This window comes from Crassostrea angulata, chromosome 8, assembly GCF_025612915.1.
Source record: "Crassostrea angulata isolate pt1a10 chromosome 8, ASM2561291v2, whole genome shotgun sequence".
NCBI lineage: Eukaryota > Metazoa > Mollusca > Bivalvia > Ostreida > Ostreidae > Magallana > Magallana angulata.
Window position 1 is genome coordinate 21,052,606 of NC_069118.1, and position 144,179 is coordinate 21,196,784.

Genomic DNA, 144,179 nt, shown 5'->3' on the forward strand with positions numbered 1-144,179 from the left:
AGGAACGCGAGTAACACGTTAAAAAACTTTTGTATTTCGCAGAACAAGCGCCAAATGCTTTTTATGAAATGTTTGCATCTAACAGTAACTTTCAGTTATAAACTATAGGGAACATCAACCGTCACGTCCTAAATGGAAGCAAAGATTTTAATAATAAATTTAAGAATAGCTGAATTTTTAACTTTTTTTTTAAAAGATTGAATTTAAATGAAATGATAAATTCATTATAACTGGTCAATTTCATATGCATTACAATTATGAATTGTTTAAATTAGACATACTGGACCACTGTTTAAAAAAGTGATACTTTTAAGCTGGACATTATTTAACAAGAATCATTTTTCGTAATGTTTAATGCTGAAAGTTAGCGAGGTCAAAGTGCAATGTTTGCATAAAAAATAAAAAAAAAAAAATTACTTGCAAAAAACCCTCTACTTAAAAACAAACTAATTTGACAAATTATTTGACTTTGTCGTGAGATGATAAAGAACTAAAACACTATTTTAATATCGAATTATAATTTCAATTTCGTTTGCAATTTGATACTTATATTTAAATTGAAATCCAATGCTCGTTGCTATATCTGATTTTATAATTGAAAATATTATATAATATTATCATCGGTATCTTTATAGGTTTCCTAGAACATAACTCTGTCGTCATGTGGATGCATATATTAGTTAGGAATCATACTTGTCGAGGAAAATATACATTCGTTGAAACAATGCAATAGCCCAGCAATGTTTTATTAGTTTCATGTAAACCACTTTTTTGTTTGAATGAACCGAGTTTATCTAAGCTTTTCTGATAACCTTTTGCCCGTTATTCAACAATAACAATTTTTCTTCACTTTTATAAAGTCCTTAACGGTTTAATTGTTTAGGTAAACAATTACCCGGATAGTTTTTTTAATGTGTCATTTTTTTTCAACTGCTTTAATAATATATCTTAAGACATAAGCGACTCAAAATGACTTTGAAATGAAGTTCACATCATGTTTGGATTGCATTTGCATAAACATGTAAAAGTAAGAAAAATGCGATCAATGTACCTCTTTAAAAAAAACCCAATCAAATTTGATAAATGCTATGATTTTGTCTTGAGATGATAAGAAACTAATAATTTCATTTTGAAAATTCCATTATATATTTCACATTCATTAGTGATTTGCTAATTAATACAAAACAGTACTGGTTGGTTGAGTAATACCGGTATATTATTTAATTCTGGTTGTAACGCGCTTTTTGATTGGCTAAAAAATTATTTTATATCGTATAAAGAATGTTGCCTACGTCCTAGTACATGTAAGACTTACGTCAAAAACGTATCAATACGCCTGACGTTACGTTTACAATTTAACGTCATTTTAATAGTCAAATGACCGTTTTAATCAACAATGAAGAGTAAAAAAAAATATAAACACTGAATTCAATATTTATTACGATATAAAATCGTTTGAAACAGTTTACGCTTTTAAATAATATAAAGCGTTAACTGCCCCAGACCATTTTATATCGCATAAAACAAATAAATATTGAATTCATTTTGAAGGTCAAATGACCGTTTTTATCAACAATGAAAAGTAAAAAAAAAAATAATAAGCACTGAATTCAATATTTATTAATTTTATACGATATAAAATCGTTTCAAACAGTTTATGCTTTTAAATAATATAAAGCGTAAACTGCCACAGACCATTTTATATCGTATAAAACAAATAAATATTGAATTCATTCCTTAAGTGAATAGATATAAACAAAGATTTGAAGCGATTAAAAACAGCTAGACGCAAATATAAGTCGATTTTTCGCAGACAACCTAATGTATAGAGTTTTAAGGATGATTGCAGTTAAGGACGTGCATTATTTTTGAGGATATATACTTTTAAAACAAGCCATTTTTCTCTCAAATGCAGGAATGCTCGGCATCCAAAGTGCAACTCTATCTAACCAAATTCAATAAAAGTATGTAGTTACATGTACCAAGTAAGACTCGGTTTTAATAGGCGGGGATGAATCGTGATTTCTTGAACGTCCATACGATAATGTGGACGCCCACTTTTGTACTGACTTCATCCATAGCGCATTTTTGTCTATTGTTCTCAGTTAAGCATTAGTTGTATATTTGTAATATCTAAGTCATGTAAAAAAAACACGTGATTTCTCACCTCAGGTAATTTTGTGAATACAAAATTTCATCACGTAACGTGTAAGCCAGCATGTTATGTGCTAACTAGGATAATGTTTCTCGAAGTTGTCAAGCATTGATTTAAAGTCTTCTGTAGTGACATTGTTGTGGTAAATAATAAATTTGTGCGGTATAAAATAAATGGTGAAAGTAATTACGTTACAGTTTTTTATACATGAAATTGTTATTCATGTAAAAACCAAATTTTAGTACCATTTTCATAATGTCAGTTCCACCTGTTATGCATATCAATATCAATGCTATGTTCAATCAAGGTCAGAAAAACGAACATTTTCTTCTTTTGGAATGGTATAAGAAAGAAAAAAATGTTGCTTTGGATATCAATATTGTACACTGTATACATGTCAAATTGAGCTACCAAAACATCATTTCATCATTTTTCATCGAATCTAATTGTAACACATATCATAATTGTGATTTTTCCGCTTCTTTAAAACTTGTCTGCTAAAACAGCATCTTGAAATATCATAAATGTTAGACTTTTCCACAATAAAAACAGGTAATAAAATAAATACAAGTACTAACAACTATTTATTTGATCATAGGTAGGTAATGTTCAACTAACGATCATTCATATTTATCGACTTGCAAACCAAAGTTAATACAATCAGACTCCGCAGATGACATGTTATAATAAATCTCATTCGAAGATTTTTCTATGACGGCATTGTGTACAGCTAAATTAGAATCGACATTATAAGTTCTGGTACTCTCGAATTGAAGTTGAGAATAGTCTGCCGACTGATTGGTGGGGTTACATGTAGGTTGCTGAAGTTCACAATAATCGTTGTCGGTTCGAGTTTCAACATTGCAATAATCAGCTGAGTCATTTAAAGGTGGTTGTTCTGTTTGTTCTGAATCTTTACCTTTCTTCTTTCTAAAAATAAATAGCATATCATTTCTAAACTTAAATAAGCGATACTAACATATATAAAAGGTTTTCAAAATTGCAAAACAAGTTATTTTTCATTTCAATCTTAATAAAACATTTTTATACGGGTTAATATTACTGTAAATATGGTTTTTACATGTATCGATACCAATGTTTTATGCATCAGATTGTGGTAATTTCGTTGTTAAGCAGGGATTAATCAGAAAAGAAGATTAGACAATAATTAGTATAATTATGTAAACAATTATCAAGTTAATTACATTTTTCCGTTTTACAAAATCCACGCAAACAATGCTAATGAACATTTATGCAATTGCAGTTTGTTGCAAATAAAAATAGTTGTATTGCATGCAATTCTCTTTAAAAAATAAAAAAAAGTTTACAAAAAATGAGATTACCTGATAATAAATAGGAGTACTAGTGCACCAATCAACAAAAGCAGCAGACAAAGACACACTGGGACTGCAAAAAGACTTGATGAACTATCTGAAGAAAAAATGTTGTTTATGTATTGTATATTTATATTATATTTCGTTCTCATTTGAACATAAAGAAATGTATTATTAAGATTTCCTTGGTTTCAAAAAAATACGTACGTATTTATTTATATTGTTTCAAAAAGAAAGTTTTTTTTTTAAATGAATCATCATAAATCATGTGATTAAGTCTCAAATCAAGATTTTTTTAAAAGAAATATTTTACTATCCAAAGAATTAATTAAGAACATCCCCTTAAAAAATATACGATTATAGAAGAGATAGCTTTTCCCGGGTTTCCCGAGTTTCCCGAGTTTCCCGAGATTGCTTGCTACATGTAGAAGTATAATAAAGAAACTACTGTTTTGTAAATTACATTTTTTTGTTCAATATAAACCAATAATTTTCTGATTCTCGATAATATCGTAATAAACAATTAAAAATTGAACATCTATTGATTATCGAGATGTTGAAAATTTAAATAAAGCTTTAATTGAGCTCCATAAATGGATAAATTCATCTCTTTGCTGTACCAATATTGGTTTCATTTTCTTCCCGGAATTATTTTTTATGCACAACGGAACCAGTGCTTTTCTCATACTGATATTTTACCAGTTAAAAGCTTCGACCAGTTATCGGCAAAACTTAAAGTTCGGGTTAATAGCTCGTAACTATACAAGATGCTTTTCATTCAGTATTTTGGTTCAAACGAAAAAAAGAAAGTTTGCATTGAAACTTTCTTTTATATGTTTTAAACATTATTTTAAGCGTTTATAACTGATTTACAAATTTGGACTTTCAGCAGTTGGAAAAATGACGTATTAGGTTTAAAGTAGATTGTTACCTCTTTGTAACACGTTATCATATTCTTCCTTTAATTTGACATTTATTATCAATGCATTTAAAGGAATTTACTTCCAAGAAATTCATAGCACAGTTGAACACCTGAATGCACAATTATGTATTGAATTATGTACGATTTGTGTATTACTGTATCATAAGAAACGAATAATTTAATGAGTTTTGCTTGTGCATCTTAAGTCTTGCCACACAACAGGAATAATTTAAATTACATTTTGCAGAGTATCAAATCAACATACACAGGGAATTAATTATGTAATTATCACGAAGCCGATGACTGGTACAATAAATTGTAAAAATTCTGCAAATTCGGGGCGAGCTAAAAACAATATGTTCTGGATTCTAATTAATAACTTTAACCTAACAGATGCATAAACAAGAAGTTTATTTAAAAAAAACCATGTCATATTTCATCTAAAAATGAAAGAATAAGTAAATACAGAACACTTTTTACATACTAGTATTCTTTTTCTAGACTAAATGCTGGAATACAAATATTATTACTTGTTTTTTTTTTTTACCTGTGCTCCTTTTTATTTTAGACGTTACTGTCAGATTGATTTGATAGTCTGTATCATAGCTACTTGACGAGGTTTCGGTTAATCTTTCATCTGTATTTTCCTGTGAAATCATTTGAGTTCCTTTCTACAAAAATACACTATTTTATTGTATTAAAGACCTTAAATTATAATTCAATAATCAATTAATTGTTTCATTAGGCATTAACCGGTGCATACTCCTAAAGAAAAACCCCCCAAAAGAATTCGGTAAATGTATATACAAATGTACGAGCATTAAATGTAATTTCCTAAGTCTTATGCATCACATTAAATTTGTTTTGCAATCCTAGATTTGCATCGTTATAAGCACTGCAAGTTAGTGCATCATTTCTGTTTAGAAATAGTCTAAAATATTTTTGTTTATTTGAAAGACATATCACAAAGGCATACCAAAGGTATATCAAAGGAATAAATGGCCAAACATTTCATAAAGGCATGTGTGCCAAAAATTAAACATCAAATACTTGTAACTTAATTCTTGATGATATAAAATTAATGAAGATATAATCATATGAAAATATATATTTGTTGTCCGTCCCAATAACACCTGAATTATATTCTAACATTTGGTAATTATAAAACTTTAAAGAGAACGTCGTATTTTAAAACAAATATAGTACTTTAATAAATACCTCAATGCACACGAAGTAGTTGTTTTCAAAGCAATTAGCAAACACACAGTTTTTGTTGTTGCATTTTAAGCATTCCTTGCTTATTCTTCCTTGATTACGGCTTTGTACATGTACAATTTTATCTTGTCCTCAAAAGGGAATAAAAAATAATAAGTCATAAATGGGTTAATATATTATGTGAAAAATCAACAATACATCTCTTTTTTTGTATAAAGCAAATAAAAAAAGTATTTTGCGTTTGGGTTTTTAAGGTTGTTTGGGTGTGAGCACACGAGGCTATAAACCTCGTTAATGGTTTCACACACACAATGAAGAACAATTTTTTCCTTTTTTTAAAGGAAGAAATTTTACTGCAGTATTTATATGAATTTTTGAAATATCATGCTTCTTGATGGACAAGCTTTTCGTTGTAAATAATTATTAAAATCAATACGTTCTAGCTTAACAATTCCCATATTTTTTTTTATTCTTCCTTATTTATTCAAAGATTTTTTCACGGTTTAAATGATCTTTTATGGCCAAGGTCATCCATAAAATATACAATCATTGTTATTTTTTAGAAAATAAGCGAGCGAACGAGTCAAAATGCCTCTCAATTTTAACAATTTTTTTAACAACAAGTGATGAGTCATGATCGGTTGGTTCTTCGCAAATATATATTTAAACAGTAAACATAAAGATGATATGAGAAACGATACGTAACATATGCGACTCAAATTCAATTACAAGTGTTCAATGACCAACAACAATGGTTTACCTTTATAAATCAAGTGACCTGAAATAAACGTTCGCTATATGACAATATTTGCCACACAATCCCAACCCCCCAAAAAACCCAAATCAACAATTCACAAGCAGTTATAATGAACATAATATCAATGCATTTTTTAAACTCTCCCTTCTTTCACATTATATGAGATGTTAGTTTTATACATTTCCCTATTTAGCTTAATTAGCCGTACCCAAAGACCTGAAGCCCCGATTTAGGGGTCATGAATTTCACAATTTAGGTAGAGAGCTTCATGAACATTTCAATTAAGCAGTTAGTTTATATCGCCCACTGTGAATGAATAAACAATTTTCTATTTCTCTTCTATATTTAAGTCGAATATGGCATGGACACTAAAGACAAGGCTTGGAAAAAACCCTAAAGGATTTTTACAACTCCGCAGAACTAAAAAAAACCCAGTTTCTGGTCTTATTGTAAGGCTCTATTGATCATATAAAAAATGCATTATTTCTTAAAAACATTTCCCTCTTTATAACTGATAGTTATTCAAGTAAATTGCACATACGGTTTGGAAGGAACATTTTTACTTGTTAAAGATTAGTTTTAACGAGGCCGAGTACAGTTCGAGTACGCACACTTTCGCACATCGTTTCATTTGCATTGTGAAGTTATCTTTTTGCTTGGTTGAGGCCATGACGTTATGGTATCAACTGCATATATGCAGCGAAATTGGTCGGAAAAAGGTCGTTTAAGGCGTAAAAATTATATTATATTGTAGAATAAACATAAATATCTTGAAGTACGAGGGTTATTCGGAAATTATTGAGACATTAACTCTTATTTCCTTAGGGAAAAAGATAAACCCTTCAAATTTTCCAAAAACGTAAACCAGGATAGGGTTCATCACTCTGAAAAGTTTCGTGTCCATAGCATGATTAGATCATTTCTGGTAAACTAACCAACTTGCCTTCGTCCAGTGGACCGGCGCAACCGCAAAATTACCGCAACGGCATTTTAACGCAGCTCATTGATCCTATGTTTTAAACACCTTACAAACAACATAAAATAGAATTAATTTGTCATTTCTCATCTTTTGTTTACATTTTAATAAGTCAACATTCGTATATTTTCTCCATTCTAGATTTTTGTGATAAAAAATCGGGTTATTTCTAACCAAAAGTCAAATTACTGTAAAATATCTCATACAGTCATTCTGTGTACATATTTTAGAACTGTTGACATTTGTTAGTGTGTAACAAGTACTTGATATTTAGTCACTTTGTCTGAATTCTAGCTAATCAATTAGTGAAAAAAGACAATAAACTGAAGCTCTTTATCCCTAGCCATCGTTTATTTTTGTGAAAGCAATTGGGTGCCCTGAAAAGGTTTTTTCCGAAATTTCCACCAATTTGATGACATTCGCTGCGCCCCATTGACGTCAACATTCAATATACCGTCGTTGTCAAATTTGTATTGCTTTGTAAATATATCTGTACAATATCCGTATTCAACTCGAACAGTAGTGAAACTTGATCAAAAGTTAGTCACAAAAATAGCAAAATGAAAATATATAATCTGATTTCATTAATTATAAACGGTAAGTTTGCGGACACTTAGATAGATGAAGTTTTAGTTTTATTATTCTTCGAGTTTATGATTGCGCCGGGTACCCCGACCTCAGATTTGTTAATCTGGAGTTAAAAACAAAATATTAAACAATTATTCAGTATTACTTTCTTTAATTATTTATTACGGTTTATTCAAAGTCCATGCCAATGTTCACCCTATTTCGTCACTTAGAAAGGGAAAAATCCGTGTTTTCTCAATAATTTCCGAACAACCCTCGTATAAGCTATATTTGGGTTCGGGTCGAAAAAGTGAAGAGGGTTCAGCAAGCCTTCTGTCACGTTTTCTTACCCCGCCTACATGTAAATATAGCTTAATAAATGTATTTCGAGACAGTATTTATGTATCTTATATTAATGACCCTTAATATGAGATATTATATATTTCTTTTTTAATTAGATATGTCTGAATGTTTTAATAATACTATTAAGTTCACCATTTCCGCCTTTGTCAAATAAAAAACAGACATTATCTGACAAATCTGGAAAATTTTGCATAACAAAATTGATAAGCCCGAGGAATAAACCATGGAATAATTTTTTTTTTACTTGACCATTTGATGCCTTTTAGCAATAACTTTCATATGTAGAACAGAAAAATAAATCCCTAGGGCAGAACTTTAAAAAAAAGAAAAAATGTGCACTATTGTTACAATTGAAGCAAAATTAGGGTTTTATGTTAAAAATCAATTAATTTTGAGATTATCCCGTAACAAACGATGTGGCAAATGTCTAATTTTTTCATCTCAAAATAATTATAATTTCAGGAAAAATTCATGTAAAAACTTTCATTAAAAAATCTAGGGCAGAACAAATTAAACCTGGCCTCGTTAAAAATTAAAACCTTCCTGGTTTTATGCTATTTTGAATTGAATCGTTATCTAATAGAAAGAATATAAGAAATTATAAGCATTTATTGTATTGAAACTTACCTCCATCAATACTAATGTATACTTCTTTGGCAATGCCTAGCCATGAAGTACCAAGAGGCTGTCCCTCAATGAAACTGCATGCTTGCGCAGGGTCAGTAAGATCTACGTCTCCAAGAAGATAAGAATTATGCCTTGATTTGCATTCTGATAACGATGATTGCCAACCACTGTATACTTTCAATACTGTTTTTAAAAAAAAAACTATTTGAATAAACACAATCAATCGATACATTAATTAAAGAAGCTATCTTTTTTTAAAAACTATGGTAAACATCATTGATAAAACAATACTCTGAAATTAAATCTTTAAAATTAAGCAAAATATAATGTAATATTTTATCTCCTCCATATAAATATACATGTATCCTGTACAAGCTCTTCTTACACGTTTTATTGCATATTAGAGCGTATGATAAACTACATTCCTGCTCTATGAAACTTTTGGCATTCTCGGGACACTGAATAGATAAACACTTTTTCTCTGTAAAGGCAAAATTCTCCTTTTCCGACCCTGAAAGAATGTAAAAAAGTACTTGTAAAAACTGAAACTTTCTTTGTTAAATCAATTTTTATAATATGCATAATATTATTCATTTTGTAATTAAACTTACTTTTAAATTAAAGTTATTTCTTAGAAAGTTTTTATTCTGGTTAACAAGGAACCTGCTTAAACTAAGAAAATAAAAACCCCCTCCAAAACTCAAAGGATTAAAATTGAAAAAACCAACCATCTTTATTAGACCCGGGGAACTTGTAATCCCAAGGCAGACGTTATATTATTTGTTAGAGACATTACAATATTTAGAGAATCAACCTTTTCTAAAGTCAGGAATCAAAATTTTCTAAAGTCAGGAATTTTTGATTTTGTCAGGAGTTTGTTGCTAAGTATTTCTTTCTTTCTGATTGGTCAAAAGAAGAGGTCACCAACGTTAAAAAATGTGTCATCTCGCTAGATGGAGCAATAGTTAACGCACATATGCATTGCCAGTTCGGTTAAAGAGTTATTTAGAGCGGAGCAGATCAAAAACCCTTGACTTGGGAAAATGGAAAATCAATCGCGTTATTTACAGTTGATTAAATAAATGTAGTATATTACTAAAATATGCTTTAGAATGTGTTATCAAATTTGAACATTCTATGATTTCTTCACTTAAAGTATTCTGAGTATCGCACTGTGTTATAATACGGATTTTACATATTGGTACGACTTTTACATAGCATTCTGTATATCCGGTATTTATTTTGCTCTACATCGCTCTTGTAAACAACTGCAATAAATAAGGAATAAGGAATCATTCTTTGAGTATTATGAGGTAATAATTTTGGTCGGGGCGTGATCAAATCCAATAAAGCCCTTCGGGCTTTATGATAGATTTGATCACGCCCCGACCGAAATTATCACCTCATAATATTCAAAGAATGATTTCTTATTACTTATATTTATATAATTTTAGGCCATCGTACGATTAAATATTTAAATATAAATAAGCAAACCCCGCTCGCGCCTCAACTTGGCGTCATTTGTATTATTGGTTATATAGTACAAAATCGAGACGTAGTGTTATCACAGGCAAAGACACTGGATAATGTAAATATTAAGCAATACAAACGGTAATGTGTATAATGTATGAGACACCCCTGCGAATGTGTTCGGAATGTTTTCTTTATGGTTGCTAAGTAAGTAATAAATTCAGAGGTGTTCGAATGAAAGTTCACAAGACTTCACCGATATTTGTTCACTTCCTGTGAAATTTCGAGCAGAAGTATAAGTGTTCGGATAATATTCTCAAAATACGTAAGTACTGGTCGTTTTTCATATCACATCCTACTGTGATTTATGTTAAAACAGGAAAAGCTTTCAAGATGTATGTCTTATTTTACCATCTAGCAGTTATTTATATTAAACGATAATATTCAGAAGAGAGTTATCGTTCGTGTTCAAACACGTGTAGAGTGGTTGAAAATATAACCATTGTGTTGCTTAATAAAATCATAGCCATGTTTGATGCTTGTGGTGTGCTATACCATGTTTTTAAAAAAAAAATTGGTGTCTGTTTTGCATTAAAACTTAGTATATCGAGCCATTTTCAAGGAACATTCTGCATAAAATGGTATAGTCTGTTTCACTATTGATGTTATTACTAGGTCAGGCGCGGATCGAAAATTAATCCTCAGGAGGGATCTCTTTTAAGCATGTTAGTTGTTGCAACAGCAGACAAAAACTAATTTTTGTATAGTCACATTTATTTCTAGAACACATTTTATTCACCAATTAATGAAGATAAAGTTTAAAATCAATAAACCTCTAGATTTTATATTTGACTACTATATAAAGAACCTAGATACATGTACTGTGAAATAGACTTTATACACGAGGTACGATTTTTACTGCTAAACTGACAGGGTCAAATAAAACCACGTGGTCTAAAATTTGAATGACAATAACATTCGCAGGGGTGTGAGAGATAGAAATGAATAATGCTGATTAACAAGCTTTTGTTAAAGTAGAAGGAGAAATGACAATTCTGAATGAACAGGATCTCAAATATGCTGATATCTAACAATGTAACTTTACGGAATTTTTCTCAAGGGTCTACTTGGTTTAGAGATTAAAGGGTGAAAAGTAATCCATCAACATATAATTTATTTTACCAAATCTTTATTCTTAGGTGTCGTGCTATAGAATAAACCATATAAGTTTGAGTCAATAAAATTGTAACCAATGACCAAACACGATACATGCATCACCTTTTTGTAAGCTTAACACATTTAGTGCCAAGTATAGGACTACCTGAACAAAAAGTTATGAATTCTATATGACTTAATGCCAATAATGCATGTACATATGAAAATGAGCTTTATGCATTCCGTAGGTAATTTATTGAAACATTTTCAGCAAACAAAATGTTGAAAAGCATTGTGTACACGTATATGATTAAACCTGTTTTGTATGCTTAAGAACAAAGTACATTTGTTTAGACGTATACTGCCTAGTATGGAATCCTTGAATAGATCAAAGATAATTTGTCCGAAGGCGGAAAGGGTCCGAGACCAAGACCAATTTCTGTAACTTTAATATTTAAATAAATCATAATTTGATCTTCCATACCATATCCCTAGATCCGCACATGCTGCATTAAAACAGGGTTGTTGCAAGCCCCCCCCCCCCTCCCCCACACACAAAAGAGCACAGCAGGAGCACCCATGTCCCAGTTTATCTCCTTTTAATTTATTTTACTGTTATTGAAGCAGCAGGAGGTGAAAACAGAATTATACTTTTTATGTGTCTTAGAGACACGTTTAGTTTTATGTATACGTAGATAAGCAAAACAAGTATGATAATGTCCTGTTTAAAAAAATACATTTTTTTAAAAATACATAATAAATAACGACGCAAATAAATAAATTTCAAAAGATAAAACAAAACGAGTTATTGTAATTAAAAGGTATTGCATACTGCGTATAATTTTTGACTGATTTGTGAATATAAACACCCGACCGCTATTAATTAAGTCAATTACATTTAATTTTTAAGTTAGAAAAAAAATGAATTCTTGTGTACATCAAAATTAAGTGTGTTTGACAGTTACATAATATTTTGGACAGTTAAAATAAAACTTTTTGATTTGCTGTTAATTCCATGGAAATTAAAAAGTAAGAGAGAACAAGTATTCCTTTTAAAGGAATGATCGGCAACAATGATATATTGATAGCTAGAAGCAATCAAAATGATCAGTTTGATGTAAAATACTTATAAAAGTACTGTATTTTTCATCTTCGCTAGCCAAGGGTTTTCGGTCCATTTTGCTCCCCATAAATCGGGAGCAATTAAAATGGACCGAAAACCCTTGGCTAGCGAAGATGTGTTTTTTTGGTTTTTTTTTTTTTTGTTTTTTTTTTTACAAAATATAGAATATTTTGAGTCTGTATACCATAATTTCATCACTATAAACCGTCAACAAATTAAATTTTGAAATAAATTTGGGAAAGCCGTTCGTTAACTCCTTGTCTAGTTTTATATTTTTAACATAATTACATGTATTAAATGTTAATGTATCTTCAGAATACTGAGTAGGGCTCTTAAAAGAGCATTAACACGTATACAAAGAAATAGTTGTATTAAAATAATTTAATGCGACTGAAAAACATTGAATGCCATCAGGACTTGCTATTGAGGTCGCATTATAACGTAATCTTGTTTATAAATCAAGCCGTCTTCCTAGCTACTATTATGCAACATCAATAGATCGAGGTCAGTCCATGGAGCTTGATGATAGAGGTGCATTTTTGAATTAACAGGTCGAACTGTATTTTATGTATGTTTGCATCTCTTAAGGTAAATGAATTGAAATAAAACTGAGTAAAATGTTATATAAATACTAAACCAAACTTCAAGTTTTTATAAGAACTACTTATGCAAGCGCAATGTGTGCGCACGTGGAAGCATTTGCCGGATGCCTCATATGGACACAACAGTGATCGGCCGTACATAAAGTTGTGTGTGTATATACACAACACAATAAGCGAGTCACTTTCTAAATCTTTTTGATCGTTCAAATCTTTTTTTATGCATACAATAATTGCCATGGTTTGTATATTTGCGCGTGTTAACTAATTTAATTTTGTTATAAAATTATTAAATCGCTAACAAAATTTAAATAAAGGGAGATAGGTATTTTATATTTTCACTTTTTATATTCTTAATTGCTCTTTGCAAAAAGTAATATAAATATATAACCCCCTTCTATCACAAATAAAAATTAAAATGTCTATTTATTATAGTTGTTTCAGTGTCACTTACATGTTGTTTACCTTAATAGGTATGTTTTTGAAATGCAGTTCAGAAAGATATTTTTGACAAAATCATTGAAACTCATTGCTAGTTTTTAAAAATTTTACACAGAACTAAATCACTGGAATTATTGCATTTTTCTCTCTTTCTAGCCTTGGGCCTGTCTTTAAGTTTTTAACTCTTAGTCTATTAAGTCTTAAGGCAAAGTTGAATTTTAAAATACGTCCATACCATCATGTAATCTAATTATTTTCACATTATGAAAAATTTCGACAACTCGGCACATAACTGTCCTTGTAAAATAGTAGAACTGGAATCTGTAGCTTACAGTAGAACAAATGATTTTAACAAAAACAGTCAACATGGTGAAAATCAAGCTGTTTGAAATTAGAATTTAAAAGCAATTATTTCAATAAGATTACTCCGCTATTATACAAGTTAACCCCGTAGGAAACACTAGCGCTCTTGCCTGTGTGTATATGCCTTTCTACACGAGGTTTTGAAATCTTTTACAACAAATATACTCTGAAAAGTAGCCATATATGCAAATGGAACATTTTTGTTTTATTTAATTCTAAAAAACAAAAATTGTACACGATTTGAAAATAGAAATAGAAACCCGGTAAGGAAGCACATGACGCAAGAGTACAGAGCTACTATGAATGGCATTCAGTGAACTTAAAACTTTATAAATCTATTTCATCACCTTCAGTTAAAAACATGCAGAAGTATATCATAAAAAATGTACCTGACTTAAATAGACTATACGTCTTGTCTCCTCCACAATCATTTTGAAACGTAAGATTGGCTTTGATTGAACATGACAATGAACAATCATGTGCTCTTCTGCTTCTTTGTTTAGGTATTTGTTCCAAGCAAACACATTTATTTAGCTGTCAAGAATTCAGAAAAATAAAGGCAACTTTTAAGAACATGCTTTAAAAATCTTCAAAAATATAATGTCGGTATTTTTTTTTCCACTTGTCTTTTCCCTGAAATGCCCCTTATGATTGCAAGTGCAATTTGTTTGTTTTCAAGCAGTAAGTCTAATGACATGCAACCAAAACTGTTGCGTAACCGGATGCTCTGTCAGAGCGCTTCTTATGAAGCATTAAAATAAATACTTCTGAAAGGAAGGCCACTTTGATGTTTATATGAAAAAAATGACAATAACAAACTGTCAACCATCTCAAAGATCCATGAAACGAAATACAAATTCAAAGCAGAGAAACATGGACCTCTAAAAAAAATTTCGGTAGGGTCAGGTGCCATGGAGGAGTGAGCATCCTTTGCTGACCGGTCACGCTAAAATCACAATTTAATTGTGAAAATTCACACATTCAATAAGTACTAGGTAAACTGATATACTGTTATTCTAAATGTAGCAAACATTCAGTTTTGACTCAGAATTAATACCATCAATCAAAATACCATATAAGATAACAACAATTTAACTCGATGATAATGTTGGAAAAAATTTTCTCTAGAAAAATTATTTTTGTGGTACATTGCGCGATACAAATACATCCTCCACGAATCTGTATGCATAATATGTCGGTTCGCAAAAAAGGAAATCATTGATTTTGTCCTCATCATTATTTCTATACTGCAGCTGGGCATTAAGTTACTTCTTACTCCACAAGCTTGGTTTTTAAAATAATTTTATAAAAACAACAAATGGAAGAAATTTGCAAATGTTGTTCTTTCACATCCACCACTCGGTACCCAATATGCAATCATAAGTTATTACAAATATTCTAAACAAGCTTGCTTATCGCTTTCATATACTTACAGTACTTGCTTCTATTTGTTGTTTTTTTGCACTCAGTGATACAAGCTTAATACCAAAATATTCAAATATATCCTATTTCTAAACTTTAGAATTTCCTTTCATGTCATGCATTATATTAACATATCGATATTGGTAATGCAGTTTGACAAACACAACGAGTAGTCCTGACTAAAAAAAAATACCTGCGTATGCAGAATGGTCGGTCAAAATACAATCATGCTAAGGTAAGATGCATCATATAAATGTAGCAATTTTATACGTTAATTATTCGCCAATATATACGTACGATTTCTTCCTCTTTCTTTAAATTTGAATACAAGATAACGTTTTAATTGTTATATACTGACACACCGATAACGTTACCTGTAAACCAAACACAAAGTAGTTCGATTCAAGGCATACTTCCTGACAAAGACCGGCCGATGGAAAATGCATCTCATAGGATATCTGTTCCAAAGTGTTTACTACAGTTTCTTCGAAACAACCTATCACAAATTTTAATTTTATATTTTCAGGTACTTACAATTAAAAAAACATAACTTTTTTTAAAAGCAATACCCTTTAATATTGATAAGATAAAAAATCATTATTGCCAAGCATCGTTACACGTAAGATTTCGTAAACTTTCAAAAATGTCGTGTTACAGTCTTTAATTTTTCTTTCACACTTTTTGTTTGACTGTTTAAAATTATGTTAAGGCTTAGTTCTTACCAATTATTTTTATCCATTCTGATAAGCGAGTATAATGTCCTGTCCAAAAATACGTTTCATTAAATAACGTATGTATACCCAGATTTGGTAACATTTTCCCTTCTTTCTTGCAGTGTATATGAGCATTTGTCCAATTTGTCTGTGCAATACTTGATATAGTTCCATAACATCCTGCGATTGAAATATAATGAAAGTTTTACTGAGAGAGAGAGAGAGAGAGAGAGAGAGAGAGAGAGAGAGAGAGTAATCCACAGCCGAGTTTGTTTTGATTTACTACGTTTTATTCACCTGTGAAAAGTTTTGTAATCGATACGATGATCAGAATAGTTTTTCTTGATTGGCCCATATAGCTATACATTGCCTAGAAACAAAAAAAGAAGAAAAACAATTGTGAAACTTAAAACTCAATTTAATAACTGATTATAAATGTTTTCAGATTAAAAAGAATTGTTAATAGAAACAGGAAAACAACATTAGGTTTTTAGAATTATTGTTCTATTCAATAAAAGGTATAATAAGCATTATCCTCTTCTTTGAGGTAAAATCCAATTAAATCGAATAAAAAAACCCCAGCAATCCACTTAAATGTGAGCAAGTGTAAAATATTTGAAAACAATTGCTGAGCTATGTCAATTTTCACTTATATAGTTATACTGTTATTAACTGATATGCATAATATATTACATATAGATCTCTAACATAATATATACAAAGAGTATGTAAAAAAAAGTCAGCATTCTACATCTAGACAATTTTTTGTGAACTTAAATCACCTGTATTTACCTCAGTGTACCTGTATAAATATTTAATTAAAACTTACCTTAAAATGGTCAAAATCATGAGATGTAAAAAGAAATAGCCAATTTTAAACAAAGCACCAAAAAACAGTAAAGAAATTACCTCCTGTTAACCACAGATATCGAATTCACAAGTACCGTCAAGTGCTTTTGTCCTGCCTATTTAACTTCCTTGTTTGTTTAAACCTCGCAATTACAATCCGAGGTTTCCAAGTTTTTCCGTTTGAAAGTTCAAATAAGCCATACTCCTTTCACAGATAAAACACGCCCTTAGCTAGACTGAAATTAATTGTGTTTGGATGCAAGATAAATCTTACAAAGTATATCGATGAAAAGTAAATTGACATATCATTTGAAAATTATCAATATAGTTTAGTCGCAATCAAGAGTCTTTGGGAAAAGAATAAACTTCACGTTCTTTAGTTAAAAAATAATGTTACATTATCAGTATCTGGTTTGGTTAGAATTGTGTTTAGAAGGAAATTTTTTGTACGTTTTTGGTTTTTTAAAAAATATTTATTAGTCATAACGACTATATTAGATATATAAAAAAAATTTGATGCGTTTATTTAAAACTATTTTCGTTTTAAATAAATGAATAAAAAGCTATCTTTGAAGAGATATCACACATCTAAAACATTATATCATATCAGATCAAATTCAAACGATGATTTAATGACTATGATATAATATGAATAAACATGCACAAACAATTTTGCTCATCGACCAAATTATGCTCTGATATCAAACTAAAATCTAAAATACCAGCAAATAAAAAAGTAAATAAATAAATTTATAAATAAATAAATATACAACTTGAATTGATATTGTAGAGTATTGTATAACAAACTGACTCGACATCATGTTGTGTGATATGAATAAGATACCTGTAATATTTTGAATAATATGAGACATTTTCAAAAGATTCTGTATCTGATTAAGTATTAAACAGTTTTGTTCTGAAAAAAGTATTCTCATAATCGTGTGTCCATACGTAATAAGTAACGCGAGTAACACGTTAAAAACTTTTTTGCACACATTGTAACTTTCTGAACAAGCGCCCAATGCTTTTTATCAAATGTTACATCTAACAGTAACTTTCAGATATAAACAATAAGAAACATCAACCGTCTTGTCCTAATTGTGAAGTAAAGATTTTAATTATACAGTTTAGAACAATTGCATTTTTATTATTTTTTTAAAGATTGAATTTGAATGAAATGATAAATTTATTATAACTGGTCAATTGCATTTGCATAATGAATAGTTTCAATTTGACATACTGGACCCCTGGTAAAAAAGTGATAAAATTCATGTGGGCATTATTTAACAAGAATCATTTTTCGTCATGTTTAATGCTGAAAGTAAACGTGTTCAAAGTTCAATGTAAGAATTTTTAAAAAAAAATTATTACTTACAACAAACCCTGTCCTTGAAAACAAACTAATTCGATAAATGATTTGACTTTGTCGTGAGATGATAAAGAACTAAGAATTATTTCAAAATCAAATTATAATTTCACTTTCGTTTGCAATTTGATATTTATATTTAAATTGATATCCAATGCTGGTTGCTATATTCGATTTTAAAGTTCAAATATTATATAATATCATCATCGGTATCTGTGTACTTTTCCTGGAACATAACTTTCTCGTCATGTGCATGCATACATTAGTAGGTAATCATACTAGTCAAGGAAAAGATACATTCTTTGAAACAATGCAATTGCACAACATTGTTTTATTAGCGTCATGTATACCACTTTTTTGTTTGAATGAACCGAGAGTTTATCTAAGCTTTTCTGATCACCTTTTGCCCGTTATTCAACAATGATAATTTTTCATCAAGTTTAATTAAGTTCAGAACGGTTTCATTTTAAGGTACAAAAAATGACCAGGGTTGTTTTTCTTAGGGGTCATTTTCTTTTTCACCTGCTTTAATTTAATGCATACATACATCTTAAAACATAAGCCACTCAAATGACTTAAAATGAAGTTCACAGATCATTTTCGGATGGCATTTGCATGAACATGTTAAAGTAATAAAAATACTATCAATGTACCCCTTTAAAAAATCCAAATTGATAAATGCTATGTTTTCTCCTGAGATGATAGGGAACTAAAACTTTCTTTTTCAAAATCCCATGATATATTTCACATTTATTAGTGATTTAATATCAAGTTTTATTTGGAACTCAATGTTGGAAGCTATATATGTTTATTTTATTGTTAAACATTTCAATCGTTTTTCGGTATCTGTTTAAGTTTCTTAGAACACAACTCCGTCGTCATGTGCATGCATGCATTGATAATTAATCATATTTGCCAAGGAAAAATTTCTTTCCTTGAAACATTACCTTATTCAAGTTTATTGTAGGTTAATTTTTTTTAATGATCGTGCAATGGTTTATATAGTTCAAATATTTGGCCCTTTAATTAAGGAGAAAAACTCTTCATTGACAATTAATAATGGTCAAGCGATTTCTGGCCGTCGCATTGAAGAAAACACAAACATATGCCGATCAGGAATAAAAACAAATATTAAATTATAATCAAACCAAACGTCATAAGAAAATAAATATGCTAATTCATATGAAACAGTTGGTTGAATAATATCGGTATGTGAAGAAAAATAAACAAAGATAAGAAGCGATTTAAAAATAGCTAGATGCGAACATAAATAAATTTTTCGTAGACAACCTAATATATAGAGTTTTAAGGATGATCACACTTAAGGACAGGCACTATTTATGAGGACATATAGTTTTAAAACAAGCAATTTTTCTCTCACTTGCAGGAATGCTCAACATCCAAACTGCAACTTAAGCTAATTAAATGTAATAAAAATATGTAGTTACATGTACCAAGTAGGAATCAGTCTTCATTGGCGGGGATTAATAGTGATTTCTTGAATGTCCATACGATAATGTATACGCTCACTTTTGTATTGATTTCATTCATAGCGCATGTTTGTCTATTGTTCTCAGCTGAACAGTAGTTTTATATTTCTAATACCTTAGTCATGTCAAAAAAGAGATAAATAGACAAACATACATTCCTGCTTTAAAACAGAAAATCTGCTTCGTCTCACTTTTCCTTTTTGTGTTGCAACCAAAGATTGATACGTGTTAAATTTTACAATTAACTACGTGATTTCTCACCTCAGGTATCTTTGTGAATACACAATTTTATCATGTGACGTGTAAGTTAGCATGTTATGTGCTAACTAGGAAACTGTTTTCGAACACGTTAAGTCGTCCAGCATTGATTTAAAGTTTTCTGTACTGACATTGCTGTAGTCTTATTGTTAAAACCTGGTAAATAATAAATTTTTGTCATATAAAATAGAGAGGGCTTGGGTGGAAGTAATTACATAACTTTTTTATACTTGGCACCGTAAGAAAGTTGATTGTTCACTGAGTTGACTGTTGAGTGTAATAATAAGATAAAAACCTGCTAATATTTGTTGTTGGGGTTCTATAGAGGAACAAGGAGTTACACTGATTATGTCATAAAGACACATTTAAATTCAGTTTTAATATATCTATCAAAATACTCGATGGTAGTTGCCATTTATAGATTGTACTGATCTCCTTTGGAATAAAAGCTCTATATAAAAATATAGGTAATATTTAAAACTAAAAAATTCATTTCTTCAAACTTCATGTTGTTCTGATCGATAATTTGTTGACCATAGAACCTCCTTAAGTAAGTTCAAGCGGATTGATATGTAAGAGATCAAGAAACGCAGGGTTAAATATTTAATTTTTAAACAAAAAAAAAGTTTTTTCAATCAGAAATTCGTTGGTTTTTGTGTCTGAAATACGCATGGTCTTTCAGAACCATTGGTGGGAAGTCAGAAAAATGGAAAATATGGCCTAACTAACGTAATGTTTGTCATCATACGCTGTTTGTTATTTTGCAACTTGATTATGAATAAGGAATTAAAAAGTTATGTTTTAGAAAACAGAAGCGGAATCAGCATTTCCCAAGAGTTTAAGACAATTTTCGTTATTCATAAACATATCCTGTTTAGTTTGATATTGTCTCATGACTTTCAAAACAGTAAAAACAAAGATGAAAATTGATCAATGAAATTAAAAAGTTTTCATTTGCAATGCTTTTACACAACACTTGATAAATTGCAAAAGACAGTAGTTAAGAGAAAGATATGATTTGTAAATACAAATGCATGTATTTGAAAACAGATTTAAAAAATTGGAGAACGATCCATAAAAAGTGCTCCAATTCCTCAACTCCAAAGTTGGAAAAATGGATTTCAAATGCGCATAGAAGAAATATTCTGTTGTTTGGCTTATACAATTTATATTTATGCCGTATTTCAGTGTGCAACTAATTTTATGATCTGCCTGTGCATTTTTCTATGAACGATAACGTTAACATTTTTTCTATTCCAAAATGACAAGTTTTGAATTTTAAAGCGCAGTTCATCTCTGTTTCTGGTCATCCTCAATAACTTCACAAGGGTTTCCCAAAACCATAAAACTGTTGCTTTGGATATCAATTTTATACACTATATATGTCAAATTGGGCTACCAAAACAGCATGTCATTATTTTTCATCGAATCTAATTGTAATACATATCTAATTGTGATTTTCTGCTTGTTCAAAATTGTTTGTCTACTAAAACAGCATTTTGAAATATCATTTACGTTAAACTTTCCCACAATAAAAACAGGTAATAAAATAAATACAAACACTGACAACTATTCTTTTGATCATAGGTAGGTAATGTTCAATTAACGATCATTCATTTTTATCGACTTGCAAACCAAAGTTTATACAAGCAGACTCTGCAGATGACATGTTATAATAAATTTCATTCGAAGGTCTTTCTATGACAGCATTGTGTACAGCTAAATCAAAATCGACATAATAAGTACTGGTACTCTCGAATTGAAGTTGAGAATAGTCTGCTGACTGATTGGTGGGGTTACATGTAGGTTGCTGTAGTTCACAATAGTCGTTGTCGGTTCGATTTTCAGCATTGCAATAATCAGCTGAGTCATTTAAAGGTGGTTGTTCTCTTTGATCTAAATCTTTACTTTTCTTCTTTCTAAAAATACATGTAATTAGGTTATCATTTCTTAACTCAAATAAGCGATACTAACATATAACAGGTTTAAAAAGTTGCAAACCAAGTTATTTTTCATTTTAATCTTAACATTACATTTTTATACTAGTTAATATCACGGCTTAATAGGGTTTTACATGATTGTATCAATGATTTTATGCATCAGATTTCGGTAATTTCGTTGTTAAGCAGGGAATAATCAGAAAAGAAGATTAAACAATAATTAGCATATATAAACAACTATCAAGTTAATTACATTTTTTCGTTTTACAAAATCCACGTAAACGATGCTAATGAACAATAATGAAATTGCAGTTTGTTGCACATTAAAATAGTTTTATTACATGCAATTCTTTTTTGATATATTTCATTAATCGATTCTTTTACTTTTAAAATATTACCTTTATAGATAAAAAATAAATAAAAGAAAAAGTTTAAAAACATGACTCTACCTGATAATAAATACGAGTGCTAGTGCACAAACCAACAAAAGCAGCAGACTAAGACACACTGGGACTGCAATAAGACTTGATGAACTATCTTAAGTAGAAATGTTGTTTATGTATTTTGTTGCACGTTTTCTAGTTTCTTGTCATTTGTGCATACAGAAATGCATTATTGAGTTTTCCTTGGTTTCAAAATATAAGTACATATTTATTTATATTGTTTCAAAAAGAAAGATTTTCTTTAAAATGAATCATCATAAATCATGTGATTAAGTCTCAAATCAAGATTTTTTAAAAAGAAATATTTTACTATCCAAAGAATGAATCAATAAGTTTAAGAACATCCCCTTTAAAAATATACCATTATAGAAACGATAGCTTTTCCCGGGTTTCCCGAGTTTCCCAAGTTTCCCGAGTTTGCTCACTACATGTAGATGTATAATAAAGAAACTACTGTTTTGTAAATTGCAATTTTTTAAAAAATATAAACCAATATTTTTTGATTCTCGATAATCTTGTAAAGAACAATTAAAAATTGAACATCTATTGATTATCGAGAGGTTGAAAATTTAAATAAAGCTCTAATTGAGCTCCATAAATGGATAGATTCATCTCTTGCTGTACCAATACTGGTTTTTTTTCTTCCCAGAATTATTTTTTATGCACAACGTAAACAGTGCTTTTCTCATACTGACATTTTACCACTTAACGGTTTAGACCAGTAATCGGCAAAACTTAAAATTCGTTTTAATAGGTCGTAACTATACAAGATTTTTTTTTAATTCAGTAGTTTGGTTCAAATAAAGAAAAGTAAGTTTGCATTGAAACTTTCTTTTATATGTTTTAAACATTTGGTTGAGCGTTTAATACTCATTTACAAATTTGGACTTTCAGCAGTTGGGAAAATGACGTATTAAGTTAAAAGTAGACTATTACCTCTTTGTAACACATTATCATATCCCTTCTTTGATTTGACTTATATTATCAATGCATTTAAAGGAATTTACTAACTTCTGAGAAATTCATAGCAGAGTTGAACACCTGGATGCACAATTATGTATTGAATTGTGTACGATTTTGTGTATTACCGTAACATAACAAACGAATAATTTAATAAGTTTTGCTTGTGCATTATAACAAGACAGTCTTAAGTCTTGCCCCACAAGAGGAATAATTTAAGTCACATTTTGCAGAGAATTAAATCAACATGCACAGGGGATTAAGTATGTAATTATCACGAAGCCGATGACTTGTACACTGAATTGTAAAAAATCTGCAAATTCGGGGCGAGCTAAAAAACTATATGTTTGGATTCTAATTAATAATTTAACCTAACAGATGCATAAACAAGAAGTTTATTTAAAAAAAAAATAATATCATATTTCATCTAAAAATGAAGAAATTAAGTAATACATAACACCTTTTACATACTAGTATTTTTTTCTAGACTAAATATTATTAACTTGTTTTTTACCCGAGCTCCTTTTTATTTGGAATGTAACTGTCTGAGTGGTTTCATAGTCTGTATTATAACTACTTGACGAGGTTTCGGTAAATCTTTCATCTATATTTTCCTGTGAAATAATTGGAGGTCCTTTCTACAAAAATACACTTTTTTTTATTGTATTAAAGACCTAAAACTATAATTCAATAAACACAAATCATCATTTTTTTTATATTAGTCATTAACCGGCGCATACTCTTATAGAAAAAAACTGATAAGAATTCGGTACATGTATATATGAGCATCAACTGTAATTTACAAAGTCTTATGAAAATAACCATTGCTCTCTAACCCTCACTTTAAATCTGTTTTACTTTCCTATGTTTGCATCGTTATAAGCATTTCAAGTTAGTTCATCATATCTGTTCAGAAATAATCTAAAATAGTATTTTTTTTTTTGATAGACATATCACAAAGGCATACCAAAGGAATATCAAAGGAATAATTGGCAAAAAACTTCATAAATGCTTTTGTGCCAAAAATTCAACATCAAATACATGTACATGTAACTAAATTCTTGATGAAATAAAATACATGAAGATGTAATCATATAGAAAATATTTTTTTTCTTTGTAGTCCGTCCCAATAACACCTGAATTATATCCTAACATTTGATAATTATATAACACTTCAAAGAGAACGTCGTATTTTAAAACACATATAGTATTTCAATGAATACCTCCATGCACACAAAGTAGTTGTTTTCAAAGCATTCAGCAAACACACAATTTTTATTGTTGCATTTTAAGCATCTTCTTGGATTAGGGCTCTGTACATGTACAATTTTATCTTGTCCTCAAAAGAGAATAGAAAATGATAATAAGTCATCAATTGGTAAATATACTATGCAAAATATCAACAATACATCTGTTTTCTTTGTGTAAAGCAAAAAAAAAACGTATTTTGCGTTTGGGTGTTTGATGTTGTTTGGGTGTGAGCACACGAGGCTATATACCTCGTGAATGTTTTCACATACAAAATGAAGAAAAAATATTTAATTCTTTAAAGGAAGAAATCATACTGCAGTATTTATATGAATTTTTGATACATCAAGCATCTTGATGAACAAACTTTTCGTTGTAAATCATTATTAAAATCAATACATTCTAGCTTAACAATTTCAATATTTTTATATTCTTCCTTATTTATTTAAAGATTTTTTCACGTTTAAATGATCTATTATGGACAAAGTCATCGACACAATATAAAAACATTGGCGAGCGAGCGAGTCGAAATGCCTCTTGATTTTGAACAAATATTTTAACAGCAAGTGATGAGTCATGAGCGATTTGTTCTTCGCAAATAAATATTTAAACAGTAAACATAAAGATGATATGAGAAACGATACGTGACATATGCGATTCAAATTCAAATACAAGTTTTTAATGACCAACGGCAATAGGTTACCTTTATGAATCAAGTGACCTAAAAAAAATGTTCGCTATATTTGCCACACAACCCCACCCACCCAAATAAAAATTCAAATCAACAATTCACAAGCAGTTATAATACATTTTTAACTAACCCTTCTTTGTCAGTACATGAAATGTTAGTTTTATACATTTCCGAATTTAGCCAAGTAAGCCCTACCCAAAGACCTGAAGCCCTGATTTAGAGATAATGAATTTCTCAATTTAGGTAGAAAGCTTCATTAACATTTTAATTATGCATTTAGTATATATCGCCCACAGTGAATATAGAAACGAATTTCTTTTTCTCTTCTACATTTTAGTCGAATATGTCAGGAACACTTAAGACAAAGTAACTGTTATGAAAAAACTGTAAAGAATATTTACAACTCTGCAGAACTGAATAAAAGTTTCTGGTCTTATTGTAAGGCTTTATTGATCATATAAAAATGCATTATTTCTTTAAAACATTTCCCTCCTTATAACTGATAGTAACTCAAGTAAACTGTATGTATTGTTGGGAAGAAAGATCTTTACATTTTAAAGACTAGCTTTAAAAAATAAAATCTTCCTGTTTTTTTATGTTATTGTGAATTGTATCGTTACCAAATAAAAAGAATGTAAGAAATTGGAAGCATTTTTGTTGATTGAAACTTACCACCATCAATACTAATGTAAAATTCTTTGGCAATGCCTATCCATGAAGGAACAAGAGATTGTTTTTGGATGAGATTGCATGCTTGCCTAGGGTCAGTAAGATTTACGTCTCCAAGAAGATAAGAATTATGCTTTGATTTACATTCTGCTAACGATGACTGCCAATCATGATATTTATGATAAACTGTAAAAGTTTAAAACAAACAGTTAAAGGAAGAAACATAACATTTCATGGCATATGCAATAGGTTATAACGTATTCGTTACTTGTTTTTTTTTTCTTTACAAAGTTATAGTTTTAATAATTCTAATAGCAAAAGTTAATGAAAGTACATGATTTAAAAAATTTATTAGACAAGTACACGTATTCTAAAGTTCAATTTTTCAATCTCCCCAAAAATCCCTAATATCTTCTTGATTTTTCAACTTATTAATTACGTTTATGGGCAGATGTTATTTATCTTCCTTATAAACAAACTAGTCTTTAAAACATGTTCACATAGGATATGATTAAAATGTTTCGTTTTGAACACGGATAATATTAATTTTGAGATCTCAAACTTGTATTCACAATACTTAATAGTATACAATATGCATATTTAAACTGCGTTAGTTTGGGGCCATCGTACGTGCAGTCATGTATAATACACGTAATAACTAAAACTAATAGTGTAAAAATAGACTAAGTGGATTTTCTTACTAAATTTTGTTGCAAAATTCTAACAGAAAAAGATATATTTCATTTGTGTTTATATCCAAATATAAGTTACAATTGATGAAAAATCTAATCAAAACTTAAATTTAAAGTTATCCTTTTTAAAAATCGTTATCAAAAGATGTTTATATTTAAGAATTTAAAAAACTATATTAATTCCGTTACCTTAATTTTTTATTTTGTTATTAGTCAAAGGAAAATTGCATTGCATATCTTTTTTGCTTGTACAATTATTTTTTTCTTTGTAAGATAAATGATGTTAATAGCACTAAATATATAATCAAACTCAAATTCTCTCCAATTGTTACTAAAGTTAAAGAGAACTCTAAATCTGTTTTAAAATTTCAAAGCTTGGTTTTTAACTGTATGAAATCATTTCTTTCATTATAATTCAAGAGCTGAAAATTATAAAATTTTATAAACATAATATACAGCCTACTCACAACCATTATATGGTTTAACCTAACACAGTATGACTATTTTGACCGCTACCGTGAGTCAAAACCACTTCCTAGAAGGACATTAAATTTACAATTTTGGTAGAACGCTACCTGGTCTACATAATTATGAATTCATTTTAAGACGGGGTCACGTGACCCCGTCTATTGGTTTACTGTTAGCCGAAGTCTCAAACCGGAAGGCACGCGTAGAACACATGAATTGAGTCTACGCGTAAGAAAATAGTGCAGAAAGTTTTCATGCATTTCAATAAATATGTATTATAAAAACATGCATTAAATCTTTTTAAGTCCTCTGTGTATAAACAAAATTCTATTTAGAAAATAAACAAATAGTTTTATTGATTAAAATATTCTTGCTCGGGTTCAAATGTGGAATAAGTGACGTAACTGAATGCACAGCGCCGTTGACGATTCAGTTGGTGTACGAGCTCATTAATCAATAGAAGAGGTTGATGGTGGAATCGAAATTAAAGTTCCCAAACACAATGTGCCATTTTTGAAAAGTTGTAAATTTTATTTTGACAATCTTTCACTTTAATACTGCCAAACTTCATGCGCAAGCCGAAGTTAAAATCGGGACGTGTTATACACAGATGTTTTACAAATTACACAGGTGTTTCATCCGCTTTCAGTCTACTTGGGGTATGACTGTTGTTCGTCTCTAAAGGAATTTTGTACAAAGACAATAAAAACAAGTCTGAATTTGCCTTCTCGTTCTTTGGCTCTTTAGTTGATTAAACTGAATTTAAATTTTAAACAATGCATTGTAAGCATAATCTATAATAGATTTTACATTTTGGAAGACTTAGACATCATATAATATATACAATCTTATCGATTGAAGAACCAAGTTTAATGTTATTGTTCATGCTTTCCGGCTTAGTTGGAATCGGACTTGGGGTGAATTACATTGTACATTGTAAAATAATGCATTACATTACCATTACTTCATGAATTAGGGCATTAAATTACCATTACCATTGTTTAATTTTCTTGAAGTAATGCATTACATTACTATTACATGAGTAAAGAATGCATTACTATTACTTTGTGAAAAGTCAATAAGTTTTAAAAAAGTAATTTTAAAACTAGATAAAGAGTTTTTGTAAATATTTCATAAATAAAACATGCTTAAAATATTTACAGGTTCATGTTCATGTTCACTATCAGGTTCAAATTTAATGACTTTTACAAAATTGCTGTTGCACTTGTGGTTCTCAAAGTAAGGTTGGTCCCGTAACATTTACACGCTAATGGCGGAGTTGACAATCTCTGTTATTTATGTCTCTGATTTTCTGAGTATGATTTTTAATGAAAGGAACGGTTGTATCGTTATTCGTGTAGGTGATGCACGAGTTTACACAAAAAGGTAGTAAGTGGCGAACAGATTTATTTTTACCAATTAATTTTGCATGAATCGCAAATGAAGAAAATCGTGTCAAATAAGTCCGTCTTAAAAATCAAAATGGCGACCGTGACAAATCTTTTTATTGTCAAAGTTCTTGGAATCTTATTGTAAAAATAATATTTCTAACGTCAGGTACCTGTGTTTGTTATCGGTATACAAATGTTCACTCTGTTTGTTAATTCAGCAGTTTTAGAGTTTTCGGGGTTTTCATAAAACTTTTATTACGGATACCGTCCGGCTTGTGGATGATCCCTTGGATCACAAAATTGAATAAATCTAATGATTAAAATCATATACTTAGATATTGTTGTTTGATTTTACCGGTTAGTAGTAATTTAAATTTTTTTTCCCTTGGGGTCTTATTTTACGTAATATACCGTTGTGTCAATTTTCTACAATTATGAAGGCCGGGATTGAGTAAAATTTAGACAAAGTATCAGACAATTGCAAAAAAGCCGAATTAACATATATTGTAACAGCTAATTCAAACTCATAAATTTTGGAAGCATATTCGAGGAAATCCAGGACAATCACAAATTCAAACTTTCAAGACCCCGTCTTTCAGTACTCTCAGTACTTTGATTTCTTACAGATATTTGGGGAAAGAAATTAAGATTTTTTTTATTTAAAGTAGATTTCCTAAAATAGAACCCACATGAATTCAATATTGTCAAGTGACAATTTTAAATGTAGTTGTAAATGGATGACAAACAGCAATTACCTCAGGAAAAAATACATGTTCAATCTATTGCCATATTTACCCCCCCCCCCCCCTCCCTTTCGCCTAAACTTCTGTCCAATGGCCCGGTGACAACGAATCTCACCATTTAACATCAGGACATTATGAACGTTATACAAAGTATGGATTTATATCCCACCACTTGGTATTATATGTACAAAAGAAAATATTAAATAAATACAATTTCACTATGTGGCCACATGGGCCCCGTCCTAGGTCCTGGACCTCTGACACAGGAACCACGAAATTCACAATTTCAGGTAAAGGGTTTTTTGGACATCACTATCATGCATTTAGTTTTTCTTGAAAATAAATTTGAGTAGTGAAAAATATTTTTAAAAGATTTAATATATTTTAACTTTTTAGCCTTTTTTTTTATCTTACGGCCTGAACCCTTGTCCCAAGGGTAATGAATTTCACAATTTAGGCACAAGGCATCATGGACATCTTAACCATGGATTTAGTTTTCATCCAATGTATATGTGAGTGGAGAAGGATATTTTCCAAGAATAAATACGCTTTTACTCTATGACCATATTAGCCACACATTAGGACCATAACCCTGACCGAGGGGCCATGAATTTCACAAGTTTGTTAGAGGGCTTCGTGGACATCATTACAATGCATTTAGTTTTTCCCCACGTCACATGTGTGGAAGTTTACTTGAAGATTATGGAATAGTTATCATTCATTTTATTTTAATTGGCCCCATCAATGGCAGCCCGGGGGTGGTAGAACCATAAGTTGCACTATTTGATTCCTTTTATCATGGAGATGCTTTGTACTAGAAATAGTAACAATCGCCCTTGTAGTTTTAAAGAAGAAGTAAAATATTTAAAATTGGTGGCGGATATCTCACGCAGCACACCGTACGACGCACGACGTCGGACAAAGACAAATTGCAATAGAGCACCTGGGTGATTCAGGTGACCTAAACATGCATGTTGTATCATAAAATATTTTATTTAAAAATATTTCATTATACCTTATGAACTACAGTACAGTGGAACAAAAACTCTAACATAATAAATGCTTAGATTAAAGATGGCAAAAGTAAAAAGTATCTTCCAATAATATTTTGGATTGCAGTTATTTCAAATATTTATAACTGTTTCTATTAAGAAAGAGGATTTTCTATTCGTGTCCTCTTTTTTTCAGTGCAAAATGAAAAATGAACACAATGCAAAAACAGAAATGAACATGAATTTTATTCATTTTGGTCGTTGAACACAACATAAATTGGGGAACCCACCATCTTTTTTACGCAAAAGCACATTTTACAGTATCTTTAAACCTTCATATTCCACAATGACAGTCATAATATTGGTGATTCCACCAATTTCATTCATCGATTGTTTCACTTACGAAAAAACTTGGTGGGTCCACCAATAATAAGATAAAGGCGAGTCTGTTATTTAAAACAGCATCAAATATATCAAATACACAGGACCCTGGTGATTCCACCAATTTTATTCATCGACTATCTCACTTTCAAATAAACTTGGTGGGTCCACCAATAATAAGATATTGGCGATTCTATTATTTTGAAAAGCATAAAATATCTCATTCACACGGGAAACTAGAACCCTGGTGGTTCCACCAAAAATCAATTGTGAATTTGTATACAGTTTTGTATTTCATTCAAAGAATTGGTGAACCCACCAACAAAGCAATGATAGAACATATGACAAAAACAAAAACTTTCGAATGCCTAAAAATACGCGATTTTGCAAACATTGTTTGGTGATTCCACCAAAAGTCGAAGAGGTAAAATTTTCTAATATGTCAATAATATGTCAATATATAAATACTACATTGAAGACATTTTAGGAATTTGTCCAAATTGAAAAATGTTGTCGCTATTTCAATACTTGGTGGATCCACCAATATAAAACTGTGCGAAATGTGAAATGAAACTAGAGTTCTTAATTGGTGGACTCACTGTTAATAAATCGCTGTGTTAAATAGAGCAGGTTTGGCAACCAAAAAAGATGAAAATTTTAGCTTCTATACAAGACAAGAAAGTTGGTGAATCCACCAGAAAGATCATATTAACATATTTTTAGTTTTCGCTGATGCAGACTAGTGGAATGAATTTACCTTGTTGGACTCACCATAAACAAGCACATTTCACTTTAGATTTACATACTTGGTGGATCTACGATGACTTATTAACCAACATAGATTACATAGCTGGTGCATGCACACACAAAAATAAAATCCATCAAAAACACTTGTTTATCACTGTCAAATAAAAATATAGATTTGTCGGAGTCTGCTCTTTCTGTGGGTCAAAATACGTTTTCCTTTTTAACGGGATTATCAATGACAGAAAAGAATTATATTATAAAAGATAAAAGCAAAAATTATCATCACTAGGTGCAACTTATAAGGATTTCCACCGATGGTAGGTGTTGTAAATAAACTAGTCACCGTCACTACTCATCATTTCAATAATTCGTTGATTATTATCCTTTAGAAAATCACCGATACTACTCTCTGGTCATGTTTTAAAGAGTTCTCGAATTATCGACATACGCATAGTGTGTCTTTCCTCCTGAGGCTTCCAGGTCGAGGTGGTGTCACAGGGATTTTATGTGTAAACCAACACAGCGATCTGTAAAAAAGTACAAAACTAATTACTTTCCTGGATAATTATGAAAATGGAAAGAAATTTTCAACTTTCTTTTTGATATGATAAACTTTCACAAAGATGATTTTACTTGATTTTGTCAGCTCAAGTACAGAAAAAATGAAAGAAAATATAATCACATAGAGTCAATGTAGAGGTCATACGTTGAAGTTTAAAATAATCAACAAAATGTTGATATCACGAACAAAATTGCATAAAGAAAACTAGGTACTCAGTTTCAGTTTCGTATATAAATAATGACAATAAATAATAATCAATATGTAATCAATAAATGTTTTAAAAAGTTCTAGTATCTCTTGATTGTAAATAATATTTCCTAATTTGTTTGCTGGAAAGATAGTTTTACATATGTATTGTTTCATGAAGATGGCTTTCGAATACATATTTTAACTAAACAGCCCCTCCAATTATGCAGGGGCCGGAGAGCAATTGTACCGGATTAAATGAAAATAAAAATGATATAATGCTTCATATTTCACTTAATTTGCATTACTTCTCGTATCAACATATCTAAGAACAGAATTCGGCTCTTCCTTAGCACATTGTATTGTATTAGACCATGACCAGGCGTCTCAGTCCGTACCCGCTTCACCCGAGTTTTATACGAAATGCGAGAAAGAATTACGTAATAATGGCAGCTACCGAGTGCCTCTTGGACACACGAAAAAGCTTTCATTCGATACATACAAATATTGCGTTTGCCTCGTGGTTATTTTAACGTCAACAGACCTTGCAACCGACAAGGCAACCTGTCATCTAACGCCTGGCTATTCTACTTGGCGATGTCACTTTTTCAAACAAAAAGATATTGCAACTTATCACTGCACAGTTCTCTACCTAATGTTACATTGTAATCAAATTATACATATTATACCACAGAGATACTCTTTTTCTGCGTACATGTACTTCTTCTGCATCTTATATTCAGTTTATTGACTATTAGACAACAAAGCGTAAGCTTTCAGTATTCATTCTTACACTTTAATAGAAATACAAACAACCATATATGTATATTGGTGAAAATATCTGGCATTTAAGTCCAAAATCTTTTTATAACAAATTGTGCAGTGTTTTGGGGTAGGAAATTGTTAATTTTCTATATTTACAACCACCAAGTATGATTACCTCAAATTTTAACAGAAAGGATGACTGCATTTAAGGACATGCGATATTTGCGAGAAAATAAACTTTTAAAACAAGAAGTTTCTTTCAATTGCAGAAATGGTCAACATCTAAACTGCAACTTTACGTAATTGCGTTAAATAAAAGTATGCGTTAACAAGTACGAATTTGTTTTTATAGGCGGGGGTCATCACGATTTCTTGAATATCCATACGATATAATGAGGACCCCCACTTTTACACTGACTTCATACACAATCAGCGCATGTTTGTCTATTGTTTTACGTTTAACAGTAGTTGTATATTTGCATCATCAAAGTTATGTCAAAGGGAGATTAATAATCAAACATGCGCTCATGGTTTAAATGAGAAAAACCTGATTCTTCTTACTTCCGCTTTCTTCGTTGTAACCAAGGGTTGATGCATGTTGTATATTATATCATCATCACGTGATTTCTCACCTCAGGTAACTTTGTGAATACAAAATTCTATCACATGACGTGTAAGATAGCATGTTTTGTGGTTACGCGGACAATATTTTCAAGAACGTTAAGTTGTCAAGCATTGACTTAAAGGGACTTGGACACGATTTAAGCTCAAATTTCACAAAATTTATTTTGTCATATTTAATGTCTAAAATAATCAGTATGGGTGTTTTTAATACTTTGTCAAAACTTGAAAGTCCAATATCGAGTTACAAGCGAGTTACAGAGGTGAAAATGTTTTGTAAACAAAGCTTGAGCCTTGTTATTGTTTACATATGTGTTATAATGATATGTTTCAATCTAGTGTTACTTTTTGTTGTTGGTAAAATTATTTATGAGCCAACTGAATGAGTTTATCTTGTTTCCACAAGTTATTTTGTCAAAGAAATTGTAATTTCTTTACATTATTTGTAAGCAAATATAAGACTCGAGCTTTGTTTACATAACAACGATTTCTTTCCTCTGTCTCTCGCTTGTAACATGACTTCTAACATTAAAATCTGGGTAAATCGTTCAAAATACACAACAAAACTTATTATGTATACAAATCAAAAATAAAATTTTCATCTGAAATTGTGTTTAAATCCTTTTAAAGTCTTCTGTGCTTACATAGGCGTGGTCTAATTGTTGAAACCATATAAAGTAGTATACTTGTACCATATAGAAAAGATAGGGTTATGGTGAAAGAGTGATCACATAAATTTTATACATGGCATTGTTTTTCATGCTAGTCTAATTTTAGTACCATTCTGATAATGTCAGCTCCACCTCTTATGGATATTAATATCAATCGTATGTTTGATCAAGGGCAGATAAGCAAAAAATCTCCTTTTTTTGAAAGTTGTAAGGAGAAAAACATAAAAAGAGCTTAATGTATCACAGTCATGTTGGAAATTGACTAGACTCTTCAAAAATTTTAACAAAAGTTCAACTAGGTTAAGAAAAAAACCGCAACAGAAGCGACCAAAAAGGGCCCAAACCCCGGCGCCAAGTGCAGTCATCCTTTATGAAATATATAGCTATGTAGACACTCACATAACTGAAATCTACCCAATCCTCTTCATTACTTACTGATGTGTATGAATTGTAATTTAAATAGTTTTTAATTACTTTTGACAATCATTTGATCAATTTGTTAAAAGAATGATGTTTATACAAACAGAAACGAGGGTATGCTTACTTTGATGATTCATACAGGTGATATGAAGGTAGCGAAAATTGCAGAAAAATTTACTTAACCCGATAACGCGAATTCTGGCCACACCCTGCTATAAGAAACCCTACCCTGTGGTTGTTAAATTCATAATTTTGGACTTTATAGTCTTTCTTAAAATTCATTCAGTTTTAGTTGAGATAAAGAAGAAGAGTTTCAACCAGTTTACGTGTATATTAACACTGCATGACCATATTGGCCTACTGACTGCATCAGGTGACAAAACAAAATCATATTTGCGCGTATGTTAATTTTAAATCTGTTAAAGAAAGTGCCGCTTAAGATGTCAGTTCGGCGGGGATCAGGGCGCACACGGTGAATGAAAATTCCATCGATCAATTTTGCACATTTTCCGAATTATAACGGTTATTTGGTTTTTGTTGGACGTGAAATGGGTAGCAAAATGTTTGTAATGCAAAGGTTATATCATAATATCGGTCTACATGTTAATATAGCAACACGATTCAATTCATGCAAAATCCTACTTATTCATTGCTGTCTTTGAATGATTTTGTCGTCTCTGGGTCTTCTCTTTTAGTAATGATAGTTATAGTTGTTTACGTGCTGAAAAGTTGCAATTCACGTGGCTTAATAGCTAAAGCTTATTTTTGAACTCATTAATCTTACTTTCACAAGGTCTGTTGATATGATTAGTACCATCGATATCTCTAGACAAGTTTTTGCTTTAAAAGCCTCGTAATATCTCTAAAAACCGTTAACCGACCTCTGAAAAAAGTAAGCTGAATTCGCGTGCAGATCAAGAGTCGTCATTTATACGTGTGAACAAACTACAATACTTCACTTACATATAAGTTATTTTGGCTAAGGGAACATAGTGGTTAAAATATAATGATTTAGTTTGATTGATCATTCCTGTATCCTTTTGTATTTTCCCATCATTTTCCTAATTATTTTTGTTTCAAAGTATAGTGAATGAGAAAATATTTTTTAGGCATATTATATTTAAATTTCACTGCACTGAAACTATAGAAAAAAATTGCTATGTATACTTACATTAGTGATTAACTATTCTTTTTCAATGGAAATCCCTACAAATTTTTCCATTGGTAACCACTTTGCATATGGTCAGTGAATTTAAATTGTACATAAATCTTATTTTTAGAATTAAACTTCATATTCATTGAAACTTTTATCTCCTCTTTGATAACGTGTTGGATCCCGAAGTGACATCCAGATGCTGAAATCATTCAATTTTGTTAAAGGAAATTAATAAGGAGAGCATATCGCTGAATATATTTTTTGATATCATATATATCAAACCCAACCCATTTATTACGTCAGGCGAAGGGAAGATTAGTGCACCTTCCTTTGCACCTTCTCGTTCTTTTCTCTTTGAAGAAATTGGTTTTGAGACATTATTTTGTCATCTATAGGTCTTTTATTTATTTTGTTAAAGACTTACATTTAGAACAAATAAAATCAAAAACACTTAATATTTTTAAAAAAACCATTATGACAGCAGTTACAGACACGTATCATCGTTATTGAAAGTGTGTGGGGGCAAACTCATCCAAAAAATCTTGACAAGCAAAAAAAAAAAGGAACTTTCAAAATCATAAAAATCCTAATCCGTGGGAAAGGGGGGGAGGGGTCAGAACATAGCATATAACATCAACTTCCTTTCAATTAATTTTTTACATTCTCCCAGAAAGGGGAAGACAACTCCATTTTAATTTCCCTCTTTATATGTAGATTTAAAAAATATGTTTACTGCGCAAAAAGCAGGGGGGGGGGGGATGCTGCCACCCTCATCTCTACTCCACCCTCACCCGCGATGCTACGTGCCTTAGCTACAAGGTACTTGTATAAAGGCCAGGTCAATGATACAGATATAGCTGTTTACTTCCATAACTTTAACAATCGTCATAACTTCGCATTTTTTTCTGCAGTTAATTGTGGACACGGTTAAGTAACATATTCACAAAAGTACTCATGTTGATGTAGTGTATTACTTACCATAACTAGGCCGACTTCATTTCTTGCTTTATTTCTTTTTTTCTTTCTTCATTTATCCAACCGTCGGCATCCATATATATAACTCTTTTCTTCTCTTTCACACACAATATCCAATATTTTGGTCATTATTCAAACAGATGAATCATTATATTTCGTGGTAATTCAAAATTCCGTTGTTGTTAATCCGTATGTCCTATCATTCGTACTGTAAACTGTTCTGTGCATGCCCCATTCACCCAGCCTTCCATTGGTTGATGGTATAATGTTTCAGAGGAAGGCACAGCAGGAAGTCTTTATGCAACCGTTATTTGTTGACTGTGCCGTCCATTTCAAATTCAAAGTAAAAATACATCATTCTATTCATAATGATAAACTACATGTAACCTTAAAGGGAAACTTGTTAATCTTAATCTAGGATTAAGTCGTTACAAACAATTAATTGTCCATAATTTTCTAAACACTTTTCTCCTAAAATAAACCGAAATTTGATCAGATCAATTCTCTCTCTCTCTCTCTCTCTCTCTCTCTCTCTCTCTCTGCAAATTATCTATGCACTTTATTTTTCTTTTCTTTATCTCTCTCGCCGATCTTGCTAACTTTGACATGTGTCTATGTGGGAATTACTCTCTCTCTCTCTCTCTCTCTCTCTCTCTCTCTCTCTCTCTCTGGGGAGGGTTAACTATTACCATGACCTTACATGCAGACTCAGGGAAGCCGCCCCTGTCTACTGTTGGCCGCCCCGATTACGACACCGAGTGCTGATTTTGAAGCGGAGAATTTCATCGGAAAAAGTTCGATTTATCCGCTTCACAGGCGGGCCCGATTTTTTAGAATAGTTTTCGTTTCGTTAAAATACATTTCGTTACCGTTCAAATGAAAACTTGTCAGAGTTGAAAGAGTTGAATGCATCATAGAGAAAAAAAAAACTGAGGATGGGGGTGTATAAATTTTACTTATTTTTTGATGATGAAGAGTTTGGGGGACAAAGTCATCATATCGTACATAAATTGCTGTAAAAGCTTATCATGAATAAAGTGTCTGGTAACTGGAATGGGTTCTTTCATATCAATCGGATTGTTCATCTATTTTGAGTACAAAGTATCATAACAAAGAGACATGTTTTGAAGGGCACTGTTTAAATCAACATTTTTTGTATTTATTTGAATTAATCAGTAAGCAATGTTTAAGCGTTCTTTCGCTTTTTGTTGAGACACTCATATCACATTGCTGAAAAATGCCACTACGAAAACATATGCATGTATATAACAAAAATATATACTTAGTATTCTTAGCACTTTCTTCAAATATCATTAGAAAAAAAATCTCCAAGGTGGATTTAGGTCATATAATATTGTTCAAATTGTAAACACACAAGATAAGGTCGCTAGGATATAGAAGATATTTTGAATTGAGATAAGGAGACACAAAACGCGGTTCCTTTTGTCCTGCACAAGGTCAGCAATGTTTATCCTCCCGCTGGTGTGAAGACCCAGCGAATTCAACAGAATATAGCCTCCCGCTGTGCCGACCAAGAAAGTGATCTTACAGGTGTTTGTAATTATTTAATCAAAGACCTCACTCTTTGCTGAACTTCTAGCACGGAATTATTCTGAAATTGTCAGATATTGCTGAATTTTACGTAATTTACATTACGTTGCGATGTTCTAATGAAACATGCTCCTGGAAAGTGACTTATAACTCAATGAATATAAATATATATCTTTTCAGTTGAATAATTGTCAAAACTTAGAAGCAATTATTAAAAAGTCTTTACGTAAAAAAAGTATGTACCTTACAAAAATACGATTGAGATGAACTGACTGAGCACCCACAGGAATGTTTATGAAGCTCTATCTTATAAATAATAAACTTTCGAGAGGCGGGTATGACGCTTCTTACATGGAGGTCCAATGTGCTGCTGAATATCTGTCTATTCTTAGGACAACTTCTGATACTTTATGTACATGAATGATGTACTTATTTCTTTTTTATTTACTCGCCGTCGCATCAAATCCAACAGTTTGAGTAAAATATCAAATTTGAGAATAAATTATTGGATTAATTTTTACTGTGGAATCATTAAATTTCGTGGGGGCCAATTTTCGTGGATTGCTTAAATTTCACAGGTTCGTGGGGACGTAATTTCGTGTATTCTATTAAACCTACAAAGGAAGTATGACTTTATTACCCTAATTTAACTATTTGTCGAGGATGTTAATTCGTGGATGAGAGGTACCCACGAATTCCACGAAAATTGAGCCACCACGAAATCTAATGATTCCACAGTTTTCATGTAATGAAAGTGATGTTCATTTAAGATATGCATTAAACGGATGCATAATCTTTTCCCCACGCAAAAAACAGAATTGTTTCTGATGCTTTTAATAAAAATTCGCACATACGAACGCGTTCTGTCCGCCGCCACTGTATTTTTCAGAGTTACATGTACATACGTATGTCCGCCGGTGGACATAACGTGACGATTTTTTTAGGAAAAAAGGCAACGGCGAACATAATGTGACGGGGGACAAAACGTGACTGACCCACCTCATATGTAATAAGAAATATGCAAGTACGTGATAAGTTTATGATACAGAATACACTGCATTAAAAAGTGCAGTCTGCCTCCAAAAGACAATGCAGTTTTATAGAATGATATAGAGGGTTGTTATAGTGGTATGTCCACTCCCTCTCCCAATTCATCCGAGCTTGCAGAGATATAAGTAGTACATACATGAATAGTATGTAGTATTGAATTAGAACCCCCCCCCCCACCATCCTCGGGAATATAGGAACATACCAGTATAGTATACAACGCTTTCTCCTACCGTTGCCACCCCAAATGTTTAGTTCTATATACATGCACATTTTTCACATATATGTACATGTGTATTTCTCTTTTTAAAACCAAAAATCATGCATTCGCGCCTGAATATTGAGAGAGAGAGAGAGAGAGAGAGAGAGAGAGAGAGAGAGAGAGAGAGTTCACATAATTCTGTTACTTTCGCTGCTAGTTAACTACTGTACATGTATGACGTGCTGATCATTTATCTATACTTATTAATTTAGACATTTTGCCAATAGCAAAAAAAAAAAAAAAAAACACCAGTGGCAATGTTCATGAAAGTATATCTTAAAATTTATATTACGACATGTCCTAGATGTAGGATGTCTTAAGACATATCTTATGACCACTCTAAGACGAATCATAAGAAGTAAACCGAAGCAGTCTTATGTATACTAAATCAATTATTCTTAGATTGACCAAATCTCGTATTAAGCAATGAAATATCAATAAAATATAATGTGAAAAAGTATTTGAGCATTATGAATGTTTATCATAAGCATACTTGAATATTAACCAATTTCACTTTCAAAGATTTCTAATGTGTTATTTTATTCACCAATGACGATTAGAACCATTTTAACAACAGCTTGGACTTTGGGTAGCTGTGTCAAACGATGATATGACGTAGGCCTGTTTATTTCAATGTAGGGCTCTTTGAAATTGACAAGATTTGCCTGGCTTTTCATCTAAGACTACGCGATCGGTGTGTATTTCGCGTGAAACCAGTGTCATTTTTAACTTGTTTTGACGCAAGAAATAAATAGTTTCGTCCTATACTGAAAGTTCAAGGCCTTAATAAAATGGTTCTGTTTACTTTTTTGGCTTGGTTTTTGATCACCCATTACATTTACAACGTTTATACGTTTAGTAAAATACGTGCATCATCGCTAATTTTAAAATATCAGCGAGCCATGGTCACCTTACTTAGAATCAAATTCTCCGACAGATAGTTTCAAACATCATAGAAGGTAATGGTACAAAATCGAACTTTTCAAGGCAGAAAAATAGGAATGGTCTCTGCATAGTGTATAAACTTTCAATTCTTCTCGTGAATCTGATATTTTAAAATTATACTTGTTTCTTGCATTTCTTACCCAGGTAAATGTAGACAATGGTGTGTACATGCATATACATGTATTTGTGAATACATGTCATAATACTTATCATGTTTATATCAAATTTAAATTGCGTGTATTGTTTTCTCGCATCATTAGATTATTTGGACCTATAAATGTTATTTTCGATCAGATATAATTTGCCGCATATTAGTTTTTTTTAATAAAATGGAAATTGCAAAAGGCTTACTTAGATCTACATGTAAATATTAGACGGGGAATCTTCTTAAAATTTAGAAAACGGATTTTGTACTCAATGTATGTAACACAAGTCATGCGTGGATTGGGAAAAATGAATTTAATTTGAATACAATCACATAGTAAAGTTACTGAAACTAGCGCTTGGAACCTCCACCCACCTTTTGCAGACATGCAATTCTAGATATGATCAAAAAATTGTCCTTGTTACAAACCCTAAAACGTTCTACTTTCCCATTTCTTCGTGTGTTCACCGTGCGCTTATAGTGCGCTCATAGTGCGTTCACTTGCGCTCTCCGCTCCGCTCCGTTCGCGCTCACCGTTCACAAAGCACTCATAGTGCGTTCACTGTGCGTTCACTGTGCGTTCACCGTTCGTTCAGCGTTCACTTATCGTTCAGTCAGTTTTCATTCGGAACTCCAAAATGAACGAAACGGTCTTTGCATGCGAAACGCAGCAAAATGCAGAGGTTGTTGAAAATGAATTCTAAAAAGTTCGTCTTCCGCTTCAAATGACATTTTATACAGCTAAAATTGTCTTTATACGATAGAGAGCTCCACAATTTTAAAAAGGCGAGGGCGAAAGTGCGAAGGCGAGAGTGCGAAGTTGCGAAGGCGAAGAGCGATAGTAGTATCGCTCCTTCGCCTTCGCAACTTCGCATTTTCGCCTTTGCATCTTCGCGTTTCGCCATCCCATCTTCGCACTTTCGCTCCTTCGCCATCGCACCTTCGCACTTTCGCCTACGCAACTTCGCACTCTCGTATCTTCGCCATTTAGGCGAAAGTGCGAAGGTCGATGTGGCCCCATCGGAACACCATAATTTTGTCCTTATTACCGACGAAATACAATGTAAAGAAAATCTCCGAGGCACTCCAAATATATCGTTTCTCTTGCGTTCACAAAGCGTTCACATATCCTTCATCGCGCATTCACCGCTCACTTTCCGCTCCGTTTGCGCTCTGCGTTAGCTCATCGTTCATTGACGTTCACCAAATTCCGTTCAGTGTGCGCTTACCGTTCGCTCAGAGTGCGCTCACCGTTCAAGTGGGAAAGTAGAAAGTTTCAGGGACTGTACCCCCCCCCCCCCCGCTATGAAAAAATGTACCGCGGGACGGATTGGTTGTCCACCTTATGCATAATTTGTAAAAAATAAACAAATGGTGTAGATACGTCTTTATGCATATGGATAAATTATTTATGCACAAAACGGGGAAGATGAAGGAGAGGGGGTGACCCCCTATCCTAAATTTTTTTTTTTAAAACAGTATTTTATCTGAAAACCTTATTTGGGTGAATGATAAAAATAAAAGGGACCTAAATCATTTTGAGATACAATGCACAAAATATATACCCACTTACTGGTTTGATCTAAAAAAAAAAAATATTATTTTCAGTCAGCTGCATAAAAAGAATTATGGCCACGTACAATATACATAAATCATGAGTTTACAAGTTAACTTTTCATTTTGCAGTTGCGTTAATTTTATTTTAATTTTAAGGAATATGTTAAGAAAGTTATTAAAAAAAATTGTACACGATATGTACAAAATTAACTAAATATTCAAGAAATTAAGATATAAAGCATTTCATCATATCAAAGTGTTAGTGATACATGTAATATTCGAGCTTGAGCGGGATATCATCTAGTTTAAATGCAAGGGGGGGGGGGGGGCGTTTTTGTCGCATCAATGATTTTTCTTAAATTTACATATAAAAAATAGAATTTTGGGACCAAGTAAAAAATAATATTGATAATAAGGAAATGAACAGAAAATCCACGGATTGGTATTTTAATGATTATGGAAAGGTGTCTTTTTTCTTTTTACCTTCCATTTTTTCGGGGGGGGGGGGTGCTTGTCAGGATTTTTTGGATGAGTCTGCCCTCCCCCCCCCCCCCCCCACCCCACAATTTTAAAAACGATGCTACGTTCCTGTTAATGATGGAGACGGGGCCTCTTAATCATAAATTTTTCTTCTCTTTTGTAAATTGCCGTGAATCATATCCTCGGTACTCTTTGCTGCTGTGGAAACATTCACTTTTTTAATAGGTTCTGTTTGTGGATACTGTCCTTTACAAAAAAAGGTCATTGGTAATCAATTCCAGAGCAAGATTTTCATTATCATGATCAGGATTATTTCTCGAAACTTCTTTACAATTGATTTTAAATCTGTCATACATGTCAAAAGGATTTCAGGAAGTCGCTGGAAATCTCAGTGTCATTTGATTTCATTTTTACATAAAGCACAGGATCCATTATTTCTGCCAAAATATCCCTGTTTTCCATAAAAAAGAAAAGTTGCGTGCGCTGTAATGCCGTCAATTACATTTGCATGTACACTTAGCGACCTAGAGCACACCGGCGCTGAAAACTACCATGTACTGTAATTGTGGTTGGAACTGCATGCTAGTCTAGGTCCTGATACATGTACATGTAAGTTGAAGTTAAAGTAAATCGCTTGACCGGAATGGGCGTGAATCGTATGTACACATATCTGCACCAATAATCCGTTCGGAATTTCTTTAACATTTGCTAGTAATGCCCAGTGTAAAAAGGATTTATTTGGAACGATTATCGACATAAAATTACATGCAGCACCACCAATTAGGACCACTGTACAACTCGATCGATCCGGCTGTACTAAAACCCGATTGACACACAATCGATTGGTGGTCCTCCAAATGTTAATCCATCAAGTAAAATCCAATTAGCGCTTCATCATTTATAATAGATCTGAGATAACTTTTGATTCAGATCGGTGATATCCGGACGACTGTCCGATTCCGGCTGATGTTAAGAGTTTCAACAATTTTTCAAACAACTACATGTATATGTACATGTAACTTGTGAAAAATGACAAATAGATAATAAATGTAGTGCAGACTATGGAATCTAAGTAAATCCCACTGTAAAATGTAAATATACATGTACAGGCACATGTAGCAAATTAACCCCCTTGGAACAACAAGCAATATAAAGATGACAAGTGATAAAACCCAATTTTTGTTCACCAGCTTAGTATATTTTCCTGTGCATCGTTGAACTTCCTCATATAGAAACGAAGTTGAGCCCCCCCCCTCTCTCTCTCTCTCTCTCTCTCTCTCTCTCTCTCTGAACTATAATTGAACATGATAATGTTCGGTAAGTAATAAAACAAAATATCCACACAAAAAAATCTTTGGATATATATTTCATCTGACTTCATGGCCTTCATTGCATTTATTCACACCAAAGCCAGATACAATGTACCCCATCCCTTACACGCGGCAGGTGTTACGTGTGGATACATGTATATGTGTTTAACTATGATAAAAATATTGGTTGTTGTCATCCCGTGTACAATAAATTGTAATTGATTGAATAGAATTTAGCAAATCAATTTAACCCTCACCCTAATCCTGACTCTGTGGAAGTTTGCTTCAGTCTGGACGGACCGGGAACAGTGCTGTTTTGGGCCCGGCTCTGGGTGCGGTAGCCCGCCTCCGAAGCGAACACAGAACGTTCCCGTTGACGACCGACTCCGCATAGGCTATGTGGTGATGCTCGTCTTGTCCGACCCGGCGCTACGGATACGGCGGCAGACGGGGAAGAATGGCCTGTCCGCAGAGGCTTTGCAGCTATGGTTCGGCAAGTCTGCTCCGGGTCTCGAAGCGAAGACTTACTCGCAGCACGGATCCACATACCTTTCGGACGAAATGACAATATCCGGCGCTCGGTGGGAAGATACATGAATATGTATCAAGCAGGGGCCTTCCCCGTGAAATGGAGAAATCGCACTTTCCCTGATGAAATTCTCCACTACAAAATTGGCACTCATCAAAATCGGGGGGGGGGGGGGGGGGGACCAAGTAGAAGACAGAAGCGATTTCCCTGTGTCTGCATGGTCGGTCTGGGTTAGGGTTAACCATCATCCAGACTCAGTGAGAGAGAGAGAGAGAAAGAGAGAGAGAAAAAGAGAGAGAGAGAGAGAGAGAATTCAAATGAGGCATCTACATGTCGTAAGATAATTATATAGACATATCAAAATCTGTAAGTTTTGGGTGAGATAAAAAAAAGAAAAAACAAAGAGGTAGATATTTGTCCAGTAAGTTAAGCGTTATAATTCAGATAGAGTGGCCAAAAAGGGGCGTCTTCAAATTCAAGTATATTGACATCCTTTTGATACGGAAATTGTTTCTGTTTTGAATCATTCATCAAATTGAGGAGATTGCAATAATTATTGCTGTTCAATTATGAAATACAATTATTACAATGTAGAAAATGGTTTGCACTCACGCGATAACCATTGAGACTTTAAAAAAAAGATTTCTTAGCCTACGTTTTGCTCTTTTGTAGCTTGATTTAAGGGAAAACAAATACATTTACAAATATTAATACTTACATATAATTAATGATTTTACATTGTTCATACGTTCACAATTGTGTGTATGTAAAATAAATGAGATGGAGATAAGTAAATATTTCCGGAATCAATAAAAATGTTTTCTTCTATAAAATCACGGACTGTGTTGAATCTATGAACAAATGAAAGACTTCCAACCGTAAACCATGTTTAATTCGTAAAACCTCTGCCTATTCCCTGGTCATCGTCGGTACCATCTGACATAGGTATGCCGACAGACCTTCCATATATAGAAGAATCGTTGTTCCTCTAAATCACCGCCAGGATCAACAATACTGCACGTACTTTTGCTTATTTATTGTTTTGAGAGAGAGAGAGAGAGAGAGAGAGAGAGAGAGAGAGATTACATCCTTACAATTATTAGGCTTATACTCCAGATCAATTATAAACGTATAAGTCATCAATTATAAACGTATAAGTCATATTATTCACGGAAGCTTTATGATACATATCCTCAAATTACATGAGGAAAATTTAAGGTAATCGCTTTATTTTTTAACAACATCAGAGAAAACATTTTCCTTGAACATGTTCCCCACATGCATATTTACGATGTCTCGTTTACAAACATGCCTTCATCAATTACTATTGTATAACGTCTGTCCATCGCTGGAGGTTTTTTTCCACATTATGTCATCTTACTCGTATGACAACTTTCTTTGTTGCTTGACTATTTGATCAAAAATTTCATTTCTAAGCAATTATGTAAATTTTATATACTTTTATATTGCCTTAAGATCTGTTTAAAGATCATTACAAAAGTTGATATTTTTTCGTCGCCTCAAACGCTGACGTCGCCATTTTACTACGAAATGAAACAATTTTTTATGGGTGAAAAAAATGAACATGAACAAGTTTTATCCTCTTTTTAATTTCTTTATTATATAATTTGAAAAGCACTTTTCGTCACGATATTCATTTCTTTATGCTGATTTTAACTTTTCATTTTTTATTTTCATTATTGAGTGAATAACGCTACTTATCTACGCAATTTCCTCGTATAACATTGTGAGTTAGTTTTTTATATTAATAAGAAATATTATGTGAACAACCCTCTTAGCGTTGCAAAGTTTTACAAACCCGTGAGTCAAATGTCATGACTTATCTTATGGCTGTACGCTTACAAATTACAAACAGTGTCTATTTGTCCGTTTGTTTGCCTACATGTAAATGTACCTGTCCGTCTCTCTCTCTCTCTCTCTCTCTCTCTCTCTCTCTCTCTCTCTCTCTCTGATATAAAAGTGTGTGACATAAAGTAACATCTCTTCCGTTTACCAAAACACATGAATAAAATGAGAGAGAGAGAGAGAGAGAGAGAGAGAGAGAGAGAGAGAGAGAGAGAGAGAGAGAGAGAGAGACAGAGAGAGAGAGAGAAACAGAGAGAGAGAGAGAGAGAGAGAGAGAGAGAGAGAGAGAGACTTTGATAGATCGTAGAGCCTGTTACATATCGAAAGAAGACACGTCTGTTGTTCATTGGGAAATAAATCTAGAGTGGTCTAAGGTGCGGCCTAATTAGTGTAGAACGGTTGCCGTGGAGCCATGCTGTGTCGTTTTTGTATTAGCTTAAACAGGCCGGTCCGCGCTATAGAATTGTGTCAGATGTTTACAAGCTTTGCATTTCGAGGATGTTAACGACGTATTTGATTACTGCATGTAAATCATGGATGAAGAGGAGAACAATCATAAGTCAAAGGTACGTTTTTAAATTGTTGAAGTTAAAATATAAAGAGAAAAATAAATAAAATAAAGACTACTTTGAGTACAAATTTTACGTCACGAATAATTTCCTTTTTTTCGAACCAATAAAAACATCTTAAGAATTCCATTTATACTAACGATGTGGACGCTGAAAATATGGGTCAAGGAACAGACGATTGTGAAGATTACTTTTGACGTTTCTCTTTTGGATAGCGGGTCATGCCGAGAACAATCCGATTGTGTCAGAACATCGGAAGGCTTCGAAAACCTATCATGCCTGTTGGCAAATAACTCTATAGTTAAATTTGGAATTTCTATTTCATGCAGTGCATTTTTAGGAAAAATATCTCAATAACATTGGTGGTAATCTCGGCATTTCTCTTGGCGATTTGTCAAATACGTCTCCATTTTTTTTCCGTTTAAAAGACTCTTACAAAGCCTCCTCTGTTATGTGCCGTGATTTTCTCCAACACCACGTAAAAGGCTACACGCTCGGACTCGGAAGTTGCTGTGATCATAATCCTACGTTTGAATCAGATGTCACAATCTTATTCAAGCGCCTGTTAATGAATCTACTGGCTGAAAGGATCCATTCAAAAGCATTACCGGAGGGTAGGTTGTCATACACTAAACGTTTATAAAATATATCCTTGTATATAGTAATGATTATGTTTATAGTCTTCCTTTAAGAAAATCACAATATTGCATCAATATTGGGACATGAAGCTACAGAACTTCGAGCTAGATAAATTCGTCGTAGTCTTCAAAGGTCTGACAAAGAAACACAAGTACATGTAGAACGGTTTGATTTTCATAAACTAAGAAAAACGTTTAGTACAGGCTACATAAAAATTCAGAACATTTTCGCAAATTCAAAAAGAGCACACATTTAGTTAAATGGGATGCATACCGGTATTTATAATGATATATTTGCCTCTAAGATTATAACACATGTTTTGATGTTGGTGTCTTTTACGGTAGATTGCTTTGTCTATATTTATGAAAGAAATGAATTGCAAATATTATTTGCAAAATTTGTTTTTCATATTTTGATTCATAAAACATGGATCTCGAATCAAACTTTAAAATGCCCCCCACCCCCCCCCCCCCCCCCCCCGTTCCCCACAAATTAAGTGTCTTGTTTATATAAACATGTACATGAAGTTGGGATATAGGCAAAACCGTTGTATGGATTAAGTGAAGATAGCTTTTTCTATTTACGTATGACCACTGTTCTCTATCAGTTAAATAGTATTGCCATACAGAAAAATGTTATTTATGTAAAGTTTATATACAAAAAAACTGCATTTATGTATAAAACTCAACGTCACTGAGGATCGCATATTCTAAAATAATGTATGACAGATAATGATCACATGTTAAGTAATTCAAGGTCACTTGAAGTATTAATGAAATTTAGAATTGAACAACATGAATTTACAATCTCCCAGAGCTCTGATGCAAAACAGAGTACTGATTTTGTATGCATCATACAGATCAAGTTTTGTGTGCAGCGATATTCATTTTTTGTCTGTAAAAATACCAAATATACAAGGCAAATACCTGTTGAAAATCAAATAAATGAAAAAACATATGTCCAATTATATGAAAGTTGCAATAAAAAAAATATTTTAGAACTTGTAGTATACAATGTCCTTATAGTAAGTAAGTAAAAAAAATCCCTAAAATAACTACTGGTCTATTAACTAAATTAATAATCTGTCGAAATGAGAAGTTAATTTTTGTCATCCAAACAAATATCGGACTTTTATCTTATTCTCATTCATGTTATTTTAAGTGCCTTGCCCAGATCAGCCGAGATACACACTGCGCATTATCTCATTGTTTCATCTAAATTCAAGTTGAACATTGATTTAGATACTTCTTAATATTAACTTAAGTCACAAACTTAAATTGAAATAATTAAGATTAGCTGGACTAGAAAAGAAATAATATTATTTATGCAGACGACCAACTTGAACTTCATAACGATTGTTAATAGTTGAAATTTGTGCTGGGGGATAATCATGACAATAATGTATATCTGGTCATTTTTGCGATAATCAAATAGTCGCTTTTTCGCAACAATTATATTCGAATTTGAATGCTACTGCCTAGTTTTTTTTAAATCGTAGAAAATGGCTGACGATAATACAAGAAGTTACAAAATTTTCACATTTTTTGCAAATTTTGTGACATACGAAAACGGTTGGGATATAAGGTATAAATATAGCTTCGAAAAATTCTCCAATTTAATTAACAGCATGGCTAAAGTTATTCATATAATCGTTTAGGTCGTGTGGCCTCATGTAAATAAAAACGTTGTTTCCCCAGCTTATATTAGTTTTTATTATAACAGAAAATAAATATGACGTGTACACAAAACAATGAAATTTCATTTCAAATTGCTTTTTATGAATCAAACTTTGCGACATTTTGATGTATAAAGTTAAACGCTAAATTTTAATTAATGCATCAGCTGTTTGTAAAAGTTTTTACATTATAAAATTGTGTCCTATTCCAGATTTGATTTTCATCGAAAAATTGATAACAACTGATAAAGAATCTGTTTGTACTATATTAATTACTTTCTGCTGATTTGCGTTAGTTAAGGAAAAAAATATTCTTGACAGTCTCTATTTATTCTGATTATTAAAGTCATCTGTATCCAAATTGACCGCAGCTGAATTGAAATTCAGATTTTATTGATTTACCAAAAATATCTTAATTATTCACTTAACAACAACTTCTTTTATAAATAGTAAAATGAATTCACAGGCAGTTAACATGTAAATTATGGGATGGAAGTAGTAAAATAAAATCCTGTTTAACAAATGATAAGTATTTGATATACTAGATGATAAACATTAAGGGGCTTTGTGTGTTCATCAAGATTTTTTTGTACGTTAAACTGTGTCCGAATCTTTCCTTATTTCTTTTCCTTGACTTATGGTTTAAAAATGAAATGAAGTAGCAACCAGTGTGATATTCTGAGGAGTTGACAATGCTTAAAAACTTAAACTGAAATTGATCTTATATAATTGTATTCAGTTGATGTACATGTATGTTGCTTAGATTTTTTTTGTTGCATCTGACGGGAAAAAATACAAACTTTTCCGGCTTTCCACTGTTCAATATGCAGTTTAATGATGCAGCTGGAAATATTATCGTTTTTGCGATATCTATTGTATTGAATATGAACCCATAATCGCAGAAATACAGCTGTACATGCATTAGGACATTGATTACAGAAGGGAAAGGGGATGATTAGTAGGACGTGTCTCTTCTAGATTTTGTTCTTTAGGTTAAATGTCACTATTGAGTTTTATCACCATCCCAAATTAAATGTATCAGATAAAAGACTGTTTTCGAGAAGAAGAAAAAATCCCCCACACTCCTGGTGCCCGTTTTACAAAGATTTCCAAAGATGATCCATTAGATAGAACTTAGGTATGCCTAATTTATAACTTATATTTATTGAGGTTTATCATAGCTGTTTCACAAAACTTTCTTAGCGTAGCACAGTTGACTTATCTTAATTAAGATACATTGTAAATCATTTTCATATCATATCGTTAATTCTAAATCAGTACCGATCATGTATAAATTCTTTTCAATATGACACGATTGTAAACTTTATAAGTGAATATAAAAATGCATTCCCTTATTCACCTAGCAAAAAAATGCGTACATTGAATGTAAATAGTGTAATGTCTAAAACATATACATGTACTGATATTTTGTATCAAATTTTTCATTTACATGGAAAAAAATCTATATGAAATCTATATGAAATCTAAACCAGAGTAATTAATCGACGATATATATTATGTATATTTTTACTTCTAACGTTTTAGTTTAGAAGTACTAGTAAAGTGAAAAAGGTTTTCATGATGCGTGTAATTTGTTATTTTTGTTCCACTTTAATGTGCTTTGATTTGCGTATAATTCATTTCAGTAGAACATAAACAGTCGTCATGTTAAGTTTGATAAGATATCGATTTACCTGTCTTAAAGTGAAGATATAGCTTAGGAATTTCCTAAGACAAGACTTGAATAGTGAAACGGATAAGTAAAAGACTTCAGAATTTTTTTTTTCACAAAATATACATGTAACTTAGTTAAAATCATGCTTTGTGAAACGGGCCCCATGGGATAGATTTTGAACCTAAGTTGTCCGATCCAATGTATATGCCCGAAACTTGATGAACCCGCCGTACACTAGCTTCTATGATTTTTTGTTGGTTAATCCACGTGATAAGTTCTCGCTAAATAATTCAATATTATTTCATTTCAAGTATATATTTTTTATGGTAACTACCACTGACATGGAGACGCCAAAGCGTAACCATTACCTCACTTCCATTTATACTATTGCAAAAATGATAGTAGGTTTTTTTTAATTAATTTTACAATAATTACATGTATTGATCCAAGCAAAAATGAAATTATAGCTTAAGGACATGTTCTAACACGACTTAAAATACAGAAGGTGTAAGCAGTTACTTCATTATTTTATTGGCCAAATGTATTCATTAGTAAGGATAGAAATGCATTATCACTTTTGATATAGGAAATATATATTTGTTGCCTTTATCGAAGATCTAATTAAAAAGATTGAAAAAAAAATTATGTATTTTCAGGTGCATATTTTCTTATGCACATGAGGATGTCAATGCATGATTCAGCAACGAGGCTAAAAAACTGAGGAGTAAATGATGCCGAAACGTTCGATGATCCCATTGAGCTACTTCTTAATGTCAACATGATTATTAATTCAATTATGACATTAACACCCTGATGCAAAGAAGTATGTGTGAATTAAGAAAATGTCCTCGTCCACTTCACTACAGGATTACAAACAACGATTAGATAGTGAATACGTTCTACATAAGGATGGATGACTCTCCTACATGTAACAAGAAACCCAAAGGAGGTAAACAAACATGGTTTAAGTGCCGCAAAATTCGTAGCATAAGAGGAATACCAAAACTTTTCCGAATTACCTTAAACGGCATTTTTGAAGAAAGAAATTTAATCCACTTGACTGATTGGAAATGGTCGATAAGTTGTCATATTGATTACTACAAATCATCTGTGAACAAAAACTAAGCTATATAAGAACAGTAACAAACAATGCTGTGAATAGATAGAGACATTTTTTTCGCACAGGAAATATGTCAAATGTTTTCTAAATAGTCAACTCTTCATGAAAAATGAAAAAGAGAAAATACGTGCAGACACAATACAAAACGTGATCATGGATGATGAAAAAGTTACAAGTAAACCCTTTGTTTAAAGCAAGTAAATAAATGTTTCACTACTGTAATTCAAAAATACTTTATGGTATTTCAATATTCTTTGAAATTTCTTTCTACACGTCTTTCTCTTTTTTTGATGGCAAAAGGCAATTATGAGTTATGATGATATGTTGATCTTTCTGGTGGATTCACCAACTTTCTTATCTTTTATGTCAACTGAACATAGCATTCATATTGATGGGCCCACCAATTATGTATTCAATAGCAGCAATAAACTAATTGTTACCGGCCGGGAGTTTCTTTGGTGAATCCACCAACTTTGTAATCTGTTTTTTTAATTATTCGTATAACTTGATATCTGGTGGATCCACCAAGTAGGGGTATTTTGAATTTTGTCAATCTTTTTGGTGGCTTCACCAACTTTCTTGTTTTGCATATAAACTGACATGTGTTGCGGTGTTTTTGTTTATTTAGTGCCATCGATGAATATTTAGAAACTTTTGGTGAATGCACCAAATTTGTACTCTATATTTGTTTGTATAATTCATTTTGGTGGATCCACCAAATATTTGGATAATGAAAGTTTGTATTTAGGTGGAATCACCAATTAAGGTTTCTTTAAAACTAAAATGTTTGATAACATGTGTTGCTCTCATTGCTTTGTTGGTGGGTTCACCAAATCTTTGAATGGAATACAAAACTGTATGCGGACAAATGCACAATTGAATTTTCATGGAACCACCAGGGCCCTGTGTGAATGAGATAGTTGATGCTGTTTAAAAAAATAGAATCGCCAATATTTTATCATTGGTGGACCCACCAAGTTTATTTGTAAGTGAGATATTCGATGAAATAAGTTGGTGGAGTCACCAATATTTTGACTGTTATTGTGGAATATGAAGGTTTAAAGGTACTGCAAAATGTGCTTTTGTGTGAAAAAGATGGTGGGTTCACCAACTTATGTTGTGTTCAACAACAAAAATGAATAAAATTTATGTTCATTTCTGTTATTGCATTGCGTTCATTTTTCATTTTGCACTGAAAAAAAGAGGACACGAATAGAAAATCCTCTTTCTTAATAGAAACAGTTTTATATGATATGATATGATATTATTATATAATATTAAGTTATTTTTTATTATATTTTAACATAAATAAACACGAAATATAAATTAATATAAAATTTAAAGTTCTACTTACCCGTTTTATTGCATATTTGAGCGCTAAATGTATCACAATTCTGCTCTATGAACTTTGTGTCAACCCCACATTGAATAAGTAAACACCCATTTGTTGTTGAAGCAGAGTTTTCCATTTTAGACCCTAAATAATGCATAAGCGTAAACTAGGAATTTCTCTATAACATTTCAACATTCATAATTGATTTTTTTTAATACTGTAAAAAAATTTTTGAATCATTTTCTATAGAAAATTTGAATTATGGTAAAAAAATTAAACAACTCTTGTGAAACATTACAACAATCAAAGGAATTGGTAACGAAAACCAGTGGCAAGTTGTATATCCTGTGCGTACTACATAAAAATGACGAATGAATCGATCTTGTAAAAATCAAACACCTTCTTTACGCCTGAGGAACTGGTATAATTGATAATTATTTTTTGTTTAAACTCAGCATTATCTAAGATAGTCAATGCTATCATTGGCGAAGCATCGGCGTCATTTACCTTTTCTTAGAAAAAAGCCAGCATATTACATCTTTAAAATTGTTTTATTTACTACTAATAATCTAGAAGGCATATGTATTTTTAAATGTACCAAGGATACTCATGTTCAAATTTATGATCATTAGATAAGAACCATGTCAAAATAATAACACTGTGGAATCATATAATTTCGTGGGGGCCAATTTTCGTGGAGTGTGGGTTTTTGCTTATTTGTGGGGATGTAATTTCGTGAATGCGTCGGTTTTCAGTTTCAGTAACGATATTAACAACTCTTCCTAAATTTGTTTTCGTTCAGTTTGTAAATTCGTGGGAGAGGGCTACCCGTGAATACCACGAAAATTGAGGCACCACGAATTCTAATGATTCCACAGTAGGTCCTAACCAACCATAAATACAAAAATGAAATTAATTTATGTATAAGGTACATATTTTATACACTTATATTCTATTGAAAATGATTGTATATCTAGTACCTATTATGTTTCGTATAATCAAAGGAAGAGTAATATGTTAGGATTGTGCAAATATAATACTAGATTAAATAAGATCATTCTTAAAAGTTATTCATGAAAATCATTTTCTTATTTTGATATGAGGTATATACTCTGAAGATTACCATGATGAGCTAGCAAAACAAAAAGCAAATTTTGAATTTGTAATATTTCAAATAGCAAAATAGTAATATAGATAATGAAAACAAATCCTTCTATTTTATGTAATTGTATCTTTTTTTTATAAGTCATTGTTGTGTGTGAAATAATTGGTTTTGACAAAATGGTGGTTCTATGTCATCAGATGTGAGGCAATTACAAGTGTACATGTTCAAAGTCTAATATCAGACAAAGAAAGATTTTTTGAATATTAAGTATAATTCAAAAGGCTGCATATACCATTCATATATTAGCATTTACTTTCCCTTTCCTTAATAAATCAGATTTCATTCCCACTGATATTGAAAAACGAGTCACTATCCCACCTGTGTTTATCATTTTGTCAAAAAAAGAGAAATGAAGCCTTAAAATTATAAGGACTTTCTGACCATACAATTCATAATTATTCTTTTAACTATACGTGTTTTTTGTGATCAATCGATTTTTTTTTCACAATGACAAGACGCATTATACATATTGATTCAGATTGCCGTTTATTTGTGCAATAACCTTCTATTTGATTTAAAGTAAATGTTTCTGCTAAGTTACATACGAACGATAATGTTAAGAGAGAGAGAGAGAGAGAGAGAGAGAGAGAGAGAGAGATATTATGTTTAATATATTTTCAAATGTCTCTACCTTTATACACATTTAAACTATGGTTAGAGAAGATGAAGATACAAATGATTTGGATTCATATTACGAGTATATTCACAGAATTAACTCATTTGGCATATTGAAAGTGTTTTGTTACAGTATCATCGATAATCGATACGCCAAGTTATATTGTCCGCACTATTTTGGAACGCGTAACGGACGTTGTGAAATCAGAAAATGCCAACTCTGATAAACGACCTTTGTTTTTAACACTTTTGTTTTCCATTAGAAGTAATATTCTATACTGTTTCCTTGTATGTTCAAAGAGAGTGAATCAACGACAAATCAAGTAGAATATTATTAGAGATATTTATGAGTACTTGAATGTCGCTCGGTTTTACAAATGTTTAAATATTTTTACCCGAACGCTGGGGGAAACATCATTTAAGAAACCTTTCTGGGTATTTAGCTAAAATATATTGTTCCTGGTGAATAAAAAAGTATAAAATGTTAAAGATACAATGTTTAATAATAGTTGTGTGGCCAACTTCGCTACTATTTTGTCAGATGTACAGCAATATTTCCTATTCCTCTTAAACTATACAGAAATTGTCAAACCTTAATTATCTCAAAGGATATATATTATTTTTTAACAAAAAGGTCATTAGTAAAAAAATAATAAATAATTATAATACTTAATGAAACATCAGCAGCAACTAATCAATTTAAAGGATCTTTGAAAAATTACTGCTTTGATTTAATAGTATAATTCAGTATCTTGCACTTAAAACTATGCACTTGGGTTATCATAGTTAAAATATGTACCTGATTTAAACAGATTATAAGTCTGATGTCCTCCACAATCATGTTCAAATTTAATGTTGGTTTCGGCAGAGTAATTTCCAGGACATGACAATGAACAATCATTTGCCCCTCTGCTCCCCTGTCCAGGTATTTGTTCCAAGCAAACACATCTATTTCCCTGTTAACAGTTAAGAAAATCAATAAACATTATTAAAATGGTCTTACATGTTAAACCGGAAAACTGTTGGAAAAGTCTTCATTTGGTTGTTTTTACATGTAAAAATTGTCTTAACGTGCCGCTAATAATCGCAATCAATTCGTTTCTAAACGGTTAGCGTATATATTAAACGCTTATAGCATCCAACAAAAATCGGTGCCGCCTATATTGAATCAGAATATTGGGTGTACTGAAAGTCAAGCTACTTTGATTTATGTATAAACACATTTTAAAGCAAAGTTGGTAATTTAAGTATGCATTTGCTCAACGATAAATCAATTAAACATTTATAGTGATTCCTATTCAAAATATATGAAATATTAATTGAAATGTGACCAAGTAAAAGGCAATACAACGACATGTATATAGACAACAACAAACTCGATAACTGATTGAAAGAGAAACTATTTCCTATAATTATTAGCATAATTGTAGTTCATTGCTGCATACAAGTACTCTTGTTCTGTATGCATTAGATTTAGGTTTGAAATATAATAAGATACCCGCGATTTGAGATAAAAATATAAATAATGTAGCCATTGATACACACCACATAAAGTGTCATAAATGTTCCTCTTCTATTTGCATAACCTACACCCCTTGCTTCATTTACATTAAAATACAAGTACATGTAACTGTCTATTACTTGCGTTAAAACTCTTTCAAAAATAAAGGAATAAAAAACTATTTTAAAAAGTAAACCGACTTGGAAGATACTATGTTTTAATGCAGTCCTATACTTTAGGAGGGCGTTTAGTTACTTTAACCTCGACATGCTTGTGTTTTTTTCATTTTGGAGAAACAAAACAAAGAGATTCCAGTAAGAGGTTATAAAATATCTAGAATAACAGTCAAATATTGGTTTTTGTGACCAATTACTCAAATATGCAATGTTTATTAAAATACTACTAACTAGATTGTTAACTGCATTTTAGTACTTTCAGAACTTTGATTATATACAGTACCAATGTATTTCCTTGGATCCTTTAATATGAATCCGACACGAAAAAATATTCAAATATACCGCATGTTCAAAGCTTCATGGCATGCATTTAAATAATTCACATGTAATTACTAGATAAAGCTTATTGACAGTTATGACGACTGACCTTACGTAAAATGAAAGTGCATGTGTATGCACGTTGGTTGGTCAAAATACAATCATGAAAATATTTTGAAACTTTTATTAACTTCTAGCCTTTTTCACGTGTTATTTCACAGTCAATGTGTGCAAATGATTTTCCTCTATTTACATGAAAAAATATAACGTTTTAATTGGTAAACAACAGCTGACACACCGATAACCTTACCTGAACACCAAATACAGAATAGTTGGATGTAAGGCAGACTTCCTGACAACGACCGGCTGACGGGAAGTGCATTCGATACGACTTCTTGGTAAAACTGTTTACAGAACTTTCTTCAAAACAACCTATCACAAATTCAAAGTTGATAATATTAGGTACACACATGTATAAAAAGCAGGGTCAAATTTTCAAAAACAAAACAAAAGAAAATAAACAAATTAATGAAAATCTTTAGTCTTGCTTATCAATTTAAAAAAATAATACAATTCGCTACATCTATGTCTCATCTATTAACATGCTACATTTTGTAATCGGTCTTTTTTTGTTGTAAAAAAGTCTTAAGTTTTTTGAATCACATTTTTGAACGTTGTTTACTTGGTGTAAATCATGTAGGGACTATTGATATACATGCTCCAAACCAACACTTACCAATTATTTTGATCCATTCTGAAAAACGAATATAATGTCCTGTCCAAAAATAACTTTCATTAAATAACGCATGTGCACCCATATTTGATAATATTTTTCCTTCCGTCCTACATTGCCAATAAGCGTTTGTCCAATTTGTCTGTGCGATACTTGATGCAGTTCCATTACATTCTGATATTAAAATATAAAAGAAATATGAGAGAAAGAGAGAGACAGGGGGAGAGAGAGAGAGAGAGTGAGTGAGTCAGAGAGATAACGTTAATTCGCATACGTGTGCGCCGACAATGATACACATTTTTTTTTGTGTATATAAAACTTCTTTTGATTTGTTTACTTTAAAAAAGTTATAGATCTTCTATTTTTTCGAAGCAACAATAAATTGCTGGAATCATTTCGATTTACCTGTAGCACTATTACTTACCTGTGAAAAGTGTTGTAATAGATAAAATGATGAGAAACATATTACTGGCCCATATATTTAAAGATTGTCTGGAAACAAAAATATCAAATAATAATAATTATAATAATAATAAAAACAAATTGCCGAACTTCAAACTTTTCCGTACTTTGATTCATCAAAAATTGATTATTAATGTTTTCCAGTTTATATAAACACTGTGTTATAAGAAACAAGGCAATTGTTATTGCTGAGGTGTGTCAATTTTCATATATACAACACAGCCAAAAACTCCAAACGAAATTAGCTCCTGATCAAAACATATAGTATTACAGAATTTACAGGTACGGTCAAATGCATTTGTCTTAAGTTTTTGACTTCCTTGTTTGTTTCATTCCAGCGATTACAATCCGGGGATTCCCGGTTTTTACGTCCATGAGTTCAGACAAGCTTGACACCTTTAACTGATAAAATTGCTCTTGGTTTTAGTCCTTGAAACGTTTTTCTTTCCTTTTTCTGTTAATTTACCGACCGCTCAGCGTGCGTTCGCCATGCGATCATCATTTAAGGTTTTGCAATTTCCGTTTCGTTCTGTTTGCACTCACTGTTCACAATGCAGTAGCGTTCGCTCATATTGCGTTTAAAATGCACTCAGAAATCGTTTAGCGTTTTTTCACCTCCATTGTCATTCGGAACCCCAAACGGATTTCACTTACTTTTTTAATCTTTTTTTTAGCATATGTTAAGGATGCATATTTTTACACCCTTAAATCTAAAAAGACATATCAAGATCAGACAACAAGGTCGACATACGAGATTCAAAACAAGAAATTTGGTTCGAATCTTAAAAACAACTTAAAAGGTTCAGTTACAAATAAACATTTTTAAAGTTCATTGCAATTATTTCGTCTGTGTTTGAAAGTATTTCTTGACCTTATTTGACAAATAAAATCAACGTCTTTGGGGTCGAATGAAATCCGGTTTATTTGGCAGAAAGGTATTGTTATGTTTACAACTATGAAAGGACAGAAAACAACTCAAGTGTGAATCACAGGAGACATTCAGTCTACATGTAGGTCTGCTTTATGCTTTGTTGAAACCAAACGGACAATAAATGATCGTGAAAATAAAAAAACCGAACTGACTCTGACTGATCAGTACACTATCGTGTTGTACGTTTCCCTTTTAACGGATTAATTTATTACATTTTATGTATTCCAGATTTTTAAAAAAATTGTTAACCCTTAAAAACATTGCTAAAATACATGTTTTAAGATAGTTTGACACACCAGTTTTATTGTTTAAAGGATCTATCAAGTACCATAAATTGATTTAACGATTGAACGACATTTATAAGATCTTAGTAATTTCAGATGATTTTTAGCCGGGCTCTGCTGAAATCAGAGTCCTGGCCGTAGGCAGGCAAATCGCCAATGTTACTATAAATAGCACAACTTCAAAAGTAAACAAAAAATCAAACAGCCTCAAAGTAAAAGCTTCCGCTATTCCAAATAGTTACACAAGGAGCCACGTTTTGTCAAAAGTGTTGGCATTTTGTTTCTTTTTTTAATTTCGAAAGAATTGTCTACCTTTTTTAGTTTTCTTTTTAAAAACGTGTTATAAAAATCATAAAAACAAAACTATGCATTTTGGACACATATAATGCACATGAATTTCCATGAACTACTTTGATGCACGTTGAAGAAATGGGTATTTAATATATAACACAGTTGCAAAATTGAAGGCAGCAACTGTTGAACTTTATTTTTGTTTATAGCCGCTTACAACATTTGGTCGTTCTCTGACGCTTTGCCGACATTAAAAGTATGAGAGAAAGAGAGAGAGAGAGAGAGAGAGAGAGAGAGAGAGTGAGAGAGAGAGAGTGAGAGAGAGAGAATGAGAGAGATTTTCAGTCTTTTCTACACAAAGTGCATAAAACACACCAAAAGAGCCCGGCTTTCAGTACTTCAGTACTTTGATTTTATGAGGCAGTATTTAAGAGACAAAAATCATTTATCTTATAGTACGCTTCAAAGACGCTCAATGTAATTTTTAAAATTATTTATGAAAATGAAATTTATTAAATGTCAACTTTTTTATTTATATGGTTAATATGTACAAAATACACAAATGCACTAAACATAAAAATTTAACTTTACAAATCAGCGATAGAAAGGGTGGATAATCCATTCCTTATCTGAAAAAAGAAAACATTACGTGATAACTAAATTCATAACAATTAAAAAATTAAAACTTGCTAGTTAAAGTAGTCCGAGTATCGCACTACGTCATAATACGGATTTTACAATAGTGGTTCGACTTTTACAAAGCGTTTTTGATACCCGGTATTCATTTTGCTCTACATCGCTGTTGTAAACAATGGCAATAATAAGCAATTAGAACGGTAATATATGTACTCTATGAGAGATAGAAATGATTAATGTTGACAAACTCGATTCTGTTAATGTAAAATGAAAAACGAAGTTTCTGATTAACCAGGATCTCAGGTATGCTTATATCTTCTTTGTTTTGACCCCCCCCCCCCGAATTTTTCTTTTTCTTTTACTGAAACCGGTTTAAATTTAGAGACAGGAGCTATTTCGAATTTAATTAATCGTCAATTAATTAACTTTAAATGATATCTAACATTGTTGACAGATCTAGGCAGAAAACTGTAGCAAAATGTGATTTTTACACATTTTTTCGCCAGGGTCTACTTGGTTTAGAGCTTATAGCGTGAAAAGTAATCCGTCAACATATAATTTATTTTACCAAACCTTTTTTTTAAGATGTTAATCTATAGAATAAACACCATGAATTTAAGTTTGAGTCCATAAAATAGTAAAAAAATTACCAAACTCGATACTAGCATTGCATTTTTTGTATTCTATTTTGATACATCAGGTCCATAAAGCGTACTTACTTATAAAAATTTGCGCAAAATTATTGATGAAATATGGCTTAAATAAATATTTATACTCTATTTTGTATGTTCAGTTCTAATTTTCCCAAAATTGGTAATTATTTTTAGGAAAAACGGACGTCTGGCAAATTTCATAACTGTCAATAATTTTCGCAAGGGGGTACACCCGTCTGAGAGGTGATAACAAACAAACTAGCATGTAATCATACATATTTTCTTTTGTATATGTATTGCTAGAATGTATATCTATCATTTAAAGCTAAGCTTTTAATGATTGAGCCCATTTAGTGCCGAGTATAGGACTACCTAAATTGATTTAAAACTTGAATTCTTATCTAATTATATTGATCTGAAATTGTATCTGATGAATACAAATATTTTTTTGATGACACTAATAACAAACAACAATTTATTGTGCGTTTGTTGATTAAGTCTTACAGTAAACATCTTCAATTGTTAAGTTTCGACATGTGTTGCAATGTATTTTTTTCTATTTAGAAAAAAGGAAGTTAAGAATGGTTTCTAAAAGTTATTTTAATATATATTGTTACGTAACCTACGTAAAATGGTATTATGGAACAAAAACAAAATAAACATCATATAATTAAATTGGGCATGGGATTCTAATGAACAAAATAAATGTGCCATAGCATTGCGTGCAAAATACATATTAAATAAGTTAATTATAAACATGTTGGTATTTTGTATGCGATAAAAGAATAGTTTTTACTACAGTGTTTTGTTAAATGTCTTCGACATCGGTTTTTATGCTTATTTTTATTCAACTGAAAAAAAACCCCTAAACCTTTTCGAGTGACAACAAAATTGTATTTTCAGCCTAAAAATTACTAATGAATACGGAAAAGGTTTAAAACAGATACATTCTTTGTAAAACTTTTCTATTAATTCGCGTGTTTTTCATATAAGTGCATTACAATTTTTATTAACTTAGTATTTTCTTTATTTTACTCATAAATATCGTTCAGATTGATATATTGTTTGCCCTAAATGGCGATCACGAATGCTAGAATATGGCAGGTGAGTTATTGTGTACTTAATATACCAAAAATCGATTTGAATTCTCCTGTTCAAACTAAATTGATTAGGCCAAGTATTTATAGGCCATAAATATGAACACCAAACTCACCGTATCATTCCAGGGCTGTCACAGTTTATGCTAAATATCTCATAATAACGAGGAAATGCTGTATTAAAGGCGAAATAATGTTTATTTTTTAGCAAACAGTCTTCCTGTTATATTGAATAATTATCCAATAATATTTGCTATTTTGAAATTCAGACAAACAAATGCCGATCCTGTCTGAATTTCTAGTCGTACAAAACATGATTGAAAGAATGAAAGTGTATTTTAAAACATTCGACTAAACAAATGCTAACCTCAATGTAATTTTATTAAAAAACTTCTTACAGATTTGACAGTTGTGCAGGTTGCCTGCGGTACGTAAGTATTATGAAAATGTTACCTTTTCTGATCTTGCAACTACCACCATTTTATTTTTAATTTACGAATTAGTAAATAATAAAATCATGAAAATGTTCACAAACGAAATAACCGTAATCAGTTTTAATTATGAAATATATTCATCTGAAATTCAGACATCTGTAAACGATATAAAGAAAATGTATAGGGCAAGATCTTTAAAAACATAGATTTAAAAGCGACAAATGCTATACAATGTTAAAGAATATAAAGATAATATGCTGTAAAACAGAAAATGTGGCACAGATTATTTATTAGTATTCTTCAAAATAAAACAATAAAATGAAGCAAAGGTATTTTTGTTAACCAAAAAGTTTAAACCATCTTTTTCTAGGCTTCATGTTCAGATAAAAATGATAATAAAAAAGTTATATTATATTTGATGATTCGCAATCTAAAAATTACAAGAGGACCTTACGTATTTAGATAAGCATCATTTAAAGTACTTTTTTACTAATGTATCAGATACATATAACTTTGTATTTTCAGTATAGCATGTGGGATCTGAATGTGCTGAGCTTGCATCACTTACTGTGTCATACACAGTCTAGGCTGGTAGAGCGCATGTAAACATGTAAACATTGGGGCCTACATACTGATTATCAGAGAGGTTCAACATTCTTGCTGCTTAAAGTTGTCTAATGTACTCGCTTTAATTCGTAAATTATCTTAATCAAACTGCACAAACCTTCAAAACGTGTATAGCAGACTTGATAATTATATAAAAAAACAGGATTCAAAGAGAATTCCTTAATTTATATAATTTCAATATAAATAAACGGGTACTTAACGTAGGCCTTAACAGAAATATGTAAAAAAAAAATCCAGATAGCTTTATAACATAATCTCATAGATACGAAAGACCAGTAGACTTGATCGAGATTGAATATCTAAATTAACAAAAAAAATTAAGTTATGAATTTGATACCCTGTATTCTAGCGACATCACGCTCTTCAATACAAAGATTATTCGTACATTCTGTTACATGATTACACAGATAAATGTTATTTTATCCCTAGGTAAATGATAACTTGTATAGATTATTTCACACAGAATTATTAGATTGTTTAGAATACTATGTATTCCGCGATTCTAAATGATTTTGCTGGCCCTGTGTGTGTCGTCATAAAGCGTTTTAAAGAAATGGGTTATTCTTATAAAAGCTTTGGTATTTCTCTAGACTACACTACAACGTTAAAAGAAATTGTATTGAATTCATTGTCTGCCAAGACAACGTGATATTCCCCTGTGTTGGTGTGGTTGTACGGATTTTCCATTTGACACTCACCACTCCTATTTCTGACACCATAATCTGATTCGCCTTCATTGCTAGGAAAAAATGCATCAAGATTATCATTGTTGTCCTCCACGATCTCTCTTAAGTTTTCATTAATATATTCATAACCATCATCACCATAACATTCTTCATAGGGGCTTCTACTATCTTCAACTTCGGCATGATAGGTACAATCAACTAAAGAATATGTTTTCATTTTCTCCAAAACAAAATTATTATTTTGTAATGAATAATTGAAATCACTCTTCTCGGAATATTTGGTTAAATCAGGCTTATTCTGAACATTGTTTGTTTCTCCAGTCATTTTAGTTTGTCGTCTTCTCCTATTAAAAAAATACAGAGGACATGTACTTCCATCACACAATCATTCATATACTTTAAACTCAATAAAGACTTAGATTAAAAAATAGATCTATGTGTAGTATTGTCGTTGAAAATATTTCTTTATGTTATACCGCTTATGGTCATCTTTGAATGATTGTTTTGTGTTTTAAAGTGCATCAATGTTTTACATTAAGGGACCAATGATTCTTTTAATTGGCAAGCATTGAATTATTTCTGGCAGAAATGATGGTACTTACCAAAGGATGACAAGAAGTTGTGCAACTAAGCCAAGAATGACAACAACGGATACTGGTACAACTACCATAGTTACATTTGTGTTTCCTATGTAATAGAATATATTTAAATGAAAAAAGAAATGACAATAACAAATTATCAATCATCTCAAAAATTCATAAAGGAAATACAAATTCAAAGCAGAGCAACACGGACCTCTTTAAAGATAGAGGTAGGATCGATGCCTTGGAGGAGTAGGCATCCCCTACTGACCGGTCACACCCGCCGTGTGCTCTTTGTCGTAATCGGGAAAAAATCAGAAAACTCCGTAGACAATTAGGTGATTAATTATGGTCAAACAACTAGTAGGAAAAACGTCAGTCAGCATGCGATCCAGTGGAAGATTGTATTTGCTCATGACAAGCTTAAGGTCGTTGTATCGACCAAAGAACTTACGAAAAGATGACTTCAAACGAGACTGTTGATGGTCCTGTTTTATCAACTTGTTTGTCAGTAGCTTGCCTTGCCTTAGAAATTGTTCATACGAAGAGCATGCCATTGTGTATCGAATTAACTGAGAGACAAAAACATCATAATTATGCAGTGTTGAAGGTATATTGCTACATAAGTAAGGACAGTTGACTATAGAAAAACTGAAGTTATCACGTTTATTATTTATCATTTTTGGCTATTATTATTGTTAGGTTACAATCAATGTCCATTTCCAGTAAAATATCCAAATATGAAACAGATAACGCAAACTCGGTGGTATATTTTATTCCAAGTTCACTGGGTTATATCGAGTCGACGTAAGTATGGAAATAACAATTGATAATTGATAGTACGTCGTCGTAGTTAAAACATATACCTGAATGTTGAGTTGACGGCCACAGCAAGTGATTCATTGTTTTCACGTACAAGTTTTTGAATAAATTCTGCTTCATAAGAATACAATAATAGGTCTGCTAACAATGGGGCACAATTGGTACCCATGGGAATTCCAACAGATTGTTAGAAGACTTGACTTCCAAAAACTACATAGATGTTTTCTGTCAGAAACTCAAGCATCTTTTTAATGTCAACTTTAGAGTTCTTCTGTTTGAATCAAAATAGTTTTTGACAAAACATTTTTTTATATTTCCAGTGACAAGGTCAGCATTTTACGACTCAATTTTATTGAAGAAAATACTGTTGTTGATATCAAAAATCCTAGATTTTAATTTGTCATATGCAATGTTTTTATAAAGAGTTGAAAACTCGTACGTTTTGCTGTTATTGATTTTGGTAAGGTGACATTAAAGTTTCTAATAATTCTTCAGAGTTTTTTAGTATCCACATCTGATTTACACCGCTTCTGGAGTATATTGTCGTACATAACTCTTGAAGTTTCTTATTAATTAATCGAGTCGTATTTTCTGTAGCTTCAAAAAATAGTGGTTCTACTGTGTTGAGTTTAAACAGTTCCTTGCGGAATTATATTTGCGACAGGAGCTGTCTGAGCAGTAGAAGCGGAAACATTTCTATGCAGAGTAGTATTTGTTTTAGTACATTTAGTACCAGTAGAAATGGAAACCGTATCATGCGGATTATTACTTGTGGTAGTACCTGTTGGAGTAGTAGAAGTGGAAATAGTTCCTTGCTGATGAGTACTTTTGGTAGTGCCTGTAGGAGTGGTAGAAATGGCTCCGTGCATCTAAAATATAATATTTATAATTTTCAGTGGCTATATTGTAAATTGCCGTTTTTAATGATACGCTAACAACTATTTTTTAAATTAATATTGAAAACGGCAGGCGGCATGAAATTCTTAACAGCACCAAATAGTTACTCTCTGCTGTGTATTGATCCACTATCTGCACTTCAGTAATATGACTTTACTGTTGGTAAATAAAGTATTTGTATAATAATTGAAAAAGAAACTAGTATGGTATGTATAATGCAATTATTCCTCATGGATTAAGGATACGGGTTGGTACCTGATTAGATCTACAGTAATTAAGCCATTTAGAATTGTCCCATTTTGATATAAGATGATGAATGAACCTTTGATTCAATGATTGTAGGCTTTATCAACGGCCCGTGTAGCATTAACAAATATTGTGTCTAATGATGTACATCGTGTAGGACAAAATCGGATTCATCCAAAATAAAAATCTCCTTTCACTCAAAAGATTACCATTCAAGTTCACAAACGAGATCATATTAATAATTTTATTTGGTTTTGAATCTGAGTTAAAGAATCATCTGCAGTCCCAACAATCTTCATGCAGCTGTGGATATAGCTATTATTCCAAAATATATTGGGTTTTTTCCCTTCCTTAATATAATCAACATGTTCAGACACGTAAATGTAGCGGGGTATTGGGGAGGGGGGGCCTGACCTCTACGCCCAACTTTTTCTCGCAGAAACAAATTTTTTTTCCCTTCCTTAATATAATCAACATGTACAGGCACGTAGCATCGGGGTAGGGGGGAGGGCTTTTTCTCACAGGAACACATTTTCTTAAATTTACATATAAAAAATTGAAGTATCATGGAGTCCCCCCCCCCCACTTTTTTGGGAGTATGTAAAAACTTGGAATATATATAAGGAAATGAAGAGTAAAATTGAAGTTATAGATATTACGCCAATTTTCAAAAATCTTGAGATTTTCTTGTGATTATAGTTTTTATATGTCAAGTTTTACTTTATATTCAATACTCGCTGTTCCCTGGAAAGTGTGATGGAATCTAAAATCCTATTTCGTGTGTTTCAAGACAGCTAACAGTGTGTTCTGTTAAAGCACGGAATGATTTGGGTAATGTATAGATAATAGGCATATGCATATGCATGGCATATGCATGTAATCGTTGTATTAAACAGTTTTATCATACTCAAATAATTTTAGTATATTTGTAGTCTAAGTGTGTGTGTGTGTGTGTGTGTGTGTGTGTGTGTGTGTGAAAAAGAGAGAGACAGATACTATCAGGGAGAGAGAATTTATTATTGTATTACTTTACTGTATATACATATGTTTTAACTACGATTATGTTGTAGTGCATTTTGCCACAGTGAGGATACTTACAATCTCGCGAAAATCCTGGCATGGCAAAAATTAAGTACTTTTGTCACCCGAAGTATATATTAAAAACAGAGTCCTTAAAATTAAAAGTGAGAGATGACGAATGCCTATTCAAATGGCGTACCAGCAAACAAACATTGTAGTTAAATTCATCGCAATCAGCAAATGTACAGTCAAGTTTATTGCATTTCAAACACTTCTTTGGATAAGATATTGATGGTTTCCTTTTAATCTTGTCATTGTCATCTTTCGCTATAAAGAAATAAAATTTATATGAATATATTACTAGTATTAACATAATGATAAATGTATCTTTGATTTTGCAAATTACAAATAAAGTTCTCTTTAAATATATATCTTAAAATGTTTTCCTTTCGGATCGTTTTTCAATGTCAATTGTAATACATTATCAAAATGTACGTTTTTCAATGTCAATTATCAAAATGTAAGTTTTACGAAAAAATGATAAAATAAATATATACAATAGCTAACGGAAGCAAAAGTTTATTAAACCGTGTTCGTCGTTTTACAAAAATACCAAATGACAGTAAACCAATTATTACTCCCGCCCCATAAAAACCTAGATTGTTTTGTTTCGTTTCATTTCGTTAAAATGATAACGAAAGTTATATATTTTTTTAAAATGAAAAACAAATAATTTCATTCACCGAGAGCAATTTTGATATGAGTGCTTATGTTTTATGTTGGTTTTGTTTTATGCAAATATTGGTTTGAGTTACAGTGTACATAACTGTGTTCATTAAACAAATTGACAATATAATAATAAACATTTATATATATTTTTCATCTATCTATTTGATTTATTTGCACTCACTTGCAGTTTATGACGTAAGAAGTTAAACTTACCTTCATAAGTACTAACGTATAGTTCTTTAGCAATGCCTAGCCACGAAGGACCTTGAGGTTGCCCCTGTATCAGATCGCATGATCGCCTAGGATCTGTAAGATCTACGTCTCCAAAAAGGTATGAATTATGCTTTAATTTACATTCTGCTGACGTTGATTGCCAATTATTGTATTCTGTGTAAACTGCAAAAGTTTGAAATAAACCTTAGTATATTAATGCAATCAATCGGTAAATAGATTAAAGTTATATTCTTATTAATATTGTACATGTAATGTGACATTTAAAAAACAATGCTTATTTTTGTGAAATTGATTGAAAACCTGTGCGTGGTTTTATGAGGAGTGTTAAATTCTTTGAAATCTTTTGAAATTGAATTCTTTGAAATGTTTCTTTTTTTTTTTTAAATTGTCATTCATTCGTTTGCCCTCTCTAAATCAATCAGTCATAGATGTTAAATATATTGATTTGGTCTACAATGTTATAAATATACATACGTTAAGTTATAATTTATGTTCAAAATAATTTACGATCTTTCATCTCATTTATTTAGTGATATCCTGTACAAGCTAAACTTACGAGTTTGATTGCATATTTGCGCGATTACTTCGTTGCACTCCTGCTCTATAAACCTTTGGTCACCTTGACATTGAATAGATACACAAGCTTCCGTTGTTAAAAGAGAATTCACCATTTCAGACCCTAAAATATGCGACACGTAAAACCCAAATTGTATGTGTTAAAATAATATTATAATATGCATACAAATTCAAATCATATTTTCAAATTTGTATAGGTTGCTATTTGATCCTTACTATCTTGCTTGTTTGTTCAGTTATTTGATTAAATATGCTTATTATGCCCAACACTGATTGTGTTATTACTTTGAAAAATTGCAAAAAAGAGAGATGTAACTGATATAGAGAGATGTAGACGCAACATTATTTTTAGAGTCTATACAATACATGTAACTGTAGAATCAAATGTATCACTGTATAAAAAAAAATTGTTTTGGAATTTTTTCAACGTCAACAATGCAATAAAAAATTTACTTGATTGAGAACCATGAAGTTAACTTTGATTGTAATTATAGATTTCAAATAATTTGCTTGTTCCTCTTAATATATGCTCATTTTGCACGAATATCAACCATGTAAATGTAACGAACATTTGACACTTTTTTTTCATTGAAAGATTGTCATACTAAGAATAACCCATCCAGGCATCCGTATGATATATAAAATATGGCCACTTATGTTTATTGTTTTTGTTGCTATTAATTAGAATCATGCAATAGTGTTGTGTACCAACCAATGTTATACATATCAATGAACTCTATACATTTATTAGAGACGTGTTTTCAGTTTACAGAAAAAATCATCAAAAAGCGTTAGTATGCATATTGACATTACATGTTTCGGAAGTTAAAGACCAAAATACACTTATGTTTAGGCGTATGCCTGGGAAAATTTGAACAACAGTTATATTTATACATTTAACGATAAAGCTTATCTTCATTTTGCCACGTTGCATGCAAAATTTGTTATAAAGGAAATGCCAAATGATTTAAATCTTGCACATTAAAATGTCAAACTCAATTTATTTTTTGGCGTATTCTTTAAATTCTGATTTTCAATCCTGTTAGTTGTACATGCACGCTTAAAGTTTCGAGAATAATGAAATAAAAAACTATATTAATGTTGAAATATTAACTCCTTTTAATCCTAACTGTTACTTTTACCATTTTTGAGCGGTTCTTTGTTAAGGTCTTCACTACATATGGAAATTTTACTTCTCATTCTCTTCTTACTTGTATAGATTGGTGTTGTAAATTGTTAAAACGTCATGTGAACAGGTGCCAAGTTAATACAATCTACATGATGAAACTTTGCAATTCATTCAATTGAATATAGATACATGCCATTCAATGACCTTCAAATCATTTTCAGTCACCGTTTAGTTGACTGAATGACACAGATTTTACACTAGCATTAAAAAAGTAAAGCACCATACTTTATACGAATATTTGGAAGTGATTATATTGATTTTCATTTAAGGGTTATGGTCACAATTTTAGTTATTATTTAAAAATGTTATTTATTGTAGAAAAAAATTTAGGGTAACAATTTTAGCTATTGATTCAAAATGTTATCATTATAGAAAAGGTTTTTTTATCACAAGTAAATAAGAAGCTGAGTTAAAAAAGAGATGCAGAGCCAAGAAATGATCATTGTGTTAAAAAAACTCATCCATTTTTTTTTGTTTTTGAATGATGTTTACCTGTAAAAAAAAGAGACTTGCTCAAATTCATATTATAAGTATGACCTTTGTTCAGATAACAAGAAATTTTAAGTTCTGCACTACACTGGTGAATTGCCATCATCAGCATATGACGAATTAAAAAAATACTCATTTTGTTCATAGAATAATGTGATTCAGTTTGTTACTTAAAATTAGTTGCTTATCATACAAAATATACCTGACTTAAATAGGTTATAAGTCTGATGTCCTCCACACTCATTTTGAAATGTATTACTTGTTTCGGAAGGGTATTTCCCAGAACATGACAATGAACAACCATTTGCTCCTCTGCTCCCCTGTTCAGGTATTTGTTCCAAGCAAACACATTTCTTTAACTGTTAACAGTTAAGATTATCAATTTATCTTTTATCAATATGCTTTTTAACCCGTTTAACTTTTGGGAAAAGTTATCATTATGTAGACGTTTTTTCACATATGTAATTGTCATGCCCTTACGATGATAAGTGCAATTGGTTCCTTTTAAGCGGTTAGTGTATACGCTAATGCTTAAAGGTATGCAACGAAAACTATTAAAGATTCGTCAAAGCGCTACATACGATGTATCAGAGCATTGAGAGTACTGAATGCCAAGCAAATTTGATGTATGTATACTAGGTACATTTTTTAAGCAATATTGACGGTCAAATGAGTACAAATGTACCATAGTCTGTACAAGTCATGAAGTCTCAAGTTTACTTTTTGAGTTTCAACTTGAGTTTAACGCCTTATCCGAGAATCCTCTGACGATTATCATCCTTTTTACTATTTGACCGGGGAAGTGGTGTGTCAGAGGAATTTTGGATTATCTTTACCCTAGCTTTAAGGGCCAAAAAAAGGTAATATTTTTGTTAAAAGAGACCTGAAGGCCTTTAATGGCCATTTGTCAATAAAAAGGAAGTGTTGTGATATTTAATTGACCTGGTGCATTTTTGTAATTAAAGTTGCACTTTTTCATCCTTTCAGATAACAAATTATTTTAAAGACATAAAAAGGTAATGCATTTACGATAGGATAATGTGTACAAAAACTTAAACACCACAATTTAAGGATTCAAATTATGGACATTTACGATTTAGTTTATTTCAAACGATTGTGAAAGTGCAGTAGAAAATATACAATTTCATTCAGTTTTACTTAGGGGGCATGCTGGCACTACCCAAGAAATCATAAATTTATCAATAAACGAAAAACGCTTCAGGTTCATCGTGGTTTTTCATTCAGTTCATCTTCCTTGCTGTATAAGTGGAGAAGATATTTTTCTAAGATTAAATGCAATTTCAAAATTTACATTTTGGTAGGAGGCTTCATGAAAATCATATAGATGCACTAGTTTATCTGTCACTACTGTGCAAATAGATTGTCTAAGATGTAATACCCGTTAATCATATAGTCATATTAGCTCTGTCCTAAAGCTGACCCATGGGCCATGAACTTCACAAGTTTAGTATAAAATTTTATGAACAATATAACCATGCATTTAGACTTTCCTTAACAATTCTGGAAGTAGAGAAGAGGAGAAGAGTTTTTTTTTTAAATTCCATGTATTTAACTATATGGAAATAATGGCCTCGTCCTAAAGCTTTATATATGTAATCCCTGTTTCCTTTATTCCTCTTATCCAAAAATGCTTCAAACCAAATATGATAACATGGTCTTGTAGTTTTTAAAGGGACTTGGACACGATTTGAGATCAATTTTTTTTATGTACATGTATAAAATAGTTTACTAGTGCATTTAAAATGATTGACCAAAATATTGAATGTTTAAGTCAAGTTACAAGCGAGTTACAGAGGTAAGAACTGATTGTTTAATAAACAAAGCTCGAAGTCTTAAAGTTGTTTACTAAAACTGTAATGTAGAGAATTACAATTTCTTAGACAAAATGACATGTAAAAAATAATTTAAACTAACTCAATATCTACATAAATTCTATTATCAACTAAAGAAAGTTACATTTAAATGAAACTAACACCAATACAACACATATGTAAAAAAAATGACAATATTCGAGCTTAGTTTACAAAACAAAGAATAATGAACCCTATATCTTGCTTATAACTTGATATTTTACTTTTAGATTTTGACATAACATTATAAACCTCTATATTCATCATTATAAACATTGAAAATAAAAAAATAGATTTGAAAATTTAAAGTCAAATCGTGTCTAAGTCCCTTTAAGCAGAAGTTCAAAAAATATATTATTAAAAACGGGCGACGCACGACGACGGACGAATACAGATAGCAATAGGTCAACTAAGTCATAAAAGGAAATAATTGTGTGTGTGGATGATAGTTGGTCAAAACACAATTCTGCAAATGTATTGAAGCTTTTATAAATCTTGCTTATTTATACGTGCTATTTCACAGCATATACGTTCAAATTATTTTCTTCCATTTTTGAAAGAGATTAAAAGATACCGTTTTAATAGGTAAACGCCAACTGACACACCAACAACGTTACCTGTACACCAAATACTGAATAGCTGGATGCAAAGCAGACTTCCTGACAAAGGCCAGCTGACGGGAAATACATTTCATAGGACTTCCTGGTCACAGTGTTTACAGCAGATTCTTCGTAACAACCTATCACAAATAGAGGTTCATAAAAGTTTAAGTACATTTACAGAAGCAATGTCATGTGTCTTACTAGAGGCCATGGGACCACATTGTTCACCAGAGCAACTATAACTTTATATGGGCATTCAAAGGATATTAGGCCATATGGTCCCTCGGTAGAATAACAAAAGTAGCAGGTGAGCTAAAAACAAAACAAAAGCAAAACAAAACCCTAATTAAAAGCCTGAAATATCGTTCAAATAAAGATATGTAAGTTGCCATGTCATATTTTGTCATCTCTCATATTAAGTCGTATTACAGTTTTTATTTATTTCATTTTTTTGTAGTTGTTGTTTTTTATTTTTGAAGTTTGCTTGGCTAACGAAATCATATTAAGGCTTAATATATAAATGTTCGAAACCACAACCTACCGATTATTTTTATCCACGCTGACAAACGAGTATAAAATGCTGTCCAAAAATACATTTCATTATGTAATGCATGTGGAAACAAACTTGATATACTTCCTTTCGTCCTGCAGAGCCCCTGAGCATCTCTCCAATTTGTTTTAGATATATTTGATACGGTTCCGCTGCATCCTGGTTTTGAATAGAAAGGATGTTTCTATTATAATTATAAGAGAGAAAGAATGAGAGAGAGAGAGAGAGAGAGAGAGAGAGAGAGAGAGAGAGAGAGAGAGAGAATTTAAATTCGCGGACGTGTGCGCCGAGAATAATGGTGTTTGCATTCTTTCCTTGTATTTCATAATTTTTGAAAATCTTTCTATTTTTGATTTTTGTATCTTTTCACAGAAACGGGATATATTATTTTTACTGTGAACAGAATATTTAAGAGCTCAAAATCTGGTGTCGGTTGATGCATGATATAGTTATCTACATAACAAAGATGGTCTGGTCATGTTTGAAAATTTGTTTTATTAAAAATTATCAATAGATATTAAAATTGTTATTCTTTTATTGCTTTTAAATCAATGAACTTGATTTAAATAATCAAAATCCACATAGAACACTATTCATACAATGGTATTTTACAAAGAAATCGAAACAAAAATGATAAATTTTAGAAAAAGTGCGATTTTTTTTTACTGAACCCGATTTGAAAAAAATTAATCCCGATCAGAACTATTACTGAACTTTTATAAGTAAAATTCACTTTACTCTGAAAAATGGATAGGCAATATAAAATCATTTAATGAACAAACCATATTTCAGCTAAACAACCGTCATGAAATTTAAAAAAATGTGATAAACTGCAACTTTGAATGATTAAGTCCGGGATCAGTTTAATTACAACCGGGATCAGTTCTTATTTAAGATTTTCCAACTTTACTTGAATTTTATAATTTCGTTTCAATTTCTTCTTAAAATAAGTAGGTTCCGACTTCAGGAGGGATGCAAAGTTTTACTTACGAATATACAAATATAATCTAACAAAAAAGGCATTCTCAAGGAGATTGTTATAATTTTTATATTACTATACTATAACGTATAGGTAATGAATGATCAAACCATAACTTTTTACTCACTACAAAAGTCAATAATAGGGTACAAAGCATTACATGCGTTTAAATCGGAATTAACAACAAAACAGGTATTGCCGAGAACTAAACTGCTACAATTTATAATAATACACATGACATCTATTCTATGTTCATTCGTTTCAATTCAAAGTAGCAATGTTCACACAAAGTATAAAAAATAATGCACCTGCATATTTCTTAGTATAAACAAATTAAACTATATTAACTTGCAGATTTTTTTTAAATTCCATAATGTTCACCTACCTATGATGAGTGATGTAATGGAGAGAATATGAAGAAGCGTGTCACTCGATTTAGACAGGTCCATATATTTAAAGACTGTCTGGAAACAAAAGAAAACCAACTTAATCGCCAAATAACAAAATTAGAAACTATTTTCAATTTTCTTACTAATCATTTTATAATTTTAAATGAAAAGTATACTCAAACACGAGCCACTAAAAGCATATTGAGACACGTATTGCTATGGTTTGTTAATTTTCATTTATACCGATATAAACTGATAAACATATTGTGTTTCATGAACGCTTTTAACATAGTGCATACACATAATAGGAAGTGAGTACTCTGCATTGCATTACATTTATGTAAGCTTTAATCGCTTTCTATTTTTTCTAAAATTTCTATGCAAGTCATACATATATATATATATATATATATATATATATATATATATATATATATATATATATATATATATATACTATTAATAATTAACTGAAATTTACCTTAAATTGACCAAGGTTTAAGATGTAAAATAAAATAGCTTCTGTGAAACTCAGCACAAAAAAACCTTTTAAAATAACCTTCTTTTAACCACAGATATCGAATTCACAACTACCGTCGAGTGCGTTTGTCCTACGTTTATTATTTCCTTGTTTGTTTCAATCTTGCGTTTACCATGAGTGAATTTCTGGTTTTTAATGTATCGATCAAACCGAACCTAATAAAAAGTAGACCCAAACTTAACCTGGGGTTTATATTCAGGGTCTGCTCGGGGTTTACTTTTGTAAACTCAGAATGAATACAAAGAGTAAACTCTGAAAAGAAGTAGGAATTTTAGGCGATAAGATGTTTACTAGATAAAAGACGGACCTGCACATTTAACTGCGTAAAGTGGACCCAAAAGCAAACATCATATAAACCCAAAGTAAACCTTAAGTGAATGCATTTTTACAAAAGACAGACCCAGACGAAACCCCGAGTAAATTTTAAAGTAAACCTGGGGTATAGTTAGGGTATCTTCCGTTGTTAGGTTGGGTCTCTGTCGGTACTGTACGTCTGTAAGTTCAGAGAAGCATGCCACCTTTTACAGATAAAATCGCTCTCAGTAAAACTGCAAATATTGATGTATGAATCAAGGTTAACTCTCAAAAATAATATTGATTGAAAAGATACTGACAGTTTTTTTGAAAATTATTTTGATCTTGTGGTCAAACTAAGGTTTTCAGAGAGACAGAGAGAATAAACTGCACGTTAACTATTCTACTTCAGAAAAAATAAATTGTTAAATCATCTGTATCTGACTTGGATATAAATATGTTTAAAAGGGTAAGTTCTTTATTTTACGTTTCAAAGCTAATAGATTGAAAATGTTAGTTCTATGATTTGTTTCTTTTCTAAATAATAGCTTACAGCCAAACCTTTCGTATCGTAAATTTCTAGGTAAACCTGATGGTTAAACTGTTGGACATCTTTAATCTGATTGGCATTTTTTGGGGGGGGGGGGCGGTTGATACAAGTATTTAGGGATGGTTAAAAAACGACCTAAAATGGCCAAAATGTTTTTAAAAAACTAAAGCCTTTTGGATATTGGTGTTTTCACTGTTTCTAAGACAAATTGAATTCACTTGAAATTTGCTGTCTATTTGTATGCGTGGTAAAATAAATGCAAAGTCGATGACAGAGTTTAGAGTTTCATTTTAATATTGTTTTGGATTTTTTGGAAATTGTTGGAAAATAGAATCACCCTAGAATAACACATAAATTAAACATATAAGATCATTACATAAACAATACATACACAAACATTACACAAACATTCACATAAAACATATATTTACTTCAGTTGCTTTTTTGTACTTTTTAACAGCAAAACGTGATGACTAAACAGTTTATATTTAAACAATATTTCCCAAAGATCAAATCATTAACCTTTGCGTAATAAATATCAACAAAACTATTTACAGCAATGTCAAAACACAAAGTAACCAATTGACGGAATTGTGCGCAGGTCCTTATTATCTGCATTAACATGAATCAATACATGATCTTTACATATAATTAAAATCGTATGTTGAGTTTAAATTATAAGTTTGAAAATTTTAGGAACATGCACTTGTTGTGAATGTCAAATATATATATATATATATATATATATATATATATATATATATATATATATATATATATATATATATATATATATATATATATATAAAACAGAAAGCCAATTCAAAACTCTACTGGTTTCATTGTAATCTCTTGAAGTTTACAATGAAACCGGTAGAGTTTTGAATCGGCTTTCTGTTATTTTTTTATGATTTATTTCTAGTGTGGATTAACTTTACTCATTTTGGATTATATATATATATATATATATATATATATATATATATATATATATATATATATATATTCCTCATTTTAACAATTGATATCAATCTTAATGTAACAAAATAAATACCTCAAAATCATGGGAACAGGAACGTTCTTTACCTCCATGAACTTGGAAATTCTTTATTGACATGATCATTTGATCATTATTTGATTACTGACTTATATAATGTTAATGTCAACAAAATACTGACAGAAAATCAATGATTTGTAGCTCCGTTTAGTCAATTTTGTATTACTCAATCAAAAATGGTTAGAATTTTTAAAATTTATAGAGGAATTCGGACTAAATTAGATTTCAAATATGAGCTTAATACGATTCATTGAAATATGAAATTAGTAAAGCTTATCGTATCATATCATTTTCCAACCAAAAATGTGTTTCATTATTTCTAATAATTACAAAAAAAAAAACTTGAAGAGGGTGGACAATCTTGACAATTTTTTTCAATAAACATTTAGAGGTCAATAGCATAAAAAGTTCCCTAGTTATATTATTTGACAGTGAAAAATAGCACCCCAATAGTAGGGCTACAATGAACAATAACTAGCTTTTCGTTCCTATTATTTTTTTTGCACCTGAGTAAACGTATTCCTTAAAAAAAGGAAAAGTCACAAAACTTCAAATATTGTCCTCGTCATTCTTTTGAAATATTAAGCAATCCGTCGGAAAATTTGAAATATAAGGTTTCTCTTTGATAAGTGTTACATCATTTCCATTGCCAATTTAAAACTATCCAAAAGCACTGGAGAATCCAATCGACCGGTCCAGTTTGTGATAATTAACAAAGATCAATGTCTTCGGTCGCAACTAGAGACCAAGGTCAATTTATCGTTTTGCACTATTTAGAAGTTAAGTGGAAATCAGTCATTCTAACGGCAAGGCAAATAAATGTGCCTATCTCATATAGTGTACATTATACTGGGTGAACAATAAGAGCTTTGATTCAGTGTATCTTTAATCACGACAACATAGAGTAATCAGTTTCCTTAATTGGGTGCAGATCAAAATGCCCATATGAACTGTCCCCAACACCTGCGTGATCATATGTACTGTCTTCTTCATTCAGATGTTTGTGATTTGTTACGTCATACTCAGACAGGTCTGATAACTCAGCACTGGACGTGTGGTTATATATATCTTCAGCTGGTGCTTTTCTTGCGTCTTTGTTTCCAAGATGGTCGTACGTACCATCCTCTGTCTCATTGTAAGGACTTTCAGATCCAACAATGCACTCGCCTGCCAATTCATATGAGGGGTTAGATTTCTGAAGGACAAAGTAATTCTTCTCGGTTGAATTTTCTACGTTTGAGTAATTTTTAGATCCATTGGTGTGGGGGCTTCTTCCTTCGACTGCGTTCTTTTCTTGCAATTGTTTCTTTCTTCTGAATAATTACAAAACACATATCATTAAAAAGAGCAATTGATTATGAAATGTTTTATTTGTCAGGTATATGATATATAAATGTTTTTGATTTGAGAATTATGTGCATTTCGGTTTATGGTTTTACAAATTGCTAGTATTCACGAGGACGCGTATTGATGAGTTATGAAGGACAATATTAAATTACCTGATATACAACACGATTGCAACACTAAATACCGACAGCAGCAATATGACAACACCAACAGGAACTATTATGATAGCACCCCCTGTATTCCATTAAAAAGAAAGACAAACTTGTGAAGCATAAACATTGGGCCTTTTGGCATTGACAGTCACCTGAGTACCATAGCTCTAAGCTTGATTAGTTAGGGAGTCCAATGCTTGTATTTTAAGCTTCATTTGCTAGTGTCTGAACTATTAGTTTTTTTATGTTTGCAAACATAAATTTATTAAAAAGAGGAGAGGGAACAAGAGGACCAAGAGTAGGAGAAATATCTATATCCAAGCTCCAGGGACCAAAATTTGTAACCTTTATCATTTTTTTTTATAAAGAAACCTTCATGTAATTTTACCCAAAATCGTTTTTAGAAAGCCCACTTATTTTTCGTTTTCCAATCATTTTAAAAGCCTCGATCATTAACATGGGCGAAATACTCACTTTATGATCGGTAACTTCGCCAGAATTTCCTCCAAAAGAGAATGTGTTCTGAGTTCACGATCGTGTAAATTAACCCTAGAGAAACAACTGTTGTAATCGATTGTCTTATCTTTTATGATATAATTACGAGTGATGCAACATGTACAGTACCCGCAACGTTACTTTTTACAATCCTATCCTATCGTATCGTGTATTAATCCTGTCGTATCGTGCGTGTATACTGTTCTATCGTGCGTTAATCATATCCTTTCGTGCGTGTATAATGTTCTATCGTGCGTTAATCCTATCCTATCGTGCGTTAATCCTATCAGGTTTATCGTTCAATTTTCACAGTTTTTCCGTTTATCTTATTGGAGTAATCGTTTTGTGCCTTTTCATAAGCAAGCAAATTTAGTTCAAAGTTACGAGTCGTTAAATATACATGTAAGTTCGCCGTATACAAAAATTTATTGAACAAGAATTGTAAATTAAATCACATCCAGCATTCTATCATGATACTGTTTTCTTAATTTTTTAGATCAAAATAAACCAAGTTCACATGTAAATCATATCTGAAAGGATTTAAAATGAAAAATTAATGTAAACTATCGAAGTTCTTAAGAACAAGGTAACATATTTACCTGTATATCGAATATATTAAATTGTACGCGGAGTGTATACCTACGTAAACATTAATTTTTATGCAATATAATTTTTTTTGTTATGCATCATATTTTACAGAAACAAAAAAGCATTTATGATATAATTTATATTTAATTAAAACCAGAGTTGTATTTTAATTGAACCCATTATTTTCCGTGTGATATTGGATTTCGGACGTAAATGTTCTCGGCAATCGGCTGTGTGGTAATGAAAACAATGTAAACAAATCGTAAGCGGAATGTGTATCTGCGTAAATGTCTATTTAACTTGTATGAAATATAATTTGTTTTTAATGCATCATTTTCTTATACAGAAAGAAATGTATTTATGATATATTTTATATTTACTTTAAATAAGAGTTGGATTTTAATATTTTTATAATTGAACCCGCTTTTTTCCGTGTGATTTGATCTCAGGCTGCAATATTCGCGGCGATCGGCTAGGGGTGTTGGTAATTAAAACTATGTTAACAATACATACAATTTATTGATCATTTAAGCTCATAATTTTAGTTTTAAAAAAAATAACTGGTCATTTTTATATATTCTATAAATGATGCAGCGATGATTAACAACCCGGCAATTGTTACTAAAAAGAAATTCCTCGTAAATCTTTATTCTTTCTCAAATTCTGTCATTAGATCAGTTTATTCGTGACGATCGTTTAAAGCGATTATACGTTAATCATGATCATCATTAATCCTTACCTATCATGTATCAATCCTATCCTATCGTGCGTGTATACTGTTCTATCGTGCGTTAATCCTATCCTATCGTGCGTGTATACTGTTCTATCGTGTGTTAATCCTATCCTATCGTGCGTGAATTCTATCCTATCGTTTATCTTGTACAAAATAACATTGCAGGTACTGTAGCCTACTCTGCATTGAAAATTACAACCGATGTTTATTACTTTTAGTGTTGATATCAAAATTGTTTGATAACTTGTAATTACGCAGGGGTGTTAAGGAAGGATATGGGCAATTTAGCGTCTTAGTTTGACTGTTATAATCAAAATCGTGAAATTAAATAATTATTTTAATTAGGATCAAAAACTTAATATTATCCTTTAAAATAGATGTCAGTGCAATAAAATCGGGTAGTACATTACTGCCACATTGGTACATTATCACGTGGCAGCTATAAATAGCTTACGTATATTCCTTAACATAAAATGAGATAGAACAACACTACCCCGCGGTTTCCAAAATAAAATAAGCATACCGAGTGATAGCAAAACATCTCAGTTTAATCAAAAGCGCTGCTAGAATCCTATGTTTGTCCTTATTAAAAAGTTATTCATCCGGTTCTAGAAAACCTTCCCAACTTTTATATAGTTTGCACGGAAAACGGCAAATTGCATCAAAACAACACATAACATAGGATTCTAGCAGCACTTTTCAATTTAAGCATTGATCAAACTAACGATACGTATAAAATTTCAAGTTCAATATACACGGGGTATTGTTGTTCTAGTCGGATTTTTACACCGAGAAATAAAAGCAAATTTACATACCTTTTAGCGAATGATTGATAAAACTAACATCTCCCCCAATATTCTTATGTTCAATTCTCAATAAATCACACCACATTACTTTATTAGAGTTCTTAGATTTGTTATATTTTGTATATGTTTACAATGCTTACCGATCAAATTCACACGACATTCAACTTTTAGTCAAGACGTCCGCAATGTGTAAATCTACGTAACACAAACTAATTTCTGGAAAAAAATTGTCTTCAGTAATTTGTATTTGTTTTTTATCTACGTTTCGTTGCTTAGATATTTGAATATGTACATATTAACTAAGATTTGTGATTTCACGGAATTACATGCAACTCAGATTCCATATGCTTCCCTAACACCACCGCGTAGTTAATAAATTTACCAAATTAATGTTAAAATAATCATAAAACCATCTGCCTATAGTTATCTCAAAATTAAAATGATCCTCTACACAATGGTTGTAATTGAGTCAAAAGGTTGGACTAACACCTCCAAAATACACAGAAGTACAGAGACTGATTTTATTTGTCATTTAGCTAATACAATTACAAAACATTTCATCTATAAAATGTTTGAATATATCAAATAAATGAAATTTAATAGATTGGATAAGTTTTTAAAACTTTTAGAAGTTGTTTTATTTTTTAATTAACTTGCTTAAAGTTAAATCCAATTTTAATCAAGACTGGATCTGTGTATAACATCATTCCTGTAGGTAATGCTGTATCAAATATTGACAGTCTCCCTGATGTCAAACTTCTCTCTACTTTTCTGTGAGGGAGAAATAAATCTCCCAAAAAATAGGTTGGCACCTGTATGATAGAATACTCTATACGTTTTGAAAACTTTAAACAATTCTCTTAACTTCGTCAAATTTCAAATCAACAGATACAAAAGAGATGGTTTTGGTTATGACTATAATTACAATGAAATTACATGTAGGTAAATTTACAAAACTCTTTAGTATCTAAATATTTTTTCTTCCCTAGCATTATGTTTCAAATTTGGGTTAAAATTCCCTTGTCAAAGAAGAACATTCTCTCCAAGTGTAGTGATTTTGTGTAACCTTGCTGTTGTAGAATAATTAAAAATGACTTCAGGATTATTTATATTAATTACATTACCTTAAGTTTATCAAATATAATTGTTTTAATATACTTTTAGACATTTTATATACCAACTTTTGAACAATTAATCGATACTTTGATGTAGGTACATTATGATCATTAAAATGGTACTTAAATATAAGTTTACATGTACATCAACATACAAATGATAATGAATGTATTCGTGCACATCTAGTAATTGAATCAAGCATGTTTAAAAAATTAAAGATGAACAATATCAAATTGTGAATCCGATATAAAATTTGTTGTACATTCCATCAGCACGATTATAAAAGTTTGTTTTACAACTGGTCATATTTTTTTTAGTTTTGTAATTAGTTAAAGAATTGATTTATTTTTTTCATTTTTAATTTATAATGTATTTTATATTGTGCCCTGACAGAAAAAAAAATATTTACCTACCTACCTACCCAATTCAAAATTTAGGGTCGGGTTAGGGGAAACATAGATATTTTTAATGATGGCCTCATGGACATCATAATCATGCACAATCCTGAATTCGATTTATCGCCCACTACCATGGAAGTAGAGAAGTTGATTTCCTAAGATTTGCTATTTAGTCATAGTGACCTCGCCCTAGGGCAAGAATTTCTGATCACGGGGCTATGGATTTCACAATTTGGGTAGAAAGCTTCAATGACATCCTAATCATCCATTCAATTCATCTCCTTCTACTGTGGGAGTAGAGAATATGATTCTCTAAGTATCGTTATATAGTTTTTTTGTCTATTTAATATAGAATAAAAAAAGTTTCATGAAAATGCGACCTTTTGGCATACTTGGAGCCCCGCTCATAAGGCCCAGAATTCGAAGATGGTAAATCATAAATTTCACAATTTTGATTATTAGTATTCTAGAGATGCTTCTGAGCTAAAACGACAACAACTGGCCTTGTTGTCAATGGTCTTGATCAATAAGCATTGGTTTTCAAGACGAAGTTAAAAATGAAAATTTGTTAACGGAAGACGCACGACAATGACCAAAGACCGATATGAAAAAGTCACCTGCCAGTGAGTAAAAATAAGTCACCTGTCAGTGAGTAAAAAGATAAAATTAACTGAAATAAAAACAAAGCGATAAAGGATACGTTCAAGTCTAGTTGATAATTATGATTTTTTCATTTGAATCCCAATTAAGCAAATTGAACATAAACATACTGTAATAAAAAATCAGAGTGTTTAGGGAAATATCATTCAAAATCATGTATTTTAAGAATTACAATGGACTTTCATATAATTTATTTATTTTTTTGTTCTTGTTCATCCTCTCCCGCCCCATTTCTTCCAATCAAAGTTGTAATATATGGGTCAATAAGACAAAAAAATAATATTGTTTGCTACGCAAACAGGACAAAGACATGTATCCATGTTCGAATAATGTTGAATAATTATTACTGTACTTAATGACATAAACAAGAGTATAAAAACACTCAATCAATGTCTTTAAAAAGGAATACTGTTTCATGAATCCCTTGGTAGGAACTACATGTTTTAACCTCAGACAAGCTTTTGGGAAATAGTTCTTTTCTCAGGTTTCTTAAAAGAGATATATCTAACTTACAATTTTAACAGTTTGATAAATATCTTAAAAGTATACCTTTGCTTTCGATTTTGTCTGAAACAATATATACGACCGATGTTGTTTCATACACGGAAGTCGAAACAAATCTTGTGGTAGTTTCTAAATAACTTGTATCTACATTTTCTGGCTGCGGTGTTGTTAATTCGTCCTTTAATAACAAGTATCATTTCAAACAAATACAACTTGTAAATACAGTATGATATCAAACAACAAAATCAACAAATTTTGAAACATTCTTTTGTTCCATTGGATGTTTGCATTAATATTAATTTGATAATTTTATAAAAATTAACAGGAGAAGTGATATACAAATTACATGATTTAATTATTTCCATGAAATGCTTATATTGAACAGACTATTGAGATATTAACAATTGGAAGTTTTTCTACGACTTTTGACGTTGCTCACAACGATGAATTAAAATACTTTTTTATAAAGATTGATATTCTGTCTTTGGTCTGAGAAAGGATCTAAGAAAATATTCAGTACTGTACCTTTGAACAATAAATAGTGTTGGTTAAGTGGACATCGCAAAAGTCATATTCACATTGAAGTTTCAGAATGCTCTCATTCAAACGGCATTTAAAACATCTTTTTACAAATACCTGATCGGATTTCGAGATCAGTTGACCTAGATAATGTAAAAAGAATATAATGTTAGGGTTCAATTTAGTAATAGAACCGCCAGCTTAGTAGTTAGTTCCTGTGATATAGATACATGTAGTAATAAATTAGCTGCTAAATAAAAGTTTACTTAATTTAAAAAGTTTATTTCGATGATTTACATTGACTGATTATGACATTAAGCTATAATGCGGAATATAAAAAGTAAAAGATACAACGGCGAAAGAACGATTCTTAATTTGGTTCTTTTCTTTTTGTATTCGTAATAAACAGGAAATGTTGTATAATCATCTTTTTTTTTAGCTTTCCCCTTTTTCTACAAGCATTTTTGGAGGTGTTTCATTTTTAAATTCATTTAAATTCTAAGAATGTTCTTGAAGCTATTGACCTTGGTACATTATTAATTACAAAATCTTAATTACCGAAAGGCTAATGAATGCGTATGATTCTTTGCAATTTTGAATTTAAGGTTAAGATCTAGTAAATAAATGGTGCCTTGTTTATGAACTACACGTGTATGAAAGACATGTGAATTCTTTCCTTTTCTTTATACATGTAACAATAGCTTTATTTGATAGGGTGTATCGGAACATGAGTTTATTGTAAGCACAATGCAAAATCATGTGTTTAACTGTCATTTTCCCTAAAAAATGAAAAAAATGATTAACAAATATTGGAATTTCTATTATTTTTCTATCATTTTAAAATAATAAAGTATAACTAGAGCCGAGCTCGTTGCAAAGCAAGACATAGGTCTTCCGTTGCAGCTTCCTGTCGGAAAAGTATTGTCAATCAGTCTGATTAGAAGCACCTTTCTATTTCTTACAGGGTCTGACAGGTATTGATAGGGGGTCATATTCACACAACCTAAACCTCTGACCAATCAGGGCTTTAGAAAATTTATTGGAACATTTTAAATGGAGACAGGCAAATTAATTCATGCCTGCTTTCTATGTAACCTCCAAACTGAGTATTGAAGAGTTGCATCTCTCATTAACAGATAAAGGCATGTGTTTGGTAACTGAGAGTATATTTAGGTTGCGTGCAAATATGGAGGTCGTGTGAAGATGACCTGTTATCAATACCTATCAGGCCCTGATGAGTGTAAGCAGAAGGGTGGTGATTTTAATCAGACTCGATTGTCAATATGACATGAGGGTGCGCTGTACGAGAGGTGCTCAGCGGGAGGGACAACTCTTTGTATAATGTTTGGCCATGCAAGCACTCAGCATCGTTTTTGCTTCGGGGAACAAATTTATCCGGAATGTATTAAGTTAAACAGGGAAATAAAAGAAAGAATTACTAAAATCTTCAAAATCTAATTCGTGGTAGTGGTAGGGGAGGGGGGAGTTGTGAGGCAGCTATAACTTATTTTGTTTACTATAATTTGTTTTTAATTTGCCATAAATATTTACATTGCCTTCTACTAAAATGTGTGTTGGGGAAGGGGAGAACAATGCCCCAAAATTCAATTTCCTTTATGTTAATTTAAGGGAAATTTTGGTTGCGAGAAAGGGGGAGAGTGCTCTCTGAGGAGCAACTGGCGGTTCTGTGAGCAACCTCACAAATAATTCCTCCCCTCCCCACTAAGAAAAAAAACCATAACTAAAGTATTTCTCTATTAGATAAAAATTGATGCTTCTTTTTTTATAGTGACACTGAACTTGCACAAACGATAAAAGTTCAAGTCAGGACCTATTAAAGTACATGTCACAAGCAATCTTTTTGTCAAATTTTAGCTTCTTATCATGTCCATGTATTCAAGATATGACAGACAAGAAAAAAGCATATTTTTTTCAAATGACCTTGAACTTGCACAACTGACCCTGGGTCAAGTTCATGACACATCCTCAGGTCATCAGCAATCTTTAAATGAAAAAAAAACAACTTCCAACGTTTCTCCTTAAAAACAGTATAAAGCATACACAAATTATGAACTTGACATAATAACCTATGAACTTGACAAAATAACCTTGGAACAAAATCATTACACACACTAAGGTCATAAGCAATCTTTGTGTGAGAAAGAACTGTCAATGTTTTTTTCATACAAAATGATATGCATCGGACACAATTTTTGCACTTTTCCTGCCAGTGACCTTGATCTTGCCTAAATAATTTTTAGTCAAGGTCATGACCAGGCTTGGGGTAATGCTAAATGTAATGGTAATGCATTGCAATGCATTACATGTTTTCAAAGTAATGCTAGTAATGTGTAATGCCACAAAATTAGCATTACAAGTAATGGTAATGTAATTCATTACTTTCCAAAATCTAGTGTAATGCTGGCATTACATGACATTACAATGCTTATTTATGCATGTTCACTTTAAAAAATGTGATAAATAAATGAATACATATTGTAGTTGAAATTGAATTTGACTAAATTTATTTTTTAAGAAGAAAGAAATAATTCTTGAGATAAAAATGTTTTAATTGTAATATTAAAAAAGATTTTTAAAAATTCATTTTTGAATTGTTAATATTACTAAATATAACAGCACAATTTCATAACATTTTTAAGAGTGTTGTTATTAAGAGTTTTTAATCATTTAAACAATATACTCCAATTAGTTTGCACTTCAATAAGAAATGTGTCAACAACACACTATGCCCCCAGGATAATCTAAGTATCAAAACAATCTATTGTTATAAGAAGTGCTAAACACCCCAATCTCCTTCCCTTTGCTATGTCCCAATAGAATAGGAGACAGACATGCACCTTTAAAAGCAAAATGAATGCACTGTCCATCCATGATGAAAATCAATATCACTTCCAATATTATAACCCATTTGAAAATAATTTTACTTACTTATTTTCTCTCTCTCTCTCTCTCTCTCTCTCGTATATTAAGTACACTGTACATTAGTTTGGGCTGATAGAAAATACAAGATTCATGTATTCTTTTCTATTATTGCACTTAATATATCCTAAGATAAAGATTGTCAAACAGTACTTTTCAGTCCAAGCTTCGACTGCTCCTGTACTCATGACACACCCTCAGGTCATAAGCAATTTTTGGTTTAGTTAATATTTTGTACTTTTTGAATATGCATGTAGTGACCAATGTTTTGTATGCACATTTGCACTCTCCCCTCATCGTCGGAACCCACGTGTTTTCTATCCATTACACTGCATTGAAAGCTATGTAACAGATAAGAGACCCGTGGGTTACGACGATGTCTCCTCAATGACATGTGTCAATTTGAATTTAAATGATTTCTAATTGGTCTGGTTTTCAAAGCTTTTGAAAAGTTTTGAAACTGAATTCCTACAGTTCTAAATTTGAGGTTTAAAATACAAATAAATAGATGTAGGGAAAGCCATAAAGGTAGTATTGCTTCTGTTTTAGACTCTTTCAGATTTAAAAAATAAAATATTCTGCTGAGTTTTCAGTCAGCCCGTGGGCTGACTTATTAAATTGAATAAAACTTCAATTGCGCTTTCATAAATTGGAATTCTGTGGAGGAAGTAGACAGTCCGTGTTAGAGAAATTCGAAGAAGTTATGAAACTGGTCAGTTTCTATTTCAAACTGGGCATAGATGTATTGAAAGACTGTCAATGGGTATCGTCTGTAGCCACGGTTCGGAATCCGTATATGCAGACATACATTGTATGTACATCGCTACACGTTTACCTCCTCACCTACAGCTATACAAATGAGGGTGCAACCTCCATGTATACATGCATATCATTATTGTTCTGGAAACTATTTATCTTGTTTTTTAATAGATTGGGTATTCATATATTGTTGACCTGAAATTAGTATTGCATTGGCTGTAGCTAATCGTGTTAGTATATTAAGTTGCATTACAACCTTATACTACACAACTTTAATAAAAGGTTTTTTTTTTTTATCAATTTTCATATAATTAGCAATAAATAATTAAAAATCCCCAAGAACACATATCTATCTCATTTAAGTGTAACTTTGAGAAGCGCATATATTTTTGGGAGGCAGATCTGTCGCTATATTATAGTCAAGTGAACTATCATGAAGAAATCTGTCGACACTTGCAGTACTTTGATGATTTCTATGGCGACAGACTGCATTGCATAATGTAGTCGTATTTCATAACTTTTAAATCCCAGAAACAAATTTCATGTGACTTAAAACTTTTAATTATAATATATATTACTCTGCTCATAGCTATAGAAGTTAAGCATGTTCAACAGGTTAATTTATTAGCCACATTCTCAGATTACAATCTCTCTCCTTTAATGTGAAGATGATTGGCTTAATAGCCTTATTGTTTTACAATTGACCACTGTAGTGAAAGCATCCTTCGATACCCATTAACCTTCGATAACCTTCGATACATTGTTACACAATTACATAACAATTGATGATCTGCAGCCATAAATAACCTGGGGATTAATAGAAGCATTTATTATTACGAGTGTGGGATAGTGAAATTCCACCGAGGGGACAAGATTCACGGTCTAGGACGAGGCTTCGCCTGGGGATTAATAGAAGCATTTATTATTACGAGTGTGGGATAGTGAAATTCCACCGAGGGGACAAGATTCACGGTCTAGGACGAGGCTTCGCCGAGTCCTAGACCGTGAATCTTGGCCCCGACGTGGAATTTCACTATCCCACACGAGTATATAATGAATGATTATTTTTCTCGCATAATATTAGTTTAAAAAATGATGTTTGACAACTTTCTGTTATGACGTTCAAAAGATTACTTTCGGTTTATCCCTCCGCGTGCTTCAAATAGTGCAAGTTAAATGAAAGAATACGGCAGTTTTTTTCAATTAAAATATGAAAAATTTTAATTAATTAGGCAACACAATTACTTAGTGGATAATCTCAATGCACTATTTTGCATTTCTCTACAGCAGACAACGTTTGTTTACGTTTTAAAACGGCGTAGTAATACACAGTGTAAGACAGAAAAATCTCACACTGCTGTCTCACACCGGACAAACCGATCTTACACCGGTGATAATGCAAGAAATATATGTTCTCAGCTGTGTGCACTGAAGCGACACAAGATTTTCGGCCGGCCGCACGTGGCGATTGAATTAACACAGACTGACCGAATGTTACACATTAGGAGAAGTCGCCAAAAAATGATTTTCGACAGATCTGGATATCATTTCTCCAATTTAAAAAAAATCCAGCGCGAGCACTTAGCAGCGGAGCGGGGGAGGGGGCAACACAGCAGTAAGTTCGTTTTTACAGTTTTACAATAAAACGAATGACCACGTAGAAACACTACAGAAGTGATTAATATGTGACCTATAGAATCTAAACAAAACTTCTTTAAAAACTCATGTGAATATTCTTTAAAATAATCACCGAATGCATCAATTTGGGACATAGATGTAACAAGATACTTTGATTATAATTTGCTTTGATTTTAAAACTACCTTGTACGCAATCCTAATAATCAATACTAAATCTTCCCAGCAATGTGCGCGGGATGATCATCATTTTTGTTGTTGATTTAAACCATTATTTGTACAGTTTTTAAAACGTTTCAGACTTACAAACCAACCATTAATTCATGTCTGACGATGTTTCCGATTTGAAGTTATATCGCTTTTATTAATTTTCAGAACGACTTCTTAATTTACACTCCAATGTTAAATTAAATAAAAACAAGATGGACAAACTTTTATATCATATATAAACTCAAAAACGTTCATATACGGTGTAAGTGTTTGTGTATTAGATAACCGCTTACCGCTAGGTAGTGCAGCAGTGGCTGATCTCCTCGGTCGTTGGCGAAGGATAGATTACGAAAAGGTACAACGCAAAGCTCAGAACACAGGAAGATTTGAAAAGTTTGCAGTATAATAAACTAAAATCTATCAAATAGAAGTTCTGTTTTTTTTTTTTACTTTAAACCAACAATTGATCTATGTCTGATATTGCTTAAGATTGAGAACGTCATTATTTTATTATTTAACTGAACGATTTCTTAATCGACACCCTATTGTTTAATCAAATTGAAGAAGAATAAACTTTTATGTGAAATCAAAACTAAAACAAGTCTTGTGTTTGCGGCTTAACAAAATTGCATATGAGAGTCGCAACTCTTGTGTATTAGATAACTGCTGACCGCTAGGTAGCCCAGCCGTAAGCATGGTGACCGATTTTCTTGGCCGCGGGCGAGGGATAGCTTACGTAATGGTACACAAGCACAGCTCTGATTCAAGATAGATTTTAGATGCACGCAGTATGAAAACTAAAATGTAATACATAGATTTTTTTTAATCCGTATTTTGTGTTTAACTTGAAAAGAAAAAAAAACTGTTTTGTTTTCCGATTCTCGTTTTTAAGGATTGTGCACTATAAGAATTTAAACTCCTAAAAAAAGCATGTATTAAAAAAAATTCTTATAAATAAAAGCCACCGTATAAACCAGCATACTTTCTGTGGTAACTTTATGCCAGTTGTACGCACAAAGACTTTCGTCAATATGCCAAATGAAACGAAGTACATGTTAACATGTTAAGGTTTTTACACTCATACAACACAAATCACCAACAAAATAACATTGTAACGATCTTTATGAGATCCAAGCATACAACTTTTCCAGCAACAGCCATATCGAAATTCTAACCGTTTTTAAGTTATTAAGCAAAAACTTTCAAGCGCTATTGGCCCTTAATTCTAGGGGCCAGCCCTTTTTCAAATGTCAAATGAAAGCCCTTAACATTCTGCACAACTTTTATTCTACATGTCTTAACAAAATATTTTTCGTTTAAAAGATACACAGGAAAATATGTCTAAATTTTTGCACTTTTTGGAATCCTATTTTTTGACCCCCTACCTTTTTCTAAATAAAAAACGCAATCCAAAAACAAAAAAAATGGATGTGCACAACTTCAATGTCTTTATTATTTAAATTCGTTGGATTCCCATTCCCTGCTATCATAGTCTCGGAGCCTTTGTCTGGAAACCAAAGGCCCTAAAACGTTTTGAAAGGGGGATATCTCGTTAACGGAAGAGGAATTTGAAAATTCATTAAACGTTTTAGATAGTGTTTGGTAATTTTAATGAGCCCTGAAAATTTGAGCAAAAATCGTTCAGAAATGAGCAAGATATGAAGCCTCAAAGTTTGGGTCTAGGAAGAAAAAAGAAAAGAAAAATAAGAATAATCTTACAAGCACAATAATAGTAAGGTCTTCAGTTTCCAACGGAAGACCTTAACTAGAATGTCGATCAATCTCTCGACTTTTTAAAAATGATTTCAAATTGATTATAGGTATTGGGATTACTTTTCCTATGATGAAATACAGAGTGTCAAAATGTGTCTTTTTCTACACAATTCCTTTAAAGCCCCAAAGAACGGAAAAAGATTAATCAAATAAATTCTGATGCAATACTGGCTTTAGTGAAAAAACACCATGTAATCTTTAACTCAATTGGGATTTCCTGAACTTTAGTGCTGTTGTGATCGTGATGTCAATAATCGAGTTTATACCACCTTTTAAAAAATGATGACAGACCAATAAGATTTATTAAATTATATAAGACATGCATTACCTTGGTCTTCCGTCTTGTTTACTTCGTGAACTACACCTATCCATCGTGGACTTGTATTGTTGTGATTGGACTCAGTGCAAGCCAGTGTTATATTTGATAGTGTAAGGTTTCCTATTGGATAATTCCCCTTGATCTTACAGTATTCCTTGTTTTTCATCCAATTATTATGGGTCGTATTATAAAATTCTATAAATAAGAAGTTTGGATGAAAAAGCAACAAAGTATATACATAATTTTTTAATTGTTTATTTTGAAAGCTGATGTCTTCATAAATTTATTTTATTTCATTTGTAGGATTATCACTTTATACATTAGGGACATTGATGTCGAGTATAACTTATGAATTGATTGAAGAGCCTTTAACACATTACAAGATGTTACATTGTAAATATATGTAGATTTTTTCATAGCTTGTCTAAGTGAACAATCTTGTTTTACATGTAAACACCAACGTTGTTGTCAAATCTCATCTATTAGTTTGATTAATATATTGAACTTTTATTAATGCTCTTTTAAAACAAACTACGAACACTTATTCAAGATGATGATGATGATGATCGTATTTTTAAAACAATTTCACAAGTATACAAAGTAAATTGTATATTGATAATTAAGTAAAAACTGAATCCAAATCTAATAACATGAGCACACACACAGTAAACAAAAATTTCAATTAAAATTGAAATGAAATTCGTTGCCAAGTACATGTGTCAAAAAAGTATTTCACTTAACTTTTAAACTGTGAATCATCTTACCCAATGAACTGCATATTGGAATAAGAGAAGTTCTGCAAGCATTATTCAAAAATTTTGAATCTAAACCACATTGTAAGGAAAGGCATCTGCTGCTTACATTCAAATTTGTTGTATCTGTAATGTCAAAATGTGTCTTAAGTTTCAGATTTTGAGTAAGGATATATATATATATATATATATATATATATATATATATATATATATATATATATATATATATATATATATATATATATATATACACAAAACACTGTGCCGGATAATTATGCCAGTGCCAAGGTGGCATTTTTGCACCCGCTTAAGATGCAGTTTCGGAAAAATCCATGTATACCAAATGATAGACCATTGTCTAGAGAGTATATAACCACTTTTGATTTTAGTGTTTTTTACCTGACAGGTGAGATATTTACATTTAAAAATAATATCCCATCGGAAAATGATAATTCCCATTGGAGAATTGACTCTCCTACAGGAAATATTGACAATCCTATAGGATTTTTTAAAAGTCCTGTAGGAATTATATTTCCTGTAGGAGAATGGTAATTCCTGTAGGAATTTGACTCAGACGTGTGGTTTTCCTATCGGATATTAAGTTTTCCTATCGGATTTTACCAAATCCTATCGGAATTGAAAATCCTATAGGAAGTTCTTGTATTCCGATATGAAAATTTCAAATTACCTACAGGAATATTAATTTTCCTATTGGAAAAATTATTTTCCTATAGGAATTTATTTTTGAAAGGTAAATATCTTACCTGACAGTTGAGATACACTGATAACAAAGGTGGTTGTTTACTCTTTAAGCAATGGTATATATATATATATATATATATATATATATATATATATATATATATATATATATATATATATATATATATATATATAGTTATACAAATCCGTGTTGTGGGTTATTTCATATACCTCAGACTCACGTTGTGGGATCCTTAGGTGGTTTATGGGTCATCTATATTTTGACCCATAAACCATGTAGTTAAAAATTCACAGGGAGGTTGAAAATGGTATTATTAACATAAAAAACAAAAAAAAATGTTTTTTTGACCCACACGGATATATTGAAAAATGTCCCACAACTCAAAATCTATTTTTAGAACATCGCGTCAAAGCTACTAGTTTTTAACATTTTGTTGCGTGGACCCTGAGGTCCACGCAGAAAATATATAAGCGAGGTTAAACCGGATGCTATGGGGAAAATTCAGCCTGCGCATGAGCTAGCCTGGTTCCTGTGCGTAATGGGTAGCTCAGGGAACCAGGCTAGCACACGTTTATCTGAATCGGGATCGGAATTCCGTGCTAAATGCACACATAAGTTCAGAGGCGCTGTATTTATAAAGTTGGCGGTAAACAATACAGAAACAAAGTATTCCTTTTAAAGAAATGATTGGCAGGTGATATGAACTATCAGTATTATGAAATAAGTTAATGTTATGCCGAAACTACAACATGCATCAAATAGCATAATTTGCAATGTTTGGTTGTTTTCCGAATACACATGTAACTTAACTTTACTTTCATAGTAGGCGAGGTTAGAGAACTTCCCGATTAAATTTTTTTAAGCATTTAAGTATGATTGAATAATTATGTCACTGCATCAAAATATGAAATTTTTAATTTACACAAAGCTGTCACTGCATAGTTAACAAAGTAGTGCGAATCGTAATGTGTGCGCAAATAGTAGAATTCACCGAATGCCTGATACTATACATGCAAACTTCATTCATAGATAGATCATAATTATTTTAGAAGTATGAATCCTTTAAATTCTGAGATAAAAAGTCAGGGCTATACATACATGTACATGTATACGTAATACAACGTACAAATTAATTTAGTGGTTAAAAGCAGAGGGCTAGAGTCGTTGGAATCTCTGATAATCTTAAGGCCTTCACGTTTTCGTTGGAAACACATGCAAATGGTCCACGTATTGTAGTCCTTTTTTTAAAGGACAGCAACTTGTCTATCTATAAACATCCAGCGGGGTGTCCCACAAAACGGTTTTGTGATGCACGCAATGCATTGTTGGATATCAATGGCGGAGTACAGCAGTAACTTGGGTAAGTACTGAATATATTTTCTTATTAGCAGTAATTAGTAGGTCATATTTATAAAAATGTGACGAGGAAGCAAAGATTATCGAACTAAAAGTACAATTAAGAAAAAATGGCGGACGCTCTTAGGCTGAAACGTCAAACGGTTGCCTTTTGACCATGCACCGATTCGTAATGCTGAAATGTCAAATGGCTGCCATGCACCGATTCGGAATGCAAGTGTCATTCTTCAGCTGTACAGTACATGGGGAACAAGTCTGCGAGTTCAGAAAACTTGTCTTGAGCGGTTAGATTACTTTTTTGTTCGTTTGCATACATAAAAATGTATTGTTTACAGGTGCAAGTAGAGAGTCCCCCAATACTCAACCCCGGGACTTGTTGAACATTTCTTCCTTAAATTATATTTGTTATGCACTAATTTGTACGACCGGATTGATTAAAGATCGTTTGCTTATCACTTCCCTGCCATGTATACAAACTGGTGTTCACTGGGGGATAGTAACCTAGCCTGGAGGCATATATACGGTAGCACATGCAACCCTGTGTCTTTGTTGTTGATCGAGTCTAAAGTAGTATATAATACTGTATATGAAATAGTTCACCAGAGATTTCATTTCACCCGCTAATGTTACGGTCCATCTATCGTCAGTGTAATTACATGTATTCCTTAAGATTTGGATATGTCCTACCGTATTGCTTAAACAATAATAATTTATATATGTGCTTAATCATGATAATCGTTCACACCTCTGTGTGACTTTTATATTGTGTATATAATGAGTCAACCTCTCGAAGACTGCGGGCATGAGTAGCACGTGCCGAGAGTTCAACTGTGTATAAACAAAGTAGGCCCAACCCAGACTGATTTCAGAGACACCTGGTTTAGATTTCATTGAGAGTTTTATTTTGAATCTACAGAAAAAAACTTGTAGATGTGTTCTATTATAAAGAGAATTCAGCTTTTTATTTCTACCCGGCGATATTTTTTCCTCCTTTAATTACAGACCCTGAAACGTACTACTACACCCAAAAAGCGTGCGACTTTCGTGCGAGAAACGTTTCGTGTTTAATTTAGCACCATTACGGAGATCCTGTGGAATTGTAGCCCTCTTCAGTAAACATCAGATATAAAAATCGGAGAGGGCTACATTATTGCAGCTAGATACATGAATAACACTTTTTCTATACACTTTTTCATACAGGAAGCATTATGATATCATATCATGTGAAAAAAAGACCATACAGTGCGAGTAACATTTATCATATCGTACAAAAAGCAAACCGTGCTATGCTAGGAACGTATTGTAAAAACTGTATAGCGTGTGAGAAGCATGTGAGAAACATACAGCTGGTATAGTAGTGTGTTTCAGGTTTTTATTTGTATGAAGAAAAAAAAACTGTATAGCGTGTGAGAAGCATGTGAGAAACATACAGCTGGTATAGTAGTGTGTTTCAGGTTTTTATTTGTATGAAGAAAAAAAAATTATTACCTCCTCTCCCCCCCCCCCCCCAAGAGCGTGCATGGGGAAAGGAATATTTTGATCTAAAGAGGTTTTATGAAGATAAATATTATTTGTTATTTTTAATTACATGTATATTCTAAATAATGCATCCCCCCCCCAAATATTTCATTTCATTTTGCGAGGGGATGCTCTGCTTTGCGGTGCCCTTGTATTTTTTAAAAATACATTGTGATTCATATATCGTTACGTGATATGTATTGTTGTTTCATAACGCATGCATTGTTCATATAACCATAATATTTCATCATATGAATGCTTATGTTTATATGTAACATTAGACTTTTTATCTAAGTATTGTTTTCATTGTTATTTTACAGCATTGATAAGTATGAATCTTCCAAAAGCTTGGAAAGCACATTATTTAATGATGCAACCTCAGACAAGCCCAAAAATAATGCTGTTATGAAATTAATGTTGAACAACTACCCATGGAAGCTTTGACTCTTTGCATGGAGGAATATTGATAGACAGTAGGAGATTAGATATGACTTTGGACTCTGTTGCAGTACTGTGATGCACGTTCCATAGATTCTTCTGAACACTGCACTGATTCATCAGCTGTCAGACATGAACAGGTATTTTTTATTAACTACATTACTTTTTTCAACACATGATTTACAAGCTTAACTCTAATTACAATGAAATCTTTTTCAAATTTATAACAGAGAGCATTTTAGAGAGGGACACAATGGTAACTCATGTAGATGTTCCACTAACTAGTTAAGATGGGCTCTTAACTGATACTACAGTCTACTCAGGACCATGTAACTTCACATGTTCAACAGCTTTGGCATTTTACTACAGGTATTACCTTAAGTTACTCTTTCTGAAATATAGGGGAACATTTCAGTAACTACAGTAGACCTGTAGTAACTAAGTAACTAAAATTTCATTGACAATTATTCTTTGCCTGTACTCTAGGGAGGAATTTGAAGGCAAATCCTGTTGAAGCACACCCAGATGTTCCACAGATTCTGCAGAACAGTGAAGATCTGTTGCAGCACATAATTACCGTATATACTTGTTCTACAGATTCAACAGGTCATAAAGGACCATGTTGCCGAATATGTTCAACAGTCTTGCATAGGTATTTTTATTACACAAATACATGTATTCTGAATGATAGGGAATTTTTGTCAAGGCAGAACTTCACTAGAATATCATTGTTCTTTGTATACTATAGGGAGCATTTTGGAAGCGGCAGTTTTGCATATACCGCATAGTTTAGTGCTAGGATCTTTTTAAGAGCACTCGATTGGCGCAACAATTTTTGGACTATTTTTATCTCCTTAATAAGAAGACCTATGTATAAAGATAGAGAAAAGTAATAAGATTTTAAAGCTGAAATATTTAGATTTTTTTCTTTTGTAAATGATAGTTTATAACTAGACAAATCATATCAAAAAAATTAAAGAAGATCTGATGGTTAATTTATTAACCACCCAGCCTCCTTAAAGGATGCCATCCGAGTACTAATTAATCACCAAATCATTTTATTTCTTTTCAGAATATGAGATAGAAGCTTGTAATGGTAGTAGCATCAGCATTGTCTGGAAGGAACTATCAGTGAAGGTAATACATGCAGGTACATTATTTGAGGGTCCTCAACACCTGTTAAAAGTTCTGCATACAAGCCCATTTTCTTAATTAAAGATACTGATTTTTACCATGTGTTTTGACTTAAAAATTACCCCCCCACCCCCTTATAATCAGTTTTTTAAGGGGGGACTTTAAAGGACTATGTGCGGTATGGTCAAATATCTGCCCCCGATTTCAACCAATTTTTAAATAGTATCGTATAAAAATAAAATCTTCACAAATCATTGTTTAGAGGATGCCTATAACTTTAATAATGATTTTAGTCATCATTGCTCATTCGCTGTGTATCTATGACGTCACCTAAATGGCCCAATTTCCGCAAATTTGCAAACAAATGAAAATATTCTCATTTTTGCTCTTTATTTTGCATTCGGAAGTATAGAGCGCAGGTCTGCTCAAGTGCGATTTTAACATATGTTTTTCTTTAGATAGTTATACACATTATACTAAGATATGGTACTTGAGCAAGCCTGCGCTCGATGTTTCCCAGTCGAAAAACCATCGGAAAACACCCATATTTTGCTTCAAAACATCAATTTATCAAAATAATGCAATATTCATGACGTCATTTCTACATTATGACGTCACTGTGGTGATGACCTTTTACACCTTTATTTCCAATATGATTTTAACTATCTTTCACCTTATTTTAAAGCTCTTTCTAAAACTTTGATTTTGGGGGGCAAAAATTGCATAAAACCGCACTTAGTCCTTTCATTTCTCTTCATTAAAATAAATGCTCCTCCAGTATTCACACTCAGAACCTGTGGGTTGGTAGACTGAGGGTAAACCCATAGCTGCACAGAGATATTTAAAACACCAATTATTGGCGATATAAACTGTTTCACATCGCGTTGAAATTGCCATGATGTGACGTATTGTCTTAAAAGTAGAAGTCACAGGGTGTCGAGGATTCTTAATTTCGTTATTGTTTTAGTTATATTTTGTCACCACTTTTTAATCAGCCTTTATCCTTAACTTTGACAATGACAGCTTTTTCTCTGAAATGGAATTGTTTGTTCTGACATTTTCCCTGTAAATTGTTCATGATTTTTTTTGTGTCTTTGTGACATTGTGTATATGCAAACATATAACTGTGTGATTGCTCATGGTTTTTGGGTCACTGTCAAATATATGTATTTGTGTCTGTTCATAGATTAAACGTGGGTCATTTAAGAAATAAAGTACGAGTTTTCGTGAATGTTGCAGAATAACCTCCGAGGTCGAGAAATGTTGTTTTGAAATATAAAAGCCGAGGCTTTTATATTTCAAACAACATTTCGAGACCGAGGAGGTTATCCTGCAACATTCACGAAAACAAGAACTTTATTTCTATTCTACTAACAGCCCAGTATTTCTACAGATCGTTTCTCCTATAGAGAGACGATCTAGGTCATTTTGACGGCTGTTCCGTGTAACCCCAACGGTTTTGTTAGTAATGTTTACATGTGTATCGATCAAAGGAATCACATGCAGACGACATACTTTTTTCTTAGGATTTTAATACTCTTCACTTATTTATTAAATATCTTTGAATCACATTCCTAATATTTTAAAGACAATTCAATACGAATATTACTACAACACGTTATATATTTTATGTAAAAACACGCCGTGAAAATGTGCTAGGGAGGTCCTAGGAACAGCCGCATTGATCTCTTAAGAATAAAGATTTGAGGCAATACACATTGTTTTGACTGGAACTAACACGTGAAATTGACATGGTTTTAAAACTTTTTACGATTTGAAGTGGTACTTCCATGATCAGTGCGAGACAAATAGGTATTTCTGATCTGATAATTTACTGATGACGTTCGCGGTATATTGGAGAATAATGTCCGCGGCATCTCTTTGATCTCGGCAATAACTGTAGTAGAATGTCATATATATATATGTTTGTGTCTGTTCATGGATTGTGGGTCATTGTCATATATATATATAAATATATATATATACCGGTATATGTTTGTGTCTGTTCGTGAATTAAATGGGGGTCATTGTCATATATACATGTTTGTGTCTGTTCATGGATTGTGGGTCATTTTCATATATGTGTCTGTTCATGGATTAAATGCAGGTCATTGTCACACATACATGTTTGTGTCTGTTCATGGATTGTAGGTCATTGTCATATATATATATATACTATATATACCAGGGTTGTCCAAATATGTTCGTGGACAATAGCATTTTTATCATTTTAAATGGGTTAATTTATTCATATTATATATCTAAATCTTTGTCATAAAATTTCAGATCAAACCAAAGTGGTCTTTATTGTTTTCTATAGAAATAAAGTAAAATTTTAATGTATCAAAGGCTCGCAGAAAGTATGCACGTCCCAGCGCAAAAATTGTCCAAACTTTGTAATTGAGTTTTTAGATATGTATATTTACTGTTTTCATAATCTTCTATTGTGATGTAGTCTGTATTGTGTACATTATTTTCATACATCATTTAAAAATATTTTCAAACCAGCAGAGGACATTTAAAAGATATTACGGCAAGAATATGTCTTTTAAAACGCATGAAAAAGCAACTTCATCTGACCGCTGGCAATAAAAAAATTGTGTCAACTGAAGTAAAAAACTGAAATGAATGAAACGATTAAGGAAACTTATCCACAAGTGGCACAAGTGATATGTTGATGGAATATGCGATTGTACCTTCTGACCAAACGGTGAATGCGGCATATTACTCTCAATAAACCCAGTACTACGTCATTATAATTTAACGTCATACTGGGCTGTGCGGCCTGTATAGGCAATGTATATACATTCATAACTCCATTACAAAAATATACATTATTATGCTCTTTATTACAATATTATAATACCTTCCTGAAAATGGCGCATCTATTTTGAATAAAATTACATGTGTCCACGAACTTTTCGGACAACCCTCGTATATATATACGTTTGTGTCTGTTCATGGATTGTGGGTCACTGTCATAGAGTTTTTGTTCTGCAATTTTTTCTGTGGATTGTTCATGGGTTTTTGTGTCTTTGAGTTTAGACATTTGTGCATATGCATGCATACCAGGCTTGGGGCGAATTACATTGTAAAGTAATGCATTACATTACCATTACTTCATGAAATTGGGCATTAAATTACCATTACCATTACTTGATTTTCTTGAAGTAATGCATTACATTACCATTACATGAGTAAAGTAATGCATTACCATTACCATTACTTTTTTTTTTAAAGTAAAGCTCATAAAGAGTTTTTGCAAATGTTTTGCAAATATACAACACTCTTTAACATATCTACAGCTTCATGCTCAGTATCAGGTTCAAATTCAATGAATAAACAAGAGTCATTCTTTATTTGCTCAATATATAATCATATTGTGGCAATATGAACAACATATTACATAAGTAAAATGATATTTATAGACATTTGGCATGATACACTATCATATATGAAATAGAGACACAGGATAACATGCGTAACAAAAACACGGTTTTTAAAAGCTAAATATAGATATATCCCCAGATTACACAAATCTTTATAATTTTGGACACTTAATTTTATTAATTTATAAACAGATAATTTTTCCCAGTTATATTTCTTAACATATTTTAATCGTATTTCTTTTTACGGTGGACACTTTAAGACAAAAGATTGCTGTTGCACTTTATGATCAAAGTTTCAAAGGGTTCATCTTTTAAATGCATCCATCTTCCGGGCTATACTAAATAAATGTTTTGCAGGAGCAGTCAAAGCTTGGGCTGGAAAATACTGTTTGACGATCTTTATCTTAGGATATATTAAGTGCAATAATAGATTAAATACATAAATCTTGTATTTTCTATCAGTCCAAACTAATGTACAGTGTAATTAATATACAAGAGAGAGAGAGAGAGACAAAGAGAAAGAGAAAAAATAAGTAAGATTATTTTCAAATGGGTTATAATATTGGAAGTGATATTGATTTTCATCGTGGATGGACAGTGCATTCATTTTGCTTTTAAAGGTGCATGTCTGTCTCCTATTCTATTGTGACATAGAGAAGGGAAGGGGATTGGGGTGTTTAGCACTTCTTATAACAATAGATTGTTTTGATACTTAGATTATCCTGGGGGCATAGTGTGTTGTTGACACATTTCTTATTGAAGTACAAACTAATTGGAGTAACTTGTTTAAATGATTAAAAACTCTTAATAACAACACTCTTAAAAATGTTATGAAATTGTGCTGTTATCTTTAGTAATATAAACAATTCAAAAATGAATTTAAAAAAACCTTTTTTAATAAAACATGTACAATTAGAACATTTTTTTCTTAATTAGAATTATTTCTTTCTTCTTTAAAAATAAATTTAATCAAATTCAATTTCAAATATTCATTTATTCATCACATTTTTTAAAGTGAACATGCATAAATATGCATAGTAATGCAAAGTAATGCCAGGTAATGCCAGCATTACACTAGATTTTGGAAAGTAATGCATTACATTAGCATTACTTGTAATGCTAATTTTGAGGCATTACACATTACTAGCATTACTTTGAAAACATGTAATGCATTGCAATGCATTACCATTACAATTAGCATTACCCCAAGCCTGATGCATACATATTTAGTCAAAGATATATATGTGAATGCTCATGGTTTTTGGGTTGCTCTCATATCTACATCAGGGCTCACGCTGCCCATCGCATTCGTCGCTTTTTTGCGATTTTTCAGAATTAAATGCGACAGTTTTTAGTCAAATGCGACACCCAGGTTTCATTGAAATTCACCTAGCCTTTTGTTTTGATTGCATAATCTCTTCCGAGCGACAGTCTGTAGCTGGACTTTACGCTTGACTGATTTAAGACAATGACACAGGTAAACGGTTGAAGCCATCTGTAAGCGGGGTATACACAACTGTCTTTAAAAAATGATAAGTGATTTTCACACCTTATTACAGATATTAAACACCGACATATCTAATGCTTTCATCAACCGAGCTTACAATGTGATCGTCATTCCACAAAGCTTGTGGATACGGACACCAAAAAACTGCATGAAACAAAATAAATATTTTGAAAAAGTGTAATTATTTTTATATATGATATATGGTTGATCAAAATTGCATAATTCAAATTGTTATGTAACTTTTTTATGTAACATCGTAAGGGTAGTCTATAAGTAGAATTGTGTAGCAAACTTGGAATTTCTACATTAAAATTTAGCTAGAATATCACAGTTCAATTACTAATAATTTGAAACAAAAGAAATATAATTTGGAATGATACTTTTGACTGTAAATCACAATCTTAACCTTTAGCCATCTTCAGTCAGAATTTTCTCTGTTCCCGAAATTAACACAAACTACATCCATGTATATCTACTTAAAAATGATGTTCAAACGCCAATCATCAAGCCAAGTAGATGCAATATATAACAATCATGTTTTTGAATTGAATAATATTACAATACAGCAAATTTGATCTCTTCTCTTGCTCTATTTTTTTAAATAAATTTAATTATAGGAAAACAAATTAAAAGATGAAATCTGTATAATATTAATTTTCTAAAAAGATCTAAAATGCTCTACACTTGTCACAAGATGTCAATATTCACAACCATTTAGATCCATAATTAATTAAATTTCTATAAATATTTGTAATAATTTAATAATAAAATGGTAGTTTTGGGTATGCATATAATATGTAGTATTCTAGTATGGTGATAAACACTATGATAAAAAAAATAAAATGATTTCTTATACATTGTATTGCGCGAAAGGTTGCGACACAAAATTTTGAGCCAGTGTGAGCCCTGCTACATGTATGTGTCTGTTCATGGGATGTGGATCACTGTCATGGATTGGTTGTTCTAACATTTTTCCTGTAGTTTGTTCACGCCTATTTTGTGTCTTTGACTTTAGAAATTTGTGTAAGTGCAAATATATATGTGAATGCTAATGATTTTTGGGTTGCTGTCATATATACATGCTTTTGTCTGTTCATGGGATGTGGGTCATTCTAACAGATTGTTTGTTCATGAGGTTTTAGTGTCTTTGTACATAACGCCTCAACTACCTGATGATGATACTTCAACATTAATTTACATGATGATACTTCAACATCACATGCTGAAACTTTAACATTACAAGCTGATACTTTGTCTTTATATGATGATAGTTCTTTGTTACATGCTGATACTTCTTCGTTATGTGATGGTACTTCACTCTGCGGTGATTCTAAAAATAGGGAAGGGTCATCTTGAGATTGAAATACATTAAAATTCAGAACTCATTGATGCCTGACAAGTTTTTAACACAGGGCTTTTTCTCTGTTTCGGAGATTGATCAGATATTACTAAGGTCCACTGAGACTAGTTTAATAGATCAAGATACTCAACAGATAATACCACTTGATTATGTGTTGTCCTTTAACAGAGTCATTTTATATTTAAAGAAAGCCTGCTTGGGAAAACCATTGGCGCTCCCCATCAGTGCATACAAATCAGGGGGTTCGAGGTACCCCAGGGGATTTTTTGTCCAAAAATGTGCATTCTGAAGTGAACCCAAGTTTATGGCGCTTGGTCAAAGTGGACCGCTAAAAGTATTCATAGCACCTGTCATTCAGGTTACATCAGATTTATGGGTGGGCTTTCCCTGGAGATCCACGTAAAGGAGTGGACAATGTAAGCACTAATTTTTTTCAACAGCACAGTTACTGCTAAAATCAGTTTCAACAGCGCACGTAGTCCCTAGCATCTGACTTCATGTAAGATATTGCAATCTGGAGGACGCAATGCTCTATCCTTTGTATGTAGTTTTACAATAATTTTATGAAAATGGAAATTCGATCATATGTAGATCAATAGATGAAATATTGTAAAATACGGGATCCCCCCCCCATTCCCTATTTTATATTTACTTGTTGACTTGTGATTGAGGGGTAGGACTGCCACCACCACCACCACCCCCCCCTCCCCCCCCCCCCCCTTAAATAAAATATAGTTTGTGAGAAGCGCTGGGATCTAATGGATGATTGCTCATGCTCTGATTTCCTTAAGACAGAAAGTAAAATTACTATTTAATGGCGTAGAATGCCCAATCCAAAGGGGGTAAAATAAATTTGAAGGCGCCTGCCTGCAGAATTAAAACAATCAACCTACAACATAAAACATACTCATAAAATTGACATCCAATTTGAAGGCGCCTAAACAAAGACGAGTTACAATAAGGGGACTATGGAGTTGTTTGACACACAGAGATTTCGGCGCAAGTTCCAACAAATGTAATCAAAAGTGATGGTGCCCCCATTCCCTCCAGCATCCAGTTTCAGCTGAATGGCACAAGCCCTAGTATTGGGAATATAAGTTTTGATAATAACCAATGGGGTGTCCATATTTATATAAGGAAATAAGCATAAAAGAAGCTTGTTTAAATTGTTGGGTACAATGTAGCTTGAATTTAGTCTATTCTCTCCTTAGTAATATCCCTGAGTTTTATCGAATCACGATCCTGCTGCTTATGGCGAATTTAGAATCACCGCATACTGTAATACCATCATTTTATGAAATATCAGCATGTATTAGTGAAAGCATATAGTGAATACTAGGTATAATCATATAATAAAAAATTATCAGCATGTAATGTTATACTATCAGCATGTAATGATAATTGATAAATTATCATTAAATGAAGAAGTATCAGCATGTAAAGTTCACTTGATGTATCAGCATGTAATGTTGATTGATGATCAGCATGAAATGTTGAACTATCAGCATATTATGGGCATTATCTACATAAGGCAGTTGAGGTGTTCCATTTCTTTGAGTTTTATTTGTGTTTGCATGTATATGTATATATATGTGAATGCTTATAGTTCTAAGGTTGCTATACTAATACATGTTTGTGTCTGCTCATGGATTGTGGTTCAATGTCATATATACATGTTTGTGTCTGTTCATGGATTGTGGTTCACTGTCATATATACATGTTTGTGTCTGTTCATGGATTGTGTATCACTGTCATATATATACATGCTTGTGTCTGTTCATGGATTGTGGGTCACTATCGTAGGTTAATTGTTGTATTATTTCTCCTGTACCATGTAGTTTGTTCATGACTTTTTTGTGTCTTTGAGTTTATACATTTGTATATATGCAAATATTTTAAAGGGGCACTGTCATGATTTTGGTCAAATTTTGTTTTTCTGTTTTCATTATTTACAATGCTTTAGGATATATTTCTAATGATCAAATGAAATTTGAGAGTCAGTCATTGAGTTACAAGCAAGATACAGAGCTCACAATTCTTTGTCATGTAAACCAGGATTGTGCCCTATTTTTTTATTTACATAGGTTCAATATACAAGTCTTTTTCAAGCTGATTTGTCTATCATTTTATTCATTTTAAGAATAAAAGAACAGTTCCTAACATTTAATACATTCATCTTAGGTCTATAACTGGAATTTTTGCTTCAACATTCAAAATTAAAACAAAAGATTTGTTTACATAGCAAAGTAATTTCTTATTTAATTTTGGTCTCAAGCATTTTGATATTAGTATGATAGAATGCTGGAGAAAATTGTATCTAATTTGATTGATGAATTATTGAACTGTATATACATGTTTGTGTCTGTTCATGGATTGTGGGTCATTGTCTTGTATATACATGTTTGTGTCTGTTCATGGATTGTGGGTCATTGTCATGTATATACATGTTTGTATCTGTTCATGGATTGTGGGTCATTGTCGTATATTTACATCTACAAACTTTAAGTATAATTTCCTCAATTTCTTACGAAAGGTTATACTTAATTCATAGCTCTATAGAAACAGCCAGACTGAAATCTACACGTCCCATTTAACTATTGGTCGAAATCTACAGCGGCTGAAAGTGACAGGACTGAAATTAACACGCCCTGTTTATCGATTGATCTGAACCTACAGCGACCTAAGTAAAATCACGGACTGCATGAAATAATCATGATGATGTCAGACTGAAAGTCTCACAGGAGACGATTTGGCTGTTTCTTTTAGCTAACGTACATGTGTACGTTAACAGTAATTTAGTAAATTTTACTAACTTTTCATAATCAATTTATTAATTAGTTAAAGAAAGATGTTAATATAAACAATAAAATGCTTTCTTTGATGATTCATGCAGGTTATGAAGGTAGCGATCATTGCAGGAAAAATTTACATAACCCGCTAATGCTGGTTATTTAGCGGGTTATGTATTTTTCCTGCAATGTCACTACCTTCATATCCCGAATGAATCACTATAGAAAGCATTTTATTGTTTAAATATGTTACATGTTGGCGTCGATCTGTTCATGGATTGTGGGTCATTGTTGTAGATTTCTTATTTTAACATTTTTCAGTTGATTGTTCATGAGTTTTTATGTTTTTGAGTTTACTGATCAATAAATATTTGCTTTAACGGCGTATTGAACAACATGTAACTTCCAAGTAAAATGACTTGCTTATGGAAAGGAACGATATGATTAACATAATAGGATACACAGAAAAACCGTGAAGTTAAATGATAAACTTTCTAGGATTAACACTCGGTACTACTGGATTTGTGCATGATGATAGATCTGTATGCTTGATCAATAGGTCTGATAAATGATATGATAGTATAAGATTGTAAAAAATATTGATGCGGGTACCATATATATATGTTTGTATCAGTGTTCATGGATTGTGGGTCACTATCATATATTGTTTGTTTAAACATTTTTCATGTTATTTGTTTATGTGTTTTTTGTGTCTTCAAGTTTAGTCAATTGTGTATATGCATTCATACATATTGAGTTCAGACATTTGTAAATTCAAAGATATATATGTGAATGCTCATTGCTTTTGGAGTGCTGTCATATATATAAATGTTTTTGTCTGTTCATGGGATGTGGGTCACTCTCATAGAATGTTTGCTCAAACATTTTTCTTGTGACTTTGAGTTAGATATTTGATCTTTATGTTAATTTTTGGTTCTCTGTTATACTGTACCCGCAATGAATTTAACATGATAATAAAATGATAGGGTAGAAACCACGCACGATATGATAGGATTGACGCATGTTATACATGTACATTGAAAAGTGTACATGCAAGATACGATAGGAATGATACACCAGAGGAAAGGATAAATGATGTTCATGATAAACATATAATATTAGCTCTAAATGATCTTCAAAATTAATGTGATAAATTAATGGCATAGTTTGATAAAAAAAATGTACAAATTAAGATACTTGCAGAAATCTTTTTATTAACAATTGCCTAGTTGTTAATCCTAGCTGCTTCATCTAAAGGGTATACAAAAATGACTTATTGGCTTACATGATTAATAATTTATCTGTATTTCTACATTTTTTTCATTACCGAACATCCCAGCCAAACACTACTAACATCTCATCCCAACATCGAATCCTGTGGAAAATAACAGGTTCAATAAAAATTCAACTGTTGTTTTTGATAAACATGTAAAATCCATACAATAACAAATTATATACAAATTACATGTAATGTTTACGCAGGTATAAACTCTAGTACATATGATTAAATGTAATACTATGAGCATTTAGTCTAGAAAAAAATGTTACTGTAACCATGTTCCTATAAAGATCTTCAATTGTTCACATTAATCTTTTATTTCCATTACTTACATATATGATTAACATGTAATTTCTAATTTGATTTTTGTCACAAGAGTTTTGATATTAGTATGATAGAATGCTGGAGAAAATGTTACCTAATTTGTTTGATGAACTATTGTACTGTAAAAAAAAATGTTGGTGTCTGTTCATGGATTGTGGGTCATTGTCTTGTATATACATGTTTGGGTCTGTTTATGGATTGTGGGACATTGTCATGTATATGTATACCTGTTTGTGTCTGTTCATGAATTGTGGGTTATCATCATATATTTCTTATTCTAACATTTTTCTGTTGATTGTTCATGAGTTTTTGTGTCTTTGAGTTTACTTAATTGACATTTGTATACTGGATATATGCGTCCATACATATTGAGTTTGTACATATGTACAATGAAAAATATGTATGGGAATGCTTGTGGTTTTTGAATCTCTTTCATGTATAAATGTTTGTGTCTATTCATGAATTGTAGGTCACTGTCAGAGATTATTTGTTCTAACATTTTTCCTATAGTTTATTACTGTGTCTTTGAGTTTAGTTATCTGTTTATTTGCAAACATAATTACCAGGTACATGGGATATTGGTCACTGTCATAGATTGTTTGCTCAAATATTTTTGCAGTGGGTTGTTTATGAGTTTTTTGTGTCTTTGAGGTCAGATATTTGACTGTTCATATGCGTACATATATATATTGCAAGTTTAGACATATGTTTATATGCAAATATTTGCATTTCCATTGTTCTTTCCCACTGTAAGCCCATACGGAGGAGCTGCAATTATTTCTCTATAATCGCAATTGCTCTGTCAGTATACTATGACGTCATAAAGGTGTAACGTTATATATACTTTTCCATGACGTTATAGATTTAAACCACTATACAATACATCATGTGTTTTTCTCCAACTCCATTAAAATTGACGTATTTACATGTAATATTAAAACATGTTTTTGATAACATTTTAAAGGAATTACTGTTATAACATATCATTGATTCTGTTAACAAATCTATGTGAATTAATAAGATACATTACAGTCTGAATGCTTACTTTTGATGTAATAGCTAAATGTCAAGGTCTAGGCTAATACAGGGTATTTGCGAGTGGTAAAATGCAAATATAAGTAATAAACAACGATTATTTAGTGAACATGGCGTTATGAATAGCAACTGCTCTGCTGGCATATTTTCCATGATGCGCTAGCGTGCATCATGGAATATGCCAACAGAGCAATTGCTATTCATAACGCCATGTTCACTAAATAACGTTGTTTATTTCTTAAATATATACATTGATATGTGATCGCAGATAATTTTTTAGTTTTTAAACATTAAAGCATTATTACTTGAAAGATGTGGTCACAATTTACTGCAGCATAGTGTGTATACAAATTGAATACCAAGCACTAGCATGTTATGAAAATGTGTTGCGTACTCTATTATTTTAACTTACATGTACAATTGTAGAATTTAATTCACTGAACCTTTCTTATATTTGATTCACAGATTCTATTGAAGAACACAAGGATTATGTCCCAAGTGGTATAGAATCAGTGGATAAACCATCATGCACCACATTACCATCAAAGAAAAAATGGACAATGGAATAGGACATTTGAATTTTATATGGGCTTTAAAGATTAAAGTGTATCAAGAGAGGCAGAAGCACTGAAAGTAAAAAAACAATTGCAAATTTCTTGCTGATAGAAGTATTCATCAGAAAAAGAGTAAAATGCAACATATGCTGAGACTTAATCAGCAGATACGAAAGCTGATTCCAATGAGCCCCCGTTAAACGTAATGGCGGAAGATGAGGATGCATATTTAGGACGTTTGGTCTTGCAGTAACAAATGATTCTGTAATAAACCCTTTAAATTTAAACAGTAATTGGAAGATTATCTCCTCATGAAATACCCTGGACTTATTTATAAACAAGAGTCGTCTATATGCTTCATGTTTTAGATAGAAGATTGAATGTGTATGTGTTATATCTGTATTACTCTCTCTGCTTCCCATCTGCAACATGTGTACCTGTGGTGTAACCTCATGGTTTAGTTTTTATTCGTTTTAAAATCTTAATATCAGCAATAAGATGTTGTAATTTCTTATGTGTTACTTTTATGTTTAAGGTCAAGTGAACATGATTGAAATATGTATTGCATATATTTTAAAAGTATATTACAATGTAATTTAGAATACTTAACGTTTTTAAAAAAGGACAATCATATTAATATCTAATATTTACATGTAGTGTATATTTCCCCTTATGTTTGCAGAGGACATCTGTGACGTTCAATTTCTCATGACACCTGTGGGTTTTAGCTCTGCTGGCCATAGACCAGAAGAGTGTATGCGATGATCTGTTTGTGTAGCTTTCTGTTTGTCTCTCTGTGAACAATTTTCAAATGCTACTACTATTACAGCTATCAAGAATGTTCACATATATATACATGTATTGTGTTTGAAATCATGCATGACACATTTTTCTAACTTTGAGAAATAGAATATATAATCTTTAACTGACAAAAGTGTTCCCTTATTAATATTGTTTTACCTCTGCAAATAAAGGTATCATGGTATAAAGGATTTTCCTTGTCTGTCTGTTAATCTGTGTCTACATTACAAGTGTTGAGGATGGATTGCTATGCCATAGCAATATTTTTGGTGGGGGTTATGCATTTGCTGCTGCCTTTATTAGCTCACCTGAGCTGAAAGCTCAAGTGAGCTATTCTGATCACATTTTGTCCGTCGTCCGTCTGTCCGTCCGTCTGTCCGTCTGTCCGTCTGTAAACTTTTTACATTTTGAACTTCTTCTCTAAAACCGCTTATCCAATTTCAACCAAATTTGGCACAAATCATCCTTATGGGAGGGCGAATATAAATTGCAGAAATAAAAGTTTGATCTGTATTCAAAGCGGAGAAAACCTTGAAACTGTAGAAAAAGGGGGGTGCATTTTTAAAAATCTTCTTCTCAAGAACTACCGAGGCAAATTCAACATAGTTTAGCATAAATTATCCTTATGGGAAGGAAAATATAAATTGCAAAAATTAAGTGGAAATTTTGTTTCAAATCTGAGTTATTACGAAAATAATAATAAAGGAAATGCGTGTTTCAATCAGTTTAATAGCTTCGGGTTCGGCATCCGGTAAAATGATTCCATACTTCTAAAACGAGGTTCTTTGTTTAAAGCAGCCATGACATTATACGAAAAAGGGTCGATCTGACTATGATGAATTTGCTTGTTGTGCAACAGTTCGCGTATGAAGGGAAATTTTGAAACATACAAAATATATTGGTGCCGATTTTGTGAGTTGACAGTTTTCACACATGACGTTGGTGTTAGCTTGTTCTGATTTTCGTTTCGTTCTCATTATGCTTTGTAACCTGGAAACTATCGTCTGTATTTCGTGATTTTTACGTATCAAATCAAACAGAGACTTCGGTAAATCAAACAGTTAACTGTTTACCTGCGCAAATTAAGCAAAATCGGATGTAGGGGACGGGTACTGAAATACAATTCATTCTATCGGTAATTCGGCATTATCTTTTGCGTAATGGTACATGTAGATTAATGCAATAGGTTTTGTTGAGATGCTCGGCATTTTTTCGAGTTTATTCAGTTTAAATAGAGTTTGATATCGCTGACGGAAATATGTAGGTATATACATGTATATATATATATGATTCATTTCGAAAAAATAAATTGTGTTCTTTATTTGTTATACATGTAGTGCATGTTTCTTGTGTTTAATTGTTTACAATTTCTATTTACTAACCATATTTGAGTGTTAAGCTTCGAATTATAAGCAAGATACAGCGATTTGCTCACAATTCTAAGTTTGTACACAGATCTTAAAAACTAAAGCTTAAAAAAGTAAAATATTTGTCAATATTTATTAAGAAAATTTTCAAAGTCTGTTCTTCCAGAAACCAACTTTAACAACTTATTGTATTGTAAACTTAACCTTTTTAGCTCACCTGAGGGTGGGGCCACAATGGGGGGTCGAAGTTTAACAAATGAATATATAGAGTAAATCTTTAAAAATCTTCTCCTCAGAAACTAATCAGCCAGGAAAGCTGAAACTTGTGTGAAAGCATCATCAGGTAATGTAGATACAGATTTGTGAAAATCATGATCCCCGGAGGTAGGGTTGGGCCACAATGAAGGATCGAAGTTTTACATAGGAATATATAGAATAAATCTTTAAAAATCTTCTTCTCAGAAACTAATCGGCCAGGAAAGCTGACACTTGTGTGAAAGCATCCTCAGGTAGTGTAGATTCATAGTTGTGAAAATCATGGCCCCCGGGGGTAGGGTGGGGCCACAATGGGGGATCGAAGTTTAAAATAGGAATATATAGAGTAAATCTTTAAAAATCTTCTTCTTAGAAACTAATCAGCCAGGAAAGCTGACACTTTTGTGGATGCATCCTCAGGTAGTGAAATTCATAGTTGTGAAAATCATGACCCCCGGGGGAAGGGTGGGGCCACAATGGGGGATCGAAGTTAAACATAGGAATATATAGAGTAAATCTTTAAAAATCTTCTTCTCAGAAACTAATCAGCCGGCAATGCTGAAACTTCTTTGGAAGCATCCTCAGGTAGTGTAGATTCAAAGTTGTGAAAATAATAACCCCTGGGGGTAGAATGGGGCCACAATGGGGGGTCGAAGTTTAACATATGATTAAATAGAGTAAATCTTTAAAAATCTTCTTCTCAGAAACTAATTAGCCAGGAAAGCTGACACTTGTGTGGAAGCATCCTCAGGTAGTGTAGATTCAAATTTGTGAAAATCATAACCCTGGGGGTAGGTTTGGGCCACAATGGGAGGTCGATGTTTTAGATAGGAATAAACAGAGTAAATCTTTAAAAATCTTCTTCTCAGAAACTAATCAGCCAGGAAAGCTGAAACGTGTGTGAAAGCATCCTCAGGTAGTGTAGATTCATGGTTGTGAAAATCATGATCCCCAGGGGTAGGGTGGGGCCACAATGGGGGGGGGGGGGGTCAAAATTTAACAAAGGAATATATAGGGTAAATCTTTAAAAATCTTCTCAGAAACTAATCAGCCAGATGTTTCTTTATAATTGTTAAGACTTTGGCCCCAGGACAATTCTTTGGCCTCCCGAGAAGGTTCATAGTTTGATGTACGTTTATATCTAATATATAAACTATTGTTAAGGATCATTTTGAGAACTGCAATACTCAACATGCATATGATAAGACTATAAAATCATCTTGTTAGAAAAGGGACTAATGATTATAAACATAAGAATATCCACGGGAAAATGGATTTTATTTATACAGGATCTACATGTATTATTGTACATTGTCCAGATAGTTTGTATTATGACTCCATTAAGCTGATTTTATCATACCTATTGTTCCTCAGGTGAGCGATGTGGCCCATGGGCCTCTTGTTTGATACAGAGATGGTCATGGTCATGTAGGGATTCGTCATGACCTAGACGTGGTAGTACATGAACAAGGTGACAAGGAAAATAATGATTTGGGGTATTACCCTAATACAAAGTCACAAGGAAAAGCGTATAGGACATTTTGATGTGGCCTAAGCTATAACCGAGATAAGTTGTTCACACCTTAATTTTTACAAGTAGTTTCAAACCAATGGCATTTGACACTTTAGGCGTCAATGATTTTAGTGAAGAGGTTTTCTGGTCTGTTACCATATTCTCTTTGAAGATAATTATAGAAACCAAACTTAGAAAACAATGTATTTGAAGACATTTTATTTTTTTATCTTTGACACCGGTTAAGGACAATGTTTTGATCTATGTTCATCTTATCAAAAGGGGTACACAGACCAAACTTCTTCCTGAGATGCATTAACATATACTAGACAGTATATGATCATTTCAAAGCATGCTTTGCATGCTGCTTCTGACTTAAATTACATAAGTCTGTGATTCATAAGCACAGTATCTATATCTTTTTATTTCAAGGGGTTTACAAAGTAAATTTCTTCAGTGCATCACTGGCTGCTCTGTTCAGTGCATTACATGTAGTAAAAAAATCTGCCACCTTTTCAGGAATGCCCCATACTATACACTGTTGCCATTAGGAGACAAGTCGTTAGTTATTCTTCGGTTACTTTTATAAAAAAAAATTCCCTTAACCATTTCTGTGCCACAGGGCCTATTTGGGCCTATTTGAATATCTACGTTAAGTGCCACAGGGCCTATTTGGGCCTATGGCAATTTGAAAAAATATACATTAAAATAAAAAAAAAATATTAAATATATTCAGGTTCTGTTTTTCATTATTGATTTTTTAAAATTTGTATCAATATACATCGTATGATCTATGTGTTTAGTGAAATACTGCTGATAACGTCACAACGTTAAAAATGACATCATAATCATGACGTCACTACGTCACACAGCGCAAACTCGTTGTCTGCGTTTTACCATGGCTGGCGTATGGTTTTTGTGAATACATCCCCAGGACTTTTCCGTCAGAACGGGAAAATAATATCTGTCCTAATGCACAACCTGGACCAAAGGAAATGCCCCCTCCCCCACAAGAGCACGACCAATCTTACGTTTTCCTACTCTGCACTATAAACCCTGGGCTCGTTTAACATATAACCGACTTTTGACTAAAATCTATCTTAAAAGACCAAATATTTTTCATAAGATCTCACCATAGCTCATAAATTTGTCATATCTTAATAGGATAATCTTAAATACTGTCAAAATACAGGTCTTAAGTCCAACTTTAACATGGCGAGAGCTAATACTTTAGTCCACCACCGAAGGCCGAGTATAATTCGAGTGTGCGCGACTTTTTTATTTTCATGCTGCCGTTAGTGCTGATTAAAAAAATCAAATAAAACACATCGGTAATATCAATGCGGTTTTTTTTTAATCGGGTAAAAAGCTACTACATACAGCATCGTTCTCTGGTATTGTATAATTTGCAAGAAATCGAGAGTATATTAAGCACCAAAGGAAGCATGTACTTTATATGTATTATTTTTATTCAGAGTTAATTAATGAACGGCAATATAAACTGCGATATGCCAAATAAGGAGGAATGGGGCACTCACTGAAAAAATTACTTTGATATGATCCTAGAACAAAATTTTAGCCAGATGATCAACATTAAAAAAAATTCCATCTGGTGACATTTTACTGTAGTTTTCATGCATGTAAAAGAACAATACTGAATCTTTGGACAGAAAAACAAGAACTGCATGTAATAACTTATTTGGAGATAATGGTGATGCTTCGACCGTGTTCGAGATTAAGACTTCAGTGCACAACCCCCCCTCACCCGCGTACGCGCTTCAAGTCTTCGTATCTTCTGTCTCCTTCTTCAGAGCATTTCAAACAGAGACATTCTTTCTTGAAACTAAATTTCAACCGTGTCTCTAAAATGGGATACCGCATAGCATAGACATTTAATTTTCACATGGATGGTTCTGACCGCACGGACTTTCATTACCTGTTTTATGGTCATAAAGAGCATCTACTCTGTGTAAAGGTGCAAATATAGCGGTAAAAGAAGGAAAGATTTCTAGGACTGTAATATACTTCATGAAAATATTTAATCACAAAATTTTATCATTATTATATTTTAGACAACTCAGTTGGTCAAGCGGATTTAATCACTAAAACAAACTGTAAGACCACACGTTGGTAAAAAAACACTTCTTAGCTCTAATCGAGATATAGAATCGTAAATGTTTTGCATTTCATAACTGTTATATTTCATCGTATGATGATGAACTATGTGTAATCGTTAACTTTCTTAGGTCTATGTTGTTTTTGATTCTTTGAATATTAGAACTATAATATAAATCACAATCGTAGTTGTATCGATAAATAAGCTAAGATATTAGAGAACATTAAGAACAAAATTATACATCGTTTTCCGAGAGTTCAAACGTTTACAACTGACGATCGTGATTGTCAATATTACACCCATGATGTGGTAAAATTTTTTACTTTGTATGGAATAAAATGTCAAAATTAAGATAGTGTTCACCTGTCCGAGAAAAGGAAGATTTTAAAACATACAGATAATTTAAAGCTACATAGTCCGATTTTTTTTGGCTATGGGAGTATCAAATATTTTTCTATACAGACCAAATTTATTAGACAAATGCCTATTTACACAAACAAAATCCGTCTCCTTTCAAAGTTTGTATTATTTAAAGTACATAAAAAATTTCTGTATGAGAAAACAAAAAACAAAACAAACCAACTCCATCTTGGGAATGTTTAGAAACGGGAACCGCTTGGTTTTGTTCCCGAATGATTGGGTTTATTCAACCCGCATGTGATGTATCGATTGTACATGTGTACAAAACACTTCCCCAAATATTAGTGAATAAAATGTACCGACGTTTATTTTTGATTTGAAATTTTTTCAAAGTCGTAATACAACCATACCCACCTTGACCTCAGCAGCGAATTTTATTATGAGACGAAAGAAATCAATACAATTTATGTCGTTTGTTTTTGTAAATAAATTGTGTACATCACTTTTTCAATAAAATATGGCTTAATGTACCTGGAAAACTACTGCAATGTCTATTATGATACTCATACTTAGCATAGCCATCGTATAAAATCGAACATAGCAGCTTTAAAAATTTCACGATAAGCCTATATATTATTCTATTAACGAAATCATTAAAGTCATTTGGGGTATTTTGAATAACAGTTTTTGTTCAACTTGATTGTAAAATATGTGTAAATACGCATGTTTAATACAGTTCGTTGTTTTGGTCCAACAGAAAGATCATACTCGTTCATGTGCGGACCTAGAAGGGGGTGCATGGACTATTCCTTCCACCTCTTGGGAAATCAAATTAAAAAGATTATATAGCAAAATTACCGAAATAGGCCTCAAAACCCCTCTCCAACATTGGAAAACAAAATTATCCCTCGGACACCCCCTGGAAATGTTTTCTGGATCCGCGCATGCGGTAACAAACATACAATATATCAATTTTCTCGCTGAATAAAGCAATAGCATACAGTGTAATGAGAAATGAATATTGAGCAGCGTTTTCATCACATAAATTCTCTTTACTGAGGTTAGCGAGAATATTTTAATAACAAAATAATTTATTAATGTATGTCATTTCTTCTTTAAACTCTCTATATATAAATCACTGCATGGCGTTGGAAGCAATTTGAAAGTGAGTGGGGGGGGGGGGGGGGCTAGACTAATCCTAAAAAATATTGACAAGCCAAAAAAAATGATAAAAAACTAATTCCCAAAATATCCGTGGGGGGGGGGGGGGGGAGTAGTACTATACCTATACTTCCAAAACAATCTTACCTACCAAAATAAAAAAATTTCCCACATCATGAAATTCCTAATCCGGGGGGGGGGGGGGGGGGGGGGGGATAGTATGCCTATGACTTCAACTTCTCAATAATTTAATCATTTCAAGGTAAATTTAGGAACAAATATGTTTCCTGCGAGAAAGAGTGGGGGGGGGGGGAGGCTAACCTTTTATGATGCTATGTGCCTAATGGTTAGGTCTAACTTTGCAAAAATGGTGGGGTGGGTGCTAAGCCCCCCTTAGCCCTCCCCCCTCCGATTCCGACGCCTATGTAAATTACATTGCAGGTGGTGACTGTTGGAGAGTTTCATTTGTTCGTGTTTTGTACATTGCAGTGCGATACACCACACTTTCTAAAACACGGAACGCGGGGTGATTCGAAATTTCCCCCAAATGACTTTACGAGCATAAACTTGGATGGACGTTTATGCTTGCGCGATTTCATAGAAATGATTATTAAAACGAACAAGGAATTGCTTACCAATCTAGCACTGTCATTCTTTGTCTGTCTGTCTGCATATCTAACACACAGTAAAAACCAATTCCTTTTGCGAATTTCTTAAACTGCATCATGATAAACCTTTACAGCTGCAGCCAGCAATACCCGCCTCTTGACCACTAACATATTTGCGTTAAACTAATTAATTAGTTTTTGAAAATTATCCGCTATTAATGACAATGATTGTTACAAAAATATCGTATTAATGATGCATACAGGCTCTAAAACAATGTAAGTTGGTTATATAAAATCGCTTTTAAACATTTGGTGCTTTGCTTAATTACACATATAGTTTAATGTTAATCTAATATGGTTTGTACATGGTCAGTAAATCCCATACGGTGCGAGGCCGAATGAAGATGTTTTAAAAATAAATGTCCAAATTATTCGTGGGAAAAACTTAGTTATTGCTATATAATTTAATTCTGCTTGTAACATGCTTTCTGATTGGTTGAAAAATTTATTTTATATCGTATAAAGAATGTTGCCTACGTCATAGTAAGACGAACGTCAACAACGTATCAATCCGCCTGACGTTACGTTTGAATTTTGTGCAATTTGATGTCGTTTTATAGAACAAATGACTGTTTTTATCAACAACTTATAGCAAAAAAATTAAATTATAAGGAATGAATTCAATATTTATTAGTTTTATACGATATAAAATGGTTTGGAACAGTTTACGCTTTTTTATAAACCGCTTCGCGGTTTATAAAGCGTAAACTGCCCCAAACCATTTTATATCGTATAAAACTAATAAATATTGAATTCATTCCTTAATTAGACCATATACTTTCGTGATAACTATTTGATAATCCCGCCCCATCAGTTCCATTTTTCACAATTTGAGGGAATTTGTGGTGTGAAAAACATGATTAAGTTTGCATTGCATGTCATTAGGTTATCAAAAAAGAAATCCGATAATTTATGATTTTTTTTAAGTCAACCTACTTAAACACTCTCTCTCTCTCTCTCTCTCTCTCTCTCTCTCTCTCTCTCTCTCTCTCTCTCAGGAATAAGATAGCTTTTTTATCGTGAAATTTATGTCTCATATATGTGCAAACAAAGAAATAAGAGATATATGCATTATATCTTATAGAACTACATGTAATTTCAATGATAAAAAATTCACATGTATGCGTGGATTATAATTAAGATTGACAGGATAAGAACGTGATTATTTTAAAAACTGCACGTATTTGTTAAAGATTGTGAACATGCATCATTTATGAAGTAATTCATATTTTTTGAAAGACGTGGTTTTCTTTACATTTCTTTTTCATTTGGCGACGCTTAAAAAAGAAAGAAAAAAAAGAATGGAGTAACGTCTTATTTGAAATGACAGAGAAAAAGATAAAAAGCCATTGTTTTCGATAATAACATTAGAAATTATTGATTAAACACAAAACTGCATCCCGCAACGCTAAAAAATGGTACGGCGCGTTGTGTCAGATTGTTACGTCAAAACATGAATTTGATAACGTCATGCTTGGCACTGAAGCGTAATAACGTCTTTTTTGACGTGGCAGCGAAAGGGTTAAAAAAGCCTATATATATATAAGTCTTATAAAATGATATTTTGTATTTTGTGCTCCTATACAAATCATATTCATCTGTATGCTATATCATTGTTTTAGCACCCATACATGGTTTGTGGGATATATCCCATAAAGAATCTATATATATATATTGCCATGACATGGTTTGTGGGTTCCTACCCACAAGTATGTTATATATATTATCTACTATATATCACTGTGGGTATGTATACCCACAATGTGGTGACCCACAACGTTATCTATAACTTTGAAACCAAATATGAGTAATCTTTATATTCATCTTATATTTGGCTTCTTCATCAAAAACTATTCCTAAAAATGCGTTTCCTTTTGTAATAAGCCTACCACAAATGCAGGGTCCCACAACCCATGTTTATGGATCATGACCCGCAAACCATGTCAAGTACCTATATATATATATATATATATATATATATATATATATATATATATATATATATATATATATATATATATATTAGAGTCACGTGGCCATTTGAAGTCTGAAAATGTATATCATATTCTACTGATATTTTCAATAAACGCATTGTGTGAACATTATTAGACGTGTTTTATATTAAAGTGGCTCTATACACTCACAGTTTATTCCAATTTTCAAAAAAAGACCACAAAGCATATACTTATTAAATATTAAAGTCACTGTGATGATAGTGATACTATAGATATTTTAAAGAATTTGTTAATGTTTTTTTCGTGTTTTTGTAATATAATTTCATAAAACGTTAACTTTAATCACATTGAAAGACAAATTGTTTGTCAAATGATCGATATTTCCCGCAGACACTATTACTTATTAGGTTAGTTACTGACTCACTACGGAAATATATTGGGTTGATCAATCTCATAGATGGCGAGGCGAAGCCGAGCCGTCTATGAGATTGATCAACCCAATATATTTCCGTAGTGAGTCAGTAACTAACCTAATAAGTGTTTTGTTTTCCCGAGGACTATCAAGCGACATATTTATTCACAAATAGCGATGATCTACGTAAAGCCATGTATACTGGTATACAAGATGCCTAACATCTCGTCCAATTTAACTCATTTAAACTCTTCAAAATATTCAATCTCACCTTTCAAATATTCTTTAAAAATCTTTGCTTCATCCATGTTTTCTTACAATGTTTTGTTGCTATTCAATTTTAAATGTTTTCTCCCTTTCCTCTGCAGAGATTTGAGCAAATTTCGACGCTGCCATTTTGTTCTGCTCCATACAAAACAATATGACGTCACTATTCTAAGGGCAACTACTCTAATTTTAAAGAATTTCAAAGGGCAACTACTCCAAATACTTTAAGAACTTACGGCATGCGGTTTATGTATTAAATACTATGAAATGTCGAAATGAGTAAGCGAAGCGTCGACCAATGACGGCCATAGTGCCTAATATTATTTCTCACAGAACAAATATACAGATATATGAGGCAATCACGTGCTACATGTACGTTTAAACCAATGAAAATGTGACATTTCAGTCCAAGGGAAAACAAATAAAATTATAACACTTAATAACATTCAAAAGTATATTTATTGCAATTTTTTGAGTATTTTCCCAAATCAGACTTGTCATATCTTTTTACTCTGTTGACAAATCATCTGAAAAAAGCTGCTTGATGTTATTAGAAATTGAGTTTTGATCAATGAAAATCATTACAAATAAACACACACAAAAATTATTTGGTATGAAAGTTTCTTAGTTAAGAGTTATCTTTCCCTAATCCCAATTTCAAAACACCTTGGGGACTTTCAATTTGTAAGTTGGAGAAACTTCTCTAAATATTGTTTATGAACAATAAATACAGTCATATTTTATTATATACCTATATAATTAAATATATCCGCTTTAAGGTATCTCACTCCTCATGTTTTGATTTCGTTGCGCAGATGATCATTATATTTAAAATGAATATGATTTTATTTATTTAATCATCACAGATAGATTATTATTTCATAATTACACAACATTCATAAAGAAAATCCATTTGAATTCAAGAAACAAACAAGTTTTTTGGGGAACTATTTTTTCGTGCGGAAGGTTTTTTTATACGAAAATGACAGAAACAAGCAATTTTATGAATTTTCAATATACTTTTCTTTTATTATACTTTAATCATTATTCACATTTTTAACATTTGATAGGTTTGTAACATATTTTTTCGGTTTTGTGTGACATGTACAAAATCAAATCTTGAGAATGTGATAGCCGTTTAGCATAAAATCATGCATATATAGAACATGTCAGAATTTTTTAAAGCCAAATTTTGCGAGAATTGTACCTTTGAAGCCCTATATCTAAAATTTGACATCACTGACCCCCATGTTATATTATGTCAAAATGATACTGAATACATATTTAGGCAAACTGGATTAATCTTATAAAATTCTTGATATTCAAAAAGTTTTTATTTCAAATCCAATTGTAACTATTAAAAAAATTGTCTATTTTAAGTGCCAAAAGGTCACACAAAAAATTTATGCAGCTTTGTACAATTTTTTTTTCGTAATCCCTCTATTCAGTGTGACCATAGTGCATAATTAAAAATAATATTTAAAGAAATAAGTTTGCTTAATCAAAAATACTGACAACAAATCCTAATCAGGATGAAATTGCATTTTAGGTGCAAAAAGGTCAAATTAAATGGGCCATAACTCAGAGGGATGGATACTGATCCCCCATTATCTTTGTATTTTTTAAGTTTGTTTTGTCTACAGATTTCAATGATATACTTCTCAAGAAAATTTTGATACAACAACATTGAGGAGTGGGATACCTTAATGCAAAACTAAGTCAAATGAATACAAGAGAAAATTAATTTATAGGGTTTATGTATCCCTACCTGAGAATAATATATCTACATGAATGATATACAATTATATCTTTAAAAAGATTTAAATAATGAATTTTCCAATTATCAAATCAAATCTATTCAGGGTCCTCCACACACCTGGGAAAAGTTTGCATACAAACCTGAATTTCTAGATAACTTAAAGATATGGATTTCAAGCATTGTTTGACGTGAAAAAATAAACCCAGAAAAAAATCAATTTATGGGGAATTTTTTTTTTTTTTAAATTGCCCTATTTTTTATGAAAATAAAAGTCTATGAGGTATTCGAACCCGGGACTCGCAGATTGGTAGAATGAAGCTGTAGGAGGAATAAAATCTTTAACATTGCGTTCAAATTGCCATGTTCTGTCTTACTGTCATTAAAAGTTAAAGTCACGGGGTGTCAAGGATTCTTTAACAAAATTCTAAAAGAGCGGTTTTCATACAATCCGTACTAGTTTAAATCATCCGGTACCGTCATCAAAGAGTGGTGTATAGAGCCACCTTAAAGAAAGTATCTCCCTAAAATGTTATTAGTATAAAAATATTTCATAGTGTCAATATCTCAATATCTAACCTGTAAGAAAAACATTAAATGCTGATTTTCCTCCACATTCTGCTGATAATAATCCACCACCGTCACACGTATACGTGCAATTTGATGAAGCTAATTGGTTTCTTGAGCTACCAAAACTATCGGGTAGGCAAATGCAAATATTGTTCTGGTCAAAGAGAGTAAGATTTGATAAATCTGGAAGCTGGTTCTGGATGATACATGTATGGATATTCCATGTTTCAAACACTTTAACTTACATGTACATACCTGAACAGCAAACAAACTATAATTTTTTTGGAGGCAATGTTCTTGGCATAGAGGTGGAGACGATTTCGATAAATTAATTTCTTTATTTTCAGTAGTTTGTATTCCTGATGAATTGTAACAACCTAAAATAATGATTAAGACTAAATTGAAACCAGTAGCGTCGATTTGACATTTTGATATGATATAGTAATAACAAGTATAATAATAATAAAAATAATAATGTCTTTTGTTTATACAGGATAGCACAATTAGTTCACAGAATCAGTTGACATTATGGTCCTGAAAATGTATTTACAGACGGTAATTATATGCAGAAAAAAATAGAAAATACAAAACACGTATTTTTGAGAAATAAATGTTCATTTCATGTAAGTCTAATTATGTGCCTAAAATATTATAACATTTTTAATGATATAATTATATCTATTATTCTAGAGTGTTTAAGATATATTTTTCAACTGTAGTCGCAATTTGTAATTTACCAGTTTTCTATTTTTATACATATGCTTGCAGTGTTGTGTAATGACGAGAAACAAATAAAAGAAAACATTTTATATTTAAAAATATAATTTAATATAATTTGAAAGAAAATGTAATCTACAATCTACAAGATATGTTGATTTAAATCAGGGATTTGTGTTTTGACTATCATAAATGTACATCACCTGTTTGTCAACTCATGGGACACACTAATTATATCAAATGTCGCTTTATTGATTTCCTGTCCGCTAACTTTATCAAAATGTATCACAATATAATAACTTGGTATTTTCCTAAATGTAGAAAGCTTAACTAGTGGTGGCTCATATTTATATATTTACATCTATCAAGTATCATTTCCTTCTATTTCTTACGGAAACTTATAGTTAATCCATAGCTCTTTAAAAGCAGCCACACTAAAATCTACACGCCCCGTTTATCGATTAGTCAAAATCTGCAGCGGTTGGAATTGACCAGAAACTGACAGGTCTGAAATTGATACGCCCTGTTTATCGATTGGTCGAAACTTACAGCGACCTTTAAAAAATCACGGACTGCACGAAATTATAATGATGATGTCAGACTCATAATCTCACAGGATATGATTTGGCTGTTTCTTTTAGGTGACGTACTTATGTATATTAACAGTAAGTTTGTGAATTTTACTACCTTTTTATAATCAATTTACAAATTAGTTAAAAGAAAAATATTACATTGTAATATAAACAATAAAATGCTTCCTTTGAAGATTCGTGCGGGTTATGAAGGTAGCATTAGAAAAAAGTTACATAACCTGCTAATGCGAGTTATGTATTTTTTTTGCAATGTTGCTAACTTTATATCCCGAATGATTCATCAAAGATATCATTACATTGTTTAAATGTACGTGCATAACTTCAACAGTAAGTTGGATGCTTTTATCATTCACCTATAATTTTGATCCAGTGTGATCTCTTTTTGTAATACCCAGTCCAGAAAAAACTTGTTGATTTATTTCTCCACAGCGTCAGTGACTGATTCCTTTCCCTGCATTTTGTCTGTGCTTCGAACCATGTAATAGCTTTTGACTGAGAAATAGCTAGAAAAAGAAATAACAAATAACAAAAATCAAAGTACTAAAAATACTGGAAAATTTTCCTAAGTTTAATGTCAAGTTGTTAGAAATATAAGATTTTATTTTGGGTTACTGTTGAGTTCTTGTACAAGCAATTATGTTAGTGTAAGACAAGTCAATGCCACTGCTTTACAGGGAAAGCAATGTGTTTCATCTTTAAAATGGTTTAAAAAATAGATTTAACTTCAATTTGCTACCTTTCAAAACGGATATAACAAAAAATAAGAACTATAGTTTTTCTGCTACTGCATTTTATAACTTTTTGCGATTTGAGATAAAATTAATACCAGTGTTTTAAGTTTGAAATTACACAATACCAAGTACAGAAATGCATTTGAAATTGATGAGAATTTAAAAGAATTTTAAGATTTCCGAAAATGCATTACGTATATGAATAATGTTTCTATCTAGTTTTTAAGAGTTTTCACTCCTGCAGCACGATACTAAATTCTAAATTTCTTTATCTCTAAATTTTGCTACACGTCTGATGAATATTTATGTGATCAGCCATTTTAACGCCACTGCGTATGAGTGTGGAGAAACAAAGCATTGAAAACACAATAGAATAACAGTTACTGTACAGCTTGTTTACAATGTAAAATCACGTTTTTCGTGTCTTTAATTTAATAAATCGTATATCAGATGATATTTAAAGCATTATTATTCCGATATTAATTAATCTTGAACGATTTAAATTTTTAATGATATGTAATAATGGGGAACATGATTTTTAGCGTCATCGACACGGTTAGCGGAGTAAATTGCCCCCTCCCCTCTATTTATTCCATATTAAAAAAAATTCTATACGAAAATCCACTATGGTTTATCACGATATACTTTTAAGGTCCATTCGGCTTTAGTTCCTATCCAATTTCTCTATACATGGTCTATGATATAGGATCTTCCTCTATTCCTATCCTTGTCAGTCACTCTTTCTCTCTTTCCTTACCGAATCTGTCAAAAATAGCGGTCTATCCCTCTTACACATCCTCGCTATTGTTGTTGATAGATCGAGATGGATGTCAAGTGATCCATTTAAAGCGGGGTTATTAAAACCTTTTGTATCTTTTTATTGCACGAAAAAATGAAAACAATTTCTTTGTTTTTCGTATCTTTGTTATGTGTGTGACTTTGACAGCATGATTTATGCCAAAATCCTATCTTTAAATAAAGTAATGAAGCCAATAATCAGATCTTATTATTGGTATTCACAAAACATACGCCACATATATCTTTCAGCTAACACAAAATAGAACCATTTATCCATTTAAGATATAAATACATTAGTACACATGTAAATTATATTTTTAAATTTTGCAAATGAAATAAGCGTTAATGTTTTTTTTATTTTTTTCCCCTTTTTCCTGTTGTTGAATAGACAAAACATTTATTAATAATACAAAGACCTTTGGAAATTCTAAATCTTCATCAACGTATCGTACACGGTGAATATATTTCCATTTTGCATTATGATACACATGTTCCAAGTTTTTGAAAAAAAATATTTAATAAATATTTTCCCTACCTACCCACTCTAATTTGTTTGGACAGGAGACGGAAAACAGGAATTTATTTTTTGCCCTCATATGTAGCGCTGTAACTCAGCATCCGCATCCAGTTGCTTACTAGTTTTGATTTCATGACATGAAACATTAAGCGTATATACTTACCGCTTAAAAATATCTAAAACCTATTTTAAACATTTATTAAATACAACTTACGACTTAAAACAAATTCAAAATGTTTCATTCTTACCTGTTAGAGTTATGAGAAAGTATAATATCCAGCATGCAGTGTCCATGACAAAAGAGTGGTGCCTAAAACAAGTAAGCATATATTTGAGTAAATTACTAATGTAAACACTTTAATAAAAAAAAAACAACCCAAAAACACAAAGTGCATAAGAATGATACTAAAACAATTCAAACTTTTTGGAACAAAACTAAATGTTTGTCACTCTGACTTGTCTTTAGAGAACATTCAATGGAAGATATGATAGAATTCTTTGCAGCATAAGAGCATTGATTTCTATAATACGTTTGCTAACCATTGAACCCACATTGGGGTACTTGTAAGCATAGACAAATTCTATGTAAGACTTTACCTTTTTATATCTGAACTGTTTTCTACCCAGCATTAGTTAACTCATTTTGTGTTTTATAATAAAAACAAAGTTCTTCCTTACACACAAAGACTATTGTTACTTCTAATGAAATGAAAACTCAACGAAAGCTATAAATGTTGGAAATACTGTGTAGTTATTAATTTGGTTTCGCGATATAAATTTGATGAATGTAAAGGATTATATTTATTCACGGTTTGAGATGGTTTTACAAAGTTTAATATATAAAGTCGAAATTATTTCAAAAGCAGTCAATGTAAATGTAATAAACAAAAATGTAAATTCTGATATCCTGTTACGTTAGTGAGAGGAAGACATGTTATGACAGGGGTACGTTTTGAAGTAAATTGAATAGGGAAATAATTTGTTTTTTTAATTTTCGCCCTTTCGCTTAATGTTTTAGCAAAATAATCGCAAAAGGTAGGTGTCGATGTATTTGTCGTGTGATTTTTATAACATATTTTTGGTTTATAGAACAAAAGGTTACATGAACCACATTAAGTGTTGTACGTTTAATAAGATGTACAAAATCACTTGATTTAAAGAGATGAATCAAACACGTATTAAGTGCAAAATAAGCTATCCGAAAATTAATTACTTTATGTACTCTTAAATACTGGAAAACCCTACATTAATTTTGAACAGACCTGAAGCACAGTTGCACTCTGCTACTTGAAAAACAATCATTATGGTGTGTGTGAAGAAGTTTTATGTACCATGTACTTAATTTATTCCAAGACTTGAATATACCACCTGCAAACTCTCATTATTCATCTTTAGAAAGTTCTCACGAACTTGAAAGAGAAATTGTAACATTTTCAACTAATACTTAATGTATATGTCAGGTTGGGGATTTTTATAGTAGAGTAGCATGTGCAAAATACTATATTGACCTCGTAGAATCTGAAACCCTGAACCATCATTTTTCAAAATGCATGTAGTACTAACGATTACAACGAACTACAGAGATATGGATTCTTTTCAAACTGATGGGTTGAAGCTTATTAACATATCATGTAAAAGCTGTAGTAATTCTATTTTGAAATGTCGATCCAAACATGATAAAAATGGAGAATATACATTTATATTCTTAAATGACGCATGTATCAGAAATGAGGGTGCAATCTTTTCAGAGTTATTGTCAGATGTGCGCAATTCAAGTCAGGTTATAATGCATTCTGTTAAAAATACGAACTCAGGTTTATGCACATCAACAAAAGAATATAAATTGTCAATCAAATGAATGAATTAAGATGTTGGAAACAGATGGGTTATTAACGTAAACGTCACTAATGATAATGTTGTAGATAGTAAAACATATCTAATGTTTTAATGTTTTAACATGTCTAATGTTTTGTTCTAATATCTAATACCGAAATTTCAAAAATGAGAGTAAAGTGTTAGACACTCTTTGGCGGACCCAAGTCAGAGTTAGTTTACATTCAAATATAAACTTTCAATGAAATAATATTGAGTGATTACGTGAAGAACTAGTATACTTTCTGATAACTTTTTTAGAATATATACAGAAGTTAAGGTTTGACAAATGTTGATTTGATAAGTTGAGCCATTCGTTTCTTGAATGCGCGATTTTAGTGGATAGACCGATATATGTCCAGGGAACGGGATAGAACTTCCCAGAACGGGGTAACCAAGAACGCGGGTAGACGTATTAACGTTATGGTGAAAAGTGTAGGACGAGTCCATCATACATCGCGGTCAGATATCTTGGATCGTACATCTTTGGTTATTACAAAATTTATCTTTATTGTCATAGGGTGACCATTTGCATGTTTTAATATCTTCTTAATAAATAAAAGTATTTGCGCATATCAGACTCCGAGGAATACTGTGGAATTCTCAATACCAATTGTGGTAAGATGACAGCGGGTTATGCTGACCTAAATGATCAATTTGATTTTTATTACAAATGTTGTAATACTGAAAATGATTGACCATGTAGGCATGCTTATCTCAAAATGAAGTGAATTATGATGGAGATTTGAATCATTTTATCAACCAGCCAATAACAAAATATGAAATTATTAGACGTATATAAAGCATTGCAAAAACATGTCTTGTTGAAATGACGTGATTTTTAATGAACATATCAGAAATACATGCAGCATTATGTTGAATCTTTATGTTGAGTTTATTAACAAGATTGTTTAAAACAGGAATTATATCCAGACAGTAGATACATAGACACATTATCCCAATTTATAAAAATAAAGTTAACGATACTGACTCATCAAACTATGGACCAATTACACTTATAGGTTTTCTTAGGCGATTATTCATTTATGACCAATACAAACGATGTAAACAGGATATAAGACGATGTAGACACGATGTTAACTCTATGTCGATCAACATTGCAATGTCGATTCGATGTTGGTAATCATTGCAATATCGACAATGTCGACGATGTAAACATGATAAAAGAAGTACGATGTAGACACGATGTTGACTCTATGTCGATCAACACTGCGATGTCGACGATGTAAACAGGAAAGAAAGAACATGCATGATGTAGACATGATGTCGACTCGATGTTGGTCAACATTGCGATATCGAATGTCGACCATGTCGACGATGTAAATAGAATATAAGGTACGAAGTCAACATAATGTCTACACGATATCGATCAACATTGCGATGTCGACGGTGTTAACATGTTATAGGAGGTACGATGTAGACACGATATCTACATGATTTTGATCAACACTGCAATGTTGACGGTGTAAACAGAAAAGAAGGCACACGATGTATACACGATATCGACTCAGTGTTTATCAACAGTGCGATATCGACGACGTCAACGATGTGAACAGGATATAAGATGAACGATGCCGACCCGATATCGTTTAACATTGCAATGTCGACGATGTAAACAGGAAACAAGACTCATGATGTGGAAACAATCTCGACTCGATGTTGGTCAACATTGCTATATCGAAAATGTACACAGGATATATATGGTACGCTGCAAATGCAAATTTAATAACTATACTGATATGATATTAACACAATGTCTACTCGGTATTGTCCAACATTGCAATGTCGACAATATTGATAAAACATCGTGCATTGGACATACATTCATGTCCAATACATATTTCTTTTTCGATATGGACAACATTGCTATGTATACAATATTGATACGATATCTATTTTACATCAACATTGCCGATATTTCTTTGCCGTTTACATCGTCGACATTGTCGACATCGCAACGTTGACGGTGTTGAACTGATATCGAGTTTTCATCGTCAACATCGCCGATGTTTCTTTGCTCTTATCATTGTCGACATTGTCAACATCGCAATGTCGACTATGTTGAACCAATATCGAACTTACATTGTCTACTTCGCGACTAGAAACATACAATGTAAGACATATAGAATATCACCATATTGGTTACTAGTCATCATTGCTATATTGACAATGTCGACGATTTCGACAGGATATAAGAGGTAAGATGTAGACACGATGTTGATTCGATATCGATTAACATTGCGATGCCGACAATGTAAACAGGAACTAAGGCACACGATGTAGAAACGATGTCGACGATGTTAACAGGATATAACAGGTACGATGTAGTCATGATGTTGACTCGATGTCGATCAACGTTGCGATGTCGACTCCATATTGTTCAACATTGCGATATCAACAATGTCGACGATGTAAACAGGATATAAGAGGTACGATGTAGACACGATGTTAACTCTATGTCGATCAACATTGCGATGTCGATTCGATGTTGGTAAACATTGCAATGTCGACGATGTAAACATGATAAAAGAGGTACGATGTAGACACGATGTTGACTCTATGTCGATCAACACTGCGATGTCGACGATGTAAACAGGAAAGAAAGAACATGATGTAGACATGATGTCGACTCGATGTTGGTCAACATTGCGATATCGACAATGTCGATCATGTCGATGATGTACATAGAACATGAGGCACGATGTCAACATAATGTCTACACGATCTCGATCAACATTGCAATGTCGACGATGTCGACGGTGTAAACATGTTATAGGAGGTACGATGTAGACACGATATCTACATGATGTTGATCAACACTGCAATGTTGACGGTGTAAACAGAAAAGAAGGCACACGATGTATACACGATATCGACTCGATGTTTATCAACATTGCGATATCGACGACGTCAACGATGTAAACAGGATATAAGAGGAACGATGTAGACACGATGCCGACCCGATATTGATCAACATTGCGATGTCGACGATGTCGAGGATGTAAACAGGAAACAAGACTCACGATGTGGACACAACGTCGACTCGATGTTGGTCAACATTGCTATATCGAAAATGTACACAGGATATATATGGTACGCTGCAAATGCAAATTTGATAACTATACTAATATGATATTAACACAATGTCTACTCGGTATTGGCCAACATTGCGATGTCGACAATATTGATAAAACATCGTACATTAGACATACTTATAATATTCTTAAACATGTTTTTCCATAGACAAACACACGAAACTGAATCAAATGCCATTTCAAAATCTTTAAAAGCACAAAATCATTTTGTTTAAAATGTCTTAGATAAATCTATTTAAGATTTGAATAATCTTTTCGAAACCAAGCTTGATTTTCTAAAATAAATCTACTGTTTTTTCACACTTAATCAATTTTTCATTAAGGATAGAAGTAAATAATTGGAATAATTGCTTTTAAAGATTTTGAAATGGCATTTGATTCAGTTTGTCGTATTAGTCTATGGAAAAAAAATGTTTAAGAATATAAATGGCTAGAATGTCAACATTATTACAAGTATGTATATGGAAATAATTCTTGTTTAGCTGCCAAATGTTTAACCTCTGATATGTTTTAATGTAACAGTGGGTGTTAGAAAATGTGAACAATTTTCACTTTTTTAATTTGCATTGAACTTTAATGATTTGGAAGTATTTTTATCAACAAATGATGCAAAGGGATTGACATCACTATCATTTCAATTAAAAAACAAATGTAATTTGTATCTATGATTTTTTGTACTATTACATGCAGATAATACAATGTTATTTTCAGAATCCTCTGATTATCTTCAACACCGATTTGTTGTTCTTATTTACATAAAATGTGGCACCTCAAAGACACTAGTGATAAAACACAAATTGCCTTATTTAACAAAGGTTGATCTCATGTTGACGTTTCATTTAAGTATGTATAGACATTTTTTTAGAAAATGTAGATAACTTTGAATATCTTGGATTACATTTTTGTAAAAAATAAAACACTCAATCTCAATGCAAAAGAACTCTGTGAAAAGTCCATTCAAGCTTTGTATAAATGTATAAAATGTAGTTGGCAAATGTAGAAAACACAAAATGTCAATTGACTGTACATTAGATGTTTGACAAAATTGTTAAACCTATTTTATTCAATGGATATGAAGTTTGGGGATTTGGTAATATTGTACTGGCTGAAAAATTACATTTGAAATTTTGAAAACATATCTAACACCTTACTTCATCAACACCAAAGCATATGGTTTATGGAGAATTTAAACGATATCCAGCAATGATTAATGGTAAAGTCTGTATTATTTCATTTTGGGGGAAACTTGTTTTTTCACAAAATAGTAAAATCTAATTTTTGTTTGATATCAAATGATGGTGTTCTATTTTTTTTGGTACAAACAAAATGGAGATATGCAGTGGTTGTTTTTTTTCAATCCAAGAATTTTTGAACAGTGAAATGTATCATTTCATAAGAGGTATTAACTAAATAATTTTTGAAAACCCCATCAACCTCAAAAAAAATAATTGTTGGATCTGCCTGTTTAAAATCAGATTTTGCTTTGTACTTTTAGAGGAGTTAATGCTAAATTGCCAATGAAAGCGGTAGATGATATAAAATACTGCGTGGAATTGGTATGTACCATATAGAACTATAACGGACCAATTGGGATGATTTCATTATCTATTTCATTTCAAAAAGATACCAAGTAAAGATATGAGCGTTTTATACATACCTTTATATTCCTACAAACAATTAATGTTCTCAAATTTCAAGAACTATTAAATACGAAATAAATTCATTAAAATTAGAGTTATCCCTCCAGGTTAAATTAGAGTACTCTCTCTAGGTTAATTGTTAATTCTACTTTTTCTCTTTTCCTTCTTTCTTCTTTTGTATATCACCATTCAACACATGAGTGGTCCATGTATTATATGAAGGTATTATTGTTAAATTGTTTCTTTTTCAACACTATAAATTATGCATGCGCGGCTATGTTAAGGCTGTCCGAAGCTAAATATATATCGAAAAATGATACTATTTTAATTATCGAAAAATGCTTTAACCGAGTGAGTTTCTTTAAACTTTTATTACATAAGTTAATTTCCTCCAGCAAGATTCACAGTGGTACTTATTTTCTCTCCCGATTTCACGTAAAATATACTAAGATTGTTTTTATCTTTCACTTGTGCCAAGCCGTTTTTTATATGCACATACATATCACCATTCATCAGATTACACATAGCAAGGGGAGTCTCAAAACCATTAGTTTATGAATAGTTATTTACCTATTACGAAGCTTTAAAACTGTTGATTTTTTTATACTCCATATCGGTGATATTGAATTTAGTATCACTAGTATTTACAACAGTGTCTAAGTAAAGGAATGAAGCGGTTTTATTATCCACAATAAATATCACTTATTACGTTACGATACATTCCCTAAGAACGATCGAAAGGAATGCAGATCGTGACGTCAAAGTTAACTATGACGTCATATCTTATGAAGTACAGACATTAATCGGGCAGCCTTAACATAGCCGCGTGCAGTTATAAGTATAAGGAAATTGTCACTGTCATTGTATCAAATAGCATGTAAATGAGGGTAGTGTGTATATATCACCGCTGAATCATGTCATTGTTTACTTAATGACAACACTAATAAGCTTAGTTTCTTGTTTATACTTGTTTATACTAGGTCGCCCTGAAAATTTAACCTTAAATGAAAATAGTTTTAAACTGCAATTGTTATTTGTGTTGATGAAGCCAAATGTACAAATTACTCTCGACCGAATGTATTTTCATGTAAATTCTATGTTGGATATTTACGAATTTATTTCGGACAAGAACACAGTTAAACAAATTACAAAATAATACCTCTTATTTTGTAACAATAAGAGCAAAGGCGGACCAAAATAAGGGGCGGACCTTTAATATAATACTGAGGTTTTACATGCTAAGCATGAATTTATGAAGATGTATCATTTGATTATCTATTGAAATGTTTACATGCCGTTAACGGGATTAGTAAAATTGATTTGTAAAATCCAAAACTGATCAGTGTAAAGTAATTCAAAGAAATGATGCTACTTTTGAAATGCTTCAAACAACACCTGTGGCTGTTGGAATTATGTTAAAAAATTTCAAAACAAATAAAACACATGATATTTTTAAAATCCATCTTAAAGCATCAGATAATAAGGAAATGTGCCCCGTTCAAGCATTATATTATTACGTCCATACATTTGGCCACAATTCAGGTCCATTGTTTTAATTAATGGGAGGTGAACCAGTAACTTATGCATTTGTAGTGAAAAATCTTACTAGTATTATTGATTTTGTTGGTTTGAACCCTGCTCTAAACAAGGGTTACAGCTTCAGGATAGGGGCAGCCACTCATGCAGCACATTTGGGTTATACTGAAAACTGCATTAAAAAAATGGGAAGATGGAAATCTGATGCTATTCGCAGATACATACGTTTGTCAAGCTTTACATTTTAAATACGTATAGCAAATGCTATGTATATATATAATTTTCTTGGAAGGTTTTCACAATTCAGAAGTTAATTGCTGTGTCTTAATTATAATTGTATCTGATATGCATTGTGTGTGTTTTTAATTCAGTGTATAGATTAGTTGTATGTCAAAATTCAATTCCCATCACAATTCCCTATCATTTGTCTTATATTGGACATTATCCAAAGTGTGATTCATGTATAACATTTATCTATACTATGTGCATGATGTGGTTACACATAACATAACACAGGTCAGAAGTTAACTGATGTGTTTATGTGCTGTATAGTTTTTTAAACCATTGTTTCTGTTGTTTGATTTTGCATTTGAGTAACATGTGCCTACTGGTTCATCTGAAAATGTTTGTTAACATGTATATCTGTCTTTTAAAACATGTTTGTTAGTATACAAACTTTTAACATTTATATTATACTGTTATATCAACACAGGGCAGAAGTCAACTGATGTGTTTATGCTTGCAAGGTTAAACATATGATGTTCCTAGTAGTATTCAAATTTTTAACTGGTTTGGTTATATTGATAATCTGTGCCTTCATGATATGTTAATATGTATATCTCCGTATAAGGCAGGGGTTAGCCATTGCCATATGTGTTGTATGTACTGCCATCTTTCATATTGTTGACTACCAAGATCTGGCTAGTCCACCTTGTGTAAGTTTTATTTTGTGCAAACCCGCTGTTTGCGTTTGGTGGCTGTTTTTGTTCAACAATATTTTTTGCTGTATGTATATTTGGTACATGTTGAAATTGTATACATCTTTGTTTAATATGGGGGAGGTCATTTGCTCACCTTTTAAAACTGACATTCAAAGTCTGGTAATTGATATTATGACTGTTTGAAGACCTCCCCTTATTGCCTAATTTTTCTTATTAGCAAAAATAAATGGCAGTATATACACACAGCCATGTTTTATGTTTTTTCTATAAATCCTAGCCAGATCAACAATATTACATAAAAATAATTAAGCTCTCTATTTTAACAAAATCATTACATTGTTTTGATATTAACTACCAAACTCACTGACAAATACTAATATATTTACGCTTAAAAAGCAGGTAAAATTGTTAATTACTGAATTCAAATTAGAAAATAAATGTAACAACAGACCTTTAGAATATCCCTTTTAAATTGTTAGCTCCAGTATTTCTCTCTATCTAAAACTTCCTTGTTGGTTCAGCATGAGGGTTATTTAAATGTCGTCTCTTAACTCAGTGAAAATTTAAAGGCATAACAAATATTATGTAGAAGTTGTAGACAAAGAGAGATATGCCCTCGTTTGTAGATATTCCTCAAAATAGTTCTTTGCATCTATACACATATTTGGTTACCAAAATTTTTTTTTTAAAAAACCATTAACAAAAAATTGTGAAGCTGTAATATCTTGTTTCTTCTTCCCTTACCTAAACTGATCTATAAAAACATGGAAGCTAGGTAAAATATAAAATTCTATATTCTAACAAAACCATGACCACGTTATAAGTTTGGCTGCCAAATTCACTGACAAAAACTAGTGTCTTAACTTTTAGAAAACGTTGGTAAATTGTTTATTACTGATCATGAATTTAAATCATAAAAGGAAATATATACATGTAACAACAGACCTCTATAATATCCCTTTCAAACCGCTAGCTTAAGTATTCCTCTCTGTTTAAAACTTCCTTGTTGGTTCAGCATGAGGGTTATTTAAATGTTGTCTCTTAACTCAGTGACAATTTAAAGGCATCATCAATAGTATTGTGAAGTTGTAGACAAATTAGCATTTGTCAGTATGAAGGTACCAACCAAAACATATTAGGTCATTCTTTTGCCATCATCAGTTTAAGTGTGATATAAACAACATATAAAGATGAGCTGACAATAACTATAGAGTAGAAGGGGATTGAAGGCACGGAAGTTTTATTGCGCCCTTGAAAACAAACAAGGTTTAAACGTTATTAGCTTGAATGCATACAGTAGATAATTGTTAATTTTGTTACAGTAAATGCTTTCATATAACACTAAAACATACATAGAATACGACTATGCTTATAGTGATTTAATTTTAAAACATAGAGAAACGTTTTTAATATCATTGAACCACTTTAATATTAATTACTTCCTGTGTTTTTGTGTTTATACAATGTAATGAAATACGACGGTCTATAAAACATTTTTAAACATCGTTTTCATTTCAAACATGTCCCGTCTTGTGTGTATCTCTTGGCAACACAAAAAAACTGACACATTCATTACATATTGCAAACTGATTTATCACGTTCGGGATTCATATTTTGACGCAATATTTTTACAGATGTAATATAATCATGCCAAAAAGAGCACTGGGCTTTTAGCACAAACTTCGATATAACGATAGTACCTGTCATTTATGTCAATAATAATAAAAAATGTAAGTGGGTATAAATACATAGAGCTTATAATTGATTTACCATTTGTTCTATTACACATCAGATATAGCAACAAAATAGTGCATTTTAGTGTAGGGATATTTTTTTCTTTACAAAATACCTATCATATTTAATTTAATAGGCCTTTTTATAACCATAGAATCAGCATATTATTCTAACAAACAATTACATTTAGTTCTAGCAACTTGTAAAAATTATTTGTTGGTTATGGGTGAGGATCAAACAGTTCTATCAATTTTCAAAATTATTGAATATTTAGAAATGTGTAATACGTCAAACGTGTCCGTTTTCTCAGCAATTTAGCGATATCATATATTTATTATCCTAACATTTTGTATCGCTAATCTTTAAAAAGATTCTTAAGTGGCATTTTGTCATTCATTCATATTTATGAATTGTTATTTCATGTTAATATAATCAGACGTTTCAGATTGTTCAGCACCATTTTCCAAGTGATTGGAATTGCCATAACTAGGCTGACTGTCGAACTGTAGTTGAGAATAGTCTGTCGACCCACTGGTGGAGTAAGGTTGCTGAAGTTCACAGTAATTGTCGCTATTTTGAGGTTGAACATTTGAGTATATTCTTGAGTCGTTGGTTGATGGATTTTTGTCGACTTTAGAATCTTTTTCTTTCGACAACTTTCTCCTTTAAAACAAATTAAAATAAAATAGACTTGGAAACGTTAGCCATTGTGTATTTTTTGTATGAACAATGTTATTTTGTCATTGAAAGAAAATGCAACAGTTTTTTAATGAAAGATTTTAAAAAATAAAATATACATATATATATAATACATTAACATATGAAATTGGTTTAGTTTAAGATTTCAAGTTCATAACTTTAATTCTCTAAAAAATAATTTATATTTGACTACATATATAATAGTACCTGATATACAACACGACTGCAAAAATTAAACCCGATAGAAATAACAGAACAAGCACCACTGGAACAACTATTTGAATCAATGAAATCTCTGTTAAAAAAAAAACAGAACAAAGTAAATGAGTGATACAGTGAGTTTAAATCTTAACACTTAAAAAATACAACATACTTAACAAAATTAAAAATATCTCAAGAAACCTTTTCCTTTCTCAAATTCGACGAAAGATGAAATATACATCATGCGTATAAATAGGTGGTTAATCCAAATAGAGGAGTGCATAAAAATGACGGCATCCTAACATCCAGACATGTCTTAAAATTATTAGAACCCGACACTCTTAATGAAGCTTTTGGTCAATAGGTTATATGTCATAACTAGTTAAGAGCGTTTCGGCTGTATTAATAGCACATATCATTTCAGAATTGTAATAACGCCCGCCTAGCCAGGAGTTCACCTTATGCATAAATCAATTAATCTCTTAAAACTTGATTTGGTTATAATTTGTATCTAATGATTAGATCACCTATATTTTTGTGTTTACTGTATGCAACCATAGAAGGTGTTGTGAATAATTTTTTGCATACTGCATATTTCGTCATGTTGTATGTTATCCCAGTATTTCATAAGTCGCTCCTTAACCCTTTAATTAGTTAAATTTGGCCACCAATACGTTCGGTACAGCCTTTTTATTGTTTTTTTTTCTTTTGTTTATTGAGGAGATCCATTCTGTTTGCAGAAAGTTTCTTGCATAATTGGTTCAATTTCTGATTGTTTGTAACCTCTTTTTCCGAGACGAGTTTTGAAATCGTTGAAAATATTTAGTAATACAGCTTGATTACTAGTATTTCTCAGATGTCTGGTACATTCTCCTTTAATTAGGCCCTTGAAAACTGATGAGCTATGAGCACTTTGTCTGTGCAGGTATTGGAAGCTGTTGGTAGGTTTGATATATGAGCGAACGTCTAATCGCTGGCTATCTGAGAATCTTGTTCCTTTGTATATGGTCGTGTCTAAGATATTGACACTGGTGTGAGAAAATTCATAAGTAAATCTCAGATATTTATGACAAGAGTTCCCTATGTCAAAAACTCCTTTATTTTCACCCGGGCTACCATTAAATAGAATATAGCAGTCATCTCTATGTTTGCCGTGATAGATAAGTTTGTCGGCATGTTAAAATTTCGATATTACATCATCAGTGATGTCTTTCATACGTATACCTGTAATTTCTGGTGATGTGCGTGCCCCCATCGCTGCGCCTAATTTGTTTGTAATATTTTCCGTTAAACTCGAAAAAATTATTTTCAAGTATGCATCTGAGAAAAAAGATTAGATCAGAACTGCAAGATCCAGGTAATTCTATTCAAGAAGTGTCTGCTAAATATGCTTTCTCGACAGAATGAAGTAACTCATCAAATACCATGTTGGTGTACATGTGTAAAAAAAACAACGGCATCCTAACATCCAGACATGTCCTAAACTTACTAGAAACCGACACTCTTGATGAAGCATTTGGTCAATTGCTTATATGTCATAGCTAGTTAAGAGTGTATCGGCTGTATTAATAGCACATTGTTATAAGGCCCACCTTGTCAGGAGTTTACCTTCTGCATAAATCAATTAGTCTCTTTGAACTTCATTAAGTTTTAATTTGGATCTAATGATTTGATCACCAATATTTTTGTGTTTACTGTATACAACCATAGGAGGTGTTGTGAATAATTTTTGCATACTTCGTCATGTTGTATGTTATCCCAGTATTTCATAAGTCGTTTCCTTAACCGCTTTATACATGGGTTAAATTTGGTCACCAAAAGTTCAGTCCAGCCTTCTTATTGTTTTTTTTCTTTTGTTTATTGAGGAGATCCATTCTATTTGCAGAAAGAGTTTCTTGCATAATAGGTTCAATTTCTGATGATTTGTAACCTCTTTTTTGAGATGGTTTTAAATAGATGAAAACATTTAGTAATACAGCTTGATCACTAGTATTTCTCAGATGTCTGGTGCGAGGGGGGCATGCCCATCACCAGAAATTACAGATAAACGTATGAAAGACATCACTGATGATATAATATCTAAATTTTAACATGCCGACAAACTTATCTATCACGGCAAACATAGAGATGGCTGCTTTATTCTATTTAATGGTAGCCCGGGTGAAAATAAAGTTTTTGGCATAGGGAACTCTTGTCATAAATATCTGAGATTTACTGATGAATTATCTCACACCAGTGTCAATTTCCTAGACACGACCATTTACAAAGGAAACAACAATTATGTTAATAATTGTATTTATGTGTTGAATGCTATAATTTTATTTGCTGATTTATTGTATTTTTCATGTTTATGTTTGATTAGATAAGTTGCATTTCTTTCCCAGGCCTTGTAGAGGTCGTTGGCCATATTATGTAATTTCCCGGCAGTGGTCACTGTCCATGTCTATTTTTGGCCCAAATTCCTAGTCTAAAAACCTCCCAGTGACCTATTATGTAATTGCTAAAAATTCCATGGTGTAATTCTCCCCAAATTTAATTTAATAGCCAATCAAATTAAGCGATACGATCACGTGGTTTGATGCGGTCAGTATCTGACCAGTGAGAGTAGGGTCATTCTGTCTTCATATATGAGAGTGTTAGCACGAGTAATGTTTTGATACAGTAGGTTTTTGAAACGCAGTTTCTAGTTTTTTGTTGTATGCGATATCGCATGATTATTTCTGCTGGTTCCGGTTGGGGTACAACATGTAAACAATGAGTATTTTAAATGTGTGCGTGATTGGACATTCTTACATCAGAAGATTAAGAGATTATTGTATGCAGACAGAAACAGACAATCTGAATTTGGACCCTAAAGTGTTTAAAGTATCATTTAGAGGAAAAGGCGGTTTGAGATTAAGCAAGCGTGTCTTCAGGGCGGAGGTTCTGCATTTTGACTCAATTTCTGATGTGGTGTTTTTACAGATTGGTGAAAATGATATCTGTGAAAGTACAAACAGTGAGAAAAAAGTTAGGGATATTATATCTGTTGGACAGTATTAAAGAGATGGTGTTGGAGTAAAATTAGTTATAATAGGCCAGTTAATTCGCCGAATGCAGTTTGCATCATGCCAAAATTTTAACGTCTTTGTGGTTCAGACTAATGAACATTTGAAACGTTTTGCTGAGCCCCTTGGTGGAATTTATTTCTGGGGACATCGGGGGTTTTGGAAGGACTTTCATTATTTAGGCCCGGATGGTGTCCATCTGCTGTGTACCCCTGCCGAGGACCAGTCCATGAGGAAGTTTCGCCGCAGCATTAGGAATGCGGTGATCCTGCACTCAAAAGTTTTGAGGCCAGTATGATTTTAGATCTTATGTGCTACCACTCTAGAATAATGATATTCAATGATATGTGAATATATATATCCATATTTATATATATTTACATTTTATTTGTTTAATTAAGACAGTGTAGGGGCAGTTTATGTCTTAACTCCCTGAAATTTAAATGCGTGATTTTTTCATGTTGATGAGTATCAGTTCAAGTTTTAGCTTTGATTTTGAACTAAGCGTTTGGGCTGGAACTGATAAATTTTGTGTTTGGTGAGTTTGCATACTAAAAAATGATGAAGGAATATTGTGTCTGTGTTACCCATATGGCCAGTGGGACATGTTTCCTTCCAATTATGAATTTAATGTTAACATGTAATTAAAAATCATGTTCAGACTATTTAGTTACATGAATGTTTGGATCTACATGTACTAATAATGATGAAGGAACATTGGGTCTGTGTTACCCATATGGTCAGTGGGACATGTTCCTTACAATTATGAATTTAATGTTAATAATGTTATGTAATTAAAGTCATGATGGACTATTTAGATACATAATGTTTGAATCTACATGTACTAATAATGATGAAGGAACATTGGGTCTGTGTTACCCATATGGTCAGTGGGACATGTTCCTTATAATTATGAATTTAATGTTAATAATGTTATGTAATTAAAGTCATGATGGACTATTTAGTTACACGAATGTTTGAATCTACATGTACTAATAATGATGAAGGAACATTGGGTCTGTGTTACCCATATGGTCAGTGGGACATGTTCCTTACAATTATGAATTTAATGTTAATAATGTTATGTAAATCAAGTCCTGTTGGAACTATTTAGTTACATAATGTTTGAATCTACATGTACTCAAAATGATGAAGGAACATTGGGTCTGTGTTACCTATATGGTCAGTGGGACATGTTCCTTTCAATTATGAATTTAATGTTAATAATGTTATGTAATTAAAGTCATGATGGACTATTTAGTTACACGAATGTTTGAATCTACATGTACTAATAATGATGAAGGAACATTGGGTCTGTGTTACCCATATGGTCAGTGGGACATGTTCCTTACAATTATGAATTTAATGTTAACATGTAATTAAAGTCCTGTTGGGACTATTTAGTTACATGAATGTTTGAATCTACATGTACTAATAATGATGAAGGAACATTGGGTCTGTGTAACCCATATGGTCAGTGGGACATGTTCCTATTATTATGAATTTTATGTTAACATGTACATGTATATCAAAATCTGTGTTGGTATTCGCTTAACTATCAGGTCAAAATACCAAGTACATGGTTGAAATCATCTGTTAATGCAAAAGTTATTATGAAAAAATGCTTATGGGTTAGGCTAATCATATATGTGAGAGGATAGGATTCATACTTATTATTCTTATTATATATTTAGCCATTATGCCACCCAAAAAGAGAGCCAGGAGAGATGATGTGGCAACGGGAGGAGTACCACCACCAACACCACCAACTGAAGTACATAATGGGAAAAAAGGGCAAAAAAGAACCCGAAAACAGGCTGTCAATGTGCTATCAAAGCTTGATTATGAACTTCTGGCAAAAGAAATTGTAAACCAACAAAAAGCTGCTAGTGAGAAACAAAACATC

General features: G+C 31.9%; 5 protein-coding genes, 1 long non-coding RNA gene and 2 pseudogenes across 9 annotated transcripts in view; 3 read left to right on the forward strand and 5 right to left on the reverse strand.

Annotated features, from left to right (window-relative positions):
- Positions 1-2,726: 2,726 nt before the first annotated feature.
- On the reverse strand, positions 2,727-17,185 carry LOC128160653 (uncharacterized). Its single transcript, XM_052824012.1, has 11 exons — positions 17,112-17,185; positions 16,500-16,572; positions 16,212-16,382; positions 15,864-15,985; positions 14,457-14,601; positions 9,302-9,427; positions 8,917-9,099; positions 5,630-5,757; positions 4,959-5,082; positions 3,499-3,586; positions 2,727-3,085 (listed from the first exon to the last, which is right to left on the reverse strand). The coding sequence occupies exons 2-11, from the start codon at positions 16,567-16,569 to the stop codon at positions 2,776-2,778; spliced, it is 1,467 nt and encodes a 488-aa protein (XP_052679972.1). The 5' UTR covers positions 16,570-16,572; positions 17,112-17,185; the 3' UTR covers positions 2,727-2,775.
- Positions 17,186-21,520: 4,335 nt separating this feature from the next.
- LOC128158361 (uncharacterized) lies at positions 21,521-58,585 on the reverse strand. Of its 2 annotated transcripts, XM_052821155.1 has the most exons (10): positions 58,522-58,585; positions 58,101-58,271; positions 57,675-57,796; positions 56,169-56,325; positions 53,611-53,733; positions 26,120-26,302; positions 24,732-24,847; positions 24,023-24,146; positions 22,555-22,642; positions 21,521-22,084 (listed from the first exon to the last, which is right to left on the reverse strand). In XM_052821155.1, the coding sequence occupies exons 1-10, from the start codon at positions 58,559-58,561 to the stop codon at positions 21,775-21,777; spliced, it is 1,434 nt and encodes a 477-aa protein (XP_052677115.1). In that variant the 5' UTR covers positions 58,562-58,585; the 3' UTR covers positions 21,521-21,774. The 2 variants fall into 2 exon arrangements, with proteins under 2 accessions (XP_052677115.1, XP_052677116.1); XM_052821156.1 differs by lacking the exon at positions 26,120-26,302.
- On the reverse strand, positions 30,630-37,224 carry LOC128158366 (uncharacterized). Its single transcript, XR_008239969.1, has 2 exons — positions 36,890-37,224; positions 30,630-32,057 (listed from the first exon to the last, which is right to left on the reverse strand). It is a non-coding gene; the product is annotated as an uncharacterized LOC128158366 (long non-coding RNA).
- Positions 58,586-63,846: 5,261 nt separating the features above from the next.
- LOC128158365 (uncharacterized) lies at positions 63,847-76,784 on the reverse strand. Its single transcript, XM_052821159.1, has 11 exons — positions 75,854-76,784; positions 75,369-75,447; positions 73,996-74,163; positions 73,470-73,591; positions 71,184-71,340; positions 69,284-69,406; positions 68,707-68,889; positions 67,964-68,091; positions 66,383-66,470; positions 64,801-64,885; positions 63,847-64,542 (listed from the first exon to the last, which is right to left on the reverse strand). The coding sequence occupies exons 2-11, from the start codon at positions 75,430-75,432 to the stop codon at positions 64,104-64,106; spliced, it is 1,557 nt and encodes a 518-aa protein (XP_052677119.1). The 5' UTR covers positions 75,433-75,447; positions 75,854-76,784; the 3' UTR covers positions 63,847-64,103.
- Positions 76,785-77,746: 962 nt separating this feature from the next.
- On the reverse strand, positions 77,747-137,617 carry LOC128158360 (uncharacterized). 3 transcript variants are annotated; one of them, XM_052821153.1, is made up of 11 exons: positions 137,538-137,617; positions 127,736-127,797; positions 125,795-125,944; positions 124,387-124,508; positions 124,141-124,285; positions 93,533-93,646; positions 92,778-92,963; positions 85,139-85,275; positions 84,659-84,791; positions 79,314-79,395; positions 77,747-79,127 (listed from the first exon to the last, which is right to left on the reverse strand). In XM_052821153.1, the coding sequence occupies exons 2-11, from the start codon at positions 127,779-127,781 to the stop codon at positions 78,704-78,706; spliced, it is 1,539 nt and encodes a 512-aa protein (XP_052677113.1). In that variant the 5' UTR covers positions 127,782-127,797; positions 137,538-137,617; the 3' UTR covers positions 77,747-78,703. The 3 variants fall into 3 exon arrangements, with proteins under 3 accessions (XP_052677113.1, XP_052677111.1, XP_052677114.1); XM_052821151.1 differs by lacking the exon at positions 137,538-137,617 and adding an exon at positions 137,044-137,527; XM_052821154.1 differs by lacking the exon at positions 137,538-137,617 and adding an exon at positions 135,722-135,802.
- Positions 97,850-111,864, forward strand: LOC128158364 (uncharacterized; annotated as a pseudogene).
- Positions 137,618-141,745: 4,128 nt separating the features above from the next.
- LOC128158363 (uncharacterized) lies at positions 141,746-142,605 on the forward strand (annotated as a pseudogene).
- A 962-nt stretch (positions 142,606-143,567) lies between these two features.
- The window catches only part of LOC128158362 (uncharacterized), a 1,221-nt gene continuing 609 nt past the window's right edge, over positions 143,568-144,179 (forward strand). The window contains exon 1 of the mRNA XM_052821157.1: positions 143,568-144,179. This exon is cut by the window's right edge and continues 609 nt beyond it. Within this exon, the coding sequence (XP_052677117.1) occupies positions 143,973-144,179 (207 nt within the window). The 5' untranslated portion in view covers positions 143,568-143,972.

Coding starts and splice junctions, on each gene's coding strand:
- LOC128158365 (XM_052821159.1), bottom strand. CDS start 75,432: ATGGACCTGTCTAAATCGAGTGACACGCTTCTTCATATTCTCTCCATT. Junction 66,471..67,963: donor ACTACAATGTTTGTTTGCTG/GTACGCCATTTG, acceptor ATTATATTTTAG/ATGCACGGAGCCATTTCTAC. Junction 64,543..64,800: donor CAACTTCTTGTCATCCTTTG/GTAAGTACCATC, acceptor TTTTTTTAATAG/GAGAAGACGACAAACTAAAA.
- LOC128158361 (XM_052821155.1), bottom strand. CDS start 58,561: ATGTTTCTCATCATTTTATCTATTACAACACTTTTCACAG. Junction 58,272..58,521: donor TATTACAACACTTTTCACAG/GTAAGTAATAGT, acceptor TTTTAATATCAG/AATGTAATGGAACTGCATCA. Junction 57,797..58,100: donor AGAATGGATCAAAATAATTG/GTAAGTGTTGGT, acceptor AATTTGTGATAG/GTTGTTTTGAAGAAAGTTCT.
- LOC128158360 (XM_052821153.1), bottom strand. CDS start 127,781: ATGGACACTGCATGCTGGATATTATACTTTCTCATAACTCTAACAG. Junction 124,509..125,794: donor ACACTGGATCAAAATTATAG/GTGAATGATAAA, acceptor TCATTATTTTAG/GTTGTTACAATTCATCAGGA. Junction 79,128..79,313: donor GCAATCGTGTTGTATATCAG/GTAATTTAATAT, acceptor GTAATTATTCAG/AAGAAAGAAACAATTGCAAG.
- LOC128160653 (XM_052824012.1), bottom strand. CDS start 16,569: ATGTATAGCTATATGGGCCAATCAAGAAAAACTATTCTGATCATCGTA. Junction 15,986..16,211: donor AGAATGGATAAAAATAATTG/GTAAGAACTAAG, acceptor AATTTGTGATAG/GTTGTTTCGAAGAAACTGTA. Junction 9,428..14,456: donor GTATAGTCTATTTAAGTCAG/GTACATTTTTTA, acceptor ACATTCTTTCAG/GGTCGGAAAAGGAGAATTTT.